At 40.8% G+C, this 142,126-nt stretch overlaps 10 protein-coding genes across 15 annotated transcripts; 3 read left to right on the forward strand and 7 right to left on the reverse strand.

Annotated features, from left to right (window-relative positions):
- Positions 1 to 2,044: 2,044 nt before the first annotated feature.
- Positions 2,045 to 5,841, reverse strand: LOC308396913 (uncharacterized protein). Of its 2 annotated transcripts, none has more exons than XR_013971657.1 (2): positions 5,399 to 5,841; positions 2,045 to 5,235 (listed from the first exon to the last, which is right to left on the reverse strand). XR_013971657.1 is itself a non-coding variant. In XM_080882545.1 (2 exons), exons 1-2 carry the CDS (start codon positions 5,630 to 5,632, stop codon positions 4,844 to 4,846), a joined length of 474 nt encoding a protein of 157 aa, XP_080738671.1. In that variant the 5' UTR covers positions 5,633 to 5,841; the 3' UTR covers positions 2,045 to 4,843. The 2 variants fall into 2 exon arrangements, 1 of the variants encoding a protein (XP_080738671.1); XM_080882545.1 differs by having other exon boundaries at positions 5,551 to 5,841.
- A 6,986-nt stretch (positions 5,842 to 12,827) lies between these two features.
- On the forward strand, positions 12,828 to 15,967 carry LOC308397721 (prostaglandin E2 receptor EP4 subtype-like). The gene is made up of 2 exons (XM_080883799.1): positions 12,828 to 13,806; positions 15,065 to 15,967. Exons 1-2 carry the CDS (start codon positions 12,994 to 12,996, stop codon positions 15,410 to 15,412), a joined length of 1,161 nt encoding a protein of 386 aa, XP_080739925.1. The 5' UTR covers positions 12,828 to 12,993; the 3' UTR covers positions 15,413 to 15,967.
- A 2,439-nt stretch (positions 15,968 to 18,406) lies between these two features.
- Positions 18,407 to 32,562, reverse strand: slc35e1 (solute carrier family 35 member E1). The gene is made up of 6 exons (XM_080882659.1): positions 32,179 to 32,562; positions 30,174 to 30,244; positions 23,079 to 23,216; positions 22,218 to 22,343; positions 21,889 to 22,134; positions 18,407 to 21,401 (listed from the first exon to the last, which is right to left on the reverse strand). Exons 1-6 carry the CDS (start codon positions 32,504 to 32,506, stop codon positions 21,162 to 21,164), a joined length of 1,149 nt encoding a protein of 382 aa, XP_080738785.1. The 5' UTR covers positions 32,507 to 32,562; the 3' UTR covers positions 18,407 to 21,161.
- Positions 32,563 to 33,914: 1,352 nt separating this feature from the next.
- LOC308397405 (mediator of RNA polymerase II transcription subunit 26) lies at positions 33,915 to 40,677 on the reverse strand. Of its 2 annotated transcripts, none has more exons than XM_080883309.1 (3): positions 40,265 to 40,677; positions 37,185 to 37,262; positions 33,915 to 37,077 (listed from the first exon to the last, which is right to left on the reverse strand). In XM_080883309.1, the coding sequence occupies exons 1-3, from the start codon at positions 40,334 to 40,336 to the stop codon at positions 35,500 to 35,502; spliced, it is 1,728 nt and encodes a 575-aa protein (XP_080739435.1). In that variant the 5' UTR covers positions 40,337 to 40,677; the 3' UTR covers positions 33,915 to 35,499. The 2 variants fall into 2 exon arrangements, with proteins under 2 accessions (XP_080739435.1, XP_080739436.1); XM_080883310.1 differs by having other exon boundaries at positions 37,185 to 37,259; positions 40,265 to 40,676.
- Positions 40,678 to 43,329: 2,652 nt separating this feature from the next.
- Positions 43,330 to 48,550, reverse strand: smim7 (small integral membrane protein 7). Its single transcript, XM_080883311.1, has 5 exons — positions 48,458 to 48,550; positions 48,195 to 48,236; positions 48,061 to 48,113; positions 47,835 to 47,925; positions 43,330 to 43,850 (listed from the first exon to the last, which is right to left on the reverse strand). The coding sequence occupies exons 1-5, from the start codon at positions 48,481 to 48,483 to the stop codon at positions 43,835 to 43,837; spliced, it is 228 nt and encodes a 75-aa protein (XP_080739437.1). The 5' UTR covers positions 48,484 to 48,550; the 3' UTR covers positions 43,330 to 43,834.
- A 966-nt stretch (positions 48,551 to 49,516) lies between these two features.
- Positions 49,517 to 56,451, forward strand: tmem38a (transmembrane protein 38A). Its single transcript, XM_080882311.1, has 6 exons — positions 49,517 to 49,873; positions 52,923 to 53,079; positions 53,344 to 53,528; positions 54,408 to 54,495; positions 55,032 to 55,149; positions 55,742 to 56,451. The coding sequence occupies exons 1-6, from the start codon at positions 49,750 to 49,752 to the stop codon at positions 55,946 to 55,948; spliced, it is 879 nt and encodes a 292-aa protein (XP_080738437.1). The 5' UTR covers positions 49,517 to 49,749; the 3' UTR covers positions 55,949 to 56,451.
- A 2,436-nt stretch (positions 56,452 to 58,887) lies between these two features.
- On the forward strand, positions 58,888 to 72,783 carry comp (cartilage oligomeric matrix protein). The gene is made up of 19 exons (XM_080882307.1): positions 58,888 to 59,117; positions 62,897 to 62,970; positions 63,087 to 63,138; positions 63,369 to 63,517; positions 63,738 to 63,875; positions 64,061 to 64,138; positions 65,548 to 65,700; positions 65,915 to 66,019; positions 66,244 to 66,351; positions 66,441 to 66,600; positions 67,434 to 67,552; positions 67,839 to 67,891; positions 67,994 to 68,187; positions 68,262 to 68,440; positions 68,545 to 68,593; positions 68,805 to 69,001; positions 70,716 to 70,888; positions 71,876 to 72,015; positions 72,448 to 72,783. Exons 1-19 carry the CDS (start codon positions 59,051 to 59,053, stop codon positions 72,504 to 72,506), a joined length of 2,247 nt encoding a protein of 748 aa, XP_080738433.1. The 5' UTR covers positions 58,888 to 59,050; the 3' UTR covers positions 72,507 to 72,783.
- Positions 72,784 to 73,123: 340 nt separating this feature from the next.
- Positions 73,124 to 95,924, reverse strand: crtc1b (CREB regulated transcription coactivator 1b). 3 transcript variants are annotated; one of them, XM_080882308.1, is made up of 14 exons: positions 95,677 to 95,924; positions 93,904 to 94,020; positions 93,200 to 93,327; positions 92,027 to 92,086; positions 91,701 to 91,795; positions 91,123 to 91,208; positions 90,998 to 91,041; positions 85,307 to 85,530; positions 84,564 to 84,715; positions 83,234 to 83,470; positions 81,984 to 82,070; positions 80,142 to 80,228; positions 79,884 to 80,058; positions 73,124 to 79,297 (listed from the first exon to the last, which is right to left on the reverse strand). In XM_080882308.1, exons 1-14 carry the CDS (start codon positions 95,800 to 95,802, stop codon positions 79,086 to 79,088), a joined length of 1,830 nt encoding a protein of 609 aa, XP_080738434.1. In that variant the 5' UTR covers positions 95,803 to 95,924; the 3' UTR covers positions 73,124 to 79,085. The 3 variants fall into 3 exon arrangements, with proteins under 3 accessions (XP_080738434.1, XP_080738435.1, XP_080738436.1); XM_080882309.1 differs by having other exon boundaries at positions 91,123 to 91,193; positions 95,677 to 95,922; XM_080882310.1 differs by lacking the exon at positions 81,984 to 82,070 and having other exon boundaries at positions 95,677 to 95,923.
- Positions 95,925 to 97,932: 2,008 nt separating this feature from the next.
- klhl26 (kelch-like family member 26) lies at positions 97,933 to 104,353 on the reverse strand. 2 transcript variants are annotated; one of them, XM_080882532.1, is made up of 3 exons: positions 104,132 to 104,353; positions 101,855 to 102,037; positions 97,933 to 101,340 (listed from the first exon to the last, which is right to left on the reverse strand). In XM_080882532.1, exons 1-3 carry the CDS (start codon positions 104,179 to 104,181, stop codon positions 99,759 to 99,761), a joined length of 1,815 nt encoding a protein of 604 aa, XP_080738658.1. In that variant the 5' UTR covers positions 104,182 to 104,353; the 3' UTR covers positions 97,933 to 99,758. The 2 variants fall into 2 exon arrangements, with proteins under 2 accessions (XP_080738658.1, XP_080738659.1); XM_080882533.1 differs by lacking the exon at positions 101,855 to 102,037.
- Positions 104,354 to 110,405: 6,052 nt separating this feature from the next.
- il12rb1 (interleukin 12 receptor subunit beta 1) lies at positions 110,406 to 126,048 on the reverse strand (the record flags this gene model as incomplete). Its single annotated transcript, XM_080883198.1, has 15 exons — positions 125,952 to 126,048; positions 125,230 to 125,353; positions 120,675 to 120,826; positions 120,405 to 120,547; positions 120,279 to 120,318; positions 119,907 to 120,026; positions 118,840 to 118,916; positions 118,120 to 118,327; positions 117,891 to 118,037; positions 117,636 to 117,734; positions 115,200 to 115,355; positions 114,882 to 115,037; positions 114,384 to 114,453; positions 114,096 to 114,171; positions 110,406 to 110,726 (listed from the first exon to the last, which is right to left on the reverse strand). Exons 1-15 carry the CDS (start codon positions 126,022 to 126,024, stop codon positions 110,406 to 110,408), a joined length of 1,962 nt encoding a protein of 653 aa, XP_080739324.1. The 5' UTR covers positions 126,025 to 126,048.
- Positions 126,049 to 142,126: the final 16,078 nt, after the last annotated feature.

Below are 142,126 nucleotides of genomic sequence, written 5' to 3' on the forward strand. Positions count from 1 at the left end.
CATCTTCCAGACTACATAAGACGGTAAACGCCCAGGCTGAGATCTTCCTCCACCTCTCCTGTATCTCCCCCTCCTGCAGAGAGTTCCTGAAGAGAAGAAAGCTCCTGCAAGATGTGACCATCCCCCCCACCAGTTGAAGAGCCCCCCAGGCGGCTCGACGCACCGGCGGCACCCTGCTCCAGGGCCGGGCCCCCATGCACCCACCCGCCCACAACCCCGGCAACACACCAACCAGGACCCAAGCCCCCGAGGCCCGGCCCGGGCCCCAGCCCAGAGACGGAGCGCCCCCAGAACCTCACGCCCATCCCGGACCCACCCAGGGGCAGCCAGGTTGCCAGGTCAGTAACCCACGTCCGTCAGCACAGACCCTCCCCTAGCCCCGCTGCACGCAGCCGCGAGGAAACAGTCACCTGAGAGCCAACAGAGCCCCCAACCGGACGTGACCGCTACCCCGGGTTGAGCCCCCCAAGGAAGATGCCTCCGGGGAACCCCCCGACGCCCTAAGCCTGTCCCTACCCCCTCACCAATCACAACAGTGAAGGCGGGACCAAACTATGACCCCCCACCCCCACTAGGTGATGGAGCTGATAAAAGGGGCCCAGAGCAATTGATCTAATGTGGTGGCAGAGGCTGTGTCAAGACTAATGTAATCTAATAGATAATTTCTATATTGGTTAGAATTAAGATTATTTTTATTTTTCCAGTTCATGAGGACTGTTTTCTTGGCTATGCATAGGGCAGTGAAGATCATATGGGCTATATTCTTTTCTGAAGTGACATTATCTAAGCTGCCCAGTAGACACACTAAGGGGGAAGTTGGAATGTTACATTTCAGACACTTTGATAAGTCTTCACATATCTCGCGCCAAAACTTTTGCACTGGTGGACAGAACCAAAGAGCGTGGATGTAATTGTCTGGTGTATTGCCTTGACAGTGTGAGCAGTTGTTGGAAGATGTAAAGCCCATCTTGAACATCCGATGACCTGTATAGTGCACTCTATGAAGTATTTTGTATTGTATTAATTGCAGACTGGGATTTTTAATTAATTTAAAAGTTTTTAAGCAAATCTGAGACCAGAAGTTTTGGTCTAGGTTGACTGATAAATCTGCTTCCCACTTTGCAGTAGGAAGGGATATTGATTCATCTAATTTAGAAAGTGTTCTGTATATTTTAGATAATAATTTGGGGGATTTAAGAGTAAGAAAATGTGCCGCACTTAGTGGTGTTTGTAATTCAACTTGACTGAGGTTAAATTTCTTTTTTACTATGGATTTAATTTGTTGATATTCTAAAAACCTTGTCTTGTTGATCCCATATTGTTCAACTAGTCTGTCAAATGGAATAAATTCTGTTCCCTCTAATATATGTTCTAAGTATTTAATTCCTTTACAACTCCATTCTGGGAAATTAATCATATTATTGTTTTGTAATATGTCAGGGTTATTCCAGATAGGTGTACGTTTGCATGGGATTAATGAAGACTCCGTTATTTTTAGAAACTCCCACCATGCTGTTAGAGAAAAGCTGATGTTGATACTTTTAAAGCATTCATGTCTTTTGATGTTTGAGCTAATAAATGGTAGGTCTGAAATCTCTAGATCCTTGCATAGTGCCTGTTCAACATCTAGCCAGGGCTCAACTAAGAAGGTATGTTTTAACCATTCTGAGATGAACTGAAGCCTGTTGGCTAAGAAGTATTGGTGAAAATTAGGCAGATCTAATCCTCCTCTATCCTTGGTTCTTTGTAGCGTTTTTAAGCTAATACGCGGGGGTTTATCTTTCCAAAGGAATTTGGAAATATATGAATCCAGAGATCTGAACCAATCTTGTGATGGTTTGTTAGGGATCATCAAAAATAAGTAATTTATTTTTGGCAAGATCATCATTTTTATAGTGGCGACCCTTCCCATGAGTGATATGGGTAAAGATTTCCATCTAGTCAGATCGCCTTCTACTTCCTTTAGAAGTGGGATGTGGTTTAGTTTAGTTAAGTCTGAAAGCTTAGGAGAGACATTAATACCTAAATATTTAATATTTCCGGATTGCAGTGGGGCAGAGGAAGAATTATGGAAGGAGCAGTTAATGGGGAGAACTGTAGATTTTGGCCAGTTAATTGAATAATCTGAAACTCTTGAAAACCAGTTTATTAAAGTAATTACCTCAGAGAGGTTGGTTTGTGTGTTTTGCAGAAAAAGCAACACATCATCCGCATAGAGACTGATTTTATGTTCTATGTTCTTACATTTTATGCCTTTAATTGTTGTAGCCTGTCTAAATGCTGCTGCTAGAGGTTCGATAAAAATTGCAAAAAGTGAAGGGGAGAGTGGGCATCCCTGTCTGGTGCCCCTCAGGAGACAGAAGCTGGAGGATGTCTGGTCATTTGTTCTGATACGAGCCGTTGGGGAATTGTATAATATTCTTATCCAGTTTATGAAAGAGTTTCCAAAACCAAATTTGTGTAAAGTTGCGAATAAAAATTTCCAATTAACTCTGTCAAATGCTTTTTCTGCATCTAGAGATAATATTATGGTTTCGATGTTTTTATCGTATGAGTAGTCTATTAAATTAAGTAATCTACGAGTGTTTGTTGAGGAGTGCCGACCTTTTATGAAACCAGTTTGGTCAGGATGAATTAAGAGGGGGGTCATTTTCTCTAATCTCTTTGAGAGAGCTTTGCAGATTATTTTAAGGTCTACATTTAAAAGAGAAATTGGACGATAGCTTGAGGGAAATAAAGGGTCTTTGCCTGGTTTTAGCAGGAGACTAATGTTGGCAGAATTCATATTTGGTGGTAGTCTGCCCTTTTCCTCGATTTCCTGCAACATGCTGTGGAATACTGGTGCCAAAATTGTCCAGAATTCTTTGTAGAATTCTGCAGGGAAGCCGTCTGGACCTGGAGCCTTATTATTGGGCATACTTATCAGGGCTTCCTGGAGTTCACTTGGCGTCAGTGGCGAATCCAGTTCCATTGCTTGACTGTCTAGTAATTTTGGAAGAGTTACGTTGTCAAGAAACAGATCAATTTCATTTTTAGATGGGTTTATTTGTGGTGAGTATAAAGTTTCATAGAAATCCCTAAAAATGTTGTTTATTCTTCCAGGATCATATATTGTGTTCCCCGATAAATCTTTAGCAGCACATATAGTTATTTTTTCTTTATTTATTTTTAGCTGGTTAGCTAGAAATCGACCTGATTTGTTACTGTGTTCAAAATTCTGCAAGCGAAGTCTTTGTATAAGGAATTGTGTTTTTTTATTAATAGTTTCATTTAATTCTAGTTTTGTTTTGCATATTTTGTTCAATGTTTCCTGATCTTGGTGGGACGCGTAGGCTTCTTCTAGTGATTTGATGTTTTTTTCTAATTCCTGAATATTTTTGTTTTCTTCTTTCTTTTTGTGTGATGAGAAAGAAATTATTTTACCTCTCATCACAGCTTTCCCTGCTTCCCATAGAACAGAAGCAGATATTCCGGGAGTGTCATTAAAGTCTAAATATGAAGTCCATTCCTTTTTAAAGTATTTAATAAAGTCTTCATCTTTAAGTAGTGATATATTAAATCTCCAGTTTTTACTTGGCGTAGTATTATTCTTGTGCATTAGTGTTAAAGATACAGGAGCATGATCGCTGACAGCTATAGGATGAATCTCAGTGTCTGAAATGTCACACAGCAGTGAGCTGCTGACCAAAAAATAATCCAGACGAGAGTAAGAGTGATGAACATGCGAGAAAAAAGTATATTCCTTACTGGTGGGGTGAAGAGAGCGCCATGCATCGCAAAGACCAAAGTCGTTCATATACTGTTTGATTATATTTGTGGACTGCCAATTACGCTGAGTTCCTGTTGTGTTGAGCCTATCCATTTCTTCATTTAGTCCAAGGTTGAGGTCACCGCCAAGAATGAGTGTGCAATCAAGGTGTTCAGAGAGTGCACTAAAAAAACCGTGGAAGAATGAGGGTTCATCAACATTTGGACCATATATACTAACAATACATAGTTTTTTGTTCAATATTGATAGTTTAATAATTAGAAATCTACCCTCTGGATCTATAACTGTATCGAGTACTGTAAAATTAACATTTTTATGTATTAAAATTGCTACTCCCCGTTGTCTAGAATTATAACCGGCTGCAAACACGTTAGGAAACTCAGGTGTTTTAAGTTCATTTAAACCTGTGACAGGTCTGTGAGTTTCTTGTAATAAAACAACATCTGCCTGTAGTTTTTTAAGCTGGTTAAATATTTTTAACCTCTTTCCTCTGGTGCCAGCTCCATTTACATTCCATGTGACAAACCTCAGCATGCCCTTAATTGTGCGTGTATGTCTAATGAAGTATGCTGGGTGTTTCGTTTAGACAGGTGGAGAGAATGTGGAAACATCCCTTGTTTGTAAATAGAAAGAGAAAAAGAAGTGTGGTGAGAGACTCCATAAGTCTGACTATGTGTGTGAATATTCACTAATATGAACAAGCGTGGCTTGCTTATGTGTCCTGCAAGTCTGTGCGTGCTGTGAGGCTGTTGTGAATGTGCTGCCGTTGAGCTGATGTGTTTGCGTGATCGTGTTGTGAAAATATGGAGAAATAGAGGGTGTTGTTTGTAGGTGAGTGGGGAAGTAGGTGACCACAGCAGTGAAAGACAAGAGAAAGAAAGAAACCACATGAACTGTGAGCAACAACAACAAAAAAGAAACGAAACGGAAACATTCCAATTAAAGCAATGACGGAGGGTGACGGTGTTATATCTGCTATGACATCATATTGATATTACTAGCTTAAACTCATGTTAAAGGAGAGAGTGTGAATGAATAAGAAAAGAGTGTAGCGGGTTCTTATCTGGAGTGCAGTTAATATAACCACGGTGTGGTGCCGAGGTCGCGGTAAAGCTGTCCGTCCACGTAGAGCCGGTCCACGGCGATGACAGCACGGGAGCCTTTCTGGATGAAGCTACGTCGAACTGGGAACAGGACCTTGCGTCGTTCCAGGATCTCTTTGGGGAACTGGTCGTTCACGCTGAAGTCCGTTCCTTTCAGCTCTCTGCCGCGACTCTTCACCTGTTCCTTCTGTTTGAATTGACTGAATTTGGCCACAATAGGCCGTGGTCTCCCGGTCCGCGACCGCGCGCCCCCCAAGCGATGTACTCTATCGAAGTCGATGTTCTTTACGGTGTCCTCCGGCAGCTTCAGGTGGATTTTAATGAAGTTTTTCACCGTTGCCTCTGCGTCCTCTCCGGCAGTTTCTGGAATACCAGAAAACACAAGATTATCTCTCATGCTACGGGCTTGTAGATCGATAACGGACTCTTTTATTTTTTTATTTTCAATGTTTAGCTGGGTCACGTTATCGGTGAGAGATTTAACCGACTCCCGTAGCGTGGCATTTTCAGCGGCAAGCGTTTCCACCTGCTGCTGGCTGAATTCCAGGGATTCTCTCAGAGATTTAAATTCCCGGTGTAAAATCTCCACCAGGGACAGCCTCGCATCGAAACTGGACAATCGCTTGTCGATTGACTCCAGGATTTCTGCGATGTCTTTGCCGGCAGGCGATGTTGTACCGGGGGAGTCTGCCTGGCGACTTCTCTTCGATGACGGCGTCTCGATTTTGGCCGGGGAAGATGCACTCTGGGCCTTATGCATTACTAAATCTTGAAAACAGCGGTCGATGTAATCTTGGAGAGCGTCTAAACTCTCCCCGTTGTCCTCCAGGGTGTTAGAGATGATAAAACAGATGTTGTTAGTTATATGACAATTGATTAGTATATTTGGTAATACTGAAGCTTGGAAAACCTTTGTTAAACTCTATGCTACCATTTGCTTTTTCTCCGCCAAAATCTCCGGCGTCTGACGTCACCTACAACATCCCTTCCGTCACTTACCTCCTTTGTGTATTTTGCTTTCAACGAGTCAGACTTTGTAGTATTTTTCAAAAATTGGTCTTTGTAAATAAATAATTAAATTAATTATTAATTAATTAATAATTAATAATTAAGTACATTCTCCGGGATTTCTGAAGATCTGTTTCTGCTTATTTAATCATTTCAGTCCAGTTCTTGTACCTGACCATTCAAGCCACGTAACACTTCTACACTACTACTCAAAGAGCCCATTTTAAGTTATATTTTTAAGCACTTTGTTACTAGCACCTTGTCACAATAGCACATCATGTATGAAGAAGAAATGATGGACTAAATGTTTCTTAATAATAGGGAGAAATTCAGCAAAGACCTGACACAGGAGTTAAGACCTTCATCTGGACCCTCAGTTGATCCATCCACTGTTCACTGTCGCCAAGAGAGGTGCAACGGTGTCCTTACAAGGTAAGGACGTCAAGAGAGGTACAACAGCGAGTGTTTACATCCATCTGTAAAACATGGTGGAGGTTTGGAGCTGTATTTCAGGCACTGCTGTTTCAGAGCTTGTCAAAATTTATGGAATTATAAATGCTGAAAAAGTACCTTCAGATTTTGATCCGTGATGCAATACCATCTGGAAAACAAGTGATTGGCAACAGCTTCATTTTTCAACATGACAAAGATCTCAAACACACTTCCAGTGCAGTGGATTGGCCTCCCCAGACCTCAAACTTCCCCATTGTTGAAGAAGTCTGGAATCATCCTGACAGAGAATGAAACAAAAGACTATATATCCCAGAAACACGACCCCCCTATTCTTCTTCTGAAGATTTTTTTCTTTCATAATTTCTTAAAGGTTTTCTTTTTTTTCTTTGAAACTTCACACTAACAAGCAAACAAGTAATAATATAATAGTATAATTGATTAATTGATTAAAAAGAAACAAAAACAGAAAAAACTGCAGTTTCAGGTTTTGTGGGATTTAGCTAAAAAGTAAAAGTGAAGTTAGTTTCAAGCAAACTGTAAAGGTAAAACTGACATTGTGTAAGAGAACAGTGCAAACTGCAGTAATACAAAGTGTGTACACTATAAAGCTAGGAAATAACCTGAAGTAACTGTTTTCTGTATGACTTGAGCAGTCTCTTACATCTATGTGGAGGAATTTTCACCGACTTTATAAAGCCGCTCCAGTTCATGAGAATTGGGGACGTTCATTTATGCACAGCATTTCATTTGAATAGGTTATTACAACATCTTGATTTGTTTCCCCCCCTCTCCGCTCTGGTGCACTTGTATTGTTGGGATTGTTATCCTATTGCGAGATCTGATTTCAGCTCAGCTTTCAGCTCTGATTTCAGCTCTCAGACTAGAAGGTTAGGTTAATACGTTTTTGGAAAATGTATTTTCTGCACCAGAGGGTGTTTAACTAACAGTTTAGCAGCTACAACCATTCTTATACAAAGTCTGATGTTTTCAGAGGATGAAACGTAATAAGCTAAGATCATTTAAAATATAATGACTGTTCTTAATACTTTGATGAAAATCCTTTGCAGTCAGTGACTCTGCACATGACATCACCCCTGGACATGTTGTGTTTCCTCCCTTGACAAGCTCTGCGAGTCCTCCACTGGAGCTGGTTTCAGTTGCCGCTTGTTTGTGGGTCTCTCTGCCTCCAGCTTTGTATTTAATAACTGAAAATCTGCTCCATTGGATTCAGATCAGGTGACTGACTATTTCTTTGCCCTGAGAAACTCTTATCAGTACTCTTGGGGTCAATATCAGTTTACGGTGTGAAGCGCTGTCTGATCGGACGAATCTGCTCGGGGATGTTCCACCATTGTGCACTCATCTCAGATTGCTGAGGCTCTCCTAAAGTGTTTTCTGTTTCTCTGATACGTTTATTTTGTTTTTCCAGCCTAATATTATCACCATCCTTCAAAATCTCTGTGGACCTTATTTTGGGCAATTTCAGTAAAATGCTATCAAATTCAGGTTCAACACAATGCCAGACCCTCCTTTTTACTCCTTAACTTGTCAGGCAATAACAAAGGAACATGTTTCATGTAGCCGGTCAAGAGTCGAATTTACTTACTGAGCCTCTGAAAACAGGAAAGCGTGTATAAAAACTGGATGTAATGTTCCTAAAAAGTTATTGCAATGCTTTTATTAAACCCTCTAATTAAAGCTGAAAGTCTGCACTTCAGTCACATCTGTATTATTTTTTTCTAATTCACTGAAAATGCACTGCAGCGGTGTACGAAGATGAAAATGAAAAAACTAACTGTAACTATCTGGATAACCACTCTGTCCACGTTATGGGCAGCTTTCCCCCAGTTACAGTCACAGAATTTTATATTATATTAATAAATGCTCTCCTTTTTATCCTACATCCTGTAGAGACTGACAGCCATACCTCGGCGGTCGCTTAAACATCACCACTGCATGAGCTCATATTAGGAGTATGAATGCCTTTGCTTTCCTGTTATTCTTCCATCGTTTATTTAGAACAATACTTCAGCTAACTTCATATGTCCGTGGGGGCTGTGATTTTGTTTTCCTTGATTCCCTGATATTTATTTTATTTTTTTTATTTTTGTTACCGTGGCTAACTTAATCTAATGCTTATGTTATGCTCATGCTTATGCAAGGCTTGACCTTAACTCTGAATTCCTTTGTGCTTTCGGGGACCCAGGAGATAATCTTGACTCACTTCCAGGAAACAGCAGAGTCCAATTCTCCTCAGTTTCCCTCCCCTATAAAATCCCCAAACGCCTTTTACACCAAATACTTTGTGGGGCTTGATGAAACTATCACTTGGAATTCATTTGTTGCTGTTAGTGAGTTTACCAGCCACAATGTCCCGTGGGTCGTGTTTAGACTCGCTGGCATCTCAAATAATCAGCTGTAACTTTTGCCTTAAATCTACATACTTATATTTATATTTATTTATAACTGTGGCACAGTGGGGTGAGTGCTGTGTTCTCATGCCTGTTAAACTCCACAAAGGAGTAGGAGTGAGGAGGGTCCAGATTTAGAAAGGGTCAGACTAAACAGATATAAGACAACAACAATTTGAAGCTAGATGCACACTTCCTGTCTGCTCCTAAAGTGAGAAAAAAAGAAAAAAAAAACAAAAAAAATTTTAAATAAAGAAAACCTTGGGATAAAACCTTTCTTATGTAAAAAAAAAAAAAGTTAGTTAGAAGCTAGTTTTGAATCCAACACACAGATTCCGGTAACAGGAAGATCCAAAGAACTCAAAGACGCCTAATTCTGGATTATTCTTTAGTCCGTTGAGTGGACTGAATAAAATTTCAAGACTTTAATACAGACTTTGGAGACATGTTCATACTAAAATCTGATTATTTTGCATATTCAAGGGAGTATTTATTAAAAAAGAAAACACCTGTCCTGTGTGTCTGCGTAGGTCATCGGTCATAGGTAATCTTAGAAGGTGACTGGGATTCTTTAAGTTTGTCCTCGGTGCATCAACACCTGTATTGCTGTAGATGTGCAGATGTCACCAACATGGCAACAAATGACCACCACACAAGTTCAGTGTTTGATAAACTGCTAAAAATCTCATGAAAATGTCTTCATAATGACTTTTATGTACAGTGCAAGTCTTGAACCAACCCTCATTTCTTTATATTTTGCTAGCAAGAATCAATGCAGCGATTTAATGAAACGTGCAAACACACATGAAATTACAGCACCACCTCTATTCTTCAGCACAGCCTGAACTCTCTCAGACAAGCTTTCTCGCAGTTTCTTGTGATGTAGTCTTCAGGAATAGTTCTTTACTTTCAAAGCTGTTCTTTGGATGTTGGCTGCCTTTTGTTCTGTTTTATTGCGTTTGGGGTGTGTTTTTAATCTGGCATACCTGATGAAGTCAAATCTGATGAAGCTTCGGTGAACAGAAGATAACTTTAAGATACTGTTCATCTGTTCTAGCTTTTGGGCATTCTTTTATGGACACACTCCAAAGCTTGCTGAAATATTCCTGAACAACACTGTAGAAATAAAAGTACCATTTTCATTCCTGTCACACTTATCTTTGTTTTTGTAGATTCGACAAAAGAAACAGGCATACGTGACGGACTACTAATAACAAAGTGCCTAAAGATATAATTTCAACTAGTTCTTTGTTAAGTTGTCTGTTATTGTAGACACAACACTGCCTCATGCCAGTGTTGTGTGTAGTGTAGGTGACTTTTTATGCTGGAATGATTCATAGGTCAGTATTAAGTGGCTTAAAAAAACACAGTGATTCCTCTGAAATGGTCATGCTTACCGACTGGACTGAAAATGAGTGAAAAAGCAGCCAATGTCCAAAGAAAAAGCTTGAAGACCCTTCAGAAAGTCTTATTTTTTCTTAAATACAAGAAAGTTGGAAGCAAAATATGAACAAATGTGTGGTGGCTCAAGACTTTTGCACAAGGCTGGATTTTTTTGTGCTGTTTCCTTACACGGTGAAGTCACAGACACTTTTATAGCGCCAGACCACAGCTGAGACCACAGACAGAGATAATACATTTTAAGTGCATTTACAATAAATGCATTAACTTTACAGCATTCGAGAAGTCTATAAACCACTGACGTCTTAAATATCCCGTGATTCACTGTAGACTGAGCAACATTGCATCTGCTCTTGGAGTTTCCAGGCTTTGGCATCTCTTAAGTGTCTTTGTTTTTCCAGTCTGCCAGCTCCTTTCTGTCTGCATGAGCAGGCATGGGCAGCAGCAGTTTACCTCTCAGAGAGGTGTTTTGTTTTGTCTTTTAAGGTCGCCTGCTGACAGAGACCCCCTCTCCGCTGCTCCTCACTGTAAACATAAGTCACACTGTAATGAATGTGTGACGGCTGGAGAGTCGGAGCAGGCTAAGTGCAATGACGTCCCGGGTGTTCTTGCTGTCTGTCGGGGCTCTGCTCTTCCTCACTACCATTTACAATAACTTCTGTTTGGGACAGAGGTGCGTGCTGCACCCAGAGGTTCATCACTGGGAAAACAGCACCCTCAGAAACCCTATGGAACAAATGATAGACAAAAGCTTTTCCACTTGATGTAATGTTCCCGCTCATATAATTTCTTCCACTGCTGAGCAAAGAAAGAGCATCACACACAAACAGAAACGTTATTAATTAGTTTGAGTTAAAAAAGAAAAAAGAAAAATAGGAAGTAGTACAGATGTGTAGTTAATTTGCTTGGGATTTGTAAGTTCTGATGTTGTTTATTACATCTGCAATTTCTGGAATGAATTAGACCACATGTGGAAGACCACAAGCCACCCATTTCTAGTTAAGAAATACTCCTCAGAGAAAGATGATGACATTTCATGGAAAACAATTGCAGTCAACGTGCTCTTATTTTAATAGCTTTCTGTGGCTGATAGTAGTTGGTGTCCAAAATGTATGGGACTTTAATCATCACTGAATATGAACCAACAAAATGGCAATGCATTTGTACAGAGTACAGTATTTATGCTTACACTCATGCACTGGACTGTTTTATGTGGTTGGCCACATACGACGCACTTTGATGTTAAGTGAGCCAGACCTGTGAAACTCCCCTTCCTGTCACTCTAAAGACAGTTAACTACACATTTACGATCCCTGAGATATTTTTTATATAAGAAACAAAAAGTGCATTTTCAACAGTAAATCCTTTTTCTAAATGACTTAAACAGCATGAAGAAATAAATGTGTAAAATTACAGAGAACATATTTATTTTTTCACGCTGCCACCATTTCTTTCATTTACTACAGAATAACAGAAAAGGGCAACATGGTGCTGCAGCACTATGGCCTCACGGCAACAAGGTCCTGTGTTCGACTCCACCATCTGGCTCGATGGCTCTCCACCATGTTTGAGTGGGTAGTCTGGTTTCCTCCGACAGTCCAAAGACATGCAGTTAGTGGGGTTAGGTTAAGTGAATATGATAAAAATTGCCCATAGGAGGGAATGTGAGTGTCTCTGTGTTGATCTGTCCCGGGTGTACTCCACTTCTTGCCCTGTAAAAGTCCTGATAGGCTCCAGCCAACCTGTGACCCTGATAAGGATAAGTGGAACAAAAAAAGTTCTGTAAAAGAAAGACAAAACAGAAATTTCTATAGTAAATAAAAAGGTAAAGTAAAGAAATAACAGAAACGTTTCTGTCATTTAATTATTGATTCGTTACTTTATTACTTTAGTGTATTATGATTGTCAGTGGGAGAGATATTTATTAAAAGCTGTCAAACGTATGAAAATACTGACAAAAGTTCAAAACTTAAGCCCATCATTCATTTTTAAAGCCATCCATGGGGCCAAATTGGAGTCCTTGCTGGGCCAATTCTGGCCACCAGGCCTCATATTTGACACCCCCACTATAAACGATTTTTAGTATTAAGTTACTTTAGCAAAAGGTTTACAGTAATATGTGTGGATTATTAAAGACAAAAGGTTTGGAGTACCATGCTCGTAAACATATGTTGCATTTCTTTCATTTAAATATCCATCATCCATCCATCCATTATCAATTAACCTCACATTCATAAAAACAAACGTACAGTGTTTGGGTGGGGCACACTTTAAACGTGTAATTGGCATTTAAATTTTATTTTATTCTTCAAACTGAAAACTTTTCAACAGTGTTATTGGAAGCGGCTATAGGCACAGTTATCATATTTAACTTTACTGTTTGTTTTTGCGCGCATCGAACGCACATCACTTAATCTAGCAGTTGCCTCAAACGTTTAGATCTTTGTTTGTAACCAAATGTGACTCATATCTAACACAGAAAATTCCGCTGAAGTCTCATCTGTGACACTGTCGTCTCTTTACCCCCTTGTTCAGTTCACTTCCTGACAGACATCACTGACGGCTCACTGACAAATGAGAAAGGGAACGGAAATCCTATCCATCACTTCTGTCAGACTGCTGGATGCTTCAGTATATTAGAGACAACCCACCACTTTGCCCACAACTGTGCGCCACGACCTCTCGGTAACTTCTGGATTACTGGAAAGCAGAGGGGATGAGACTACCAGAGAACATGCCCCTGCTGAGTCATTATCTTTTCTTGCAGTAGGCTGAAGAGGAACTGCGCTTCCAAACCCACAACACACCACAGGTAGCGTCTGTAACTAAGGCTATCTCGTGGATAGAAATGGAAAGCTCAAACTCTACGCACGGACCTTATTCAATAAACGAGACCACGACTCAGAATTCACAAACAGACCGTGTCGAGAAATCAATCAATTTACCGATTTTTATGTTTGCTGGAGGCGCCGTTGGGAATTTAATTGCAATAATCGTTCTTTCGGTATCAAGACAGCAGCGCAAATCTTCAGCTTTCTACACGCTGGTGTGCGGGCTGGCGGTGACGGACCTGCTGGGCACTTGCCTGGCCAGTCCGATAACTATAGCCAACTACCTTAACCCCAATGTGCTGTTGGACCAACATGTCTGCGAGTTTCAGTCCTTTTTGTTGCTGTTTTTCGGTTTGACCGGACTCAGCATCATATGCACCATGGCAGCAGAGCGATACCTGGCCATATGCTGCCCGTACACCTACCAGCGGTGGGGAGTGGACCGACGCTTCGCGCAGAAGCTTCTGCTCTTCATCTACATCAGTCACATCTTCTTTTGCTGCCTCCCAATGATGGGCATGGCGAATAGCACACTGCAGCCGTCCGAAACCTGGTGCTTCATCGACTGGAGGAAACACGACCCCGTGTCCACCACCTACTTCGTCCTGTACAGCGTCGTTAGCCTGCTGCTGATCCTCGGCACCATCCTGCTGAACCTGGCGGTGTGCGGCGCGCTGCTGATGATGCGCCAGAGGGTCGTGCAGCTGCCCGTCACCAGAGGCAGCGTCCGCGAAAGGTGGAGAGCTCTGTCCTCGGCCGCAGAGACTCAAATGATCGCGGTGCTGGTGATGACTTCTGTGGTGGTCCTGGCCTGCTCAGCCCCACTAGTGGTAAGAGAAGTCTTTAATTAACGAGTGGTGCGCAGAGAAACTTTGTTGTAACACTGCCTGGCACTTATAAACACGAGGAATTACCAGTATTGTACTGATTAGTATCGACACAGCAGTGCGAAACATGCATTTTAACGTCGTTAGCTTTAATTAAAACTGGCCAAAAATAATTTTACCCACTTTCCATCTTATTTTTCCTCTAAAGCGATGCACGCAGTTAGCCTGAATTTCACAGGCAACAACTGCCTGTGAAATAACGAGGAACTACTTAAATCTGTAAAAGGACCTAAAAGTGGACGAACGTAGTGCTTGATTTGCTCAGTTTGCTTGATTCCAGCAAATATGTTCAGTACGTTCAGCATCAGATACTCCAGAAGTTCAACCTAATATAATTGGATAAATATATATCCCACACACACACAACAATATGTATCATTAAAATGACTACAACTGAAAACTTCTGGTGACAGTTTAGCAGGGCTACCTTCACATTTTAGGCATTTAACTTGCATGCCAGTTCATTAAATATTCTTGTATATTTGATGAATATAATCTATATTGTTTTCTAAAGTCCAGTCATTACCTGGTCACAGTGGTTAGCACTGTTCCCTCACACCAATAAAGTTTGAGTTTGAAGTTTGAAGCCTTTCTGTGTGGAGTTTGCTTATTTTGCCTGTGTACTGTGGTATTAAGGCTTCCTCTCACAGTCCAAAGACAGGAGGTTAGGTTCATTCTAAACTGCCTATAGGTGTGATTGTGAATGGTTGTCTGCAACAGGCTGGTTACTGGTGCAGGGTGTAATCTGCCTTTAATTGGATAAAATTTGATCATTTCTCTTCACCTCATACAGGGACTTTATATTTTGGCTTTTCAGAAAAGCCATGAAGTGTTTACACTGTGTTAAACAATGTGGATTTTATTGTGTTAGAAAATAAAGTCCCTGTCTCCAGAACAGACTTTATTAGTCATTTTCTGCTCAAAGCTAACGTTTATTTTTTATACTTACAATGTCCAGCTAAACCCAAATAGCAGAAATTAATAATGCAACAGCTTGCAAAATATTTGTAACCAGAGGTGTAGTCTACATGAGGACAGCGCCTTAATGTTGAGTTTGCTCATTCAATCCAGGAATCCAGGAATTTGATTTGATTTGACAAACTTTTCTTTTTTAAGATGACAAAACAGGAAATCTTTCTGCTTATGAGCTGTTAACAGTCTAAAGAAATATATTATAACAGCTCCTTTCTTCTGTTTTAAGGTCCGTGTGTTTGCAAACTGCTTCAGTGATGAAAAAAACTTCAAAGCAGACCTGGCTGCCATCAGGATAGCCTCAGTTAACCCCATCCTTGACCCCTGGATCTACATCCTCCTCAGGAAGTCCCTGTTCCGCCGGTTCCTCGGTTTATCCAGGCGAGGCAGCAGCAGCCGCAGCAGCTCCCCTCCTTTAACGCAAACCACCCTATTTACTACCAGCATTGTGAAGGACAGCAGCGTGTTCACCCAGCTGATGTGCAATGCCAGCATCATCACTCAGCTCCCCGCTACTGTCACATTCACTCCGCGCGACACGGAGAGAGCCTCCAGCAGACTTGACTCTGCTGAGTGAGCACATATTTGACACCGATGAATGTTTGCTGCGTTATGGTGGCATGAAGAGCTTCACACGCGACTCTCTCTCAGAGCCGCTGATGATGAAGATGTGGTGGGCCCACAGCACGGAGGGATCCCCAGAGCACCTGGAGGATTATTTATTGACTGAAAGAGTTGTATGTCACGGGGCTGACAAGAAAAGAGAAACAATGTTTGATTGAGTTGTTGTTACTGAAGTGCAATGATAGATCGAGCCTTTCCATTCTGTCCAACCTCCCCTTGTGGCTTCCGCCTAGCTGAGACACTCTTTCGCTAGATGAATGTCATCTCTCATGGGGCTCACCTCCACCTTTCCCCTTCCACCTTCCTCCAGATGTCTCTGACAGTGCCAAAGAGCCATCAGATGGTTCTTGTGATGGACAGGATCCTCCCTCAGCTCCAACAGTGTTTATGGAAAACTCCCCGTTGGTTTGTGTGGGTTTCGTTATTTCTTTTTCATCAAGAGAAACATATGAAATTAATAGAGCACTGACCAAAATATGCTGATGGCTGTTTGTAATAAAGACTCATGTTTGCACTAGAAAATCAGTCAACTGTCTTTGTCCTGGAATGAAATCATGGGCGCAGAAAGAGCCAAGTGAAATAGTGAGAGGTCACATCAACAGGTCACATCAACAAAGAAAAAGTACATAGGATGAAAGAGAAGCAAAAAACCACATCCACTTTATCTCTTTCTTTATGACAAATACATTGAAAACAAAACTAAAAAACCCCACCACGCCAAAAAACAAATGCAGGGAAATCAGGTCATTAGTCATTGTGTGTAGGCAGCTAAGCTCTAAAACACTTTCGCCTTAATGCTAACAGTCTGCACTCCTGTGTAGAGGAACACTAAAGAGCTGTCACTGGTGGCTAACTGAGGCTGCCAGCATCCATCATAGCATGGAAAGAGGAGAAAGTGAGCTCCGTGTGCCCAACAAAGACACGCTGCAGATGTGCGTCCTCCTCTGAAAGATCATGTGGAGCCACATAAAAGAAACTTGTGCCTGTTGTTACCATACCGACTTCTTGTAAACACAGTCTGGTGTAAACAAACATGACAGCGTACACTCGGAGCTTCAAGTAAATCATTCAGTTCTACTTAAAAGTGCTGACATTTGTGCTGCATTATTAATTTGTGCCCACTAGGGGGAACTAACTGACATTTTTTTTAAAAATATATCATCAACATGTGGTTTTGCCTTTGGGAAACTGGGAGATAAATAAGGTTTTAGCTCCTAATCAAATACCAAATTGCCATTTTATTCATCACCACTTTGTATATTATCTGCACAACAGTGGCAGAGATACTGGAAAGTTTTTAAGTGAAGAAGCACACATTTGAGGCCAGGAAGAAACATACATGACAGAACAGAGCAACTGAAATGTCATGTTAGATTTATACACGCTCTCCTGAAATTAAGCGCTGCACACACATAATCAAGATACTTGGACCTGATACTTGAAACTGTGCATCAACAGGGAAGAAAGGTGATTTAAGGGACGTTAATGTGTTTCAGAAACTGCTGATCCGCTGGGATTTTCCTGCACAAAGATTTAAAACATCCAGTCAAGGGAGTTTCTCTGAGTGTAAATGGCTTGTCAAAAACAGAGGTCAAAGGAGAACAGATGTTTTGAGATGACCAAGGTTGTAGAAGAACATGTCTGAATGAAAATTGCTGAACCCTGAGGCAGATTTTATACAGCAGCGGGACAACAGGAGACTGGAAATACATTACCTCAGGGGTGGGCAATTCCAGGCCCAGAGGGCCGGCGTCCCTGCAGGTTTTAGATGTGTCCTTGAACCAACACAGCTGATTTAAATGGCTAAATTAGCTCCTGCAGTTCTCCAGAGGCCTGGTAACGAACTAATCATGTGATTCAGGTGTGTTGACCCAAGGTGAGATCTAAAACCTGCAGGACACCGGCCCTCGGGGCCTGGAATCGCCCACCCCTGCATTACCTGGTCATTACCTGCTGCAGTATTTGGATGGACGGGTCAGATTTAGGCATCAAAAACACAAAAGCATGGAATCATTCCGCTTGTATCAGTGGTTCAGGCTGCTGGTAGTCTAATGATCTCAGTGCACTTTGACCCCAGGAAAACCCACTGAGCATCGCTTAAACGCCACTCCCTATCCAAGTATCGTTGCCGACAGTGTCCATCCCTTCACGAGTACAGTGTACGCTTCAGAGGATAAAAATCTCAAATCGTCTCATACTGGTCTCTTGAACATGACCGCGAGTTCACGGATTCACCAGATCTCAATCCAACAGAGCATCTTTGGGATGCGGTTTCATATCATGAATAATATATTTCCCTATAACACTTTAAGCAATAGATGGTAATCCTTAACTGCAAGACACATTATCAATATTTAAACCTTATTAGAAAGAAACCTTTTTACTGCAGAGGTATTTTAAGAATATTTGGCTGCTAACACTTTTACTATACTGGGATTTTTATTCATACTATTCATTATTCATACTTCTTTTATCAAACATTTATCAGTTAAGAGAACACGCAAACATTTTCAGTCTTCAATTGTGTATTTATTTAAGCAGACAAGACTGTGCACCCCCCTGTACAACATTTCTGTACACAGACACCATAAATAAAAATCTAAAAACATCAGTTAAGTAAAAATTCTTTCTAGAGATCCATTGAAGAGACACAAAAATAATTATACAAGTTTTACAAAGTATTCTCCCCCTTTCTCGTCAACATTTAGATCCCTTTAAAAAGCTTTATGACAGACAGAGAGAGGAAATTTAAAATAATTCGCCTTTCAAACTTTCTCCCACTTTCAGAAACAGAGCCGGCATGAACCGTCCACGTGTCCTACGCGTTATCGTTTAGGAATTTCAGGTCTTGTGGCCGAGCTGACAGAAGGCCTCTCTCTGGTGGCACGTCAGCATCAGAAGGATTACACCCTTTCTTTTGGCAACAGGAAGAAATAAGTGAGGAAGAAAAAAAAAAAAAAAAGCACGAAGGAAAGGCGAGATGGTCTAAAACCGTTAGAGCTGCACTCTGCATGTGACTGGAAGCAAAATATTCTTGAGCCGTGACGCGATCGTGTCAATTTCTTTGTAAATCACACTTCTAAAATTTTCTTGGCTCTTCATCTAATACGATACTTCCCATCTGAGATCTGTGAATTACTGCACCAGTCTAGTAAGAAGATGAGTCATTTTCTTAATGGGTGAAGAGTTCCCTCCTGCTGTCTGCAAAAACAATTTACACTTGTATTATTGTAGATTTAAAATCATGCCCGTGCATCTTGCAAGACTGAAACATTTCAGATTTGTCAATGTTCACATTAGCAGTGGCAGAAACTGCAAAGACATTGCAGTGAAATAATAAATAAAACCGCACGTTTCTTTATCTTTAAGCTCCGTTTTGGGCTCCACCAACTCATTAAAACATATCTGGATCTTTATTATAAACAAAATCTCCCCTCCTTAAAAACTGATTTTTATTAAAACTACTTTTTAAACATCTGCAAAACCACTGAGCGCTTCCATAGAGGTAAAGAAATGGGCTCTTTAATTTGCTGCCATCACTCCACTATGAGTGACACAATCACATTTTTCCCATCGGATGCAAAACTGAAACTATGCTGCTCAGTAGATAAAAGCTGAGATGATTAAATCTAACATTTGAAATGGACGCTGAAGTCATAGAAGTTCGAATTCATCACTTTGTTTGTTTTTATTTATGGTTACCGTTTGCGGTGGGGAAAATGTCACGAAGGCCAACACAAACAACAGACAGCCTCAAAGTGAACAACAGACAACAACACACAAACTATATTTCAAAACAATGGACAGCGAGTTTGGTTGTATTGCAATGTTTCTGATTAAAATTATTCTTACACTGAGTAGAGGACTTAAATTTCAGTATGTAATCTAATAAAAAATAAAATAACATGGTGGCAGTTAATAGCTAGTTTTCTCCATGAATCTAGAAAGGAGTAAACAGACACGTTCTGGAGACACTAGATGTGGTGGGGAAAAACCCACCAATCACTGAATACTGTGACAGCATTTAATTAATAACCCTCCCCAAAAACCAAAAAAGAAAACAAGCTCACAACCGGCGCTCGATTCGAAAGCAACAGAGTCAAAACAAAGAAAAACTGTCTTCCTGCACTTTACAGTAGTGATGATAGAAAGCCCACCTGAAATTACAGGTGAATCTTTCATTGCACAATCCAAACCTCTGTCCAGTGACTCTATGACGCCAGTGTTGACAAATTAAAAGAAAACGCATCAAGTGGTTTGAAGACGTGCAAACTCGACACGGCGTTCTGTTTTTAAAAACTGAAACATGACAGAGGAGCTTTTGGTTCAGGCTGACAGAGCTTGAACCAAAGCTTGAAGCTTCGCAGACTGATAAATACAAATAAACCAAAAAAAAAAAAAGTCTCCATGACAACAAAAACAACTCCATTATATTTTATGTGGTGGGATACAGAAGAAACAAATACATCCTTCATGTATGAAGCTGCACATCTTTTGTTATGCAAATCTAATTTTAGGCCTTATTCATTCATTCAAAGACATAATCATACAAGCGCTTTTTCTAAGCTAACATCCACGCACACACAAACTGGAGTGTCGGTGTGTTCAGGATACTTTGACGAGCAGCCGGGAATTGAAACACCAACCTGATTAGTAGACGACCCGCTCAACCTCCTGAGCCACATTTATACCAACAAATAATACAGTAAACTATTTTCTGTTTCACCAGGGAGAAGCACAGATCTGTATGAGGTCACTGACCTTTCTAGATAACAGAAATGGTCTCGCTCTTCGTTCAACGATGTGGTTTTCATAAGTGTTTGGCTTTATTAAACATTTATGAACATCAATGGACTCATCCGCTTTTAATTTGGAGCATTTTTCCTAATTGGGCACTTTTATTAGTGGGAGTGTGGATATCGATTGAATGTATACAGTCTGTGGCTACGCTAGAGGCTCTGTGAGGTTTTTAACTATATAGAATATCATTACAACCCATCTTGATTGTTGATATGTTTCAATCTGGACAGAAAGAATGAATGACTAACACTTGGTGTTGAAAACATTGCCAATCACAATATCAGATCAAACCTACAAAACCCACTATATTCCCAAGAACTCCCATCAGCATTAAGGCTATAATTTATTCACTGATGACTAACTCAACAGTTTGTATCTCCCCACATTGTCTCAAGTAAATTTTAAAGAGAGAGAAAAAAAAGACATGAAATGCCAAAACCTAAAAATTTTAAGGATCTTGACTGAACTAAAAGACACGACAGACTCGTAATTCGGTGCACGTCAACATTCACAGTGATGGTTACACATGACGTCCTTTCCTCTCAAAGTAAACAAACTAGAATGTTATGGCTGGTAGTGAAAACAAAAATCAAACATCTGCAAACAGTTGTGTGGAGATCCTTTTCCAGCTACCTTCCTGGCCGATACAAACCGATTCTAACCGTCGCGTTCAGTCAGTACCAAAAAAATAAATAAAGACCTACACCAAAGCTGACTCAAAATGAAGTTTAGACAGGGAGAGAGAAGGGGTGGGAGGTCACATGACTGGCCCGTGATGTCAGACACCTCATTCTTCAACACAAACAGCCCTCAGTCTCCAGGTGATTGAGACCTGCCTCTGAGCCGCCGGGCTACACGCAGTAATGTCTATGACAGCTACCAGAGTGAGGACGAGTCCTCCTTTACACCACATATTGGTGGTTGCTGCTGTAGTTTGTCGTGTAGGTCTGCTGGCTGTACTGGAAGTGGTCAGTCAGGACGTGGTTCCAGCTGTGCTGCTGCTGCTGCTGCTGCTCTGGGCTGTGGGGGAAAGGCACTGACCCGTTGGCCTGGATCTTCTCCAGCGCCGGGTTGTCAAAGGACATCAGGTCCTGTTTGGAGCCCGGCAGCAGCTTCTTCTCCTTGTTAGCGTCATACTTGGCCTGTTGGCAAAGGACAAGAGCAAAAAGATTTGAAATCAACCAGGTTTTAAATGTTGGATCACCTGAACTGACCACGTAGGTCACAATGGTCAAAGAAGATAAATGAGTGCAAAAAAGGAAAGCAGCTCAAGTTGGATTGATGGTAAAACTACTGGAAGAAGTCCTTTAAGGGTGAAAGCAAAGCAGTCTGTGGACTGAAAATAAACAAGGACAGGAGTGTAAGTGGACTTGGGGGCTGGTAGAGAAGCAGATCACTTAGAGACAGTAAGTTTCAGACCCTGAACTCTAAGTGCAACATTTGTATGTTTCTCTTACCCCACGACGTAAGAAAGGTGAAATTATTTATAGCGTGTGTTTTGACAACAATGACATAAAACAGGCTTTGCATCACATCCAATTTAAACAACAGAAGCAAGTGCATGTTGCATCGTGCCTTAATGGATCAAATGCACATCTTTATAATGAACTTTCGCTCGGGCTGACTGACCTTGTTGTAAAGGAAGACTCCGACGATAGCCGTCATCATTCCCAGGACGTTTGTCAAACTGACGGGATTTCGCAGCATTAGCAGCGAGATGCTGATGACCATGATCCTCTTGGTGGCGTTGGCGACGGCGTAGCTGAGCGGGCTGACGATGTTGAGTATACTGAAGGCGATGACGTTCTGAGCAAAATTGCAGAACCCACTGATGAGCAGCAGGATAATGGTACTCATGGACCCCGAAACATCCGTCTGAGACGAAAGGAGTTACGTCAGATAAAGCTCACGGTCACCGAAGCGGCTCTAGTTCACGCCAGACTCTTACTGCTACTCACCAAGTCTCCATTCACCAGAAACACAGAGAGGTCCACCAGAACCCAGGTGGGCAGCATGAAGATCACAGCGTTAAAGCCCAGGATGTTCAGCAGCCTCAGGTGGTGGACCCGCGTGTCACGCAACACCTGTAAAAACACAATAAAACCTTAGGCTGCAACTCTGTTAATGCATCTTTAAACTGATATAAAGAACTCTGTAAGCATTTCAGCACACTTTCAGAAATCTCCATTTCTTTATTATACACTCAAGAGATTTAAAATGCACCACTCTATTTTTTGTCCAATCTGGGAAGACCTTTCATCTGTTAAGAAAACTATAGCTGCCTTTTTGATAACATGTGAGACTTTGTCACACCCGACTGATTATTGTGAGCAATCCTGTGTCGTCACAAAACCTTTATCCGGCTAACGCACCCAAGCCTATTAAAAAAAAAAAAAAAAAGGCACCACAGGTTTGGAAAAAATGACATGTGAGATTTCCAAGACTGGGGCAACCTGAGTGGGATCGTGCCACTGGGATGCTGGAGGAAAAACCCGTGAAGTTGTTTGAATGCAACAGGACAATCCTCCTCATCAGACTCAGACACTCAAAAAAAAAAAAAAAATAATAATACTGCGTTATTAAATCCCTTGAGTGCATTTTCATTTCCTCTCTGTTAATGTGTCATAAGTAGGAAGGAGAAGGAGATCCTACATTGACAAAAAGTGGCAGTTAAACTGTGGCTATGATTTGAATGAAAAAACAGGAAGTCTCTAACAATGTCTGCTGGTTCATTTGGACATTTTTCAGAGAAGAGAAAAAAAACAAAAAAAATCAGCAGATCAGCACACGTGGCACACAGCAACATGAGGGTGGATTACCTTTTTGGAGAAGATGTTCTGAAGTGAGAAGCAGAGCGTGGCAGCCAGAGCGCTGATTAGTCCCGTCATATTAAAGGACAGCTCGGTCACTGTGGCCAGCAGCACCCCACCAATGATGGGAATGAGCGATACGTATACCTAAGACCACACAAAGCACAAACTGTTTCATCACTTACATCTAAAGCAACACATTTAGGAAATCTCATTTCCAGCGCAGGAAATATTTTGCACTCTCTAGCAAAGATGGCAGGTTTATAAAAATAAATTAGCAACCATGTTTGTAATCAATGAACTGCTTTAATTCATTCATAAATATGCATCCAATCAATATAATGGTCTAACAGACAGTAAGAGTAACATAGAGAGAGAAGTATTTCCCATGACAAACTGTGCTGATGTACTGCTGGCAGTAACGCCTGTAGCTTATCAGGAACAAACTCAAAGTCTACAGATGACATGTGTTTATAAATATCTGTTTTGGCTGAACAGCTGGTGAAACTTTGTCTTGAAAATAGTAAAATTGACTTTTAACATAAACAAGTAGAGAGTTTCTGTTGTCTCACAACATCCAGATGATTCACTGATTGAGCTATTAGTGAATACATTTTGTAGATCAGCAGTCCCCAACCTTTTTCGCGCCACAGACTGGTTTATGCCCGACAATATTTTCACGGACCGACCTTTAAGGTGTCGCGGATAAATACAACAAAATAAAACTAGTACCGGTACCAAAAAAAAAAAAGATTTATTCATAACACACATGAAAAGACCCAGGAAAACCGAGTTAACGATAAAAACGATAACAAAATAACGCTGAAAACCCATAAAAGCCCTGAAAACCATACATTTCACACCTGAGCTTCAACTCTCGCAGCCCGGTACCAAATGAGTCACGGACCGATACCGGTCCGAGGCCCGGGGGTTGAGGACCGCTGTTGTAGATGAACTGAAAAAAGAAAGTAGTAATTGTAGCCAAATGAGTAAGAATGTGAGCAGCTTGGTGCCTCCTAATGATACAGTGATGTGAAAGAAACGTTTCACAGGCCTCTATACTCCATGATTTAATCGCTTATAGAACCACCTTTAATAGCAATAATTAAAAGTAACTGTTTTCTGTATGACTAGGGTTGTTCGATATAACGATATATATCGGATGACGATATAAAAACGTCTATCGTTTCATTTTACGCTATCGTTTGTTTCATGGTGTCGCAAAATAAACTTTACGGCAATATTTTTTTTTCGTTTTGATGATCACTGTAGTGGCTATATTAATTTCTTAAAGTTCTCTCTTTCTCTTATATTTAATATAACCACACTACCGACGGACAAGCGCCTGTTTTTATGGGTTGTCGTTAGCAACAACGACAGTAACAGCATCGCATGTCCGCTTGTTTATTTTCCACATAAACCTTTCACAATAAAGCTCAAGATCCTGAGACTATTCAAAATAAACGGAATCACGTGAAAGAGTATTATTGACGGATGAGAAGCAAAAAAGAAGTTGTCAGGTGCTAAAAAATAAATCTTAGACTCAAACGTTAGAACAGGCTTTTCCCCGTAGCACGCCATGTAATAAATACTCACAAAGAAAACGGCGGCCGTTACAACTTATATCTAAAAATGTGGAGTTTCATGCATCGGTTAAAACACTCGACTCCAGGTACACGACGCCCAGCTGGAAACGCTTCACCTACCCGAGATTCACAGAATTTACAGAAAATATTACATTTTTTTGATTTATATCGTTATCAGATGATAGATGTTTTATATCGGGATATGAGATTTTGGTCATATCGCACAACCCTATGTATGACTATCATTGTGGATGAATTTCTTCTTCACAACATTGCTTCACTTCATTGAGGTGTGTGTGTTTTTTTTTGTTTATGCACAGCTCTCTTTATGCCCTGCCACAGCACTTCAGTCAGGTTGAGGTCTAGACTTTGACTTGCGTGATGCAATAACTTGATTGTTTTCTTTTTCAGCCATTCTGCCTGTTAACTCAGTTTGGGACTGGCTTTACTGTCAGACAGGTGGCCTTGGTTCATGGTTATTGTTGCCCTCCTGTTGCTGTAAAACAAGCCTAAACCATCATTGCTCCACCACCATGCTTGACAGCAGGTATGAGGTGTTGGTGTGATATGTTGTGTTTGGTTTTCGCCGATTGTGGCGTTGTGCATTATGGCCCAACATCTCCACTCTGGGCTCGTCTTTCCAAAGGACACTGTTCCAGAAGCCTTGCAGTTTTTTTAGATGTAACCTTTTAAGTTGGGCCTTAAATTTCTTTCTCCTGGGAACCCTTCCAAACAAGTCAAAGTTGTTCAGTGTTTTGCTAACATTACTATCATGAACTGGGGTGAATCTGATGGGACTTCTACTCCTGGGAAGCCTTTGCACTGTATTAACAAACACCAGACCAGCAAATTGCCAAAATGACTGCTTTTATAGAGGCGGTCACACTTGCTGAGGATCAGTTATTGAAGGGCATTTGATTAGTAGCTCCTGGCTGCTACTTATCCTCTTAACTCCTATGAAAGCAGTAAGCGTGTAGTGCATGGAGTCATGTAAAAACTCTTTCATATGACTGGATAAACATTGGTTCGTGTTAATTTGGTCAGCACCTCAGAGAAAATGTGAAGCAACATTTCCGACACTGAATTAATAAAACCCAAACATGACCACATTTTCACCCACTGAAAAATAAAGAGATAACAAGAAGTGGAAAATTTCCAAAAATGGTTGCTGCACAAGAAGACATAATTTCACATTAATGTGTGTTAGTGTATTTCTAATCTTCAGCACAGCGATTAGTCCAGAGTGTGCAGCTGGACCTGGTAACTCTGCTTAGACATACACTTGAGGAGAACAGCTCATCTACAGATTCATTTGCATCCTGAAATACAGCATCCATCACTTGTTATGAAACCCACTTGTGCACCTACACACTCACCCACTCAGCCCCCAACAAACCACTCTGAAACTAAAAAACAAAACAAAAACTAAACACCGAACAGCAAATAAATGCTCTCAAGCTATCAAACCACTCTTCATCTCACATGAGCAAAACGCACAAGACCAATAAGACAGCCTCCAACTGAGCTAAACCCCCCAAAATTTCCATTGGTATCATTGTGACCCAAACTGAACTGCTGCAGCACAACATACTTAAACTAGCTCCATTAATGTGTTGTTTAATAATTAACCAGTCTCTTAACTGGATGCACTACAAGGAAACAGTTCCCAGTAAAAACTTGTTCACACACCCTCATGTTAAAAGTTAACTTCTGATAACACACCAAAAGTGCAGGTGCATCCACAAAAAAAAAGAAAGAAAAAGATGCAGGTCTACTTACTGGCATCACAAAAATATACAGTGGGGACAACGTTGAACCTTCAGGGAGGAGTTTTCTATTTTGGTAAAGGCCCAGATTTGTGTCCTAATTCAGGTGCTCCAAATTATTTTGGAGATTTAGACTAAAGCTTAAATTACACACCACAGTGGTGTTGCAGTGGCCTGCATTGCATTGTGCTGACAAGGTGCTCTCCACATAAAACCCATCCAATATCATGTAGTCTACCAATTTTACCTAAATTATAACCATAAGCATAATTAAAGTCCATGTTTTAAACATTACACATTGATAAAGTGTTTTATGAGACGTATTATAATAAGTCTCATACAACTTCAGTTCTCACACGGTCATCAGAGCCATGTTGCCTCCCGTCTCAACACTGAACTGGAAGATAAACATTACGTGCTAATCTCAGACTCTGAAGACTTTCACATGACGCAAACTCTGTGTAAACATTTCATTGCCATGGATCCAGTTAGGTTTTGAACACTGCATCTATGTTTAAGTTTAGACTTAAAACTTCCCTTTTTGATAAAACATATAGTTGGGCCTGAACAAGGTCAACCTGAATCCTGCCATAGGCTCCTGCTGCTGGGAGCTTCTCATGATGCACTTAGTGTGTCTTATTTACTCACTGTGTGTTTACACATCAATTTGCATTTTAATAACTATTAAATAACTGTTTTACTAACTATTAAAATGCAAAGTGATGCATTCTGGCTCTATACCACAGACCCGTCTTCCCCTTCTCCTTTCCATTGTCGCCAAGAGCTTCCTGGTTGTTGGGAGTTTCTATATATTATTGTATGTTCTTGCAGTATAAAGCTCACTGTTGTTGTCATTTGGTGCTATAGAAATAACATTGGATTGAAATGAACTGAAACTAAACTGACAGCTCAGTCTAAAGTCAGTAAATGGATGCTACACTTGAAAGGAATTCTGGGATTTGTGATACTGGGCAATGTAGATCCCACTATCAGTAGTTAGAACCTAACTACTAGAGTTAGGGTTTTTTTTAGATGTTATAGGGTAAATATCTGGTACTACAGGGCTAGGAATGTAGACTCTTAGGAGTGTCTGATCTCAGACAGCAGATATGGAAACCAGTAGAAACATGTTTTCCAGGTAGGGGACTGATAGTATATTTATTCTCATATATACAAGGCATAGAACATTCCTTAAAATTATTACAATTAAGCGCCTGGTTTTTATGTTAAAGCCTGAATGTAGAATGAAACACACACACTTTTATATCCAAGTTCAATGTGATATTGAAATTAATATTTTTCAAAAGCCGACTTCTGTTGTTATTACATCCAAAAGTTTCAAGGTATTATCTCTAATGTTCCCAATATGAATTTTTGAAATACTCATATTTATGTACGGCAGGCAGAGCACAAGGTTTTAGTTTGATTTATGCACCTTCACATCCCTGCAGGAAGTTTATCTTTTACCAATAAGAAGACAGGATGTGTGCTGGGTGCCATTACAATGTGTATTATAATGGTTTCTACAGACCTTCAAATCTGCTGCCAGAGATAACAGATCCAAATATTCGAAGATTTCAAGCATCCATTATTCTATGTCTGCAAGCTGCACTCCAGAGTGTCCGCAAATCACATTTAAAATACTTGAAGCACGGAGCTCAAGTAGTTTTATTGATAATGGAATTTAAAATAGTCTTAAAGTGGATCGTTTCTTTTGAATATAAAAGATTTATTTGATGAAGAAATATAAGAAACTTGATCGGTGTTTCACGAAGGGAGTTTTCTCATTTAACTCTAATTTAATACAAGTCTGATCAAAGTCAATGCAGCTTTCTCTTTTTCTAAGGAAATATGAGCTCAGCACTAATATGTTTATATGACACATCAACCAAACAACTAATTACTTAAAAACGTCATGACATTAAGGACTCCAGGATAACTCCCACATTACAATCAACAGTTGGACAGCTTACTGTACTCCTACATTCCCATCATGCTTTGTTTATTATTAAGAGCTGTGCATACTTCGTCATGAGCGAGGGGCGATTCCTACACCAAACTATTTTAATCATTGCTATGTGTCTGTCAGTGAGACTTTGTGGGAAGGTGGAGCACAAAAACAATGGAAAGTTGTTACAATTTGGAGGGGATTCATCTCCTTTTATTTGGAGGATGCACTCTACATGTGTCCTACTAGTTTGTTCTTTGCCTTCCACAACCAGTGCAAAAGAAGAACCAGGCATTACTTGTGCTCAAACGCTAACCAGTCGATTCTGAATTTATGCTTTGGATTTAAAAAAAGAAAAAAGAAAAATTAAAGCTAAACTAAATGCTGAACAGAAACTGCTTCCAGCATCTTCATTTTGACTCACCACTAGGGCTGGGCCATATCATACCGTTCACGGTAATACCGGTATAATGTTGGGCAATGATAAGAAAATGAAATATCGTGATAGAATATGGGTAAAACGCGCATGCACAGTGCCTTTGTTTTCATACGCACATGGCGGAAAAAGCATGGCGGTGACGGAGAATGAGAAGGGCGAAAGCGGATCGTTGAATGAAACAGATGAACCAGAATTGGTTTGTAAAAATGCTGCAACTTCAGTGGTGTGGAACTGGTTTAGCTTTCGTCCGTCACATACACATCAAAGCACTATTTTTGGTAGACCATGCTAGTCGTTATTACCGTGTTTTTTCGGAAACTACGGCACACTTAAAATCAATCCTTTGATTTTTCTGAAAATCAATGATTTTCTGCGGTACACGTCGCTCGAAAATCTGTCAAATGTTTTAGTACGACGATGCTAAGCTACGAACCCGCACCGCTTGATGGATTGTCGGAGCATTGCGGCTATCGTAGGCAGGAGCCTCGCGGAGTGATACGTACTGCGCTTCAACATAATATTACCATATTGTGTGTGTATAACCTCTTTTTAAGTTTTGTGGATATTATACATGGTTATGCTGAGGATATGTCCGCCAATTTCCACTGTCAGCAAGGAATTTGCATTTGCACTGTTAAATTTTTATATAACTTTACTGCACATAAAAAAAACAGTTGCTTGTTTAAGTGAAAATACATTGATGAGGTTTTTTTGCACTAATAAAGTTGTGGAGTTGTAAAGTATTTTGTCTAGTGTCAGTTATATCGTTATCACAAATTTTCAAATGTATATCGTGATAAATATTTTTGGTCATATCGCCGTGCTCTACTCACCACTACTGTCTCACGTTTCAAAGCGCACTCGATGAATGGCAACAATTACCAATGCAGATCATCTTTAGTTGCAGTGCAGTTCAATCATTTTAATTGTGATATTAAAGTGCAACAATTTGTTGTTGCACAGACTGAGACAAAAAACTAACAGAAAGCCTTAATGCAACCTTGCAGTGAAATGCAATCCAAGATATATTTAATTGATATTAGTTGAACTACCAATTGACGTACTGCTAATGCACAGTGTTGTGGTATGCATGGCCCCAAACACAACTGTCTAAATAACAGAAGAAGTGGGGGGTTAAATGGGAATTTATTAGGCGAGTGTGGTCACCTGGTATAAGAAAAAAAGCCCCTCTTCCTCTCTCACCTCCACCCTCCCTCAGAAGGTTTCATCAACTTTGTGGACAAAAGCCCCTACAGATGGCTGTAATATGAGATCCAGGACAGACACAGCAGCACTGTGCCACATCACCACTGCTGAGTCTCAGACAGAGCAGGCCTTGTCGTTAGCCGTGCTCAACCTACTCACCTTTGTGGTCTGCTTCTCTCTCATGATAATTCTCGACAGCAGCACAACCCATATCGGCATTGTAGCTTTGACTGTAAAAGACATGACAAGGAACAACGTCAGTTTCTTTTTTCTTGAACAAACATGAACTATTAACAGGCAGCAAGTAGGCACGGTACGTCAGAGCTAGGCCCACACCTCTGTCAAACATCCAACCTGTCACAAACCTTGGGTTTGCACACCTCCCTCGACTGCACTTGTTTCATTTAAACACAGACTAAAGCGCAACTCAGTTTATCATTATGTTTTTTTTTCTTCTGAAGAACAATGCCAGAGTAGGCGCTCAGTACTGGCGTCACACAAAGTAGATAGAATGATCATTGTGTAGGTTCACAAGGTTAGAAGCTCATTCCTAAAGTAAAAACACTGATGCAACTGCTGTGGCTCCAAAACTCAGGTCAGAAGCGACAAAGATATTTTACAGTGACATTTTATTTACAGACTTGCTCTAAATCAATTGTTATTAAGTATCTGCTAGACTTAATACAGAAATAAGTAAATAAAATTGAGACTTTTAGAGTTGTTTCAAGTTGGAACGTGTAGCTACATTACAGTGCCGTGGAGTTTGAAGGCGCAATTAATGAGAAATTCAACATGTGTTGCTAACTTGCAGAATCTGCAGGTAATAAGAGAGAGAGTGGAGAAATCAGAGCTGATGAAATTCATCTGCCACAAGTCCCAGGAGTCAGTGGAAACTAAATTAATGGAATAATCTTTAAATGACACAATAGATGCAAAAGGTGAAAGTAGTTCAAAAAGGTGCAGTTGATACATACCACGGGAAATATTTGAATTGAACTTGAGGAGGGTTTAATATGTGTATTTCCATCTTTCACAGGATAAGAGGCACATGCTTCCTGCTTTTTTTCTTAAAAATGCAGATCAACTATATAGTTCTTTTGGGGGCTGTAATTTGCGGTCCTATTAAATGAGAAGGTTCACCTTTTATTTGCAAAAAAAGAAAAAGAAATAGGGTGGGGAAAAAAGACAAAAGTTCCATACAGGGTTTTTAAATTTACAACATTTGTTTGATAGCTGTCTGTAAAGATTAGCCTTGTGATTCAGATTAGTATTAATACTTTAATTTATGCATCTTGCACTATATTTTTCTTACATGTGCATTTACTTTAGTTTTGCATGTAGAGTATATTGTGGTTTTATACAGTTAGTTGCTGTAAATCCATTGTGCTTGTATAATGTGGTTGTAAAAGTCCAACCAGAAACAAGGTTGAGTTAGCAACAGATAATAACTGTTTTTCATGCTTTGTACTGGAAGTGCCAAATGGCTCTGTCCCTTAAGACAGGGACTAAGAAAACATTCAGATTAGTGACATGATAGTATTATTATGATACATTTTTATAGATTAAGCAGCCTGGTGTACATTTCCTGGGTGCAACATAATCACAGCCGGATCTTAATATTTCCTTTACGTTACCAACAGTATTCCTACACTATTATATAGTGGCTTTCGCTTCTTTCAGCTCAATAACAATGTTTAAAGGACTATGTGTTAGTATTAGCCGGTTTTTTTTTTTTACATTTATCAGCAGGTAGCCTCACAAAAATGTCACTTCAGCTTGTTAAAGGAGAAAAAATCAGTTGCAGAGGCTCGCATGTTACATGGTGGTTTAACATCTAAGTTAGGGAAGCACGGCGGCTCATTAATGGACCCTCCCCCTTAGCTATGAAGCTAGCAAACAGCAGCTCATTAGTAATTCTTTGGAGAGTCTAAAGCTAATTAGTTTATATTAAGAGGACACGAAGCGAGATTAATTAGCCTAATTAAAACAAGACCTACAGTACACAGATTCTACGTGGGGCCCACAGCCTGGTTAAATGCCGTGCCACCCTGCGTTAGCCGCGATGCTAACATCGGCTGACAGGACGGACACATCATCAAGTTACCCCGGCTGACAGGCTCCAGGTGGCGGCGCATTAAAACGAACACAAAGCCGCTGTACTCACCGGTATGCGCGTACGACACGGGCACTTTCCATATGCTGAAGTGAGCCGACACGGAGGCAAAGTATTTTCCGAAAGCTAAAGGCAGGATGTACCACCAGTAGTACCTGCTCGGCAGTTCTGTTTTGGGGACTCCCCAAGCCCGCAACAGCGGGGGGAGGAAGACGACGATAGAGATGATATGAAAGAGAGAGACCGTGACCGGGTACGGGAATCCATTGAGGATGATTTTGTTGACAACATTTCCCCCCGAGCTGACCGTGTACCAGCACACACACAGCGAAACTATCCGGATCCCTTCCCTGACCGGGGTCCGCTGCACCGCAGCCATCTTCCAGCGCGGAGTGACGAGTCACCGGTCGTGTGGATGCACCGGAGAAGCTCATCCGTCACACTCACAGCCGCGAACGCTTCCGGGCGTACCCTTCAAAATAAAAGACAACAGTGTCCGTCGAAAGATGTTCACCGTGGGCGGAAGTGTACAGCTCACATCTGTAAATACGCGTTAAAACCAAGGTTTTTATAGTAAGTTTTATACTATAGTTTTAACTTTAGTATTATTTAAATTAATTTAGTGTTACTTTGGTTTAAAAAAATCTTTCTTACTACTTGCTTGATTGATTGTCGTGTTTATTGAGATTCTGGATGAGACTGTGAGTTAAGTGCTTTCAAAAAGTTCAATGTTTTTATTGCAATACCTGGATTGATTTTTCTAAACCTTGCCTCTGACATATGGTCTCGATACATAAAAATTAAAAAGACTGAACATTTTCAAACAATAAAAACTAAACTGAAACAAATGTAACTCTGGAAACAAAATGAATTAAAACCAAGAAGTCAAAATGAAATAAAAATAAAAGCTAATTTAAAAAATACAAAACTACGATAACTCTAGTGAAAACTTTAAAACAAACACAGCTCTGTGCCTTTATCAAAAAGTACTGTCATGCTGAGTATAGACATTTTAAACATAACCCATTATTGTACATGTTTATTGTAAAAAGCCAGTATAACTGTCAGTCTCAGCCTTTTCTCTTTTATTGTCACAAAGTTAATGACCATCATTGACACTATCAGTTTGTAAACATATAACATTTATTGTGAGGAGATCTGAGTTCAGGAAAAATTACCACCCAGCCCTGATGTAGATGTTAAGCCTTGGTAGAAATATGCAGTCTCAGACTGTTCGTGTTTAAAAAGGGAACTGAACATTCAGATTTTAGAAGACTCATACAAAGTCATTGTCAGGCAATCTAACACAATGGTATGGTAATTTCACATGATTTTTAAAGGCTGTATTTAGAGCTGCGACTAAGTACAGTACACGTATATTACTTTAGTGTAAGAAAATGTCTAAAAAAATCTGGTGCCAAACTGAAAACGTAGCAAATTCTTGTAACAAAGATTTTTTTGAAATTACATGTAAAAAAAAAAAAAAAGAGAGAATTATTCAATCAGTTGCCAGTTTTTTTTGTTTTTAACTAAATGATGAATCAGATCAGTTCCTTTCCATTTATAGAGGACAGTATCAGTTAATTTTATTAGGAACTGTCCAGTTATATTATGAAAATATCATGGAAATCGTTTCTCTTAGTGATGAATGGAAATGTACATAAGTGATTTACATGCAGAGACAGTACTGAACTTGTTCTGGATTTAATTGGTCAGGAACATCAGTAACTGCAGAGCCCTTAAAAAAGGAAAAAAAAAGGAGTGAGTGTGGGTGTGAGTGGGGGGGTTAAAGAGATGACATAATAACAATTCCTTCATTTTCTTTTTATTAACACATTACATGTCCATTGAAAAGGACTAGGTAGCAAATATATTGTCTTTTGCATTCAAATGAACACAAAAGGATCATACCTGTACATTCACTAAGGCTCTGTCTTTAGGGAAAACACGGGTTTCCATAAGGCAAATAATATTTAAAGGAATGCTATTAAGTATTATCCAGCATGTCAATTTATTTCTTACTTCTTCCTGACAGTACAAGGATGCAAGCTGGTAGCACAATCTGCTCTGCCGTGCTGATTCATATTTTACAACCTTAATACACAGTAAAGGGAAAAGGCAAGCCCAAAAAATAAAAAGTACACAGTATCAGGATGTGTTATTTGAGTGTGTAAAGTACAGCATGTTGATGGATCAGTAGGTAAAGTCTGGAATGTCAATTAGTGAACTGATTCCTAACCCTATTATGACACTGCAACAGATGAGATGCCAAAGTGTTGTCAAATCACAAACCATCAATGAATCTGGCCCCTCATTTTAATGTCAGCTACACATCTGTAAAATCTTGCACTACTGTGACGTTGCCGCTTTGACAGCATTTGCCTACAGATTGATAAACGCCCGCCAAAACAGCCAAAGCCACGTTTGTGTTAGTTCCTGTGACGGTAGGTGTCTTCGAGATCACACAACACCGTAGCAGCCTCACTGTTGTTGCTTGCAAAAAAACCCAAAACAAAACAAAACAAAAAAAAACTAACAAGATGATTCAATACAGTTTAAACATGTATGCAAATCTCAATATGTAAATAAATATACATACAGCCAAATTTCTCTATCAGCTTGTATGCAAGCCTTCTCCCCCTCTCACCACAAACAGTGGTCACATCTGGAAGTTTCACATCACATTAAAGAGCAAACAAGAAAAATATTCAAATGTTTTAAAACCGATCCGTCGGTTCAATCTGCTAGAAGTTACAACGAGAGGCAGGCGTGCAGCTGCGGGAAGCAGCAGTTTTAATTTTAAGAGCTCAAACGCTTTGTTCAAAAAGCATGAACAAACGTTCCAATGATGTATCGTGCTACTGCCTGCTGACAAAAGCAGCAACCCTGATTTAGTCGGTTAATGCATAAAAATTACATAATAACAATTTAAAAAAAAAAAAAAAACTATGAATGACTGCATGAAATGCAATAAAGTCACATTCTGTGAGGCATGTGGATAGAATAAGATAACTTAAGATGGATAAAATGCATCTGTATATTTAATCTCCTCTCCAGTATATAAACTCGTGGGTATCAGAGCCGCTCGTCTCCCTGCTTTGTAAACTCACTCTGTACACTTGTTAAACATTGACATCTAAACAGTCAAAGATGCATAGCCTTTCCCCTTCACACTGTCCTCACGTTTTGTTCAGACTTTTACAAAATAAAACACTGATTACACCTCCTGTGCTCCAACAAACACTCGAGCAGGCAGCGTATTTACTCCAACAGCAGCATACACGGTGAAGAAGAGCCTTCACGCATCCCGGCCCGCTCTGCCGCGCAGGGAAGGCAAGGATCGACGTCTCATTTACCGACCTGACTTCAGTTTCAATCCAGGCAGACGTAGGGCAGTATGTTCAGCCTGCTCTCATCTCCGTGCGGGTCCAAGGAGATGCACTCGGTCCAGTCGTACCATTTATCCATTGTGTCATAGCAACCATTTACCCCGGACCAGTGCTGTGTGTGTAACCTGCTCAGGTCTTTGCCATTCACCTCTCTGCTGACTCCAGGGATCTCTCCAGGTGGCGAGTCTGAAACCAGCGTGTGGGTTTTCTTAGCATCTTTGCTCCGGTGCTCCTCCTTCTTCAGGAACTCAGACATGAAAAAGTGTGCACCGGGGGTGTGCGCGCCCGACGACGTCAGCACATTGCTTTGCTGGCTAAGGTACGACTGGATGATTTCGCTCCTCGACAGCTCTTTCCAGTCCGTCTGCTGGAAAGGACTGGGAGGAACTGGCGGATTTTGCTTCGGCTGTTCTGACCAGTTATTCTCAGGTTTGTGATTCGGTCTGTCCTCGCCCTCTGGGAAAGAATCCTTCTGGAAGGAGGTTTTGATCTGCCCCGTTACAGGATCGAACGTCAGCCTCCTGTCTTTTAACCTCACTGGTTTTGTTCTGTCTTCTACAGTCAGCCCTTCTAAATTAACAGAGCAATCCTTAGGTCTGTATTTCTGTCTTTTTCTTTTCCCTGTATTAAAAGAAGGACCCTCATCTTCCAGACTCTCCACGCCACTGCAGGGGGTGACAGTGGAGCCGTGGAGAGACATACTAGGAGGCAGGTGGTGAGAGTCCAAATCAGCAGACCCTGAACCGTCAGTGTGAAAACCCTGAACAGATGCGCTGAAAGGCTGAGGAGACAGTCCGAGCCCAGAGTTATCTACAGTCCCAGGTCTCACGCTGGGGGTAGGAATACTCTGTGCTTGGGGTGCAGTTTGTTTCACAACAGCTTCCTGTTTTAGAGTCTGAGGACTGTGCAAGGAACAGCGTGGGCTTCTGGGTCGACACTTTCCCCCAGAGGCAGCTTGCTCCTGTCTGGCTTGCTGCTGCAGAACTGATGCTTTTAGCAAAGAGGAAGTGCTAGGAGGCTTGCTGCATCCTGGGAAATTTGAGTGAGGTTTTACAGCATGAACAGGGATTTTATTTAGCTTGTCGTTGTCCAAAGCCTCAGGAATGTCCCTGTCCAAAGACTGATGTGCACGAATATCTGCAAAAATTTCTGTGCCGGTACCAATTCCATTGGTTTGCAGCTGCTTTGAGTTTTGGATTTTATCATTAAGAGTTGTTTTAGGTATCTTTGCTGGTAAAATCGGTCCTTCCTTCTGCTCGCCCTTGCGTTTTTTGTTGCTCGGTTTTTCCACTCTCAGGGAGCAGTTGTTGAAATCATTTCTGTTCTTCAACTCTGGGCCCGTTTTACCCGACGGTGGGTTGGTGGCTGGAGCAGAGATGCAAGGATGAGCACCGCCAATGGAAGACCACGACGCACTGGTGCCGCCTTTTGACAACACCTCAACCTTCCCTGGTTCGATTAGCTTCTGCCAGTTCCGCAGAAGCTTCTTGGCTCTCTTTGCGAGGTCCTCGTTTTTGGTTTTCTTCCGGACGTCGTTGATGAGCTTGCCCAGGCGGGTTTCCTTTAAGAGGAGATAAGATTGATGATTGTTTAACAGCGGATGAAACTTGACTGCTAAAAATCTGCATTTGATTGCTTTATTTGCTGATGGCACATGTTGTAACTTACCTCCAGTGCCTCTTTGGTGATAGGATATTTCTCCAAAAAGGAGATCACCTCCACGACGACCACCATGTTGCATATCTGCTGGAAAAGAAAGACCAATTATATACAAAAATACTGAGAGACAGGGGTGGGCGGTAAAAACGGTATATGGTAGAAACGATATAAATTTGGCCAACGGTAGAGATTTTGACTAAACCGCTCTACTGCGACAGCGCATGTTGATGGTGTCATCAAGCTGCGCCTGTTTTGGTCGAAAGCATTGCAACGGCTGCAAACAACATCATCTGCAAATTATGCCGGGCGACAGTAACAGCAAAGAGATGAAACACTTTTGGAATATGGGGAAAGCCAAAAACTGCGCTTCCTCCACTTACCTACCATTGATTCATCAATGCTGAATTCTCTCGCAGCTGCCCTATTCCCATGTTGTTGCAGTATTAACCTCAGTTGTTCTCCTGACTGAAGTTTGGTCCGTTTACAGCATCCTGCCATGCAATTGCATTTGTCCCTAACCACCAGAAACCCTCACGTTAACTTTTATCGAGTGGGAAAAAGTTTGCGTTCATCCCTCAGCTTCACTGTGCTAATGTTATGCTAATGTGGCTGTTTTGCTAGCGATCACATAGGACATCTTTATATACCAGCTAGTCCGACTTCAGTAACCCTGTAAAAGTCACTGCTGTTTAGTTTTCTGTCTTCATTTATGTTGGAAGTGATAGCAGAGCTGTATTTTTTAATTTTTTCAGAAATCTCTCAGTCAGAACATGCTATATCATGTTTAGGTGGAAGCTAGCGAGCCAACTTCCTGCTCCGTTAAATTTAATAAATTCTGTTTTCATGGATGCCTGGATGGGGTTAGTAAGCACAACCAGAATTCATACATAAGGCACACTGTCGATTTTTGAGATAATTAAAGGATTTTAAGTGTGCCTTACAGTGTGTAAAATACGTTATACAGAAGAAAATAATATATCGTGATATATATCGTTACCGCACATGCTTCAAATTATACCGTGATATGGATTTTAGGCCATATCGCTCAGCCCTACTGAGAAATCACAAAAACAGCATTAAAGGAAGACATGTCTGTATCTAGATGTTGCCACTCCACCAAACACATTCCTCAGAAGGGGAAAAAAAGAACTTATCAAAAGGTCGAGAAATCATTTGAATAAACTTTCAAATGTGCACCTGTACGTTTAGAAAACATTTACTAGTTTCGGGCTCAGTTTGTCAAAACGAGAAAGCATGCAAATGTGCCGTTTTAGTCCACCAAAATAGTAGAAAGCCCACGTATTCAGATGATTGTTGTCTTTAATCTGCAGCCACTTCTGCAATGATCAACAATGTGGTTATTGGTTAACATGTGTTGCAGCGGAGGATTTCCTTTGCAAAGCCAAAGCCCAACTCTAGCTGTAGTGTGCCTGCGATCAAACTTATGACATTAAAAAACCCCTGATCGAAAAACGTTGAGTGAGGAGTCGTTGGCAAAAATGTAACACGTAGATGCTTCTGGAATAAAATGCGTTACATCACTGTGGACCACAAGCCCTGACTTCTGATTGATGCAGTGAATCACGGTCAGGTCTGCTCTTGCGTTTGCATTACGTGTTATTTACCGCGTGGTCGTCTCCCGGTGTTTTATATTTGGTGTCAGCCGATAGAAACTAATTTTCCGTCCTAGTGGAAAATTCTCTTTGTTGTGGTCAGTTTTATTTGGTGGCAAGCTTTTCTTTGTACATTCTCTCACATGCATCCAAGCAGTTTCAGCAGTCTGCCAACATTTGTGAATCTTTATACTGAACCTATGATTATTATTCTTCATACTATGGCGACGCATCTGAACAGGCCAATGGCAATAGTTGCGTCAGCCAACGTGTAGTTACATTACTTGCGAAGTGCACATCAGGTTACAGCATTGATATCCTGCTGAAGCATAAATCAGGTGTAAACTGTGTGTGGGATGCTGGGCATTTCAAGGCTTTCTGGCAGGATGTCACAGAGAGCACCCCCAGTGCATGACTGCAGGTAAGCATGTTGAAATAAGAAACTGTAAATAGGGATGTCAAACTTATTTTACATTGTGGGCCACACACAGCCCAGTTTGATCTAAAGCGGGCCAAACCAGTGAAACCTCTCTTTCTGTCAGTGTAAAGAAGTTTAGCTAAACATTTAATCCCATTTAATAAAGAAATGCTGCTGCTGCAGTAAATGAAAAGCACCTATCAGCATGTCTAAAATTACAGAAAAAGATCATTCACCCTCCACCAGGCAACCACCTTAATTATTTTAGGTGTAGTATGAATGACAACAGGGGAGGTGCTTTATCAGTAGGACAAGCTGTAAAACTCATGAAAACACAGTTAACTCATTCAATGCCAATGGCTGGCAGTGAATGAGTTAAAAGCCCTCCTTCACATTTTCCAAAACCATCCAGTTTGGCCGGATTGGAATCTTTGCTGACCGATTCTGGCCCCTGGGCCTTATTTTGACACCCCAGGCATGTGGATAATCAGGCGTGTGTTGGACACTCAGCAGTAACACACTGGGAGTACTTAAATGACACTGTAAACAACAACAGCTCTGAATCCATTTGTTTGTAATGGTCGCTGGTGCAGGGTAGCTCACTGAGAAGCCATACATGTTTGTAGGTTGCTGACTAACTCGGCTTGGCTGTTTATACTGCTGTAACACACCTAAAGTAATCCCGGGGTCATCTTAGATAAAGGCGTTACAAACCTCGGAGCCCTGCTGGAGGTCTCCTCTCTGCAGAGCCTCTGTGTCTAAAGGGAACTTGCACTACATTCAGCACGTCCCCCTCTCTTGCCCTGATGAACTCTACTGTAAGTGCACACAATTGTCGCCAGCATCAACTTAACCGGGCTCTGGCATGCCTGCTTCATCACTCACTTTCGCTAACTAGACGTTAGCCAGCTAATTAGCAAGCAAATACTAAGTGTCCAGACGCTGAATGCCTCCACTCTGTCAGTTCCCCTATAGCGACTCGAGGCCACCAGCTCGACCACCATTGTCTGCTCTTCTCCACCCAGTTAATTCCGCTTAAAACCAGTGGACATACTCACATTGCTCTGGCCGTCGATGGCCTGTAGCAGCCGGTCTCTCATCACCTGCGGAGTGGCTGTAGCCGCTGTCATCGCCTGGCGGTGTCGCGGGTCGGGACGGAGACAGACAGCAGAATCCCCCGAAGAGCCGGCGATGGGAAACCCGCTGACACTCACAACTCCGACGGAAGCTCCCCCGAAGCAGCGGGCATCATGCTTTATGATGCTTCTGTCTTTGTTTCCAATCGCCACCCTCACCTGTTTGGTACCGCTAACTGCAGGAGACAGAACACCCTCTCCGGGAATCGGCTACCCCCTCGGCTGGTAGCCGCCTCCTTCTCGGCCTTCTCACCGAGCTTTTTGTGAGGCAGCAGAGCATTGTGGGAAATCTTTACGTAACCGGCTTCGACCCGCGTCAAATCCAAGTGCTCGCAGCAAGCTGTAAATTTAACAAAAAAAAAGAAAGACAATAAAACCGGAAAGGTGGTCCTAAGAAATCGATTAGAGCAGCTGTCGCTAAAACAAGGATATATACATATTCTGGAAATCTATCAAATGAGTGTAAAAGAAAAAACTGTATTATTTATTACAATCATAAGAAACTGAATTCATGTCAATCCAATGAGTTGTTCATCGCCACACGGGGCTTCTCTTAGAAGTAAGGAATTATATTAATAAAACATAACATTCAACCATTTTTTCTACGCAGGAATGCAAGTAAATATCTGTATTTTGTATCTTAATGTATTGTAAAACAATAATTATATTTTAGCATTAAATACATTCTGTTAGATTAATCATGACAGAAGCATAACAAATGGAAATGACAAATACTGTTAGAGCATCTGTGTAATAAACCGTATACTAGGCGGTGGTCTAATAAATTTAAAGATAGAAAGCGAGACTATGCTGTATATAAAAGGACTCCATAGTTAAAATTTTCTTACACAAAAATAACCTTTAATAATACCAAATTCATATTTTTGTCTCGTCTGAACGTCCTCCACATCTAACTAATAAATCAAGGTGCCTTCCAGTTCACTTGAAACTGAAGCTTGATGTTGGAGCCACCTTTGATGATATCTCTTCTGTCAGGGACGGTCATCAAAATCTCACCATACAAAACAAGTCTTATTCACTAAAAAATGATTATGGAAAATACGTATGGATATTTCAACTGAAAAATACACTAAATTTAAAAAATCTTGTGCATAAACTATTTATAAATGAGAAACAGTGTATGCCACATGATGTTGCCATATAGTTGATAACCAAAAAAAACCTCCTCACCAAATCTCTTCAGTTCTCTGCTAATAGACAGGCCGAGTTTGCAGTTGATTAAATCAGCATTGTTGAGAAAGGCAAAGAACAGAAAGAGTCATGAACACACCCTTAAAAAGATTTCTTAATTTTATAAACACATGATTGCTTCAGTTTTATTCAGATTAAGGTTGATACATGTTTGTTTTGTTAAACTAAATCTTTTCCCCAAAACAGCTTAATCTCTTTAAGCTGGGATAAGCTTTGTTATAGTTATATTTTAGTATTTAAAAATGCACAACTCTCTATGTTTTCCAAAACAGATACAGTCCTATTAAAACTAACTCCACCCTTACTGCTTCCACTGGAATTAAAAAAGGCAATTAGCAGCAAACTGCTGATAATCAAACACACTTGATTATCTGATCATCAGCAAATGTGAGCACCTATGTAAAAGCAGACGACTCTGGAGCATTCAGGTGTGTTAACACAATGCCAAGGAGGAATGACATAAAACCCTGATTGTTGCTGGCTGTGTCAAGCCTGCTCAGAGGCGATAACAACCACTTGTCTTCTCACACATCTGGTAAGTTACTTGTGGATTAGAAGAGAATCTCACCAACTGTTTGAGTCACTAGAAGTACACAGAGACGATGGATTCTTTGGGTAGTAATTTTCTATTTCACCTAAGATGAAGAGCTGCTGCATGAGGAGAGTTTGCTGGTTGTTGGTCACCATAACATCTCCAGAAACTGGATTTCTAGCCTGGATAAATATCTCTTCAGACATGCTGCAGCATGACACTGAGACATGTTATGGTTTAAGATGTTTTGAGTTTTGTGACATGGTTGTTATCCTGCTGGATGGGCACGGTCAGCAACAATACTCAGGTAGGCTGTGGCATTTTAATGATGTTCAGCAGGTACTACGGGGTCCAAAGTGGCAAAAAAATGTCCCCCCACACCATCAAACCACATCTAATCTGAACTATTCATACAAGGCAGAATGGGTCTGTGCTTTCATGTTGTTTATGCCAAATTCTGAGCCCACAGCTTGGATGTTGCAGCAGAACTTAAAACTCATCAGACCAGGCAACACTTTTATAATTTTCTATTGTTTAAATTTGATTTGGTGAGCTGCTGTGAACTGTAGCCTCAGTTTCCTATTACTGGCTGACAGGAGTGTGGTCTTGTGTTCCTGTAGCCCATCTGCTTCAAGGTTTGATGTGTGTTCAGGGATGCTCTTCTGTATATCTTGGTTGTAACGACAGATTTTTTGCGCTGCATTGATTGCATTATGTTTCTGCAATGTGACTGGCTGCTTTAACAAGCCTCTTAGTTGTGTCTAATGAAGCTGCCAGTGAATGAATATTATGCTGCTCTGTTTTGTAGCTGAAACCCGGATGCCTGGAAGCATCGAGTCCACAGGCCCACTCCAGATGTCGTGCAGAATCGCACATTAACATGTTAGCAGCAGGTTTCAAGGGGCCTCCATGAGTCTGACTTGTATTTCCCATACCCCTTACAGATGCTCAAACTGAGATATGGGCGGGGTTGAAGGCCAGGACAAGACCTTGAACTCTTTATCTGTGTTAAACTACTCATGAACAAATTCTGCAGTGCGACAGGGCACATGATCCTGCTGAGAGAGGCCGCTGCAATCAGGGAATACTGTTGACTGGATGCAGGTGGTCTGGAACAATGTTTAGGCAGGTGCAGCATGTTAAAGTAACCCACATGTACACCAAGACCCGAGGCTTCCCAGAATATAGCCCAGAAAATCACATTGCCTTTTTTGACTTGCCTTCTTTCAAAAGACAGAACATATTTGATAATAAAACTTTATTTTTTATTAAGAATAAGGTCACATTTACAGTGAATATATATTTAATTACAGCACGTGTGCTGCTGAATAAAGAAAATAGCACAATTTTCCCCCCTAAGAAGTTGAAAACAAACACATAAGTGAGTAAAATAATCCTATTTATAACTCACAAATCAGATTCAGATTTTTCTGTGGAATCTGGATGAACTGAGCCTGTGCAGGAAAAAGGAATAAAATGATGTTTCTGGTGTTTCTTTACCACTAACTACAAAACCACAAGTTTCCAGCAAAGGTGTTACAGTTAAAGAAAGATCAATAAAAATGTAACAAGAGAAGAATAAATACAGCCATTCATAAATTCCTGTACAGCACAAAGGGTTGTAAACCAAAAGGAGTATAATTACTAGTAAAAGGGTCAAAGAAAGAGAAAAAGGACATTAAGGAGAAGCTGACAGCATCCATCTGGAAAGGGAAGCATCTTGGAGGAAGTCCACTGGCCACACACGATCATGATCCAAACAATCTGTGCAGATTGAAGACATTTGGCTAGTTAGAACAGCAGCACACTTCTGCTAATTTCAGGAGAAGCAGCGCACATCTAAAGGGCATAAAAACGTTTGATTTACACACACACACAAAAAAGACAGGACAGCACAATCATCAAGCACTTTATAGGTTTAACCTCAGTAATGCTGAGTTGGGACTTCATTCACTCTCAGATGGACTCATGGATTATACAAGTTGTAACAAAAGGACTCCTGGTCCATGTCTACATGATTGCATCACATATTCTGTGTTGATTTATCAGCTGTGCAATCATGGTGTTATCCTCCTGATTGACCACATCCTAAAGGTGCACCACTGGATTTAGATCTGGGGATTGGGGAACCCATCATCAGGTTTATGAAAGCATTTTGAGGCAATTTGTTTGGTATGTTGGCACATAAGAAAACCGTGGTAATAACAAAGTTAGACGTGGTCATCAGAGATCCCCAGAAACACTGACTGATATAAACAAGTGTCTGAAGTGTTCTCAGATTGGGTCCACGGCTTCATCCTTTAAACGCCAAATTCAAGTTTCTTCACACCAAGCTTTGGTTGTTCAGTGTTTGTCCAGACTGCAGACTCAGACTAATAATGTGAATTGTAAGAAGTTTCTTCTGCTCCCAGTTGTAAAGAATTGGCTTCTGGATTACTTTACCCCCCTTCAAAGCAGTAAGACTTCATTGGCAGCAACAGTCACATTTTTTTCTTGTTATAATGTTTAACTTGAAAAACATGTGAAGGTGCTGACTCATGTCTGCAGCTTACTGCTACCCCACAACCGTATTTTACCTTTAAAAGCAAACATGGCGTAATCCTTAAATATCCTCCCCAAATATAATGCATTTATATGTGTCAGTGAAAACTAATACAGTATCCCAGAAAGTTGAATTTGTTCACATGGACTTGCATTTTCAGAAGGAGAAACGTTCTCAGTAATTCAGGTCACAGTAGTCTTAACTGGTTGAAAAACAAGGCAACCAGACTTTAAGTTTGTGAAGATGTTACACCTCTCATCCAAGAGGGTTCTTCATTTCTAAAAACAAAAGGTTAAGACCTAATTATATAATCTATGCATGGCACACCATAGAAGAGTCAACTCAACAGGACAGGACTCAGCTGTAAATCTATACCGAAAGAACAAAGGTCACTCTATCCTCTGATTGGCATCGAGGATGCCAATGTTCACACTTTGGACAAAGAAGACAACTGGTACACATCCTGGACAGGGAGGAACGTTAGTTTGAGCACATTCCCTATTCACCCATTTACGTGAATAGGGAAAGACCATCTCTGAATTGAGGAGGTGGCCTATCTTTCGCCATCTTACAATGCACACACTGGTGATGGAAAGCTACATTGTAGCCACAGCCACCCTGGGGCGCACTGACAGAGGCGAGGCTGCCGGACACTGGCGCCACCGGGCACTCTGACCACCACCAGTAGTCAACGGGTGAAGTGTCTTGCCCAAGGACACAACGGCAATGCTAACTAATGGCAATGCCAAGGACACAACGACCGAGACTGTCCAAGCTGGGGCTCGAACCAGCAACCTTCTGATTAAAAGGCGAACTCCCAACTCTTGAGCCACGATCGCCCCCACGATCGTGATGAAGAAACAGACCTTCCAGTCCATTGTTCCTTCTGTGGGCTGGCTTCAGTCATTATGCAAATGTACTGTTTATATGATTGGGGAAACCTGCAGTCAGCTGAGAAGTCACTTGGATGAGTAACGAAACGTTTCTCCCACTGAAAACGCTACGTCCAGATGAACAGAAACAACTTTTGGAGAGGCCATGCATGTCCACTGTGAAACGACCATCACTTAACAGAGGTGGTGACAATGACAGCAGCTATCAGCCACCTACAATTCAGTTTTGATTATCCTTCCCAGGTGCATCTCCGCCCGTTCACACCTCGTCTCAGTTGACCTCAATAGCTTCCATGGTAGGGCAGGGCAGGGTGTCACAGTGGTTCCACTCAGCCTTTTTTTTTCCCTCAAACCTTGTGATGTGATGACGCACATGATCAATAGTGTCAACGGCCACCTCCTAAGGGACAATCTAGGGGTTTAAATATCTGCGACTCCTCCACCTTTTGTTTTTAGAACTGAAGTGCCCTCTTGACTGAGAGGGGAAAAGTCTTGACGAACTTCAGCTGCCTTCTTTTGTTAAGCTTTTAGGAGTAGCACCATTGCCTAACAATAGCTCACGAGGTCAGTTTCATGATCATTGCATGATCATATGCAAATTGTCATGACCGTTGATTAATGGCCAGAGAGTTGGGAAGTAGCTGCAACACACTATTAGAGCTACAGCACTGGTAAAATGCTGTAGCTGTAACAGTAACAGCTCCAGAGTGGTGAAAGATGTACCCCTGGGCCTCCTCCTGGATTCAGAGATGGTCTCTACCTTTCCATGTAAAGGTTTTTGCTTAGGTAGTGACTGTCCTTCTCCCCTGAATTGCCTGCAGCTATTTTTAGGCGCCTTCCCAGCTTTGACAAATGTCCAGCTGGGACAACCACATTCCCTCAGGGCCATTTTTCATACGATGACCTTCAGCTTCCCAAGCCGGTCTGTGTGGTGATGGTGTTCGCTCTGTGTTGTAGTGTCCTGATGACACCCAGTTTGTGTTTTAATGGAGAACGAGAGTCAAGAATGAAATACTGATCCGTGTGCATTGATTTAAAGTACACGTCGACTTTTAAATGTCCCCAATTACTAATGGCAATTTGACAGTCTAAGAAAGCTAGCCTGCCATTTTTCATTTCCTCCCTGGTGAACTTGATAATGTGAGAAATGCTTTGTGGTACATCGTGAAATTTGATTTTTCACCCACGTATAATCCACATACCTGAACCAATTGCTCAACAGTGTTCCAGGATACAATAACAGAGCCCTTTATTTCTCCACTTTGTTCTTTTGGCTACAAATTAGCCAAAGTCGGTGAAACTGGGGATTTCACTGCAGACCCGTGTTTCTGCTTCTATGTGAAATATGTGGAATGAGAACAGAGTTCCAAGAGCAGACACTTTGGCTTGGTGCTTAGAGTTCTTCCTGTTACTGAGAAAATGTACTGTTTACAAAGTTCAGAAAGAGTGAAAAAAATTACTTTGATGAGCAACTAAACTATTTGTCCCACTAAAAAAAAAAGCAACGTCCAGATGAACGAAATGAACTTTCTGGGATTTTTTTTTGATGTGTGAAATGTCAAAAAACCTCAATTAACAAAAAAAAAAAAAAAAAAAAAAAAAAAAAATCTAATCCCACAAGAAGACCAAACTCAAAACTTCGGACTTTTTTGTCGTGGCAACCATTACTGTCACTGGTCTAGGTTTCTGGCAACAATTGGAATCTGTGTCACAAAGAAAGCTTGTGTGGCTCAACATCAGTCTTCAGCACGTTCTCATATTTGGAGCACAACATATGAAACAAATATCTATGCATCTTCCTATGCTTATCCAAGTCGGTGCCCAATTCAGCAGCTGGAGCCTATCCCAGCTGTCATAAGGTTGGCAGGGTACAGGGAAAGGTTGCTAATCTATTGCAAGGCTAACACTGAGAGACAGACATTCACACTGGTGTTCACCTTTTAGGCCGATTTAGAGTCACCAATTCACCAAACCCATGCATGTCTTTGTGCAGCTATGGTGGTGGTTGTCTATCACATGAGTAAGATACTGAATCGCGAGCTGGTAACGATGTGAGAGTGTCAGAATTTTAGAAAGCCTTTAGTCGTAGATAAAAGTATAAGTATAAAAAAGTATAACTGAAGTACACAGTGAGAACCCATGCAAGCATGGAGAGAACGTGCAAACTCTACGTTCTCCACGATTTGAACCATCATGCTCCCTATGAAACAAACACTAGGATAAAAATAGCTAAAGCCCACAGCACAAGTAATTGAGTGCCTCTCAGTAAACTGCATCTGGTCCATCAGCATCGACTGACACAGTCTTACTCACAGGATCATGCAGAACATGATGAAGATGTTCCACAATGCGATGAAGATCCGGAAGTACCGCAGGCTGAGCAGAAACTCTCTGATGTTGTCCCCTGAGAGATAGACTGTGAATGTTTGTGGCAATACTACTCACTCTCTCTCTCTCTCTCTCACACACACACACACACACACACACACACACACACACACACACACACACACACACACACACACACACACACACACACCTGTTGTTGGTGATCCAGAGTCATCTCCAAATCCCTGCGACTCCTTCCTTTTGCTGAAAAAAAGACACCCACAGTTAACCTTCAACATTCTGCTAACACACAAACCTAAACTAATGACTGAGTACAATACTCACAGCTTGAAGTTCAGCACAGCCCCTGCGTTCACCAGTAAAGTCCTGCAGAGCACAAACACGGAGAGTTTGGTTGTCAGCTCAGCAGCGTATTAGCTGCTGAGCTGGCATTAGCACCAAGCTAGTTAGCTTGTCATTTTACGCCACACACGGCTGACTGACTAACACAAAATTACACAGCGACACATAAAGACACATAGAGAACTTATTATCTCAATACAAGATGTGATTCCGTGTGACATCTGCCACACGACTCGATAAATTACCCGAATATCAACAGATCCCCGATCATCTTGATCAAATCACATCAGAAGCGCCTCACTTCCGCGTTCGGCACGTAATCAGAAATGTGACCAATACAAATCCGGTATCCAGAGAAATACGAAGTGTTGTTATTCCCCGGGTTTAGACTGTAAGGTGCAACCTTACCAAACACTGATCGTCTGCCAAAATTGATTTTCAATGTTTTAGTGTATTTTTATGTGTAATGTCTTATGTGTAAATAGACTTTGGTGAACAGGATTTATAAAGAGGTTATAAAGAGATTTATAAGCACTCAAGCACTTTAAAAACGACCACGCACAGTAAGCCAATTAAAATATGTTTATAGAACTGTTGTTGTATTTGTTGAAAATTTTCTGCTGCCCTCTACCTCAGATCTCTCTTTAAAAAGACATTTTTGACGTAATTGTGACCTTTTATCTGGGCAAGTAAGAGATATATAAAAGCCACTTTGCCAAAAACTGATTGCAGCTTCTATTGTGACAGGTATGTGTGTTATTGTTTTTTCTGTTCCTTCCTAGTGGGATAAATAATTTCTTTGGTAGCTCTCGAACTTCGTAGGTTCTTTTGGGTGTTTTTGTTTTGGTGAAAGGAGCTTTTTTTCGTATGTCTTTGGCTCCCCTTTTTGGAGAGAGTAAGCACTACATCCATTATCGTGTGAATTTAAAGCAAATACAGAGAATAGTAAATTAAAAACCATTAAAACAATACATACTTGAAATCTTGATTTACTTATTAGTGTTATTACGTTTACCTCGACATCTCTGCACTCCCGATGAGTGTGAACAATGTTGGGATTAATTAAAGCATCATCTGGCCGTGAGTCAGAACGGCTCCAGGATCAGATCAGGATTGTGGGTGTTTTCATGAACGAGTGAATAAATATTTGTTGATATGAAGCCTTGACGCTTTATTTTTATATATTTATTTTCCCTCCTGCTGTGTCTCAGAGCTGCAGTAAACCCCCAGCAGCGTCTTATGGCTCGGCTGAGCGACGATCTCGATGAAGACAGCAGAGCGAGCCTTTTGTTTTTCAGCTGAAGCGCCTGAAAGGTCGCCTGAAAAAGCGGAGCAGCTGGCACTGAGCGCAGATGATGATGACGATATGCAGAGGCCGTGGAGATGAGTGGTATTAATAGGAGGGCTTGAGTGTCACAGGCTTTCACAGTCGAGACCAGGGGGGCTTTCTGTGGCGGACAGTCGGCGGAGCGGGTTTTGGGGGGTCTTCCAGACTGCGCAGTCGGAATAAAACAGAAACGCAGCTCAGACTGGCAACATGGACGTGCTGGCAGTTCTTAATTTGGGCGATATTGCCCAAGCTTTCTCCAAAATGGGAATGTTTCCTGTGTTTGATCTGGCTTACTACATCGTGTCCATCCTCTACCTCAAATATGAGCCAGGTGAGTGTGCTTGACACTTTTCTGCTTATTATTCATGTCATAAGTATGTTAGAATATAAGTCTGCGTGCTGTTTGTGCAACAGTCCACAGGCTGTTAAGTAAAATATATCCAGAATAGTACGTTTTATACACCTGTGACTGGAATTTAACCAGGAAGTAACGAATGAGGCGAGAAAGTCTATGACTTGCATGATGTGTAATTTCATTGTGAACAGAAGGCTTTATTTGTATTACATTTAGCTCACACTTTGCCTAAATACCCTTACAAGGACTTTCTCTTGCAGTTATCCGTATAGTCCTTATAAAGAATGACCTGTTACATAAACTCCAGCAGCAGCTCTGCAGCTCTGCTTTGCTTTATGTGAGGGAATGTGTGTTGCTGCAGCAGCCTGACCTCCTTTAGGAAATCACTGGAGTAGATTAAACCCCCCAGCTTTGGTTAAAGCCCATTTTTTCCATTAAGATTTAACTACTTTGAGTAACAGAGCCCGAGGAGGATGAAACCTGAGGCCTGTGCATACCAGTGACTTAAGCAATAAATAGAAGGGCCTGAAATAGACGGTCAGTAGGACCTCCAGAGCCAACTCCCCCGCCACCTTTGCTGCACACTTGTCCCTGGGAATGTGTGCGTGTATTCTTTGAAATAACACATTCGCCTCTCCACAGAGTAAAACACGCACTGTGATATTGATATGATGGTTTGGTCTTGTTGGCAGGTTTCATCCTTGATGAAAGGAGCACAAAATGCATCTCACCCTCATAATAAGTTTAAAAAGAAGCCCGCCATGCCCATCGAGCCCATTTAAAACTGTTTGCACAGCATGATCAGAACAAACGCATCATCTCTCACATTTTCCTCAGCTGGAGGAGTCACTTGTCACATAAGCACAGCTGTAGGCCACTTGGAAGCCTGTTTTAGACTAACAACTTGGATAAAGTTAATCGATATAAATGTTTTTATCAAGTTTAGTGAAGTCAGCATGTTGTTAAAAGTCTGTTGTTGGGGGACCAAAGTTTTATATGTATGCTGTATAAGGTAGATCAGGGAATCTCCCAGCTGGCTCAGGGTCAAGATGTACTGGCCAAAAGACTGCAATGTGTGGAGTAAACGAACATACTGCAAAAACGTAAAAGGCAGCCAAAGCAGAGGGACTGCAGTTTGTGTGTATTTTAAAGTTAGAAAGTACCAGCCAGCACGAATCAGGCCGACTTCAACTGTAAAGCTTGCCTTATTTTCATGCATGCAATTTCACAGTCAAATGAGTCCTGCTGTGGCTCCCACAATATCACATTTATCCTGCACACGTCTGTGCCTAAAATTGCACCAGAACTTTGAGCTTTTTTCTTTTTTCGGTTTATGTGACAGGAGAAAGGAGAGAGAAGTGTAGGGTCAAAGGTCATGAGTGGCCTGTCAAAGTTGCATACAGGAGAGGCCAGTGAGCAGGATGTATTTATAGGGCAGTATTTCTCAGGATCAGGTTGCCTTCAAATTGAGGAACGGTTGAACCGCTACACCCCCACCCACCTGTTGGTGGAGATTTGCACTCTCATCTCGACTTACTGTAACAATGCTGTAACGCCGTCGAGGCTCTGTCCCGCACGAAATGTGCGTACAGTCTCAAAACTGACATGTAACCTTTTGTGTGGTCACACGTTTGCAATTTTTCCACTTTTGTATTTCTTACTTATAGCTGCATCTGTTTTCTTGTTGCACCTCCTGCATGCATGCCATGTCTAACTTCCTTTTCTTCTTTGAAATCATTTGGGCACCTAGTTTTGCTTTTGTCCCGTTGCTTCACCAGCTTCATCAGCTGTAGCACAACATGAAGCAGAAACATTTTTAGCTGCAGCGTCCTGAACACTGGACACTGATTTAGAAAATGTGGAAAACTTATGACGGTGTCAGTTTGCAGAGTTTTAAAGTTTAATTGGCGCCTGCCTTGCTGTTACTCACATGGATACAACACGTGAGTCCACAACATGACTGTTTGTCATGCAGGCTTTCTTTGTAGCATCTTTTAAGATATATGCATCCAGTATATTACAAAGAGCCGCTCTAGTCTGTATCCTTAAGCAAAGCAGCCATATGTCAACTCAAAAGTGACTGTAGTTATCCTGAGTCAACACTGACTGATGATAAAGATGTGTACTATCAGGGTGTGACCTGGAATGATAAACTGGGTGTGCACAAAGATACAGCACACACGGGATCCACTGATATTAGCATTTGCAGGCTGCTGGTAACAGTTAGGTCTGCAGGAGCTGGCAGAAATGATCAAAGATTAATATAGTTAATAAGTTAACATTCTGCCCAAAGTGCTGACTTTAATTAATTTAATTATATGCACATTTTACATAAGGAATCAGGAATCTGCTCACATGACATTTATTTGACTGGTATGCATTCGGTTTATACTAAGCACATTTTCCTCTGTTTGAATAAATAAACCTTTGATTTTATACCTTTCAGTGGTGTTTTACTCAAAGTTATTGTTTCATATTGACTGAGTGTTTTAGAGGAGCAGGGGGTGGTCCAACACAGCCTCCACGTTTTTCTCACTTGACAATTATAACAAGTATTATTGTCAAGGACTTTTTGCAAAGCATTTAATAGATCAATCAACTGATCAATCAACATCATTTTATTACATTTACAAACAGATAAAAAAGGATAAATAATGACTGTATTTTTTTTTTACCACCACCAGGAGTCGCCAAAGTTGAATAATTTTCCTCTTTTTCTAAAGAAAACTATTGACTTCCAATCAAATATATAAACTGTTTGTAGATAAATCACCTGACTGATCCTATAGTTACTTTAGTTGGTGAGTTGCTTAAGTTTGGAGGATTTTGTTAAGTTTTTCTGTTTGTATAATCTTGGAGAAAACAGAAGAATGCGCAGCATCTGACTCTTTAATAAAAGCACAGAACACATCATCATCATCATCATCATCATCAGCTTCATGCGCACACTGAGAGCACTCATTGACCAGCTGCTGTGATGTTTGGATCTTCACACCCTTCTGACAGCTCGTCCTCTGTGTTGCAGGCTCGGTGGAAGTTTCTCGCAGGAGTCCCGTGGCCTCCTGGCTCTGCGCCATGCTCTACTGCTTTGGTAGTTACATCCTGGCAGACATCATGCTTGGAAGCAGCCCCGTCGACTATTTCCAGCACAACAGCCACATCCTGCTGGCCTCAGCTGTCTGGTGAGAAAACCCCCAGAACCAGTTTGCTCATCACTCGTGTTTTTATTTAACTTTCAAGATGACATTTATGATACAAAGATCTGTCTCTTCCATTAGACATCAAGGATAATGAGTTGCAGCGTGGTCAGGAAACCAAACGCACACAATGGATTTATCCATTTATTTTATTCACAGGGAGGAGATTTATATGTAACAGGAATAAAAAAGTAATGTTTTATGTTTGTTGAGGAATAAACTCCCAAAGGTTGTCAATCTCAATTGCAGGTACCTCCTCTTTTACTGCCCGCTGAACCTCTTCTACAAATGTGTGAGTTTCTTGCCCATCAAGCTGGTGTTGGTCGCCCTGAAGGAAGTTGTGCGCACTCGTAAGATCGCCGCAGGGGTTCACCACGCCCACCACGCCTACCACCACGGCTTCTTCATCATGGTGATCATTGGATATGTCAAAGGTCGGTGTGACTGGGCTTTTGGTGCGTGTATAGTCCCTAAATCACCAATGTTTACATTGTGATGGAAAGGTGATTATGCTTGTGAGGAACAAACTAGTCTGTAAGTGAGTCGTGGCAACTGCCAACTCTTTGGTACTAATTTAGTGACGCATACATAGATACACATACTCGATGCATCTACAGTCTTTGTTACTGTGGCTGTTGGATCATCAGTCGCATGATTTAAACATGCATTAGTTGTACTTGTGCTTGCCTCTGTGGATGGATTACCACCAAGGCAACTGTGCCTTGAAAACTCCAGGCTCAAGTGGTTTTCACTAATGTGATAAATAATTCACTCAGGAGTAAATGTCCAGTGTAACAGGATCATAGCTAGGGTTGTGTTTTGTGGTTAACCATAATGTGGGCCATGCTTTCCGAGCCAACCTTTGGATCCTGTGTGGAAACAGAGATTTATTATGTGTTTAAAAAGGGTCAGGAAACTATTTTAGTAGATAAACTGTGCACAGTCTGAAGAAGAGGTTCCAGCAACTCCTTTTTTTTTTTGTATTTTTTGTAATATCCAATCACAGCTGCCCAACAGCTAGAAAAGCTGCGTATCAAATGTTAGGTGTGGGTTCATTCTGGTCTAACTTCTTTTCCAGACATGAACCTGCCAAAGAAAGAAAGAAGCAAAGCCTGACAGATGCGGTTGTGCAAAATGTTAAACCGCATTTCTACTTTGGCTCTTTATCATGAAAGCCTCCTGTCCCAGTTACAATAAGGAGGCCCTGCAGGTGTCCTTGTTGAAAATGGGCGTAAGAAGCTGAAGTCAGATAAGAGCAGTGACTCACAACATAGACTTTTTTTAAATCCTCCTTTCTATTTTTATCCTCACAGGATCTGGAGTGGCTCTCATGTCCAATTTTGAGCAGCTGCTGCGTGGTGTGTGGAGACCCGAGACCAACGAGATCCTCAACATGTCATTGTAAGTCTGGGGGGGAAATACAATGATCAGTGTCTCCTCAAACACAAAACCTAAAGCTGAACTGCACACAACGCTGAGTTTGCTAAAGTCATTCGTGTGGCGCTCTAAACATGTTCTGACTTCTGGTGCCCTCTGGTGGTGGGACCTAAAAAGGACACTCTAAACACCATGGTTCCATGGTGAGTGGGTAACCTGTTTGCTTTACATGTGAAATACCCCCCACTTTAGACACAAACTGAGACTTAGGAGTCACAAGGTAGTGTAGTCCTAGTGACTTCCCCAAGCCTGAATGAAAATGCAGTCAGGGCGTAAAACCTGTGCCAAATCAAAAATGTGCTCCAATCTGCTGAGGTGACCCCTCGTGAAATAACGTAACAGCAGAAAGCACCCACTTACAGTGTCAAATAAGAGTTGAATTCAAATTAAATAGCAGGCTTTGCGCCAGCCTCCACTCCAGCCCTTTCTGCTCTCTGTTTTTGCTGCCAGCGTTCGTTTTACCACCAGTTTGTGGGTTTTTTTTTTTTTTCTCTCTACAGCCCAACCAAAGCCAGCCTCTACGGTGCCATCCTCTTCACCATGCAGGAGGCCCACTGGCTGCCAGTGTCCAAGAGCACCCTTATCCTCATCTTCACCCTCTTCATGGCCACAAGCAAGGTACGATCAGCAATTCAATGACTGAACTCAGAACCATCCACCTCTGTGAACACATCTGCACTGTGTCAAAACACTCTCTTTTGCTTCGTTGGACTGATGAAACATGTTTTGTACTACACAAATCAGGGTTTATGGGAAATACACAACTAACCTGTTGGTTTTAATGTGAAATATATAAGTGTTATTATCACAGGAGATCTTTTACCTGTAACATCAAGTGTATCACATTTGAAACACTTAACCTTTGGCACACTTAATCAGTGTGATAAATTGCGCAATACATTTTTAACCAGCCAAAGTAAAACAAATTAAATGTAAAATTAACATTTTTTCGTATTATGTGGTTAGTTTTTTCCGTTGGAACTTTTCACTTAATAATTCTGAAACATAAAACTCTAAGGCTGCTTTATTGCTGAACTTAAAGAAACAAATTAACACCAACTAGGCACAATGAAGGAACACAAAGCAAGAGGGAGAACCCGACAAAGAACAGAAGCAAACTGAGGGTTTAAATAAACAACATAGATTACTGAAGAGCGGAAACACCGGGGGAACACTGAACAGAATTTATCAGACTGTTCTCTCCTCTCAGGTGGTGATGACCGCCCGGCACTCTCACGGCTCCCCCTTTGCTCTCATTGAGTCCTGGATCTGCCACCTGCTGTTCGGCTCTCCTCTGGCTGGTGGTGAGGAGGACCACCATCATCCTCCTCCTGCAGGTGCTCCATCTTCACCTCTCAAGACCAAGGAGGATCTGAGCGAAGGTGCTCGCAAGAGGAAGGTCAAGAAAGCTGAGTAGAGCGCCGTGCTGCACTGCCGAAACGATCGGACTTCCCATTCCTTTCTAAGACGAGGGGCAGTTTGATGATGTTTGATGTTTTGCCAAGTGAGAGCCTTTCTATTAGAGCAACATGGTGCTTTCGACATTTGACATCACCCGAGGACTCTGTAAATACCACAGCAAAAGCTTCACACCCAACCTGGACCTTTGAAACCTATTTATTTATGTGTCTGTGAACATCTGCATCCGTGCAACACTGTGTGGCGATCCACGGTCAGGGGCTGCAGCGTGCCCTTAGGACAGCTTTCGTTCCTCATCAGTAGTTGTTACCAGGAACAAGTGGTTTTTATTTAGTTCACCAATTCTTATTTTCATGAAGGAAACAGCAGAAAATGTTAATTAATTTGACTCTTAATCTGAAATTCTAATGTGAATAAAGCATTATGTGAAAGAACACGGATGATTTTTACACTGAAATGAAAGCAAATTAATATCTTTCAATAAAATCAGGAGAAACATGGTGTCTGTTTCGTGTCTGTGCCATTCGTATCCTCTTAATGCACAAGTGGATCTGCATGTTCTGACTCTAATAATGACCATGAAATCCATCTATCTTATCCAGGTCTGGTGGCAGGTGGAGACACCATCACATCACACACTAAACCATAACTGTAACCCAAACTGTAGCCCAGTAACCCTAACCTTAACCACAATCACAACCTAACCCCAAACCCTAACCAGTCCCTTTTTGTATTTTTTTCCTAAATGGCCATCAGCAGGATTTTTTTTCCAAGTTGTAAAGCTACAACAAAATAACAATGAACTTGGTCAGATGCAATGTTGATCCACGAACAACACAAGGACATCAGCTGTATCATCCTGGGTCTATCACAGGTCCTCCGCTTGGAAGGACACACCCAGATCACCCTGGAGACATCCTAGGTGTTCAGGTGATCCCTCTGAAAAAAAGAAAACCAAAGGACCAGGGTTACTGGGATTGATCCCAGAGCCAGGCCCGTGGAGGGAGCCTGAAGGAGAGTCTCTGGTAGAAGAGGCCTCAGCCCATGTGGCCTGCCCTGGGGGTCTGATCCCTGGCTGTTGAAGCTAGCTTGAGGGACAAAATGTACTTCAGTTTATTTAATGGGACATGAAACTAACGACTGAGCCCATAAAACTGTCCATGAAGTGTTTACTGAGGTCAGACAGCAAGGGTTTTAGATGCAGATATATTTTACTGCCAGCAGGTGAGGCACTTAGACATCGGCTTCACTTTTCTGGAAGCTACATCCATCTTTTTACCCGGTCTTTAGGAGGTAACAAGAAGCATTTTAGGCTTTCGATGTTACATATGTAAGGATGTGACACAGTCAGGCTTCAAGTAAACTGTCCTCAGCATATATTTTGAAATAACACAGTATACAGTGAAATGGTCTTTTTACTATGAAAGGGAATTTCCTCTCTGGTGGCAAAGCCCCATAGACAACTGTACAAGTGATCAACTCCCATATCAACTCGAGCTTTAAGACTGCAATTGACTCGACTATAGAATGTTTCAGAAGCTCTGCCCTAAGCAGGGGCCGGTCCATGTCGAATTTTGGGAATTCTAATTCAGAGGTACACCCTGTTTCTCCATGTTAAGCTTTTTTGTGCTACAGCGTGGTGCAAAAGCCAGTATTCATTACTATTATTCCTTACCTTAGTTCTCATCATTTAAAGACATATCCAGGGCCAAAATATAATTCTTTTTACATGCAGCATTGGCACTCAGTTGATATTATGTAACCCTGAAGCTGTTGGAAGGTTAAAAAAAGAAACAAACCCAAAAAAACAAGAAAGAGAAAACAGAAAAGGGCAGAGGTGAACCTCGAGTCATGTCTTCAGAAACTGAGAAGCCCCCTGATGTGTTCACAAACTGTTGTAGCATAGGCAGCAAACCATCACTAATGAAGTTTGCAGGAGGTTGTTCCACTCGGCTTTTAACCCTAACATTCCTCACATTCCTAAAGATCAGAGACGTAAAATATCTGCTCGATGCATTTTCTACCTATCTGTCTGATTTCTCACACATACAGACTAGAACAAGCAAGCATTCGTATTGTGCTTTGACTGTATGAATGTAACTTTGACTGCTGTCAGCTTTTAAGTTGATCTGGAGCAAAACATCCAACATCTGCTGATCTCATTACTGACAACTAACCCTACTGCAGGAGTAAAACAACTCTGACAGTCATCAGTGATGATAATACAGTTCCTGTAGACGTAGCTGATGTCATTGCACGTAATTATTAATGATGAAAGTGTTGGTGTTTTATTCTGCACGTGCTTCCATGTATTAGGATTGATTGCTAGCTTTTAATCTCATCTGCAGACCATTAGAGGTGTCTGTGTAAGTGCTACAGATTAAAATGGTACTGTGAGTAAATGTGCTGATATGGTGACAGCCTGGGGTGTTCTGTGGGGAGATTACATGTTTGATCACCGTACTGAAATATGAAAATGGATGGAAATTTTAATTTCCTAATAATTTAACTGATCTTGGTGTTTTCTTCTTTGGAGAGTTTCTTTCATTTTGTTCTAATCACAGTTTAAACAAAGTTTGAAAAAATGTTGACCTTTTTTGTAATGGAGCAATCCACAAAAGTGTTTGGACCAGCTTCAGTACATCTGCTCATTTCTTTTCATTGTACTCATTATGTGGTTAGTTGAACCTTGGATCCTTGGATATTCTAGAAACATTCAGCCATTTAAGGAATAATCAACACAGAAATCCAAAAGCAGCAGCCAAACAACCCTCGAAACACTTTCTTCAGCATCTTTACTTGTGTCGTTTTGGAGTGACGTGACCAAAAAACACAGCAAGTAATGCCGCTGTTACACCGCATTGTGGGGGTGTATTTTGTTGTGTAACCAGACGCCTTCTTCTTCCTTTTTCTTGGAGCTTTAAGGGAAGGGATGGAGATGTAAACCACAGGAGGGGGGGTAGAAGGTGGCGTATAAAACCTAAAGTAGAGAAGAAAATACCCCAGAACCTTTGTTGGGTTAAGGATCGCAGGAGGAACAGAGGGAAGGAAGAGAGTAACCTGCTGTACCTGAACTGGTGCTTTTTGCAGAGGTGAAGACATGCTGTGGTTTCTGGGGCTGACCTGTGTGCTCTGCATAGGAGGGAGCGCTGTTGCAGGACAGAGAGGTGAGAAATACGTTTGATATCGGAAGATTAAAGAGCATTAGCAGTAAATATGAGTAAAGGGTAAAGTTTCAGAGTTTTAATTTGAAAGAAACACAAACAATATATGACGACTGATGTGGAGACGCAGCAGAGAAAGAAGGCATAATTTAAAACATTAGAAAATATAAACTGATTTATCCATCTGGGGAAGATGTTACAGCTTTTGGTAGTTTCTGGCGACAGGTTAGTGTTTTCTTAAGTAATTAATCTGATAAATGAAATGTTATTAATGGAAACTGCTATGCAGAACAAGAGAAAGGGGTGTTACATAAGACAAATGACAAAAAGCTGCAAATGAAATGAATTCAAAGCCAGATTTTATTAATTATTTCAATATGATTTTTTTAATTAATTATTATATTTATTTTTAGGGGAGGTAGAGCTTTTTGTTATGAAAAATTAGAAAAATAGTCGGGCAGGAACACAAATTGACTTAAAGGAGCTCAAAGCTCACGAGGGCTGGAAAGTTCTGCGCACACAACAAGGGAAAACAATCATAGTGAGATTCCTGTCGTCCAGGACTCAGCCTCCTTTCCATTAGCAGAGACAGTGATTTATGTCGAGTATCTCTTCTCTCTGCTGTGGAATTCATTCGGTAAACACAGTTGCCGCTAACGACAAGAACACATTTCCTGCTCTACACGCTCAGGAGATTTCTGCTTTTGGTGCCCGGTACATGCGGCTGAACTGACCTGCAAATGGTATTTTTAAAACAACAATAAACGTATGGATACAGTGTGTCGTCGCCTGCATTATTATTCAGACTTATTATCAGGTCTTTCTGTCTTTTAGCCGCACTTTAATGTTTTGCTTCACTCTCACGGCTCTCATCGTGTTATTTATGGCCCCAGCAGGAGGTTGTTTTGAGAGGAAAGCCTCCAAAAAACACATTATAGAATTTGTTCAAGACAGATGCTGTTAGTAGATGAATGTTGTGAAGAATCTCAAAAGCTGGATATATGAAGAATCAACTGCTGATCAAAGGTTTGAAAGATCAAATTTAACTAAAAGTTATAAACTGAATTGCTTTCACTGAGTGAAAGTATTTGATCCCCAAGCAAGCAGGGTGTCCAACTCCAGGGGTCAAGGGCCGGTGTCCTGCACGTTTTTTGTGTCCTTAATCCAACACAGCTGATTTTAATGGCTAAATTACCTCCTCAACATGTCTTGAAGTTCTCCAGAGACCTGCTAACTAATCATTTGATTCAGGTGTGTTGACCCAGGGTGAGATCTAAAACCTGCAGGACACTGGCCGTTGAGGCCTGGAGTTGGACACCCATGACTTAATACTTAGTGGAGAAACACCTGCTGGTAACCACAGCTTTCAGATGTTTCTTGCAGTTGGTCACCAGGGTTGCAGGAGCGATTGTGGCCCACTCTTCTTTACAAAAACTCTCTAAATCCTTTAGGTTCCTTGACTTTCTGTAGGACTGAGATCTCTAGTCCTTCATGTCCTTAATCTACTTTTTCTTTAGCCCCCCCAGCCCCTTTGTTGCCTTGGCACTGTGTTTTAGATCCCTGGCATGATGGAAGATCCATTCACAAACTCTCTTCAGTGTTCCCAGAAAGTTGATTCTGTTCATGTGGATATATGGTTACCTGGATTACTAAGCATGCATTAAGACATCTTCAGTGAGTTTCTCATCCCGGATTCTATGCTTCATGGCCCCACCCATTGTCCCCTCAATGCGCTGAAGTCATCCTGGACTCCCAGCAGACAAACAGCCTCAAAGCGTAATGTTTCCACCTCCACGCTGGACTGTGGGAATGCTTTCTTTCTCCAAATACAGCGGGTCAAGTTGAGCACAGCACTTTCTCCCAAGCCTCCTCTGAATCGTTTAGATGTTCACTGATGTAGATGTTAAGACAGGCCTGTACATGTGTCTTTCTGAGCTGGGGGAACATGGAGGCTTTGCAAGTTTCAGCCGATCATGGTGTGGTGTATCATCAATGATGTTCGTAGTGTCTGTGGTCCAAGCTTCTCTTGTGTAGTTTTGAGCTGATATGACACCTTTATCATGATCACTGTCAGTCCATGAGGTAGAATCCTGCATGGATGCATTAAGGGCAAGTAATAGCCATTTTATATTTCTTCCATTTCCAAATGATCCCACCAACAGTTAGCGCCTTCTCAACAAGCTTCCTGCTGATGGAGTTGTAGCTCCTTCCAGCCTTGTGCAGATCTACAATCTTGTCCCTGATATTCCGTCTTTCTCCAATAAATGAAAAATTATAGACTGTTTTTTTGTGAGGGAGTAAATTTACAAATTCAGCTGAGGATTAGATAATTATTTCCCCCACTGTGAAATTTTGTTAACTAGGCTTTGTGAAAAAGTGAGATCAAGTCACTATATGTATCCTCTAAGAGACTATCAATATTATCAATACTGCTTTGGCTTCATCTTATTGCCTCTGAATGAATCAGATTACAGGTTCTTAATTAGGTTCTTAATTAGAGAACAGAAGTTCAATATAAGTATAATAAATATTATATATATATACACATACATATATATACCACTGAGTTTCAGTTTGATAGACATATTAGACTTTAATATAACTATTCCACAAACATAAAAGTAATTCAGAAACCTATAACTTCTTATTCCTGCAGTTAAAGTCCTGTGATTATATCTATAAATTAAGCTTCCCACTCGATAGTTGATTTGTAGTTAAATGAAGGCAATTTGCACCAAAACTACAGATCATACTGAAACCAAGCATCCCAGGATACCCATAAGCTTAATTCCAGAAAGCATGTGAGCAGGAAAAATGTCCCATATCTTCCGGATAATCTTGTGTCATTCTATTTCTCGGAATATTTTTTTTTTTTTTTGACTTCTGACTCCAGTTAATGTGTGGGCTGTGGATTCGAATGAGTCCTGTGGTGGTGGAGGAATGCCAGGCATTAGACTTTGGCATTAAACACGCAGTGGATCATGTTGTACAGGACCCTCCACACACATATCAAAACACTGCTCCCTAGCTAGCTGCCAGTTCATCCAACAAAACAATTCCACAGAAAAAGTGAAGCAGTGCAGCAAGAAACCAAACCTGCTCCGTGTAGTTATAACTTGAGTTCTTGTTTTTACTGCAAAGTTCTTATTAACTGTTTCTTCGAATTTGTTCTGTATATAAAATTACATTGTCTAAACTTTTATGTTTTCATTATTTTTAAAGGTTTTCTGCTTGTATTTGTTCGTGATTATTTATTCTTATTTTTTCCTTTTGTTTTTAGTTTCAGAGAATCAGGTTGTACATTTAAGGTCACACTTTTTTTTCCTAGATCATGCTCCGAATGATCAAAAATCAAATTTTTATTTAAATACAATACTTCAGTAGGTAAATTTTAACACTAGTTATTTCTAGCTAACTGATCTGACTAAAGGTTAGACGAGAGAAAAATGGGTAATTGAAAACAAATTATTCCTGTGAATAGGTAAAACAGGAGAAACTTTGAAGCACTGTAGACAATGTTGGGCAAGTTACTTTGAAAAAGTAATTAGTTATAGTTACTAGTTACTTCCTCAAATTACTAGGAAAAGTAACTATCTAAAGTAAGACAAAAACATAAAATCTGAGTAGAAAAGTTATATTTTTTACTGTAACAACCACAAACATGTTTAATGAATTATTTTCATAACTTCAAATGCAAATATAAATTATAAATTTTAAAAACCTTGCATGGGGAATATAAAAGATTTCCTTTACTAATTGGTTTGTTCTCTCTTCAAACCCAGATGGAGAAATTATCAGTCAGATTAAAATGACTAATCTCGTCTTGGGTGAGATTAAAGAGCTTTTGAAGCAGCAGGTAATGCTCTGTCATAAAAATATATTTAACTACCTTTACTTGCATTTGATAACAGTTTGACTCAGGGTGCTGAGGAAATGCAAAAAGGTATTTAATCTGTTGGTTGTACTTTCCAGATTAAGGAGATTGTATTCTTAAAGAACACAGTGATGGAGTGTGAAGCCTGTGGTGAGTTCACAAGCTCGCTTATCAATGATGGAATTATGTTTATGTCTGAGAATACACACATTATTACATCATTATTGAAATTTAATTATCTTTATCGAAATTGAGCCATTATCCATAATTTTCCACAACTATGAATATTATGATTATGTAGTCCATTAGAAGAAATGGGAGAGAGATTTGAAGACAAAAGGAAACAACTAATAATTTGCTTTGATGTAATCTTTTCTCAGCAATGGGGGGTATGCAACCTCAACCCACCTGTGTGCCCAACTCCTGCCACCCTGGGGTGAGCTTTGTGGAAACACCAGAGGGTGTAAAATGTGGACCCTGTCCTCACGGCATGGAAGGAAACGGTACCCACTGCACTGACGTGGATGAGGTACGAGCAGAGATTTGATAAACTGTTGCTGACAGTACAGTGTTACAGGTATAACCATTGTAAGGTCAGAAAACTCTCTGCCTGACTTCGTCAACTAGAAGGAGACGAAATGGCTAAAATTTAGACTTTACTAGAAACCCAGTAAAGGGCTCATCTAAATGAATGCAGGTCCTCATCCTAAAAACATCCTGACGTGTGTGTGTCTCCTTATTACGAACAGTGCACTGTGAAACCGTGCCACATGGGTGTTCGCTGCATCAACACATCCCCAGGTTTCCGCTGCGGCTCCTGCCCCGCTGGATACACTGGCCCGCAGGTCCAGGGCGTCGGTCTTGCCTACGCCACTGCCAACAAACAGGTCGGCACCATGCAGCAGTTTATGGTTCCATTCAACATGAGATCAATTTGGACTTTACGTGGCCGCCCAAAACAAACTTCCTTCTCTCTCCGACTTATTTTTCTTTTTGCCTCCTTTTTCAGTCTTAATGGTAAAGACCATTCAAGTGACTTTGCATTTGTCTTTAAATCTCTGTCCTTTTTAAGGTATGCAGAGATATTAATGAGTGTGATGGTCCCAACAATGGAGGCTGCGTGGCGAACTCCGTGTGTCTGAACACCCCCGTAAGTATGAACAAAGTGAATTTCCATGAAATTGCTGATTAGATCTAAGCCTCAGTTAGAGTCATTCTTTGTGTTGGCTGAATATTTTATTTATTTTCATCCTTAATCACTTTTGTATGGAAGCCCGTTTCCGCCACTAAAAAAAAAAAAAAAAAGGATCCATAACTCAAAATTTCGAGTTATTTTCTCGAAATTTCGAGTTATTATCTCGAAATTTCGACATATTAACTCAAAATTTTGAGAAAAGCAACTCGAAATTTCGAGTTAGCGCTGCCAATCAGTAATCTACGTGAATGACGTCATTTCCATGTTACCCGGAAGCTGAAGCCCTCAGCTACAAATGCTACAGCTAAGCTACCGGTATTACATCCAGTCGTGAATGCACAGATTGCTGAGTGTTTTCAGCCTGGCTTCACAAATGATGAAATCCCTGTGTTATTAGCTGAATCACATGGTGTTACTATCAGCAAACATACTTTAATTTGTTGGGATCCGTTTTTGAGTGCGCGGTCCTGCGCCATATGCTTCCGGGTAACAAGAAAGCGACCTCATTCACGTATATTTTTGATTGGCAGAGCTAACTCGAAATTTTGAGAAAAGTAACTCGAAATTTCGAGTTATATTTCTCGAAATTTCGAGATAATAACTTGAAATTTCGAGAAAATAACTCGAAATTTCGAGTTATGGATACTAGCTTTTTTTTTTTTTTTTAGTGGCGGAAACGGGCTTCCATACTTTTGGCCGTAGTAGCAGCAGTCCTACCTTACAGCTGATACAGTATTGGAAACACAATCCTCTGGGTTAACTGCATGTAACTGTGTCCAAGACGAATTGCAACAGAATGTTTTTGAGCAGTCTCTTAATGGTTTAAACTTTATTCCTAAAATGGTAATTTAAATGGAAACAATTTCCATCCATCTATTTTCTTAACTGCCTACTCAGTTCACGGTTGCAGGGGTGCTGGAGCCTAGAAACAGGGTACAGCTTTGGCAGGTCACCAGGACTAATTTGTGGTTGTGCATGTGCTTCAGCTTGAACGGAGAGCGGAGAGGGGTTTTTACTCACTGCAAACATCCTTCTAAAATTCCCAATGCACATCGCAGGATAGTGATAGCTGATAATTGGTCCCATGGAGAAGGTGTACACTCCACATAGAAAGGCCCTAACCTGTCATTAGTGGATATGCATCAAACTCCAGTCTAGGGTTATCAGTTAGGGTTAAAGATTGCATAGTGAAGCCCACGGTGAACTCAGTGTTTTGTATAAATGCAGTATATCCCATGCCAAATGTATGTGTAATCTTAGGACCAATATTTCTCCTTCGTTTGCTGTCTGAAGCACTGTGTTTTAAGTTCCATGTTAACACTACCAATGTGGGCACCTGTGACTTGGTGGGATGGTTCTATCAGGGCTCTTTCAGATGTGGTCCCTGTAAGACAGGCTACACTGGGGATCAGCAACAAGGCTGTAAGCCTGAGAGAGCCTGTGGCAATGGCCAACCCAACCCCTGCCACGCCAGCGCAGAGTGCATCGTCCATCGAGAGGGGACCATCGAGTGCCAGGTGAGCAAATAAAACTTTTATGTTTTAGCTCCTTGGATTTAGCTTTGATGGGTTATCAAAGCTATTACAACATTCCTTCCTCATCATGTTATAACAATAATAGCAGCTATTGGGAAATAGCTGTTTGAGCACTTATGCTCATGTTGTGCAGACCACAAAACAGAGCCAATAAAAGCATTATGTACAGCTTCTAAAACATTTTCCATCCTTATAGTGTGGAGTCGGATGGGCTGGCAATGGCTATGTGTGTGGTCCTGACACCGACATCGATGGTTTCCCAGATGAAAAACTGGACTGTCCTGATAGTAACTGCAACAAGGTAAATCTCCTTCATATCTAAGAGAACTCTTTGAAAGTTACCCATATTAAAACAGTTTATTTAGCTGTGAAGAAGATCAAAGATCTTATAAAAATGTGACATAAAAGAAGATGTTGTCATACTTTAAATTCAAACCTCAATCCCAGATCAAAGAAGGTCTTTATCACTTTATACAAAACAAAAGTATTAATTAAAACTTACCCATCTGCTTATGTTTCTTCCAGGATAACTGTCTCACTGTTCCAAACTCTGGTCAAGAAGATGCTGACAGTGATGGAATTGGAGATGCCTGCGATGAAGACGCAGATGGGGATGGGATCTTAAATACACAGGTTCATACACAAAGGATACTGAGGTTGAAAGAAAATATAGTAAAAATCATGTAACTTTGCTCTCAGGGACTAAAACATCTTTTTCCCAGGATAACTGTGTGTTGGTGCCCAATGTGGACCAGAGGAACATCGATGAGGATGACTTTGGCGATGCCTGCGACAACTGTCCTGCCGTCAAAAACAATGACCAGAAAGACACAGACGTGGACAAATATGGAGATGAATGCGATGAAGATATCGATGGCGATGGTAAAGACTTTGTGCAAATAGATTTTAAATCTATATTAATTACAAGACCTATTTACTCTGGCTGTTAATTAGAAACACTGACATGTATTGATATGCCTTTAATTTGAGATGTGATTTGAATGTGAATTTGATACATGAGATTTTTACAACCTATCAACTGGAATCATTTTCATGTTATGACTATGAGTGTGTGAGTGTGTGTGTGTGTGTGTGTGTGTGTGTGTGTGTGTGTGTGTGTGTGTGTGTGTATGCACATGCACTTGTTTAACCATCTTAGTGAGAACCATTTTGAACTTTAGACAGTTAGATTGGTGACATTTTGGAAAATAAGGACCTGTGGGCCACACACACTCCTGTAAAGGCCTGGTTGAGATTTGCTTTAGGTTTAAAATTAGAATGAGGTTTTAATTTATGGTTATGCACGTAGATGGGATGGTTAAGATTACGATAATGGGTCAGACAAAGATTTTGTATTTATTTATTTATTGGGTCTGTCATAGTCAAATGTGTGGAAATGTCTTCGTGTTGGTAGGTGGATTTGGTTTCCTTTAAACATACTTTATCAGCATGGTGGTGCTACAGGTGTGTAGTTGAGAATGAGTATGGTCTGACCAACCAGACTGAGTAATCGTGAGCATTAGAGATGCCAGCAGGGTCAACGAATTAATCCACAAGGCTGGAACCATCACTGGCCAGAATCTGGAGACATCTGAGTCAATGGTGGACAAGAGGACAGTGAACAAACTGCTGTCCATCACTGACAACACATTAAAGCTATGTGCCTGTCTTCGGGTTACTATAATATTTTCTAACATTCCCAATGTTAACCCCAGGAATTCCCAATCACCTTGACAACTGCAAAAGGGTCCCAAATGCTGACCAGAAAGATCGAGACGGTGACAAAGTGGGAGATGCCTGCGACAGTTGTCCCTATGATCCCAACCCTGACCAGGTGAGAAATGTCTTCACACGTTACATCAATATCTTGCAAAAAGGCACGAGAAGTTAAGCAGTTAATCTTAAGTAGAAAATCTTTCTTTTAATGGCCTCTAGTGGTTTAACTTTTTAGTCTGCAACAGTAATTTGGTATAGCGTATACTCCAGGATGTAGCATCACACTCATGGTGCATTATTCAGTCCACATTGTCTTTCCTAGCTGGGATTATCATTGCCATTGTCTGCTTGTTATTCTTTGGAAAATTTCATATCTGAAATTCGACTCAACTTATGTTTCTCAGATGGATGCGGACAATGATTTGATTGGCGACCCCTGTGACACTAACAAGGACAGGTATTGTGTGAGCTCATCAGTCAAGTCACTTGTATTTATCTGGATCTGTTTTCATTCTCCAAGTCAAATTTGCACCTGCTATAACATCTGTCTCTTGTCCAGTGATGGCGATGGTCACCAAGACTCTCGGGACAACTGCCCAGCTGTCATCAACAGCTCTCAGTTGGATACTGACAAAGATGGAAAGGGAGACGAGTGTGATGATGACGATGACAACGATGGGATCCCAGACCTGCTGCCACCTGGTCCTGATAACTGCCGTCTGATCCCCAACCCTCTACAGGAGGACTCTGACGGTGTGGGACACTGTTGACATATTAAAATAAAAGTTTGTGCTTTACTTACGCCTAATATCTACCTATCCTCCCAGGTGACGGCGTGGGTAATGTATGTGAGAAGGATTTCGACAACGACACCATAATTGACCCAATAGACGTCTGTCCAGAAAACGCAGAGGTCACCCTCACTGACTTCAGGGAGTACCAGACAGTCGTTTTAGATCCAGAAGGAGACGCACAAATCGATCCTAACTGGGTGGTGCTGAACCAGGTCAAGCGATTATGGCTTCTTTGATTTTTGCTGTTCTATTTTTTTGCCAGAATAACATGTCATGAAATAACATTTCTCTACAATCCACTGTTCTGTTTGTACAGGGAAGAGAGATCGTCCAGACTATGAACAGCGATCCTGGATTGGCTGTTGGTAAAAAATTGTTTGACATTTCAAGAAAATATAAAATATAAATATTAAACTGCCATCTGAAATGACCGAAAATGGCATGGATTTGTTTAAAGGAAACCAAATTCACCTACTAATAGGCCCCTGGCTGTTGCTTTAATTTACTGCACATAGAGCTATACGTCTATACTACATTTTAAAAACAAAATCTGATGTGAAATAATTTGTCCTGCAGGTTACACAGCTTTCAGCGGAGTAGATTTTGAAGGAACATTTCATGTTAATACGGTAACGGACGACGACTATGCAGGTTTTATATTTGCGTACCAGGACAGCTCCAGCTTCTACGTGGTGATGTGGAAGCAGGTGGAGCAGATCTACTGGCAGGCAAACCCATTCAGAGCCGTGGCAGAACCAGGGATCCAACTGAAGGTATGTCACTGCCGTACTGTTTGCAAGAAATTCCAGCTCCACTTCAGGATAACGGATTAGTCGTAAAGAGACTTTGAGCTGTAACTAGTAGTTGTATTAATATTTAATCTATGGTTTAAATGCTTTATAGGGTCAAGGTTTTGCAGCACAGTCCATTTGAAGAAGTGTCCATAATGAAATAATGAGCTAAAAGACGATTATTTTCACTGCCTTGTGGCTTACAACCAACCAGTTAAACCTTAAAAACAATTTTAGTTGCCATGGTCAGAAAATGGTAGTAAATTTGTTGATAATCTGTAGATTTAGTAGAGGCATACAAACAGCCTCTTCTTTGGCTCTCGGAGGAGCCGGACACACTTTTTCTCCTCTCCCTTATCTTCCCTGCTTATGTCCTTGTCTAGTCTCGTTTTTTTTTGTATTTTTGTATTTTCCCTGGAACATTCTCTCACAGTCTGTTCTCTAAAACCTAAAAGAGGAATTATGGATTGGATCAACTGGTCCCTAAATGCAATTGACACCCCTTTCTCAACGAGAAGTTTGGGCTTGGGTGAGCCTGAGTGCTGAAGATATCGACCTATTCGGAACCATGGTAACAGGGTTCTGGCTGATCAGAGCTGGCTTGGCCCTGACTTATCGAAGAATTAAGGAAGCGGAACCGGCTGTTCAAACCCCCACAAGGCTGCCCGCTGGGATTGGAACGATGGGAGAGGCGTGAGTTTCTCAAAATGGGCTCATTGAGTCAGCACGGATAAGATCTTGGAGAGGCTACGGGTGCTGTGAATACTCAGAATAAGATCTCTGACTGCAGACTGGATACATCTCGGAAGGGCTAACCCGGAATAACATCTCTGGGCGCAAAATTGGATGACATCTCGGGGAGACACACTGCCGTGAGTTCTCAGAAATCGGCTCCTTGAGCACAAGAAATGACAACACAGAACGCAAGTATGGCGAAGCTCGCGGCTCTCCAACGGGAGATTGAGAGACCAGTGTTGGACTGTAGAACTGCTTTGAAATTCATATGAGCTGTTCGCACTAAAGTAAAAAATACCATCACTTATGCGGATACCCTCTTGGCGCCAGCTGCAAGGCCGGAGCTGAACAAAACACCCTGATAACGACTGTGTTTAGTCTGTTTCTTCCCATTCCATGCAAGGCCACCAGGGTTGGCTGGAAGACTGTTTACTTAGCCTAGCAGGGCGAAGGACACTGTCTCAGCTGAACTATGGACACGCACACACATACATATACTGATAAGCACTCACCGACGCATCACCCTCCCTACCCCGGATCCAACGCCACCTCCAACGCTTACCTCCCCTCTGATGTGGACATCGGGTCAGTTGGAGGCGCAGTCGAAAGATTGCAGCGGTCCCAGATCAGATGTACACACTGGAACTCTTTCCCATGTTGCTTGTCTGTGTTTATTGTGCTATGGTGTGTTGATTGATATCTGTGCATCTTTTTGTGTTACACATTTCGATGTTTTTTCCTCGCTACCTAGCCTGACCTGTCTCCCCAATGTGATGTTTGTGTATTGTATGTACGGTCGGCAAGGTCTGTCATCTCGGTTGTGGGCAAAAGACCTGCAACTGACAAATAAAGGCTCTCTCTCTCTCTCTCTCTCATATGAGTTGTGAAATAATCTATAATATAAAAACAAAAACAAAACGTGATCGCAAACACGTTATCCCTTTTTTTAACTCTTCTTAAGGCAGTGAAATCAAACACAGGTCCAGGTGAAAACTTGCGGAACGCTTTGTGGCACACGGGCGACACCACCGATCAGGTGAAGCTCCTGTGGAAAGACGCTCGCAATGTTGGCTGGAAAGATAAGACCTCGTACCGCTGGTTCCTCCAGCACCGGCCTGCTGACGGCTACATCAGGTACCGTGACACACAATTAACGCTGATGTTTTGTAGGAGCCACAGGCTGGAAAATAACATTCATCTTATGATAGAGAGTGTGTGTGTATATTTGTTTAATCATCTTAGTGAGGACCAGTTCGAGCATTGGACCATTAGATTGGGGACATTTTGAAAAACTGAGGACCTTGAGATTTTCTTTAGGTTTAACATTAGAATAAGGTTTTAATTTATGGTTATGCATATAGATGGGATGGTTAAGAGTACGATAAGGGGCTAGACAAAGGTTTTGTATTTATTTATCTATTGGGTGCGTCATAGTCAAATATGTGGAAATGTCTCTGTGCCTGTGAAAATACTTTCTCAGCATGAAAGTGTCACAGGTGTGCGTGTGTGTGAACTGGGTGAGGTCTGATCAACAAAACTGAGTAATCATGAGTATCAGTGCCAGGGATGCCAGCAGGATCAACAAATTAATCCCTAATGCTGGAACCATCACTGGCCAGAACCTGGAGACATCTGAGCCAATGAGGGACAAGAGGTCACTGAACAAACAGCTGTCTTGCCCAAGGATACAACGACCGAGACTGTCCGAGCCGGGGCTTGGACCGTCAACCTTCCGGTTACAAGACAAACTGCCAACTCTTTGAGCCACGATCGCCCGGCTTATGTAGCTGGGATGGTTACGGTTATTATAAGGGGCTTTCCAAAGATATCCATGCAAACTCGTGTGTATTTATGTACGTGTGTCATAGTCAAATGTGTGGAAACATCTGTGTGTCTGTGGAAACCTTTTCTCAACATGATAGTGCCAGAGGCATGTAGTCGAGAATAGATGAACATGTACAGTGAATACATGCAACCGTTTTATAAATATTTCAATAAAAGTAAAAATTTGATTACATTGGTGGTGCTAGAGAAAAAGAATCAGCCATAAAATGTAATTCTGCAAGTGTTATTAACACTTTGTTAATGCAATGTTGGTTGCTGCGCTTTGTTGGTTTGCAGAGTTCGTTTCTACGAGGGCACTCAAATGGTAGCGGACACGGGCGTCATCATAGACGCGACCATGAGAGGAGGCCGACTGGGAGTCTTCTGCTTCTCCCAGGAGAACATTATCTGGGCCAACCTGCGTTATCGCTGCAACGGTGAGTGAAACATTCAGAAGAGTTGAAAGGCTGGACTGCAGCCACAAAGCGTTTTTCATTTATTCAACAATGTTCCTCTGCCAAGGAAAGAACTAGTGCCATTTGTTTCTTTGTCAGCAGGAAATACCGAGCCAAATTTCACAAAGCAATCAAACATAAGCCATTTCAGTTTTAGTGGCTATATTTAGAACACTTTCTTAAATATGAAAAATATTGCTTTTACCTTGCAGAGGATTCGCTCTCCAAGTGCCCTGCTAGCTTTTGAAGCCAGTCATGTCTGATGTTGGATAACTTGGTTATTTGGTGTGTTTTTGTTAACCAGTTATGCACTGACTGGAAGTATGCTATTATTAGCAGAGCCATGAATGCTGCCACAAAATGTGTGATTTTTCAAACTGAATTGTGAACTGGCTTTCCACTGTGTTTCTTCAGACACTCTTCCAGAGGATTTTGATGCCTACAGAGCCCAGCAGGTCCAGCTGGTAGCCTGATGACAACAAACAGGCCCAAAGAGAACGCTTTCCAATGCACAGCTGGATCTCAGAAAGAAGATCATCACGGCGATAAGTTTAATTAAAAATCCAGCAGAAGTGTTGGAAATGTCTCCAGTGAAAATTGATCGATTGTGGTGCAGAGCAACGGTAATATGTGTTCAAAGGGAAGTGGTATAATGTTAGATTAAAAATTATATAACATTTTCCACTTCAGAAAAACCACTTGAAAAGATTGGACTGTCACCAATGAATAAATGTTGTTGTTGTGTGGGAATCTGATGTCTGTGCATACTGAAACCATGGATATCAATGCATCTAATATCCCTGTTTAGATGCATCCACTTGGGGATTATAGCGCTTACCATCTTGTTTTTTTGTTTTTTGTTTTAAACTAGATGTCGTTAAGACACTGGACATTCACCATAAGGGATCTGTATATGACAATGTAGTCACTCCCCAAAGCAGGCTATGCTTTTCTCTCAATTTTACTCTAAATGGGTAAATAATTTACAAAATAAAAATTAAATTGTATTAAAGAGAACCTGAAGCTAGCAGCTGAAACAATACATTTATGAGTAAACTGTTTACTGTGGGCATAAATCGAGTGAGCAGTAAGGTCATGTTTCTTATAGACTTCTATACAAATTGGCTAGAAATAATGCAAGTTTAAAGCACTTAAGAATCAGCTCGACTTCTCAGACCGAGAAGTTTTATAGCACAGTCTATAACAGAGAAAGGTAAATTACATTTACTTTAGTAAAATTACGTTGATGATCATTCAATTTAAAATTGGCTTTATAGGTATTATATGTTATTAAACAGGAACAAGCCGAACGTGATTTTAAGTAACAGACTTGACTGTTTGTTTTCAAACTCAACAGCTTTTAGTGGAAATTAACATTCTGAACAAGTCACAAGCATGCACATATCCAAAATAATCTTTTAAATTTGCATTTGGAAATACAGATTACAAAATAGAAACAATAGCAAAGACAATATACAACAGGGTTGAAACATCATGCATGTCCACAGCAACACGCTGTGATGCGACACTGGACAGTTTCTTTTTAATCGGCATATTCTGCAAATCAAGACTATGTGCAGAGAAAAATCTGTCTTCCACATTCAATTTAATTTGACTTTTTTTTTTCTTATAAACAAATGGTCACGTAAAGAGAATCACATGGCAACAAATAAATAACTACAGTTCTGTTACTACGACTTACAGGACAACAGTGATATAATGCTATTCTCACTAGAAGCTTTAAGTGGAACTTAAACTCTGTTTTATTTATTTTTGTTTACACATTTTAATTAACTGTAGAGTCATTTATAAAACCCCATATTATTAAAGGGACATTTGAGTCAAACCTAAAGTCTCTGGGAACAAGCAGCAACTCTTTCCTTGTATTCTGGGACTGAGGGCACACCTTTAATCGCACGCTCCTGTTTGAGCATCACTCATCAAACTTTTTTCAGTTTGTGACAAAAATGCAGTTTGTGCCTTTTTATGGCAAAAAAAGGGAACGGGCTGTGCCGAGAAGTACCTCAAGTAAGTGACGTCTCAGACTAAAATAAGCAAAAGTCTCAAAACTAAACAGTGTATCAGACATAAAAAGACATTTTCAGATGACCTGTGCATCTTATATTTGAAATAAATGGACCCCCAGCTCTCTGCATTTCACCATGTCGTCTCAGGATCGGCCTATTTTGTGAAATTACTTCAAATCTGATCAACAAACCTGACATTTTTAGTCTCTTTTACTAATTTTAAACTAAAGTGTTAGCTGCCTTGCATGAAGTCAAGTCTATTACCAGAGTTCTAATTACTTTTAGATAAAACCACAAAGAAGGCGTTAACACACCTCATCAGCAGTTTCTAAGTAGTGTGAGTTCAGCACGAGCTCCTCTCTAGTACATGTTCTTGTTTTAACTGTTAGGCTTGTGGGTGGATATTTTAGACAGGAAAAAATATGACAAACCAGTAGTTTCGAGTTTTAGCTACTAGAGTAAAGTCAGACTGTGTTGCAGAACTGTTACTGGCAGCATATGTATTTAATGGCTCAGTCACAGTAGAGTAAAAACAGGATGGAACCTCCTTGCGCCTAGAAAAGGAAAATTGGTGGTTGCCCCATGAATGCATTGACTTATTTATTTTCTGTCGGAGACCAACCATAATTAGTTGCACCCGAGGCTGACCGCGCACCACCTCTGCACAGATCGCCTTGTGGGGGGCAATTGGTCTCTAATTTTCAAATGCAGCCAAAACTGCCACCACGGTGCAATCAATCTTAGTCGGTCTGCGGCGATGAGCACAACTCATCTGTGAGTTGCCACAGTGGGCTCGACTCAGCTGGTTGCAAACTGTTTGTATTCTGTTCATATCGCTGAGGTTCTCACTGGACTCTAAATGCCCAATGTGAAGTTTTATATGTAGCCAAGTCTCATTATCACCAACAGACTGCATGTAATAGTCCCTTTGACCCTATTCAATCGCAAAGTCATACCAGCCTGAAGCCATCTTAACAGCAGTAAGTTCCTGTGAAGATGGCAACGCACTCTGAGTGCTTGCATACCACTTTCAAACCACTGTTTACTCTAGTGTGACTGTGACATATGTAGCTAATTAGTGTTTGAATCAGTGTGTGTGTGTGTGTGTGTGTGTGTGTGGTGTGACCAACAAAGAAACACATTCGGAATGCCTATCCTTTCCAACACAAGCACACAAGCTGCACTGGAGTAAGCCCTTTCTAGTTTTGCATCCCCTAAGATCTTCACAGATTAAAAAACAAGACAAGCCAAAATATAGTTTACAAAGGAAAATAGAGAATTCATCTTTTCTTTGACATGAAAATATTTCCGGAGTATACATCTGGTGTGAAACAGTCAGCATTCACGTCAGGCAGAACAGTCTCTGCTCAAAAGCCAGGAAATCACAAATAAAGTGCGAAGCAACCAGTGGACTAAACGTTGCACACACATACACAAAAAAACAAAACGAAGAAAGAAACCAAGAAAATAAAAATAAAAACCCAACACACACAGTTGCTTTTTACCCAGTCCAGAACGTGACATGATAGGCAACAACAACAAAAACTATCATATCCGGTGTCTTGAAAAGCACTCCACTTCAGCATAGCGAGATCAAAGTCCTGCACATAACATGTTATAATAATCTGCTCGACGTGTCTATCATGTCATGCGGCTGACTGCGTAACACAGAAGCGTCAGAAGAGTCAAGTTCACATATGCAAACGATCAGCGCACGTGCCAATCTGCAACTTCCACGGGACGGATCCCGCATCAACAAAGCCAAGGAGAGGGCCGGAACGACCGCAAGGTCTTTCTATACAAGAAGGGACCGCTTTACACTCGTACGCAGAGAGATGCTACAGTAGTAGGAGAAAGCGTGGAACAAGCAACAGTCTGATTCCTTAAAAGGAGAAAAGGGGCAAATGAAAGAGTGCAGAGAGAAATGGAAGCCTGGTCGCCTTCTCTGACAGACCAAACGCACCAAACATCGTCGGGTTCATTTGGCAAAGGGTTAAAACTAGGACACTGCCACTTAAAATACATTCTTTTATCATTCATCAAGTAGCATTGTACAGAGATGGAGGTAACAGAGTCACTGAACAGGAGAAACCCTTACATGCATCCCTTTAGACTTTGTGGTAGTGTTACGTTACACAAATCAAACCTGCAGAGCTATAGAAGGCCTTCATTTAGAGGTTTTGACTGTCAGGTAAGTCATGCATTTTGTTTCAGCTATAGCATATGTACAAGGTCAGTGAATCAATGACTTCAGCAGGACGAAGGAGATGGCAGGAAAGCTCAAATCACTGGCGTTATTGGCAGCACGACAGTGCACGTGACGCTTAATATCTTTTAGGTACACAAACCTTTGGAAATGTAATCCGTAGAGTGTGTTTTCTACACGTTTGTTTCGGAGGCTTGAAGGAAAAATCCAACGTTAGCTGCTTTACACGAAGCAGAATTAGTGTGTGTCGCATTTTTCTTCGTGTGACACGGGTTCATTTAGGGTCAGGGGCAAAGGGTGTCTTTCTAGAGCAGCAATGTTGCACCATGTTCAACAGTCGCACAGGACGAAGAGGGAGATTCAGGTAATTAAATAAATCACAATTTACAGTTTTTGAGGCCAAAACTTCAAAAGTAAGCTGGATTTATGCTTCTCTGGTATCGAAATGAATTTGTATTCCACTTGTTGATTGTCATTAGCACCACCACGACACACTACAACATCCTACACGCGCACACTCCCAATAGTGTCAGTTTTCTAGCGTAGAGCCACGATGTTTAGTCTTTAAAAGAGATGCCGCCCAATTCCAGTTTTTAAGTGAGGTGATTTTTAATTCTGACATAAACTACAAAGCCCTTAAAGTCTTAAAATATTATACGGCCTGCACGACATTTACCATGTTTGACATTTTAGGTTCCATTTTAATCTGCAATAATGTTTCTCTTTAAAATAAAATTGACATCTCCAAAGTCTACCATCTGTAATACAAGAGTCACACTGCTTGCTCGCCTGCAAAAAGAATAAATCCAGCTTAACGTGCAAACTCTGTTAGCTAATAAAACACCAGAGGTGGATTTTTTCCTTCAAGCATCTTATTTGTCTCATTTTGCATAGGAATCACAGGCCCGTTGAAGGCAAACAAAAACCGTTGATGGAGGTTTACAGCAGACAAGAAAACACTTCAACTGAGACGAACCGTCCAGCTGTAGAGGTAAACCAAACGTGATTCCTTTTTCTCTTTTTTCAGCAAGGGGGATTTGGGAACTCTTCCCATCAGCGCTGTGAGTAAAAATATTAGCACATCTGTACACAAACGTTACAATATAACAAACATGATCCCACAGACTGCACGTGACTCTCAGGGAAACTCTGACAAAAGATTTAGGCGGGCTGACTGACCCCTTAAAGTCTGTCTGCGTATTCAAACGATGTGACTCTGCTACACCGCCGATTTGTGTAGTGTTCAGATTGCACACAATACTTAGCATATAAATAGATTTATATAGCCATATTCTACTTTGTCTACTTTATCCCATCCTCTCATAAACTAGAAGCGTGGAGCTTATGAAAACCAAGTAGTTCAGTAAGAAATACCCACGCGTCGAGTCAGCTGCGTTTTTGTTAGAGCTTCCCTGTAAAGGAGCAAAAAGCCTCCCCACAATTGCGCTCCATCTCGAACACTTCAAACACGCCTTTGACTTTTTTTTTTCTCGTTTTTGCCCCGCTTTAGAAAACATCCAACAATTTGGCTATAAAGTGTACCGCTACAAAATACAGTACATTGATTTGTCAAACCTTACACAACATAACCACAAACATCACTGACCAAAAGTTTCTCTCAAATACGAGAAAACGTTACAGTAAGTTACGAAAATACGCTGTCACGTTAGACACTTAAGTAGAACAGTAGAATACTCCCGTAAGGCAAAATCAGGTGATTTCACAGTGACGACTTTAAAAGATTTCAGTGATCTCTGGTTTAAAAACAGACACCTTCCTTCACTGAGAAGAGGGTCGGCCTGAACGTGTATATATGTATGTATTCTGGCTTTTCATCGGGAGAAAATAAATTTAGATGCTTCTGTTTTTCTTCCTGATGATTTTTCTCAGTTAAAGATCACGTGTGTGGCTTTAAGCCAACGCATTTCCGGAGCACGCAGCATTTTTTGGAGCGGTGCTAAAAAAAACTGTCGTATCTGGATTGGACTGTTGGGCTGCAGCATGGTTAACGGTCTTACATCAGAAAATGGCACACTGAACACCGAAGGGCAACTATGGGGAGGTTTTGCACTCCTCGATAAACCAAAAATAGCTTAATAAACACATTTATAAATATGTTAGTAATCAATAAATAGACACAAATTACATCAGTGCAATATTACACGATGCCTACAGAAAACATTTTGGCATCAAATTGAAATTATGAAATGGAATATAAAATCTTTAACCAAATAAATAAATAGAACATATAAATAGATGAAGCATAAAAACACACAAGTACACAATGAAAATAACATTTGGTTGTCAAAAATAAAGCTTTGAGTGTGAAATAGAAAGCCGTTATAGCATGATGGGAAAACCGTTCTATTTCATTGCACGGTATTAGCAAAGCGACCATGTTTTTTTCGGTTTCTTTTTTCTCGCTCTCTTTTTTCTTAAAAACACGGCCGCTTATATCGGGTGCAGTTTCGCCCAATGTCCTAGCAGCTTCCTGCTACAAGCAAATATCAACAAAATAAATAATAAAGTGGATATGAAAAGAAAACCGCCAAATGTGCGTTTTTGGAATATATGTGGCATGTAATGGTACACTGTAAACACAGTAGGCTAGCAAAAGCACTGAGCGACCAATCTCATTCAAAACGACAGCGAGGCATTCCCCCCGGCGAGCCGCTGGATGTCTTTTTTCCCCCCTGTTGTCTTTTGGTGCCGCATTGTTTCAAAGGGCAAAGTCGGACAGCTGGACGGCCATGCAACGAGGAAGAGGGATCATCCTGCCCTTTGGTTCTCTCCATTAACGAGTTTTCTTTTTCTTCACGTCACAGCCTGTCCATTCTAAACGTGTCCTCGGTGGCGGGGTCGGCAAGCACCATGTCGGGGTCGTTGAGCATGTGCAGTCCGTCCAGGGTGAGCGGGTCGATCTTCAGCTCGTCCAGAGGGAATTGAGAATCTGCGTCGAAGCTGACGTCGCCAACTCCCGCAAGAGAGTTGGTCAGCTCTTTGGACAGGCTTGGCGGAGACTCACCTGTGACTGAGAAATACAAGTGCTGAGAACAACGTGCACGCCTGGCAAGAATCGGGTTAGAGTTTTTACTGATTCAAGCGAAATTGGGACAAGTATTTCTACATGTTTCCCTACCACAGAGATCCTATTTTAGAACTACTGCACAAGTGGATTGCAAAGTACCTTTAAAACCCAAAGACAAACGTTCAAGTCACTGGAAGGTTTACTTTGATGATAGTACACCAACTCTGCACAGACGTACGGTTTATTCTGCTATCGACTCTTATTTGGTGTTGTTTATTAGACTGGATGATAGAAGTGTATAAAACAAGAAACCTTGGCAATTTAGTAAAATGTGGAAGTGTCTAAAAGAAGTTGTTCCCTCGTATGGTCTCTGGAGAATTCTGCTGTTAGTTTCGGCTCAGTTGCCTTTAGACTTCTTTACCTTAGCCCAGATAGAGCGTATATTGACTGAAATCTCAGTCATGTGCAACACACCAGCACAGGGGGGCCTCGTTTCTTGCTCATCACCGATGTTTTGACGGATGCTTGGCATTTATGCAAAGAACCTTTAATGTATCAAAGGGCAAACACACACAGATGCTGTGGCTACCTGTTAGGATGATGTTGGGGATGTTGCCGTGGCTGCTGTAGCCGAGCTGCTGAGAGTCGGGTAGGCTGCTCCCAGTGAGCCCCATCATGGCTGCCTGCGTGTAGTTGAGGGTGGAGCAATGGTTGTAAAGGCTGGTGGAGCTGATGGGGTTTTCGATCATGTTGAACTGCTCGAGCTAAAAAGCACAATTGTACGCGTTACACACATTGAAGTCAGAGAGAATCTAAAGAAAACCTTTTACTTAACGTTACGTGTCACCTGATGAGAGAGAGCGTTGGTCTGCCTCGATGCCAGCTGTTGATCATAAAAGGAGTCGCCGAATATGCTGCCCACCACGGGGATGTGCTGGAGGAACACAAACAACCCCCAAAAATATATATGAGAAATACACCATTGCAGTGGCTACAATAATAACACAAATCTTTACAGAAAGAGAAAATATTTGAGTTCACAAGCAGACACTTTCAGCGATGGAGTAACAAAAAACACAAGCAGCACACAAAGTCACAGCTGTCAGAGTGAGCAGCGAGCAAAGCAAATGGACCTCGTGACCACGACTGTCATGGTTAAACACAAAAAGAGGAGGCTAACAGAAGATGCAATAGCGCCACTCTTTAATGATTAGTTTATTATTAAAATTGAAAGCACACTTTACAGTTTTATTATAAATGACAAACAACCAGGGTGCTTCAGTTTGTCCCATCCTCGTAGATAGGACCACGACAGCCCAGATCAAGACAAAAACTAATTCAGATGGGTTGTTGTCATCATACTACCGTGGCAACACTCAACTCACCTCCACTGTAGGGACTCCAGTGCAAAAAAGGTAAAGTTATTTATTTTTTTAAATAATATTTATTATATTCTGGTATATTTGGAAAGTTGTCTGGGCTCATTGAATATACACACCTACCTAGGATTTACCTTACAGCAGAAAGTGCCTTGAGGCGTTCGTTGGTGTAATTTGGCACTATATAAATAAAGCCGAACTGAACACATATGTAGTTAGCAGGGGTAGTGAATAAAATGCTACTGATACTACAAGTGGCATCCATGAATTACTGTCTCCACATAGTAAGTGAGCTGTTGAGAATATGCTGAACTGTTAGTAGCAATGCCGTTTTTGCCTCATTTAGCTACTGTTAGCCTCTGTTACCTGATGTTAGCCTCTGTTAGCCCCTGTGAGCTTTACATCTAGTCTTTGTCTTTATATAAAGTCCAAAACAGAGGCAAACAACATAAGATCCCCTTCCACGGTTTCAAATAATAAGAAAAAACAATAGAGATGAAACAAGGATGCATGTTCTGGAAACTAACTGTAATTAAACTGCCTTTTAAAAAAAAACTACATTTACACTGTGTTACAGTGTAAATGTCCAAATCACTGGGATGGAACGGCTAGGCCAGGGGTAGGCAACTCCAGGCCTCGAGTGCCGGTGTCCTGCAGGTTTTAGATCTCACCCTGGGTCAGCACACCTGAATCAAATGATTAGTTCATTACCAGGCCTCTGGAGAACTTCAAGACATGTTGAGGAGGTCATTTAGCAATTTGGATCAGCTGTGTTGGATCAAGGATACATCTAAAACCGGCACTCGAGGCCTGGAGTTGCCTACCCCTAGGCTAGGCCAACAAGGTTATCTCCCTAGCATAAAGTTTGCATGATGATGACCTGACTATGTGACAACAAAGCAGGTATTTTTTCCTGCACGTACGTATCTTGCCACCTACATGCTCCAGCCTGGCATGTCCCCCACCCATGAAAAAACAAACAAACCAAGACTTTCCTCAGAATATATCTGACACAGAGAATATAGTTTGGGTGAATTACATGTGAGAAACTGTAATGGTTGAGGATACAAGATGAATATTTTAAGGCTACAAAGTGTCAGAGCCTCCATCAATAGGCTATCAATATGTTGCCATGCACGCTGTGAACGATGGCAGTGCTGATGAAGAAATGAGCTATGCAGCTGTTGACAGCATGAGTGATTAAGTGTGTATACAGTGAATGAAAAGCAGCCTAACTCTCTACAATTAGCTTTCCCCCAGGAGCAAAGCCCTTCCCCAAACAGCAGGTAGCTCGGTGGGTGGGCCCTTACTTGAGGTGAGCCTCCAGGGGAGAAGCCTTGATTGGAGACTGGGGAGGTTGGAGACTGAGTGGCTGGTGAGCCAGTCTGATTGCGGTACTGTTGGAGGGAAGAGGGTTAGCTAGCACTAAGCTTCATGCCTGTCATACACAAGTCTAAAAACGATGACATGTGAGAAGGCATCAACTTAGGGTCTGCTCAAAACATATGAGGTAGGACTAAAAAGCTCAGGAAGCTAGTCCATGGAAATCAAAGACCTTAGCTGATTAAACTTTGATCTATTAAGAATTTAAAATCATATCTGAGTGCATCTCTGGATCACTTTCAGCAATGCTGCAATTTTTACACCGGTCTCTGGAAATGTTGTTCTGACCTTTTCATCAACTTCTATTTCAAGCTCAAATGTGTGGATGTTTTGTTTGTGGATGATTATCGGTGTTGAAGAGAACTAGGTACTAGGTAGGTTTCCACAAAATACATGTTTTCAACTGTTTACACCTAAAGCCACATTTTCCAAGGAAAAATTCAAAAGTCGCCACTGTGGAATATGTGTGGGAGCCCGCATGGAAATGTACATTTGCATGTGCAAATGTGGTATAAGCTAGAATAGACTATAGTGAAGTCCGGGATGTTTGGGATCACTTCCTCCTGTTAAATTTGACTCCTTAAAAAACCAAGTTAAAGAAACACAAGTTTGATGCACTGTTCAGGCACAAAGCTCAAAGTCTGTGCTTTGAGCACTCAACAGTGAAAAACAAAACACCTAGTCTAGTGCAGTCCATCTAGTCCAACCATTTACAAATGAAAGGGAGGCGGAAAAAGAGTTCCAGGTAAACCAACTAAATAAAATACCAGCTGGGCTTAAAGTGATCCAGGATGTTCTTGAAGAGACTGGGTAATGTTCAGTTAGGGTAAAGCCTAAACATTCTGATTATACCTCAAACACTTGTGTTTTAAAGAACGGCCAAATGCATATTTCTTTTTTCATAAACCATCATTTACAAAGATGTTAACATCAAACAACTTTACAGTGACATCGTGTAGCAAAGAGTAATATGTGTTTATGCTTCTTAGCTAAGTTAATCTATATAATTAGAAATAAATTAGCATAGAAAGGATGTGCAGATATTTACTGCGATGTATTTAGGGTAGCATCATCAAAGTGGTAAAATTAACAGCAGCTTAAAAATAAGCAAAATTATCTCAATCATGTCATCAGATTTTTATCTATGCTTCCACGTTCTTGTTAAACTGCATCTTACCGAGCTGATGCTCATGCTGCCAGTGGTCTGGCTGTCTGGTGAGGGACTGCTGGCAGTGGCAGACGCTGTACCAGCGGAGGCCAGAGTTGGCAAGGTAATGAGCTGGATGCCTTGTGGCAGGGCCTGCTGCTTCTGGAGGTCACTGATCAGCTGAGCCTGAGCCTGAGCTGTCAGCTGGTTGAACAGAGGGTACTGAGAAAGCTGCTGTTCCAGGGTCAATGACTCTGTTGGCATGACCTGCAGAACGATGGGGATAAATTAGTCCAAGTAGCAGTGATTTCTGCTGCATGAACTGGAGGGTAGGGGTGTGGTGTTTAAATGTTTTATCTTATCTTTAACCACCTAGTATGTGTTGAATACTCATTAGTATACAGCTTGACGTTTCAAAAGCACTACAATTTATGGATCTGTACTAAAAGCATAAGGACAAAGACACAGATATCATTAAGAGCCTGTTCTCAGCATCCAACAGTGCTATTTACACATAGGAACACATTACTGCAGATGATTTCAGTCACTTAGGGCCTAGCGACCCCCCTGGCAACCTCTAGCTGATAAGGAAACGTATGTATTCTCGAACCAGTTGAAAGTACCAGGTGAAATTATCTGCAAAGATAATTTGCAAAGATAATTTGTTGTTGGTGCAGTGCTGCACCAACAACCTCCTTGCGATTGCTTTGGTCTTCGGCACATGCCTGCAATTTGCCGACTTGACTGCAAAGACTCAACTGGAACTGTGAAAAGTCTCCTTCAAAGTAAAAGTTTGCTAAAATCAACATAGCCATGTAGTGTTTCTTTAACTTAACCAGACTGCAAATGAATACTGGAAAAAAAAGAAAGATCAACTAAGCTGATAAATATGTAAATGTGTCACGCTCATCCACCACGGCCTCCCTACAATACCGACTCTGTTGCTCTCTCATGCCTGACTTTGTAAAGCCACACTCTTCCTTTCTACTGATGACTATCTGGACATAAACAAATACTGAACCAATGAGAGTTTGACCATAATGTAGCATATCCTAAAATGCAGTATTTTATTCTGTAATTTATTCTGTGCACAAAACCTACAAAATATAATTAATCATTAATGGAAAAAGACTTGAAACGGCACCATAGACTAATGTGAAAAATCCTTAAGGGTTAATATAATGTGACCTCTTTTTGCAGTAAGTGATGACACTTATTTGTTTCAAATTCAATACATCGGGATGCAAGTGCAATAACTATTTTTAAATTTCTGACTTCATCCATTTTTGGTCCAAATACCTTGGATATACAAATACATTGTTCCTGAAAGAGAATGAAACTAATTTTAATTAATCCTTACCTGTGTAATGCTAACTGGTGAGGAAAGGGTGGGTGAGAGCTGCTGAGGAGATTGTTGGAGATGGAGGTCAGAGGTTAGGGTAAGCGGCACCACCGGTGGCTGCCGGCGCTGTGCAGTCACGGTCATGGTGGGCTGAGAGGAAGTGGGGATCCCTGGGAAGTCAAAAAAAAAAAGAAGAAAAGAAACTATGGATGTACACGTACCTGTTTTTTGTCTCCAACTTAGCTTTAATGCACCAACTGGTGTAAATAAGAAACATCAGAAAAAGTAAAACAGCAAAAACCACCAACTTTAAATGCCTGCACGGTAGGGACTGATACTGAGTGCAGAAGAGTGAGTCTAAGTCAAAGTAAAAGTCTGTAAAAGTGCATAAATGTGATAAAGCACAAGCCCCTACATTTGGTATTTTACACATTAGGTGTTACAACATAAGAGACTGTTACAAACTGATGCTGAACTAGATCCTGTTGGCCACACTGCGTGCCGTCTGCAGAGCTAGACTCAACACTTGTGGAGCATCAAATTAAATCCTGCTGTTTTGTTGTCATTTGTATGAAAACTACCGGCATGTTTTTATGTTTTCTTTGGAAAGTTGCATAAGTGTTTAGTGGTTCTCCTTTGTAAACAAACACATTCCACTTAAAGCTAAATTTCTGTGCTACAACACTGGTCGGTACAATACCGACGCTTTGTTAAATTTACCCGTTTTACCCCTTTTATGAACACAAAATGTTGATTATTACCGTGGCTGGCGGCGCTTATACCCAGGTGGGTGAGGTTGGTGGTGAGGCTGCCCGTGCTGTTGGCTGTGCTGAGGGAGGGGAAGGCCACGGTGTCCTCGGGGTCCAGCGGGGTAGAAAGCGGTGGGGGGAACTGAATGTTAGTCAGATCGGGCAGCGAACCGCCGGTGTTATGTGCGGCTGGGAGCACGGATGGGTTCAACTCCTGGTCTGGCGAGGGGAATATGCTGAAAAGAGCACATTTTCTATCAGACATAAGAACAGCTTGTGCGAAACAAGACTGTGACCAAGCATATGAGCATTTTTAATAAAAGGCAACAACAGCTAGGTGACAGTGGGTAGCATGTTTGCTTTAAATGCTATTTTAAATACTTCTTATAACCCACCTACAGTGGGTGGGTGCCACAGTATGACAGTCGATTTTCATTTTTCTGTATAATTTGAATTATAATACTCAGATTGTGCTTCTTATGCAATTTTTCTGTTTTTAAATATATATTTTTATGTATTGTTCTTGTTAATATTATTATTATTTTTTCTTTTTGTATTTTTAGTTGTCCTTAGCATAAAGCGCTCTACCAACAAGCTCGGCTAAACTGAAGCCTGTTGTGCTTTCACTCAGTGATGCCCACAGATAAATAATTCCCAGCCGTGCTAGAATTTTCCATCAGCTGACAATCTTTTCTCAGTGTGTATTCTGTGTCTCGTAAGTTCACTTTCTTGAAAATGTTTTCAGTTTCTAGCAAGGAGAAATCATTGCAAGACCTGTTTCATGCTTTGCTTTGGTCAGTTTGAACCAAATACAGCAAACACAAGCAGACTTCGTTTAGAGAGAAAGCAGGAATGATAATCTATTACTAATAATAGGAAATCTAAAAAAGGCTCTTTTGGCTGATTTTTTGGTCACAAAGGAAGCTCATCTGGCAGATTTTGATGCCAGATATTGTTTCTGGTGCAACCACCAAGGGATTTGTGTCTCCTGGGAACGAGTATGTGTAAGCCACTCCTGTTACATCACAACATAATGATCTTGTAATAACGTTTCTTCTAGATTAATTACCTAATGGGTATTGTGTCCCACCGAAAAGTTGCTTTTAGCAATTTTTCCAGTTTTTTTCTAGCACATAATTGTAAACTTGTAACATGGAGGCTTAACACGAGTTACACAGAAGTGCACAGCAGGAGTGACAGGGTTTCATAATAGTTTGCTTCATTTTTGACTAACCAAATGAGCGTGCATTTAGTTTTTTTGTTTATTTTCTTGTATAACCTTTAAACGTGGATATTATTTGAATTTAGAAGCAAAAAAGATGCAAATTCTTTCGTGACGTCTCTGAGAACTGACAGCACATTTCGTGTTTCTTTTTATGTACAGCTGTCAAAACATAATTTGTGATTTGTGAGCCTATAACAGAAAATATTACAATACTGTGCAAAGTCTTAAATTTGTTCTACTTTGCTTCCAAGGAGCCAGATTTTCTTTGAATTTGTTGAAAGTGTTCTTGAGCAATAGTTCTGCAAAGTTCTTATTTGGACATTTGCTGCTTTTTCACTCATTTTCAGTCCAGTCCTTGAACCTGACCATCTTCAGACAATGACCTTTGAATCATTCAAATAAAAAAGGGCACCCCAGTCAAGGTTTTTTAGCAAAGAAGCAGTTTTAAAATATCTTGATGCATGCTCAATCATCCAGGTAAGTAAATCCCAAGAAATTTCAGAAGATTCTGTTCATCTGGACGTAGCGTTTTCAGTGGGAGAAACATTTTAATGACCGTGAAACTGACATCACAGCTGCAGTGGGCTAGTTTCAGTCATTGTGCAAAGGTAATGTTTATAAGGTTGGGGAAACCTGCAGGTAGCGGAGACTGAAGAAGTCACTTGGATGACTGACGAAATCTTTCTTCCACTGAGAACACTACGTCCAGATGAACAGAATCAACTTTCTGGGAACCAGTTTTAAACTTTATCTCTTTAGGTGCTTTGTTAACTAGCAGCCTGTCACGAAAACAAAAGGCGGCAAACACTCAAAGAAGAGCTTCTTAGAAAGTCCTTGAAGAAGCTTCAAGGACTATTCCTGAAGACCACTTAAAGAAATTATAAGAAAGCTTCCGTATTAGAGCTCGGGCTGTGTTTAAGAATAAACGTGTTCATACAAAAAACTGAATGTTGACTGTTTTTGCTCTACCTAATCACACGAGCCAAGGTGTGAAAACGGGTGTAGGTCACTATCAGCCAAGGTTTCGGGTGAACTCATTGTGAAACTTCCCCCTATCATGTGATTTCCAGAGGTCAGAAGGCCCAGGATGTGAGTGGGCATTAAGGCATCTGGGAAGGATCTCAAAACTGGTTTATAGATGGCAGATAGTTGGTGTCGTAAGCCACCACCTCTATTCAAAGATGGTCATTCACAGTGGACATAGATGGCTTCTTTTACTCGTCTTTCAAACCATGTGAACAATGTGAACATTGGCATCCTCAAAGGAGTGACCTTTGTCCTTTAGATGCAGATGGACCGCCAGTTGGCTCTTCTATTTTATGCCATATGTTATATTATGCTATTTTTTCATTCCTGTCTCTTATGTATACATTTGCATATCTAAAGATACATCAACATATGCCTGCAACCCCCCAAAAAGAAACAAAAAACAAAAACACATCCAAGCTTCACCAGTACGTTTAATCACATAAAACCCCCCAGTAGCTTAAATAAACCATCCACGTATTAACTGTTTACTTAAATGCCGTGCTGAAAAACAAACAAAAAGATAGATATAGATTGGTAGCTACCTATATATATCTATATAAATATAGATATCTACAGACATAGATATAGATATATAGTTATATAGATAGATATAAAAATCACATATACATCACATCATGTTGTTGATACTGGCAAGAAAAGATGGTCAACCAGTTTTACAAGTTGTGTCTCTGTTCAGCACCTGATGTCATCGTATCGACATTGTGCAAGTATAAAAGCTGCAGACCGTCAGAGATTAAACAACAAACAGCTGGAGTTGGTGAGCATCGGCACGACTGAAGACAACTCAGAACGATTAAACTGTAAGTTTTCAAATCTAGAATATCTGACTAAACTTTAGAGTCAGGGAAAGATTTACTGAAGACTTTACTTTGTTACAATATGGAAAATAAAATATGACAAATTAGTTCATGACCATCTTTTCTGTCAAGCCAATGTGGTTTTTCCTGAAAAAAGAAAAAAAAAAATTGTGTTTTGCTTTAAAGCAAAACTATGGAAGTGATTTGTTTTTATTTAAAAGTTACATTATTATAGAAAGAGCTGTATAATGACTGCAGTAATTAAAAAAAAACAAACGTTTATGCTGTTCTAAATTAAAGATGATGTTATTGCATTATGAATTAGAAACATATAGAAAAAAGACACTTCTGTCATTTAGAAAATTACACTAATAAGACAATAACTGAATGTATTTGGTTTAGATTTTTATGAAGTGAGTTTTTATTGTATTTATTTCACTTTTCATACTTGATTTACTTTGTTGAGCTATTGTTATACTATACTTTATTTATTTAAACTATGTCATTATAGATTATATTTAATGCTATTTCCAAATTTTTGGGAAACAAATGTGAATTTAAAATTAAACAATAATCAATCATTTTATTTTTGAAGGTTCAAGGACTTTTCCACAATGATTCTCAAGATCTGTTTCATTCTGCTTCTGCTTGTCGGTAAGTGTTAGCAAATAACAACAAATTATATTATAAGCAGTCGAAGAATTTGTAGAAATGAGTCTGAAGTTAATCCATCAATTTCAATGTCAGCCATTTCACAGATACCAGAAGTGAATGCAGCAACTTCAACCACCCCAACCCAAAGTGCAACCACCCCAACCCAAAGTGCAACCACCCCAACCCAAAGTGCAACCACCCCAACCCAAAGTGCAACCACCCCAACCCAAGCTTCAGCTATCACAACGCAGAGCACAACAAACAGCAAAGCAGCCATTAACAAAATCAGCCTGACTTCTGTCACAATGGCCGTCGTAGCTGCTGTGCTTCAATAACATAGTTACAGTTGTAACTATGTTGTTACAACTAGCTTTTTTAACCATGCATTTGTCTGTGTATTTTTCATATCCTATCAAAGTAGGGAAGTTTCAATAAGGGGAGGGATGATAAATAAAAGGGGATCTAAACTGTCTTTTGAACACATGTAAATGATCCATTTTACTGTATGCTTTCACAAGATTGTGACTTTCTTTGTGGCAAAGGTCAACAAATAAAATGTTTACCAATCAGAGGAAATTGATTCAATCACACATATTAAGATTTATTGTGATGACCATCTATTGTGAAAATAACTGTACCTAACCTGATTTAAGGGAGAATATGTTAACTTCCTAACCAATAAATGACAATAATCACTTAAGTTTTGCTCTATTTTGTGTAATTCTGTATGTTAACCAGCCTTTTTATTTATTCAGCATCTTTGCACTCCGCCACTTTGCACAATAAATATGACTGTGGCTGATGTATCTGTCATGTTATCAACTTTATTATGGACACTGAGAGCAAAGAAAAAGCCCAAGGTTAATTCCTTGTACTTGGTCAATAAAGCTGAACCTGATTCCATTAAACAGGTCTCACGTCTTTGCATTAAATTGGATTGAACATATTAAGGCGGTTTGTCGGGAGTTCCTAACCCACTCCGAAGCATTTCAAGAAGCAAGTCCTGCTTTTGCTGTTATTTTGACAGATCATCTAAATTAACTTTGAACTGGGACATGGGAAAGTACATGGACTTTCTCACCAGAGAAATCAGATAATAAAATGGTTAGAAATTGCTGACTTTGCCCCCATTTTCTTTTTTTTTTTTGTGGTCCATCCATGTTTGGTCTTGCAAAATTCTCCCATTTATTTCCAATTCTTTCAGTGCCATTTTTCTAATATCCAACGTTAACACGAAAAAGGATTTTTGCTTTAAATGTCATTATGAAGCATTTTATGTTTGTACTTTATAGTGCTCGTAGAAAAATAGCACCTGATTGCCTATCACTACAGGACTTTCCCCCAGCCATACCTGATCTGATTTACTGGGGGGGGGGGGAGGAAGCGCACCAGCAAAATAATCCTGAAAGGCGATACTAGCAACATCTATGATTTTCCTCACAGATGCTGGAGGATTTCCTCAGTTACCTGACACATGGGGAATGCACAAAAAACTTCAGTCAACCATCCAAATGAAAAAGAAAAAAGCAGTTATAGAAAAAAAAAAGAGTACCGGTAGCAGATTAATACTGAGCTGTTGTTTACTTAGTCCAGAGCGCTACAAAACACACCAGTAATAAAACCTGGCTACTTATTAAGATTGAGATTTAAAGGATTATATCTGGTTGATGGTTATTCTTCCAACTAAAGGAAAAAAACATGTGCCAAAGTTTTCTTGTCAATTCTTAGGTCACAGAAATTCAAACTCCAAAGAAATCACTAGGAGCACAAATCATTTGCAACTCTTTCACCCAGTGAGAGCCAACAACTTCCAGGAATGACCGCCAACCAATTGGGGAACGCACATTTCTCCCTAGCAACCTAGCTGTATCACGTCCAATATGGCAGACAACTAATGTCCACATATTGCTTCATGCACAATACTTGAGTGGCATTGCTCTTTGAAGAATAATAAAACAAACAACATAAACCACTCACTTGATTCCTGGGACATCACACGTGTTGGGCTTTGATGAATCATCCTGAGAAGAAAATGCAATCATGAGACACAAGTCTTGCGTCACTGGTGTACACTCTGCAGCCCTTCCTTGTCCCATTGGTACCTTCTCGTCATCCCACAACTGTTTCTGCACATCGTTGTCTGCACTTGTCTCCGAGTTCTCCGTTCCAGGCACTGTTAGCAGCAGTACTAATTAGTGAAACAGCAAGACACAGTTGCTTGCCATGACAAAAATACATAACAAACCAAAAAAAATGAGTCATCAATATCGGAGCCAGTCATGCAGAATTTAGTGCTGTGCACCAGATTCTAGAGTGTAAAAATAGAAGGTGACCATCAGACAGACTGAAAGGATGCCAGCTAATCTTGGCTTCGCTTTATCAGAGCTTCACACATAAAAAGACATAATCAATGCATAATCAGTTAATTATTGATTTTCCTCTCTAGATCCTCCTGAATCAGCCTCATTCAGAGATGCTACTCCTCCACATCCAGCCGAGGGCTGAACCAGAATGCAGAAACTTTGCTAGAGATCCATTTACTTTATAAATATTTCACCAAGAACTACTACTGTGTGACACCAGCCCCTTTATGTCTTTTGAGGCTTCCTGTCTGCATTAGTACATTCTACATTAATAAATAAAAGCAGCTCTGTGTCCTTGTAACGGGATCTTCCTCTACCTCGTTTAGGCTGCAGCTCCTGTGATCCCCCGGCAAAGACCTCCTGGGGCTTTGGATTCATGGCGCTCTGGTGTAAGGCAGAGTCTGAATTTGTCCTGTACGTGAGAGACAGATGAAATTCAAGCAAAACCAATGCCAGCTCATGAATACTGGCAGAATTCAAGCTCTGCAGCATCAAATCTATCAGAAATCTGTTCTAGACCTTCTGGTTTACTTTAGAAGTTGTGCATCAACTAGGCTGCACATAGTCATGTCATTTAATCTTTGGAAGAGCGCTGTGTGTCCTAGTTCTTATTTTGGCAAATGGACAAAAGGAGGTGCCTTACCTTCTCCAGCTAGTGTCTGGCGGTGGGGAGAGGTAAACTGAGCTGTAAGGACAGCTGTCAATGTGAATTTAGTCAAGGGAAATAAATTTGTTTTCTTACCCTAATCAGCCCAAAAGACCTGCTAAATAATAAATAACCACACACAAGCTTTACTTTGATACATTTACTTTGATATCTTGTTATCTAATAGACGAATATATTGATGGTCTTGTCAACTGTCTACAACGCATCGTGTTACATAGTTCAATATCAGGCTGTCAGTACATGCAGCATAACAAACACTCACTCTCTTAAAATCCACTCAGCACCATTACTGACAGATGATATCTTAACACATCTCATATGATGAATAGTAATTGCGTTCCTTAAACAGCAATCATTGTTAACCAGTCTGGTAGCAATCTCTGGTCCATATGACAATATAAAAACACAGATGACTAAATAACCTTAACCCCTACTTAACCACTTTCCAGGCAAACTACAGGCAACCACTGCTCCTGGAGGTTTCTGGTGTGGGGCCCTCTTTCCCATCCATTTTATCTGGTCATTGCAACCTCCAGGAACCAACGCCCAACTAGTTGGGAAATACACATCTTTCCCTAGCAACAAAGAAGTTGCTAGGGGATCTCAAAACAGTCTCTAGGCCTGTGCAACTGAGGCCTTACTTACATTCAAAACTATTCATCCCACAAAGTTTAGCCCCTATCTCAAGGCTGCATATTGGCATTTTAAGAGGACAAGTAAGAGGACATTTCCCAACATCAGTGGCTGATGTCTATCTGTTTTGTTTCTGTTTATCATCAATGGCACTGGCTAAATGTTTAGGAATAACATGACGACAAGCTAAAAGACTTTAAAATAGTCCTGATAGTGTCAGCAATGAAAACTGTCATTAGAACAAAAGGCTATTGTTTCAGAATTTCAGTCATTCATTATTCTAACTATATATATATATATATATATATATATATATATATATATATATATATATATATATAAAACGTATCACACAAATACATGAAAACTGATCAATTAAACAGCCAAAAGCTTAAATTTAAAGCAGTCTGCTACGCTGAAGTAGCTTGTCTCCAGACACAAATCAGAATTTTGACTTAAAAATCAGACCAAAACAATAGCACATTCCTCATCACAGTGCGTTTGAAACGAAAGGATATCTGGCGTCCATGTTTGTCGACTGTTAGCGGCCGGCGGTGAGGCGAAGTGATGCGGTTCCGGTCACGGTAAACACGGTCCACCAGCCCGTGGTGCCTGGTTGTCCGACTGGTATCCAGCACTGAGTTCTGGAGGTGGACACATCAGGTGAATGAGGCCCCGCCCACAAAGAAAACAAAAACAAAAATTGCTTACACTATAAAACTGTGTCTTAGGATAATGTCTGAGGATAAATGGTGCACATGTGTTTGTTTCAAAATGAGTCAAGCCATGGGCCCCCCATACTGATGCTTGAGTTGGCAAATGTATTAAAAATGGAAAGCCATGACAAGCAATGGTCTATTTAAAATTTAGGAACCAAATTACGCATCAGGGTGAAAAAACCCCAAACAAAACAAAAAAAAAACAACAAAAAAAAACAGCTGTAGTGCACGTCTTCTCCTTCACTCTTGGACCCTGATAAAACCTGATGCTTTATGCAGCTTTGACGACGAGGTAATGTCTAAACACTTTACTGTCAGCACAGCCATAAATAAGCCTGCAGACTTTCTTTAATGGCTTTAGAGGAATTTTCTGGGTTCTTTCACCAACACCACAGACACCTGCAACCTTTGTATGTCCAATAGTATCACCAACAGCTGAGAAGGGCACACTGGTCTACAACAAACCATTGATTTACCAGCCGAGAGAGGCCAGGGGCTCACCTGAAAAGGCAGGTCAATGTTGCCATTTCCAATCTGATTGACATTGGGCAGTGAGCCTCCATAGTACTGTCCACGATTCTGCCCTAGTTGCAAATACTGGGTCTTCTGTAACTGCAACTGTGCAAAGTAAAATTGCATGAAAGCATGAGTGAATGACTGATCCAATACACAAAAAAGAGATGCTAAAAAAAAATGGTGCATGCCAGACCACAGTGTGGGATATGAAAGACTGATGAATTCATTAACTGACAGATGAAACGTGATGAGCCAGGCAGATGTGGCGGTACCACGAATAATCAGGAGGCAGAGAACATATTTTAATAGCAAATAAAAAGAAAAGAAAAATCACATCAGCTGATGTGAATGACACCTGACTGACAGCTGGTGTAATTACAGTCACACTTTCCATGTAACACACCTGGCTACTACATTAACCACACAACAGTAGTCAAAACAAAACCCATATATGTTATTAAAAAACAAAAACAACACTGTGATGGAAGGCCTCGAATATGAAATGAAATGCGTGAGGATAAATGATCAGAACTGATGCCATGGATGGATGTTTGGATGGCAACACAAAGAAATCAGGCAGAGACCATAAAACTGAGTAGTAAATTCAATTCCCCCCACCCCTCCCCCTTTGCAGTAAATAACAGTACAGCTCAGGTTTACACTGACGCAGCGTGGTAAGTGGGCATCATTTCCAGCAACTAGACCAACAATTAGCCCCAACGTTTCCTGGCAACAATATGGTTTATATGTTTTGAGACGAACAGCCCTGAAACAATTAGTTCATCATCAAAAATTGCGAGAAATCGCCAACAATGATGACAAGTCATTCTGGAAGTTATTTTAAAACTTTAAAAAAAAAATCCCATTTCAGCTCCATTTTACTGTTTTTTTTTTTTTTTTACATGATTATCATCTGCTATATCTAAACCAGAGCTTTTCATCCACAGTTATATTCACTTCTGTAAAATGACAACAACAACAAAAAAAGACAGACAGTAAAACGAACATCATGTCTCAGCGTTAGAAAAAAAACCCACATTTTATTCATCAGCAGTGGACTTGCAGCTTCAGTTAGAGCCAATTGAATTGGCATAATAAACAGCAGCCTAATGAAAACATCTGCTCCACTTGTAGTGGTTGAGGCAACCAGTGCTTTCATTGTAGTGAGAAAGCTGCCATTCACACTTTGCTAAAGATAGAGCGAGTAAAACGAGACATGTGGATCATTTAGTCAGAGCTGACTTTGCTCTCCGTAAGTGTATGCTATGAAAATAATGTTACGGGTAATGTGGGGGTTACCCTCTTTCCCCTTAATAAATAAGAAACACACACACACAGCTGGTTAACATCTATTTGGCTAATTTCTCTGTCAACCAACATTGCTTCCCATTCCGTTTCTAAATCGCAGCTAACTTTTCCTAACGTGCTCTAATGCGGTCACTACCATGCCAGACGATTTGTCTATTAGCTAACGAAATGTCAGCAGCCACAGGCAGGGGAGAACAGGTGCACATTATCCACAGCTCCAGCAGGCGAGGCTAAGCTGGTTAGTGCTGCTGGAAGTCAAATAATGCTGGCTTGTTTTAACAGGCGCGGGGGAAACGTCGCTCCGCAGCATTGCACTGATGCAGCAAAGGACGCTAATATGAACTTTAGCTTACATAGCATCCCAACCTTTCCGATACATCTCCGCAGTGTTCGTTAGCTGCCAAACAGCGATGCAACGAGAGGTAAACAGCCCCTCTGTGGGGGTCTTACCCGCGCAGCTCTGGTGATGTTCAGGTCTTTCATCACTTCTTCAAACGCGGCGGTCTCTTCCGCCTGCTTCTGATTATGCAAAGCGATTTTTTCGCTAAATTTGCGAGGATTGTTAGAGGACGCCATCTTTCCCCTCTTCTTCTCAATGGAATGTTACGCTGCGCACCACTCCGGGCTCTCCCGGTCGTCATCACGCACAGTCAACGTGTCTGTTGATGTTTTTCTTTTTTGCTTCAGTTATTGCCAGAGTTTGCGGCAGGGTGAGTTGCAGATAAAATACACACTGCCACAAGGGAAATCGTCTGCCCCAGATGCATGCTATAAATAGTTAAGTAAATAAATAAGTTCACATAAAAGAGAACAGAATTTTCAAACAGAATAAAAACAGCATGGAATGAAGCAGTAATGAATGCAATGGATACAACAGAAAAAAACTGCGCATGAACTATCCAGAATGGAAGGAAAGTCTACATATATCGCATGAAGCTCTAGTTTATGACGAGAAAGTTGGATCATATTGAATTAAACTAGAAGATATGCAATGGAAGTCTGAATATACTGACTAAAACTTGCATATATCCAATGAAAGTCTGAATGTATTGAATTAAACTTCACTATGTGAGATTGTGAGCTGTTGTGGTATATTTTCATTGGTTTTTGTAGATTTTCTGGCCATCGTTTTATTGGATCAAGGACAATGGTCTAATTGTTTGAAACTTTTGGTATGACCCTGTCTGGAATGCAACCCTGATACTGGATATTGGACTAAAAGAGTTGAAGAGGTAATTGCAGGCTAGCCAACGAGCTATTAGGCTAACACTGAAGGGTACCACGGGGCCAAGTGGACTCTGACAGCTGTCGAGGACATTAAAAAGTCTCTTGATTTCCTAATGGAGGGAATGTCTACTATCAGGTTGCAGTAGAACAGCATCCTTAACATTGTGGAGGTGGTAAAGCTCCTCTGCATCTAAAACATAGAGTAAGAGAAAAGGATTGCAGACCTGCAACGGTATTCCAGGATAAATGACTGCTTCATATTAAACCCCGCTCATACGCTCAGGCAGGGACTGTCAATAGCAGTGAGGAACCAGGGGAGCTGGACGTTAGCTCCATGGTACAACAGGTTGCTGCTTTCCTGCAGTCCAAAGGGATTGATCTGGACTGTGACAACATCGACGCATGCCACCCTGTGCCCAGAATAAACACCAGCAACAAACCTGCTATTATCTTAAGTGTAAATAAGAAGCACGAGAATGCACTGCTGGGACAAGGGAGAAAATTAAAAGCATATAAAGTATTTATCAATGAACATCTAACCAAAGAGCCAAGCAAGCATTGTACCTTAAGAAACTGGGAAAAATTCAAAGTACTTGGATGACAAACTGTAAAATCAAACTAAAAGGATCACTGGAGGAAGCTAAACTGCTGGTCATCAAAAATATGGTAGATCTCAAAAAATTTACAAAACTAAACAAGGTAACAACTATACACTCACTTATCACACACTGAAGGGAAAGGAAAAGCTATTTTATATTAATATGTGGAATGAAACCTGAATATATGAATCAATGAGTGATCCACCTGCTCCCCATCTTTGTTTGCTGATTAGGTGCTTTACCAGCCCGAGGATCTGCCTGCACAGAATCTTAGCTTGTCCTAGGCCTGTGCCTCTGGACAGACACTGGAGAGGCATATATAATGCATGAGTGTGTGTGTGTTTTCAGGTTGTACTGCAACAGTAGCTTTTTTGGTAAAATTAGTGTAAAAACAAAAAACATTGCACACCCTTGAATATTTAATTATCCTTTCTGGAAAAATGGATCAAATTATTCAATGGAGAGCCTGGAACATTACTGTAGGCCAGTATGAAGGAAGCTAACAGCTAACCAACACATTAATTAAAGTCAGAAAACTATTTGCTGTTATGGAACCTTAAATATTAATTTTAAATAATTTAATCAGCCTGGCTGATTATTTGGAAAGCTGCCAATCTTGTTGGCAATAGCACTTCTCAGAAGATCCCTGGGTTTGCAACACCACTAGCATGAGAAATAAAGAAATAGTGGACTAGTTGGGGGGGAAAAAAACAAAACAAACAAACTGACTTTTCTTTATGAATTCATTAATACTTTGCACACCCACAACAGAAAAAACTGAAGTATATTGGCTGAAACATTAATGTTCCTGTATGTGGGAGTGTACAAAATAATAATAAACAAACAAAAAAACAACAATAGTTCCTTTTTTAAAGCATGATTCACCTTTAATAAAGAATGCACATAAAGCTACACATGTGTACATTCCCCTTTGACTACAGCAATTTCCTGTATATTGCACTTTAATGATGTAATGTGCTGTTACTGGTACAGGTAAGAACAAGACAAAGACACACTAAGGCAGACAGTTGATAGTTTAAAAAATAATAATAAAAATTTAAAAAGAAAAGAAAAAAAAATGAGGAGGCTTCTCACCATCACACGGCCAGTTCCTGGAAAAAACAAAACAAAACAAAAACAGGAAGTTTGTCTCTTTGCACACACACACAAAAAAACCTGGTATAATCTGAGATTATACACTCACACATTTGCTGAGAAATCTTAGAAAGACTGAGGAATTTACTGAGGTTAAAATTGGATATATACAAGCAAGAAAACCCTCAGGAAAAAGGGGTAAGGAACCATAACACTTCACTTTGCATGGCTCGATGAACCTTGGACCATCTGCCTGCAGCATAAGTCTCAATTAAATAATAACCTTAATACTTGATACATGATTTTAGCCTACAGTGACAATGACATCTAGCCATGGTTATTTAGAAGAACACGTGTGCGAATGAGGTGATAACTGGATCGGGAACAGACTGACAGATGCTCGTTCACCCTGCTACAAATGCAAAGTGAAGTAGTTCCTTGACAAATAAGATTTTTTTAGAGTTGATTCTTGTGCATTTCTGACTTTATCACTAAAAATAATCCTCATTCACCAATTCAACATCCATTTTTTAAACCTACAACAGCCTTCATAATATGCATTTGTAGATATAAAGTGCAAAACTAGTAAGAATAGGACGTGAATAACATGAGCATGTTTTCTGTATAAATTGTACTTTGAGGATTTGTGCAAAAATGTTGCTTGTCACATTTTAACAGACAATTACAGTCAGAAAATTTAAATATCACTGTTGTTTAAGGACAAACCTTTTATGGTAAGCAAGCTGCTTTACATAAAGAGAGCAGCAACAGTGTCAACAGACACAAATGCACACACATTAAGTATTGATGTAGCTGCCATAAGAGGTCCATACTGGTTTGTTATGTTGTCTGAGTCATTAGCAAGAACTGAAACAAATGAGGGCAGTAGTAGTTTGAAAAGGAGGGAAAAAAAGACTAACGTGGAATAACTAATAAAAATTCACAGTTTAAACACATACAATACTCGTTTGTGTGCCATCATTGATACGAGGTTTGCTGATTAGTAAATAGACTTTAAAACACTAACGGTTGTTAAATAATTACAACATAGCACAAAAAAATAAATTAAATAAAAAACCAATGTACAATCAAGCTGTCCAACATTATAAAGGTTGAGTTTAAATGTTGTCACTGGAAAAATTGTAGCATACTCTAAATGATAATTATGTCTAGAGACATTTGTGCTGTGTGTAACTGAAGCCCTTGATCAATAAAACTTGGGGTAGTTAGTGCTACTATTACCGTTTACGCTTCGTTAAAGTATCCGCTCTTCTATTTTCCAAATGGTACAAATGTTTGAAAAAAAAATCCTTTTCAGTTTATGTATTAAACACATCTCAGACAACTACAAGTGTAATTTATAACTTTAGTTCATAAATTCAGAATAACTCAAAATAAAGACCCTTCATGTGGAATAAATATGAACGAACCCTCTGAAGCTACAGAGTAATACCCAAATAACAGTACTGTGGCTTTTTAGGTCAATTTCTTCATATGAACATATAAACACGCACACACACTCACGCACACAAAACGATCACACCTTGTGTTGACTCAACAGTCGGCAGAAAGAGCACATGGAATAAATCTTCACAGTCGTAGGTCTTCTGCTTAGCGCTGTGTGATATTTTGTGGAAGTATAATTGGTGTGCAAGCAATCCCAGCAAAGGATTCTGGAAAATGCAAATCCCTCTCCCACTCATCTGTCTCTGTGTTGTACACCTGAACGATACTTGTGACATTGTTCAGGTGCCAGTTGTAACCTCCGACGATGTAAATCTTCCCGTCTAGAAGGCAGCAGCCCGCTTCAGACTGGCCGGCCCTCATAGGACTGGCTGTGGTCCACTGGTCGTTCTCTGGGATGTAATACTCGACTGCTAGCACATCAAAACAACGGTCAACATGGTCCATGCGGCCGCCCAGGGCGTATACCCGATCCCTGGTGCTGATCATGGTGTGCAGCACTCTGGGTTCATTCATGGGAGCTCTGAAGTCCCATTGGTCTGTCGCCGGATCGTAGCAGTGAAGAGTTTTCTTGTCATCCAATGAGACGCCGTATCCTCCTGAGATATACAGCTTCTCTTGACAGGAAGTCCCCGCATGACCCCAAATCCGGCGTTTTAATGGTTCCACATATGACCACTCATTCTTCTTTGGGCAGTAACACTCTACAGATGACAGGCTGCCAGATCGATTGCGCCCTCCAGTGGCGTACAGCAGTCCATTCAGCACATTTAGCTGAAACTGGATACGAGCCTCCTGCATGAGTGGAATGCGCAGCCATTGGTTCAGATGTGGATCGTAGCGGAAACAGCTGTCCACCGCCCCCTCGCCACTACGATACTGTAAGTGCTGTCCGCCGACGACGTAGACAAAGTTGTCTAGTACGGCAACACAAGCATGGCTGCACCCCGTCTCCATCTCCGTAAGCTCTTTGAACTGACGGGATGCGACATCTGGAAGATAGTACACCTTTGTGGTGACTGTGCGATCGTTGTCGGTGTAGGGCGTCCCACCAAAGGTGATGAGTGACATGATGTCAGAGCGAATGAGTGTCCGTGAGGACTGCATTTCATGCTGTCGGAAGGGAAGGATCTGGTAATTGAAGGCCTCGAGGAGATACTGGCGACACTGAACATCCTCCACCATGATGTCCACTCTCTGAATGCTGTCCACCAACTCTGAAGAGCGCATGAGGGGGAACCGCACGTGGCAGAGGACGCTGCTGGCTTGAGCCCGGCGAGACTCGTCGTACTGGAGCCACCTGATGGCGGCGTGGAAGAGGTTGATCTCACTGCAGTTCTTCAGTTTGTTGCTTTGAAGGAAGAAGGTGAGGCGCTCCATGGGAATGTGCAGGAAATCATCCTCCTCTGCAATCTGGAGGAAGTGGCAAAAGGTGAAGGCATCCACCGACTCCTTCAAGGAGGACAAGCTGAACGTGGTGGCCATCTGGCCGATGTGCAGGCAGGTCTCAACGCTCATCGCTGACTTGAGGAACTCCTCGCAGAGCTCCACGACAGGAACCATTTGGAGGAAGACAGCAGCTCCGAGGACATCCTGAATGCAGTCCAAGTCTAAAGTGACTTCTGCACTGTAGGCAAAGTCGATGATGTGTTTCAGCCCACGGGCAGACAAACCCTTCAGCTCAATGGTATCTTGGTTCGACTCCCTCATGCCTCCCGTGAACATAGCTCTGAAACACAAGGACGTGTAAGTAAACTACGTGATATTTTACGGTCCCTTGGAATTCAAAACTGCATACATTTACTTTACTGTTGAATGGCAATGGAGTCAGAGTCATTGCTCTACGTAAAATAAAATGAATAAATAAATTAAAAAAGGCCCTTTTTTTCTTGAGTTGTTCATTGTTTCAGGTCTGGTGCAGATGAACCAAAAACTAGTGTGCAAAGCAGTAAGCTTACCTTTTCCTGCATTTTTATGTTATTGTACAATTATCTAAATATTAAAATGTTTTAATATGTTTTAAAACTTTCTCAATTTCTGCTTCTCTAATATACGATATCGTTATATCATTTGGCAAATATGAATTCACTGACATACAGGAGACTGAGAATGTATTTTTACATTACCGAGATGTGTATTTAACTTTAAATGGATGTAACTGTTTTTTTTCCCTCCATTCCAGCTAAAAGCTTCCAGTTATGAATGCAAATTGGGCAGTGTGAAGTCTCATGCCTTAGACTAACCTGAAGTAATCACTACAGGCGGCCAGCACTGCTTTATGGACCTGGAAGCGCTCCTCGTTGATGGCCAGCACGACGTCAAGTAGCTGGCCCTGAGCCCGTAACACAGACAAGCCCTGAAGGAGGGTGGAACTGTGGCTCGGGGCTGAGAAAGTACAGCGAAGGGTGCTATTCTTGTTTGCCATACTGTAAAGAGAAAAAGGCCTCAAGTCACTCAAGTGATTGTTCCTTTTTTCACATCTCCCCTGATCTTAGTTTCTGTACTCAGCTTAATTTTTCAGTTACTAAAAGCTATTACCGCCTTTTCAAACATGCTGCATAGTCCAAGAGATCAATAAGTTGCGTCTGGTGAAAGCATTGCTGTGATGAAAATTTAATCTAATCTGCTAGAGTCGGCCAGGGAGAAATGCATTCTGTTCGGTGTCTTTGCATTAGCGAGAATGTGTCTGTACACTGGAGTCATGGTGAGGGGAAGAGATAGATTTCAGTTTTTTATGTCTAGCAGTAAAGTGCACAGCACTATCTGCCACAATTACAGTGGCTTACTGAGAGCAAGTAAGTATATCTGGTGGACACACCATCATAGGTACATGAAAAAGCATCACTTTGTCAGCACTCAAGGAAAAGGAAGTTCTCCCTGACATCACTGCAAACACATTTATTCAAAGTACATATATAACCTCAGACGAGCGACAAGCTTACATACGTTTTTGCTTGCACTTTTCCCCCCTGATATGCTTCATTTAACAAGATTCAAAAATGGCATCCAAGCACAGCAAGAAGGTTAAAAATGACCAAATGGGGCTAAATGGGAACGATAGGAGTTTTTCAAATCCAACAATTATCCTATATTAAGTCAAAAAATTAAAATTGAGCCAAAGACAAGTGATGAGGTTCAACCTGACAACCAGCTCAACAACCCCACCCCTCCATTAGAGTGGACACAATGATCCAGGCCTTCTCTTCCAACATCAGTGTTTTGTTCAGAAATCAGTTTTCTTGCCCTAATAGGAGAAATTATAATCACCCTGGTGTAAATAAAATCTGTTCAATCCTAAAAAAGTAATTGAGAACTGAGAACTGTGTGTATAAAAATAACCAGTCTTGCAATTTTCATACCCCAGTATTGATCTCGAATATCAAGTGATGCTGATACGATCAAAAAGATTCGTTCCTCTGACTCTCACCTTTATTTTGTCAAAAGCTAACAAATACAATGTAGCCCAAATAGACATTTTCTTGCTTTGGAGGTTGTATTAGCTCATCTCACAAGAGCCAACAAAATAATTTAGAGAATGCAAACGCTGCTGGTTGGTACTGGTAAAAAAATAAAACGGCAAAAAAGTGCAGGTCTGGAATAAACAGCTTAAAACAGTGCGAGGATCCCTGCAGTAGTTGTATGACTGATCCTGTGTATGTGCATGGGAAAATTAATTCCTGACAAATTTCCTATTTGTTTGTAGAAAAGCTCGAGTACCTGGGTATCTGCTGAGCAAATAATATTCATCTCTGTCTGTGCATGTCAAAATAAAAGGAAAACAAAGTGGAAACTGCGCACATGCGCGCACACAAAACAGGTGAAGGGAAGAAAACGGAGAGTCTTCTTTTATATATCTGGACTAACGTGGTTGTTTGCCCGCGTAAAATAATAAAAAATGCAAACGTGTTCCATTTAGCTTTGGCAGTGTTACTCTTAATACTTAATGATGGCGTGTCCTACGGTTATCACGTTGACGTAATTAAGTGCACCTGCATGTCTCCAGTGGGGAAACCTCCTCATTAAAATAAACGAAATGCTTACGGTCTGCATTATGTTTTTGTTTTGTTTTTTTAAATATCAGAATTTTTAAAAACATGCCTAATCTGATTTTGAAGAAGATATTTGAGCCATAACAAAACAGAAACAGACTTTCCGCGGATGTGCTCGCAGTTTTGTGGTGACATTTAAAGCAAACTAGCATCGCTTCAAAGTTGTGACCTATTTATTAGTCTATCATAAAAATTATTAATAAAACTGTTAAAATATAGCAGGTTGTGTTACGGTTGTCTAGCCTCCATTCTGAACTTCTTTTTTCTTTGCTGTATCGATAAAAAGGAGCAGGTAGTCTTGGTGCCTGGAGGCCCGGACACCGCCTCGGTGTTTCCTTGATTTACGCCGCGGCGCTTCGAACCGTTCTGACGGACTCGGATCGAGCTCGAGTCCCGGAGCCGTGGGAACTCCCATCAGGGAAACACCGGACACCCAAGACAACACCGTGGACTCCCCACGCCCTCACCCACCTGTTCTGCGTATCTTTTGGAGCAAATTCCCCACCATCTGACTCCGCCATCTTCTAGCACATAGCAACACGCATAGGGCATTTTCAGCAGAGTTAACAGGATGCCAATGGCACGACTGGCCCGGTCATGGCTTCACAAGTCTGAATAAAGTCGATTGTTCCAGGATGGATGGTAAACAGCTGCCTGTCTGTAGTCCTGTGCCGAACACGGTGGTGACCTCACCTACCGGCTGCTTGCTGTACCTCCTTCCTTTGTGCCGACCACTAGAGGGCGCCACAGTCACGTGCACAGGTGTTTCAGTTGAGATGTCCCGTGTGAAGCATTGATCCTATAGGAGACAAAACTAGATTGTAACAGTAAATATCCATAAAATGTGTCTGTCATTCTATTCATACGGTAGGCCTGTATTAAAGTAGCACTTCTTGGTTGCCAGTTAAGTCTATATGTGTAAAATGTTGCGAATATTAAAAAAAAGTATCAATTGCAAAGCCTGTATGTAAACAATACAATAGTATATGAGCTGGGGCCTCCTTTATCAGATTTTTCTGTGCAGTAAATGTGATAGGACTGGAATGCAGAGAGACCAGTTCTGCACACAGACTGTGCTAATATGCAGAGAATGTGGTTTGACATTGTTGAGTTGAAATGAATGAGGCTTTCCAGTGAAAAAGTCTAGCTCATTAAAATGATGTCAAAGCAAAAGACTGTAACTTGTCTAAGACCATATGAAACTAATTCAAGTCATTTTTATTTATATAGCGCCAAATCACACCACAAGGCACTTTATATGATAAGGTAAAGACCCTACAATAATACAGAGAAAACCTGAACTTTCAGAAAGCAAGGCAGCAGTGGGAAAGAAAAACTCCCTTTCAACAGGAAGAAACATCCAGCGTAACCAGGCTCAGAACATCTTTGCTCATGCAGTCATCAGAGTTTGAGTCTGTGTGTGTGTGAATGTTAGACAAGGTGCTTAAACACTTTTTTCTATCTAAAATTCAAATGTGTTCTCTGGAGTGACAAATCACAATTCACCATCTGGCAATCCGATGGATGAGTCTGGGTTTGGCAAGGAGAACTGTACCAAGTGTAAAGTTTGGTGGAGGGGGGGATTATGGTGTACAGTTGTCTTTCACGAGGTGGGCTCAGCTCCTTAGTTCCAGTGAGAAGAACTCTTAATACTTCAGCATACCAAGACATTTTTACACCAAGCTTGTGGGAACAGTTTGGGCATGGCCCCTTCTGGATTAGAACATGACTGTGCACGAGCGCACAAAGCAAGGTCCATAAAGATGTAGAACTCAATTGGCCTGCACAGAGTCCTGACCTCAACCTGAGAGAACGCAGCCTGGTCATCCAGCATCAGTCTGACCTCACAAATGTGTTTCTGGAAGAATGGTCCAAAAATTCCCATAAATACTCCTAAACCTTGTGGAAAACCTTCCCAGAAGAGCTGAAGATGTTATATCTGCAAAGGTTGGGCTAACATCATATTAAACCCTATAGACTAACAATGGCATGTCACTCAAGTCCATATGTGTGTGAAAGCAGAGGAGTGAATGCTTGTGTGCACAAGAACAAGTGCAGAGGTATTGGATGCCTGACGTCACCAAAGCAAAAACTGACTGAACCTGCAACATCAAATGTAAGAATAGTTGTGTTGATAAAAACTGAAACTTCAGTTAAACTATGAGCATGACTGTACTTTATTTATACATACACTATGGTATCCTGTGATAGTATTTTAACCACAGGCATTGCTTATCAGATGGCTTTTTTTCTTACCACAGAGATTAAAATCTTCTGCTCTGACCAGACGATTTTAATCTCTGTGGTAAGAAATGAACACACAACAGAACAGAGTGATCATCTTGCTTCTTTTATTCTTAAAATCTGAAGTAGGAAAATCCTTTCTTCTTCCAGTTCTGGGAATGCAAATTGCAGCAGGGTGGGAAACGCAAGTAGGTTGTCATCACTTTTTGAGAATTAAACAGGACACGCTCTACTCTGAACAATGTAACTTTCGATCTGAATGCCACAGAAGTCTCTTTAGTAATGAGTAATGTGGTTTTTGATGAGCTGCCTTTTTTAAGGTCACTGGGTTTTCTTTTTTGCGACCACTTCCTGTCATACCATTACCTCTCAACAGGCTCACATTTGTACTGCTCAGCGATCATAAACACAGCTTCTCTGTCTTTCCTGTTAGATTACACTGGCCAACAGGGGCGGAGCATGGGGGTGGCTTACTGGGCTTAAGCCCGGGTTGTTTTGTCAGAAGCCCGGGGTCTTTTGGAGTGTAATTTTTTCATAGTTAGATGTCTGGCTGACAACTGTATAAAACAAAAAGTACACACAATATTCGAAGCACATAGTGCACACTGTGGGAATTTACGACTGTGCGTGAATCCCCCCTGATATTGGTATGATCCGAGCTCAGGCACTAAGAGACTGAGCGAGGGGGCGGGGCAGCTGCCGCCTGTGTGTGCGCTGTTGGAGAAACGGAGCTAGCCATACTAAGGAGAGCTTAAGTTTGAGCAGGTACCAAAGCAAATCATTCATACCGTACAAATAATGTAAATATGACGGTGAATCACGAAAGATTGATATCAAACTGATCACTTGACCAATATTACGTTACTTGCTCTTCAGGTGAATCAACAAATGGCGAAATGAAAAGCCGAACAAATGCTATTTTTTTAGAGAGTCTTAGCTTACATGTGTTTATTTCATATTTTCAGTTCTTACCCTCCCCGACTAAATCGGTTTCAGTTATGTACTGAAATATAAGAATGGACATTAGAGGGTTCTTTCAAAGAAAAAACTCAGGTAAATGTTATTTTATATATTATGCTTTGTATGTTGTTCAGTATATTTCTATGCAAAACAAGAGGGATTTCAGTACATAGCAGGATATTTACATACACTTTAGGGAGAAAACATAAAACATTTTTACTGTACAACATCAATTTAGAGTAAACTTTTGTTTTAGATAAATATTGAAATATCTTTTGAATTAGTTAAATGTCAGAATAAAGAGAGACAGAGCTGTCTATTTTTTATCACTTTGATCAAATTTAGGAGTACATATACACTAAGTTTGTTAATTAATAAGAAAACTCCAGACGATTCCATTCTGAGCTGAAGAAGCTTCTGATAGGTTAGTAGAGTCCATGTGAGTAAATTGGTGGCACAGCTGTGGATGCATATAAGGCAAAACACAGAGCCTGTTTCTTTGAAATGGGAAAATTAAGAGATGTCAACCAAAACACGAGGAAAAGAATTGTGGAGCTCCATAAGTGTGGCTCAAGTTTGAATACAATTTGGTGCCATTTGCAATTAAGAAATACAGATAGTTTCTCTCTTTACTCTTAAAGTTAACAAACATGTTTTTTATATTTATCAATCTAAAAAAAATAAACATTTAGTCTGATTTGATCTTACAATTAAAAAAGTGTTTGTGTTTTGATCTGAAGAGTTTGTAAATATCTGGTTTCAACTGTATATTTGATGATTGTCAGCACAAAGAGGGAGAGAGAGGGAGAGAGAGGAACAGAGAGGGAGATGGAGAATGAGGACAGAACAGAGATGAACAAGAGCAGGTGAGACACACATGTTAGTCAAATGGTTGTTTACCAAAAGTATCACCATATCATAGGTCCTCATGTATCTCATACCTAGTGTTTCTTTTTAGGTTTGTTATTTTTCAAATTCTATATTTATTAAGTTCTGCAGGCTTGTTTGCACAACAAGGCTAAATAATTATATAAACTTTTCTCAATCTAAATAGTGGACTTTGGTAGAATTAAAAAAATAAGTGTAGTGCAGGTCTATGATGATTTTTAGTGCTACTATCATCTAGTTCTGATTGTGGCTCTGTCTTTGTTAAATCCTAAGTAGTCCTGATTTTGAACTGTTGTAGCCCTGTTTTAATTCCGGATCAGTTTTGGGTCTGGTTGAATTGGGGTTTAGTCCTCGTGTCTTGATACAGCCCCGACTTTATTCTGCCTTGCTGCTTAATTAAAAAACTAGTTTAAGGTGTCCTGCACATGTGATATATATTTTTCCCTATATGAAGTCATTCTTTTTTGAACAAAACTCAAAACAGAGCCTATTAATCTTTCAGTCATTTCTAACCCCCCCCCCCCCAAAAAAAAAAAAAAAATCCCCCTTTAGGGCTAAGCCCCAGGTGTTTCAAATGTCTGGCTCCGCCTCTGCTGGCCAACATGAGTTGTTTTTGTTTTATTTTCTTGTCATTGCAAAAACATACTGCAAAAAGTGAATTAACTTTTGCTTTGAATAATAATAATACAAATCTGCTTTCTTTCACAGCAAGTGTATGATGGATAATTAAAGTCAGCACTTAAAGCAAATTGCAACTGACTGAATTATCCTTTGGTAGCTTGTGTCTGACAGTTTCACGTTGTTGCCTCAAGATAACGGCAATGAACTAAAACCACTGAGGCAAATTTGCTTTTTAGAAAGTTTGAAAAAGTCAAACAAGTATTAACAAAGATTTCTTTATTCCACAAATAAAAACAAACAAACATTTATTGACACTGTAAAGTGATAAAGTATGAGAATGTTTAACCCTCCTTCTTTCATGTACTGGCCTCCTTACAGTGGGGGGCACTAATTATTTGATCCCTTGCTGAATTTGCACATGTCGTCCCTTACAAAGAAAATAATTAAAGTCTCTCATTTCTATGGAAGTTTCATTTTAGTGTAGAAAGGTGAAAAAAAAAACACATTACATGAACGTTATAAATTCATTTGTACGTCATTGAGTGAAGTAAGTATTTGATACTGTGACGGAGGTGTGGTCCCTGGCTTAGCTGCAGGGGAGGAGTGGTGCAGTGAGCTCAACGGGGCGGTGCTGGGGAGGCAGGTGAGAGCACAGCTGGTGGCTTTTGGACTGATGACAGTCTTTTTCCCTTTTTAGTGAGGTGGAAGACCAGAGAGGAGGGTTGGAAAAGCTGAGACCAGTGCTGACCAGACTGTGGGTTGTTGCATAAAACCCTAAATAAACTTGTGAGCATAACCAGTGTGTGTGGAGTGCATTCTACAGATACCCTATAACCTAGCCAGAATTCTGACTCCCATGGATTGATTAATTGATTCAATGACAGTAAATCAATCAAGTACAGATACTCCTGATCTCAACTCACTATGTGTATAAACCACACCCAAAGAGCCTTCAGAGGACGTCAGAGACAAGTGTGGGAAATCGAGGAAATAAAATATAAAATGACCATCAATCACCCTTGATCTGGATCCGTGCAAGAGGTTGTCTCGTGGGGTGAGGATGATCAGGAGAAAGGTGACGAATTGGCCCAAAACTACACAGGAAGAGCTTGTTAACCATCAATGCACTACACCACAATGGATTGAAATCTTACAATGCCTGCAAGTTCCCCCTTCTTAAGAAGGCACATGTACATGCCTGTTTTAAAGTTAATATCTGTGAACATCTAAATGATTCAGAGGAGGCCTGGCAGAAAGTGCAGTGCTCACATGAAACTAAAGAGAAATGCTGAGTATGACTCAAATATCACCATCCCGACAGTGAAGCACGGAGGCTGAAACATTATGCTTTGGTGCTGTTTTTCTGCTAAGGGTGCAGGACGGCTTCAGGTCATTAAGGGACCAATGGGCAGGGCCATATACCATAAAATCTTGGATGAGGACCTCCTTCCCTCTGACAAAACACTGAAGATTGGTCATGGATGGGTCTTCCAGCATGGCACCGACCCAAAACATACTGCCAGAGAAGTGGCTAAAGAAGGAGCATATTAAGGTCAGGAAGTGTCCTAGCCGGTCTCCAGACCTGAGTGGAAGGAGCTGAGGCGTCTGTGCCAAGAGGCAGCAAAAAGACCTAAAGCATTTAGAGAGTGTCCATAAAGAGGAGTGGGCCAAAACCTTTCCTGGGATGTGTCTAAACCTAAGAAAAGTTTTAGCGCTGTGCTTCCCAACAAGGGTTTCTTCACTAAGTACTAAGTTATGATTAAATACCTATTTCACTCAGTTGCATACAAAATGAAAGTACCATAAAAATGTCTTTGCAAAGTAAGCAAACTTAAACATTCACAGTGGATCAAATAATCATTTCCCCTACTGTATGTCAATGAACAAACAAGATAGTCCGTTAATGTCAAATAAAAAAAAACAGCAAAATACTTTTGCTGATTAATATATTATTGCTAAGATCCTTCATTCGGTCAGCAAGTGCTTAGGTTCTTTTGTGCTGTGATGCTGAAAAGTCTTTAGTTAAATCCATTTAAGGTAATTCTGTCTTCATGTCAAACACCAAGCCGTTCTTGTATATCAGCATGGCAAGCTCATTGTCCACTTGCTCAAGGTCCGTAATTTCTCCTTTGGAATTCCTCTGCTCCTCATCTGTAGAGCCGGGGCTCGAACAGTCGTCGCTGCATTCTTCCAAGGTACTCCTGTCGTGGTCTACGTCCTCATCAGTCCCATCGTCCCACTCGTCCCTGAGAACGCGGACATCTTCTGCTTCCTCTGAGACAGACTTTCCCTCTGGATAAAGTTTGAGCAGCGTCAGCTCATCGTGCACCTCCTCTTTCTTCTCTAGGATTTCCTGTTTTATCACATTATCAGAGAACAGATTTAGTAAGTATTTGTAATTACATGGGATAAAAGGTTTTATCAGTTGTAGATATGAAAATGTGGGTTAAAGCTCATTGAAAATATTCTGTGGTCAGACAAATTAAAATTTGAAACTCATTTTGGAAAACATCGAAGCGGTGTCCTAAAAAAGGAGGGGGACCAGTGTGCACATCTGATAAAAGGACCATCAGTGTTGAAAGGTACGTACAGGTTTTATACATACACACCCTTTGTGTACTGTTTTCACTGACGCAATGAGTTGAGCTCATTTTTGTCTCAGTTGCTTATGTTTTGTCTTTTTCAATAGGGCACATGTCACATTCGGCAAAAAAAAATTGACAATGGTCAAAACAGTGGTCCACCCATCACTGGTCATGGTACTGTGGCTGCATACTTCTCTTGCACGCAGTCGACAGTTCTGCTTTTTGGTCAAATGAAAAGTCTGTGGTTCTGCCACATTGGCTTTCAATAGATCGGTCAGAGTATTTGCTGGAAAAATATTTGGCCAAAGCATCCAGTCATTTCAGCAATGCCCACTTAGCAACCACAGACATTCAACTTTCCATCATTTGCAGTTTTACTTCTTGTTACTGTTTCCCAGACATAGTGCTTTGAGTTCTGCCCTCATAGTTATGTTTTTGACCTAGATTATCTTTTTTCTCATGCGTTTTGAGAACTTTACATGCAGTTTACCAAACTCCACATGGACTGTCTCATGCCTTTTATTCAAGAATGGCCTCCGTCCCTATGATTTCAAACTTATTCCATTTAGCAGTTACAAAGGTCAGTGGGGAATCGATTTTATAGTCTAGATCTTGAGAGCATAATATCTCATCACAGTCAGGTCTGCAGTTTCCTGGACCTCTTTGCTTGTTCTTTGTTTAAACTTCAGTAAATTATATATACAGGTGCTTGCCTTTCCAATGTATGTGCAATGATTTTCTTGGCCTGAGAACACTGTGATCAATATTAACCTCCTAAGACCCAGACTCTTCCACGGCATGCATTTTTAATTTCTCTTTGATATTTGGGGTGATTGGGACCTGATGAATGTAAAAACAAAGAATTACCAGATTTATTTTTTTTTACCTATTTTTTGTTTCTAAGAAAAATGAGAGCCACATATGAGGATATTCGTTTAAAATTTCAATAGAACAGTAGCAGTATGATGTCCTCATAAGCGGATATCAGGCCCTTGAGACTTTTGGTCTAAATAACCCAAAATGTGATGTCCACATATGTGGATGCCGGGTCCTAGGAGGTTAAAGGCTAATTAAAGCAAACTGGATGCATCGAGCAACAATTTGGAGCAGACTTCAGAAACATGAAAAGTTCAGCCCGGCCTCACAAGAGAAAACAACAATAGCTTTTTAAGCAGGTCACCTGCTGTGGTCATGTAAATGAGAACAGCTGCCTTCACAGTACCTGGGGTGGTTTGGACTAGTCATGCTGGTAACTGAGAAAACAGAAGAGGAACTTGTTGCACTTGAGAGAAATCTGCCTCAGGGCTTTCTGACAGAAAGTCCAACCAAACAGTAAAGAAAAAAGAAAACAATGAAAAATAGAAGTCAGTGAATGATGGTCCCATGGAGTGAAAGCCCCCAGACTAACAGACAGTCTATGCTAACTGGTAACACCAGTTACCAGTCTATGCTAACTGGTAACACCGTTGTTAATGGAAGCACGTGGGAAAAAATTAAACTCCAAATGCTACACTGTGTGCTTTGGTGTCATTTTGGTTTTTATCATGCATAAATTTGAGAATCTGAGAAGGAAAAGAGTTGAAACTGCAGTAAAAACTAAAAATAATGACACGTTCTGCAGAAAAACTTGGAAAGTTGCATCCTGTTTTCACTTCTTCTGTTTCTATTACAAAACTGAAGCGGGAACCATCGTTTTGGAGACTACAGCATGCAAAGCTATCCATAAACGTGAGTATAAAATGGACCAACACATCAACCATAATGCATGGAACATTTTTGTGCATTGGTGTTGCACAGAGCTTTACAGACACCCGTCTACATGTGCTGTGCAGTGGGGGGTAAGTGTGCTTGTCTTTGTGCTTTTGCTGTTACATTTGCTTCGCCTCTCCCATGAAGAGCACAGAAGTATTAACTGATATATTTCTTTGCCGAGTACTGAAAACAATGAAAGCTCTCCAGTGCTTCGAGTGCTGCGGGAGAGTAGAAAAGCACTATATAAAAATCAGTCCATATCCTTCTTCTCATCTTCTTCTTATCTTTTTAAATTTCTAATTTTTTTCCATGCTTGTTGTGAAATCAAAATTTCTTTCCTGTTCAAGCCCAGCTTTAAGCTAGTTTGCATTGCACCTACATGTAGTTGGGCTACACGCTTTTGGCTTTTGAGGGTTGCATGCAAGCATGCCTGCTTTGGTTACTTTGGTCTTTCACTGTGTAGCCAAAGTCCTGTGCATGATGGACACACTGTAGGACTGTAAGTCCTGCACAAGGCTCACCATGAGTTCAGTACTATTATACTTTTACAACTCCACTTGACCGAAGGGCCCCTGCACTGTATTTTAATGTCTACATGGACAGAGTCTCATGCTCACCATCTGATGATGATATCTGCATCAAGTGGACCTTCACAAGTGTGTAAATTTGGAAACCATTCATCCATTTTCTTCACTGCAGCAGACTGTCACAGCATTCAGTTCACTGCAGACGCTGCAGAAATCTATCTACCAGTGTCCCCTCTCCCCTCATGAACAATACCACAAGATACTTAAATTTCTCCCCTTGTGGCAGAAACTCATTCCTAACCCAGAGTGGACCCTTTTCCAGCTGCAGCGGCTTAGCCAAGGAGTGTCACTGTGAATTCTCATCCCAGTTGCTTCACACTCAGCCTCAAACAATCCCAGTGTGAGTGAGAGGACATACCTGATTAAACCATAACAAACCACATCATCTGCAAAGAGCAGAGAAGATATCCCGAGACCACCAAAACAAACACCCTTAACCTCCCCATAAACAGAATCAGTGACATCTGGAGATGCAGACCGACCTCTCACAGTGATTATACAGGGACTGATACCCCATACTCCGACGGACCTCAAAGTGCGCAGTTGAATGCCTTCTCATTAAGATTGCAGGACAAACTCTCACACACACTCAAATATCCCTGAGAGGATGATATTTCAGTAATCAGGGATCAAAAAAGCCAAGCTCTCCACCTCCAATCCACAGAACCACCAAAACACCAACCAATTAGCAAAACTGTTTAAACCCCCAAATTTCTTTGACTATAACTACCTAAATAACCACACTGGGAACGAACATCAAATCCTTAACAGCTGCAAATCCAAGCAATGGCCTTTTACCTGAGTCTTTGATTGATGGGGGATGAAATCTGTAATAACAGGCTTTGGCACAGGAGGAAAAATCTTGACTTTGATCCTAAAGATGAAAAAAAAAACAGATAAACAAGAACTTCATGAGAAACTTTTACTTTCTTAGACAATTAAGAGACACGTCTGATGATCAGAAGTTACATTGACAGTGGCTGCTGACCATGTTTCACTTGTCTTTCACAAGTACTAAACAAACATACTGTATGCATATTGTAGTCTGCAGGTTTGTTTTTAAAATGGGAAAAAAAGTTTACTTACTTCTTCAAGACAACGGTGCACGTTGTTGAGAATAAAAAGAAGACAAACAGCAAGCCGAAACTCAACCACACTAATACGGGGAGGAGAGGAGAAAATTAGTAATTCTGCTAGACCATATCTGAGTTTTACAAAAAAATTAGCTCCAAGGTTTGAACTAATATAATGAGTTCATTCTTTGAAATATAAAGTTTGAACTCAACTTTATACCACAGCTCTGTGAAAAACTGTTTCACTTTATTACTTCTTGAGATATTCATGTTCAAGCGTGGAGCGTGAATATCTTGAAGGTAGCAATGACAATTTTTCAAAAACTATATATTGAAACGTATTTGATAAATGAAGCTAAAATCTCACAGCAATCATTACATATGGTAAGTTTGTACCATAAAATATTTATGCAAATCAAAGCTGGTTAGAGTTCCTAAGGAAAAAACCTTGCTAACATATATTAGCTTTACTAAAAACAAATTATTTTAACGTGAGAGTTCGCTCTGATACCATTCATTGGTTTTCCTGGCTTGGTGTTGATGATTGCTGTGGCTTCAGGCCCTTCTCCCACTTGTGTCACCCCAGCTAGGGTGATGTTATATTTGCTTCCAGCTTTCAAGTTTTCCAGGTGGTATCTAGTCTCTGAAGCTGGTATGTTGTCGCACGCTAACAGCCCCCCCCCCCCCCCCCCCCCAAAAAAAAGCAGGGAAAAAAAAAGACAAACAATTTCGTTATTACAGTTTGGAAATTTATGTTTCTCAATGTCAGTTAGTGTTTCCTTTTGCAGAACTTAGAAGCAGTTAGAGTTCAAAGAAGTGATTTTCACACCTTCGGGCTCATCCTGTGAACTGATTTTTACCCAGCACAGGCGGTAATGTGTCAGGAAGCCTTGCTGGTACGCAAGAGGAATCGCTTTCCAGGACAGGTCAGCAGAAATGTCTGTTTCGTCAAATGTGGCGACCTCCTGAGGTTCCTTCAGTGGTACTAAAATTTAAAAAAAGAATTAAAATAATAAGCCTTTTGCAGAAGGAAACAAAATGTATTGTGCTCAGTGATTTTGATTTGCACTCGATGAGTGTGTGGTGCACGTCGTTTTTTTTGTTCAGCTTAATGTTAACTGCCTAGAGAACTGGTCTAAACTTGGATTCAGTAATATATCGTAATTAGCATGTTAGCTTCTCACTTTAGCAAATCTTGGGAACTAAATTTTACGCATGCTAACTGGCCCACAACTCACAATTAATATGTACTTGAGCAGGTAAAGGGCACTACGGTACTTAAAGTAGCAGAACCTAGTCCAGACCAACTGAAACACCCACAGATCACAACACTGGCCCCACAGGTTGGTGCATCATTACATTTTATTACCTAATCGCCCATCAGACCACATGACCTTTACTTCAATCTTTCTGCTGCAAACTAAAGCACTGTCTCACTAATAAGTGGTTTTCTTAAGATTGCACAGCTGTTTAGTACACCTCCCTTTACCCCATTTACACTGTGTGTTAATGTTCTTACTTTCACTGCTAATCTTAGCCTTGTGTTCTACTGTTGATTGTTTATGATTTAAAGTGATATCTGATCACAGTCATCACGATAGTTTACCTTTGCTAGCTAAAACATATTAATCATTGCAGTAATTATTCTACTGAAAGGCTTTTACCTATTTGCTTAATTAAATCAGTCAATTCAATACTTAAGTGATGCTGTTGTTCAAACTGACCAAGGTCTGTATCTGCTGCCGTAATTATGATGGCTAGGAGCTGAGAGCTTGCTGAAGGTTGCAAAATTTGAGAAGAGTCCAACTTTTCAATTTTGCAATGTGAACACAAAACAATCAAAAGCCCCCTCCCTCTAAATACCTTTTCTACCCACAGCGATATAGAAAATGTATTATTATTAGTGATAATTCCTGGCGATGATGGGTGATTCCCTTTGCTTTTGAACTACGTGTCTCTGTTCTTCTTTAATCCCTAGTGTGAATAAAAATGTATCTTCCCCTCTGTTTTTGAGTACTGCACCTTGAAAGAGTTTACAGCCCAAACAACACCTGAATTCTCTACAAACGTGAGATCTTAGAAAGCCTCACTATCTGGGGCATCTCTGACGAAATGCTATATGCATGGTTTGTTGGCATTGCAGCTGAAGGTGCAGCTGCCTTGACAGGCTGATAGAGAAGAGCAGCCATTGAGTCTTTCACTGCATCAACCAGAATAATTAAAAACATTCATGTCACTGTCAAACACATTACGGAGTTGAGATATTTTTACATAGTCATTGACTCTCAGTCTCCAAAAGTTTGCAGATTATCTCAGTAAAGTGAGCGGGGTCATCTCCCTGCCTATCCTGAGGTTTGTGGGTAATCTTTTAGTTTGCAGTCTGTCTTCAAAGAAGACTGAATCTACTGCAGCACAATATTTATTCATGCTTTTATGCTGAGAGCTTTTTGTGCTGTTGCATTTGATGCATGACTTCATTATTTCATATTAAATACTGAGATTAAATAGCAAATAGCGTTAAGATTGAAAAAAAAAATAGGATTTAATTGTGGTATTAATGTTGTGTTTGAATAAATCACCGACGCCTGAAGAGGTCATTTTGAGCTGGAGAATGACGGGCGTATTCATTTAATGAAAACGTTTTATCATTCTTACAAGTCGTGCCCATCTAACGGCCACCTGGGGGCTTTCTGTGTGCCGTTTGCATGCTCACACTGTGTGGGTACTTAGGCGTGCGTTAGGTTAACTAGTGTGTAATCGGTGCAAACTGATTGTCTGTTTCTTGGTCCAGCGATATACTGGCGACCTGAGTAGGGTGTACCCTGCGCCCAGCCCTAACAACCCTCAACTGGCTAAGAAAATAAACTGATGGATGAATGAATGGAAAAATATTGCAATATTTTTGCTGTTCACTGATGTTTAAGGTCGGACATGTGTAGCTGAAAACAAGCTGTGTTTTTCACAAATCCTGCCGTGACTGAGTAATTTTATTCATGAATCCCCCTTTCAGCAGTCATCTTTGAATATTTTTTTCTTTCTGAGATGTTTATCTTTTTGTCGGTATTGGTTTGACCATTTTATCTCACCACATGACAGAGAAATATCACACAGTAAAAAATGTGCCAGCCGGCCTCGCTCTCCCCTTTAGTTAATCTATACGTGCATGCATGTGCTCTTTAATGTGGTTGACTTGTTGCAGTCCTCCTAGCTGGTAGGGAAAGTCTGTAGAAACCTTGCACATGTATGCTTTCATGAAAGCACTTACCACCTTCTTTTTGATAAAAGAAGCACATTTTAACTGTCTGTGGTCTCCCATGTTGACATCTGTGTTCAAAGTAGAGGTAACGGATGTAGTCCTTCAGGTCTGTAACAGAAACACAAAGGCTGCTTTGGTCTACGGTGTTTTTAATGCCATCATTTTGAAAACAAGGTGGCATAAACATAAGATGAATGAGAGTACAATCTTAATCGTTTCATGAACAAAGGGAACAAACTTAAACATACTTAATAGACAACTTACTCTTTCTAACTTCTTTTTTCTTCTTTTTACCCATCTTTCCTGTTAAGGTTATCACATTTTTTGGCACTGGACTTGCATCTTGAAGCTCGTACCACTCAAGACAAGTTCTCCTGTTTATTTCTTTATAAGCCAAAGTTTTGTTGCAAGCTGCCAGAGAGAAATTCAGCTTTGTGGTCTACTTGAACATAAATATACACAATATTGATATCTATGCATTTTACACACCTACCTTCTAAATCTGATGCAGGTTCAGCTGGTACTTGCAGGATTGCCGGAGGAGACACGCTCACATCATTTTTGGCAATAACAGAGATGTTGGCAGCCGAGTACGACACAAATGTGTAAATAGTATGGTCGTTGTGATATACGGTCTTGGTGCAAATACACTGCGAAGAATTCGATGTCACATTTCTCACTGCTGCTCCTACTGGCATTGGCTGAAGAACAAGAGGGCGCTTTGTTGAGACAAATGCAGCTTGACCGACTAGACAAGAAAATACTGTATTCAACTGTTTCAACACTGTCCAGGGAGTAGTGGATGAAAATGAAAATGTAAAAAAAAAAAGTGGTAGAAACTGATGGATGAAGTGCCGTTTACAGCCAAGTATTTTCGCAAATTCAGTTCCATCCACCGCTCCTGCTCTTTTTGGGGCGATCGTGGCTCAAGAGTTGGGAGTTCGCCTTGTAATCGGAAGGTTGCCGGTTCGAGCCCCGGCTTGGACAGCTTTGGTCATTGTGTCCTTAGGCGAGACACTTCACCCGTTGCCTACTGGTGGTGCCAGTGTCCGGCAGCCTCGCCTCTGTCAGTGCACCCCAGGGTGGTTACAATGTAGCTTGCCATCACATGTGTGTGAATGGGTGAATGACTGGGCGTGTAAAGCGCTTTGGGGTCCATAGGGACTAGTAAAGCGCTATATAAATACAGACCATTTATCGTGAGTTGACTTACCATCCACGTTAGTGTCACCTTTCGAGTGCCATTGAAATGTGTTATTGTCATGGTAACATTAGGCTCATGTACAAGTTCTGTAATGAAAACAAAAAAGACTTTTTTGAGATGCATGAATTTACCATCCTATAAGAAGAATGCTAGAGTGGACTGAACAGGGCAGAAGTTACTTGGCATCATTGCTCTGTTTTATGACACAATTTTAAAAAAGAAAGCTATGAGACAGATGGCCTCACATTCCTGACTACAGTACGTTGGTATACACGGAAGTTTATGGTTGACTCAATGAGTGCAAGACGGCAAGGCCCTGTGGTTTCTGAACAAGCCCAAATCATCGCCCTCCCACCGCCGTGCTCGACAGTTGATGTGTTGTTTTTGGTTTTCACCATATGTGTTGCTGTGCATTAGAGGCAAACATCTGTGCCATGCTGTCTGTACTTCTGGTACTCCAGAAGTCTTGTGGTTTGTGATGCAACTTGATGCAACTTTCAAAACCCAAGTTGTGCTGCCCTGTTTTTTTTTAACCTGTAGAAGATGCTTACTGTAGCTGCCTCCACCAGTGTATGAATGCGAGAGTGAATGAATAGTGGCATTGTAAAGCGCTTTGGGTGCCTTGAAAAGCGCTATATAAATCCAATCTATTATTATTATTATTATTATTACTCCTGGTAGCACTTCAAAACAAGCCATACTTGTCTAGTCTTTTTCTACTTGTACTGTCATGGACTTTAACATTTAATATGCTGACTGAGGGCTATGTTTTTTGACGATTTCTGGGACGTTCACTGGGAAGACTGTGGCAAACACTGGCTGTTGATCTGAGATTACATTTACCAACTTTTGTTTTTTTAGACCTGTTAAGGTCAGAATGATTATTTTTATATCCTGAAACCATCAATTTGAAAGAGGATGTAGTTTTTTTTCGTCCATGCGATAAAAGGCAAACATTTCAATTGCATCCTGTGCAGCATCATTAAATTGTAGTGTAAATATGCATTTCATTCACATTGAGATTCACATTTTCTTTTAAAATCATCACTTCGGTTGTGTATATAACACTAGCTCACCTGCAGGAACCACAACCTGAGACCAGGCACTCCACAGTGGTTTCTTGACCATAGTGGATCGGTGTCTGATCTGAACCTGGTACGCTGAACTCTTCCGAAGGTTTACAACAAAGACCTGGTCTGTTCAGATTGAAGAAAAAGAGAGTTTAGCTCATTCAACTAAGTTTCACTTGGCTAAATGTTGTCCAGAAATACTTGTCGCTGTGCTCATAAATGCATTACTTTGTCCTTAAACAGATGACTGTCTCTGTGGGGGATTTTTAGGGTCTAGGAGGGCTTCACACACACACTAACAGGTGTTACAAAGGTAAACAAATGCCTCACTTGCAATCTTCAGACATTTTAACTCCTATAAGACATATTTGTACTCACGCTGATCTTTATTGTTGTTAATGGTGGTACTTATTATTCTCTGTAACAGCAAATGAAATTAGGTTAAATAATGATTTGTTTAAAAAAGGCCAAAAATTTACATCTGGTGACAAAACACTGACTCACTTTTCCCCACGGTTCTGTGGGGTGCTCGTCTCGTCTGAACCAAACTTCTGCTACAGCTGGATACTTCTCTGTAGCTATCCAGCTCAAGCTGAGGTTGTTTTTCAACCAGGATGCTGAAATATTTTGTGGTGCTTCATATTTTACTGTTGAATGAAAGCGAAACTTTGCTTAATACACATTTCAACTGCAAAGCAAGATTAAAATGTGGGCTGTGTCAGTTTGGTGAATCAAAATGGATAATCGTGTAATTAAAAAAAGGGTGTCCATTACCTATGTCCTGGAGTATGACAGACGTCTTTGGTGATTTGCATGTGGAGTTTCCTATGTGAGCTTCCACCCAAATCATAACGCTGCGCGACTGAATGAGTTGTTCCTCAACAACATTATGGAAAGTTTCCTTAATGTTCCCAAATTTTGTCTCACTACATAGAAAAACATAAAAGCATTACTGCCCCGGGAGCAGCGGAGAAAGAAACACTTAAACTCAGCATTAAACTCGTGAGTACATTAACCCTTTCTCGTCCAGTTTCACTCGTTTGTTTTCCATTGTCTGTTTTCATAGCTTCTTATTTTAGAAAGTACACCTCTTTACATTCTTGCTTGAACTTAAATGATATGATTGACACCTGTATCACCTGTATCTCTCAGGTAAATATGACTTTAATAGTCAGTTCATTGAGGTTTGCAGGCATGTTTATGCGCAGCTCTCTTAAGGTCCCTGAGGTTGAATTGAAAACCCTTAACTCCCTTCAGTCATTCTGTTGGAGATCTGCTGCTGTGCTTGAGATCATTGTCCTGTCGCATGACACAGTTCAGCCAGGCTTTAGCTGTCAGACAGATGGCCTCACATTTGACCAGAGATGGGCAGTTACAAGTAATGCGTTACTGTAATCTGATTACTTTTTTCAAGAAACAAGTAAGTAAGGGATTACTATTGCAAAAAATTAATTCGATTACTGTTACTTTCCTGTAAGCACACTGCATTACTAAAATGTGATTTTGTTTGTGAGAGTGTCTCATGACACTGACGTACGAGTGTGCGACATCTGTGGTAGATTAACAATGGATAATATGGAGTGCGCGAGAGAGAACGACCATGCGCCGTTTAAAACTTGGAAGTATGACGTGACTTTGAGTTTGATTCTGTAAAAAGTGACAAAAACATTAGCGTCTGCTGTACACTCTGCATGGGAAGAAAACTCCTTCCCATGCAGCATAAAAACCCTAACTTCAAATCTGAACAAGCACCTAGCACGCTGTCATTGGAATGTGAAATTCCCAGAGAAACCCCCGGTATTCTGGGAATCCATCCTACCTCAAAAACCATCCTACTGGTTGTTTCTGTGCGTGTGCTGCGCATGCGCACAATACAAAATTAAGTGGCAAGCCGTCTTATCTTTGTGAGTATGAGCTACAAGTATACTTGGAGGGGTGAAATTAAGTGCCAAACCGTCTCGCCTTTATGAATATGAGCTAGAAGCATACTCTGATTGGTAGTTAATTTATGTGGCAAACCGTCCTACATACTTAAATTTTTGCTGGAATTATTGTGTGACAGCAGAAATGTGCATATACTATGTACGGTAGGACGGTTTGCCAAAGTAAGATGTTTTGTCAGAAAACCGGATCCCTCCACTGACACGACTGCTGCAGCACCAAATGTCCACCGGCCCCACTCCTGCTAAAACAGGTGAAAATAGATTTAGGAGTGACATGACTCAGTGCCCATGACTTTTTGATTTTATTTAATTTTTGCTGTGTTTTACTTGCATCTTTACTTGTAAACACAAAAAATGATTTTATTTTATATGATGGAATATGCAGAAAATAGGTTTAAATGTTAAAGAATTTATTCAAGTCAAAGACTGTTGCATATCATTTAATTTTTGCTTGATTCAATGTGCATAAAGTTAAAAGATTAAAACTAATAAAACGAGTTCTAAAAAGAGACTTTTTCATTTGATTCAATTTTATATGATGGATTATGCAGAAAAAATAGAATTGGGCTTAAGTGTCTATTGCTTTATTGTGTATTCAGGTTGTGTATCATGTTGTTTAAAAGTAATTAAGTAATAAAGTAACTAATTACTTTTAAAAATAAGTAATCAGTGAAGTAATAGGATTACTTTCTTGGAGAAGTAATCAGTAATTGGTAACTAATTACTATTTTCACATAACTTGACCAACACTGCACTTGACTCTAGGATACTTTGGTAAACCGAGGAGTTTGTGGTCAATTGCCAGGTGTCCAGGCCCTATGGCTGCAAAACAAGTGCAAGTCATCATCAGTCCTGCACTGGGCTCTACAGCTCGTTTGGTTTTCAGGTGGCACATTATGACCAAACAACTCTACTTTGGTGTGGTCTGTCCAAAGAACATGGTCACAGAAGTCTTGTGGTTTGTTGCAGCTTTGAAAGCCTAAGCTTTGCTGAACCTGGTACGCTAAACCCTTCCGAAGAGCCACAACAATGACCTGGTCTGTTCAAAATGAAAGAGTGTTTAGTACGTGGCTAAATATTGTGTGTTCATTACTGTGTAAAGTATCTCTGATCATCAGACATTTTTTGTTGCTGTGCTCATTAATGCGTTATTTTGTTCTTAAACAGTTGACTAGGTCTCGACAGTCTCTGTGGGGGATTTTTAGGGTCATGGACAGCTTTAAACAGGTGGTACACATTATAAGTTATAAGCTTCCATAAGTAAATGCCTCACTTGCAATCATCTTCACACATTTTAACTTCTAGTTTCAGAACAAACGATAATTTAGCTCACCTGGTGACCTGGTCACCCTGGTGACCCTTCCAAACAAGCGACACCTGCATACATTTCTAACGCGGGACAACTTGTGTGCAGTTTCTCAAAGCATTGCATGGACTGACCTTGGAGGGAATTTGTTGGGACGTTCACGCCTAAAAGACTAGTGTGTATCAATACCACTAGATCACCAAAATGCTGAAATGTTGGATTTTGCAGAGGTGCTCGCACATGCTAATGATCGAGGGCATTTATTATAGGGTACTAGCTACCCTCTTATTTCCAATGGAAGCAGAAAGTATTTGGTATTTAACAGGACTGTGAAAACCTTCTCTTTCACATGACAGTATCCCCTCTCTATGCTAATCCTGAAATCTGGTATTCTTCCAGTTTCAAAGCCATTCATCAGGTTTTTCTCTTTTTCATAACTCTGATCATGAAAAGACTTAATCGGTCATGTAGGCTCTCCTTCCATTTTAGTAGAAGTAACTGTTCTTGAAGATCTATCAATATGTAGTTTGGCAGTGCAGTTTCACTCATGATGACAGAACAATGCAGACACACAAAATTTCCTATGTTGCAAAAGTGCTTTTGTGCATTTTTTTTCTAATCTGAGGCGTAAAATAAAAGTTGCATAATACTTCTATTCCTCTCACATCCGCACACTTGCTTGTTCTGAGGTGAATGCAAATGGGAGCGCAAACTGTGCTACTAACGTTAAACGTCTCAGCTGCCAGCAGTGCACACCTCTTTGTTTTTTTGGTTGCAAGAGTGAAGGCATGAGTCTCCCAGGGTAACTGTTTTTCATTGTTGCTGTTGCAGTTTGCGCATGATGCACAGAAGCCAAGCAATGCACTGCAAGTATTTAAGTCACTAATAAAGTGTCAATGGAAAATTGTACTTAAGTAGTCAGTATAAGCTTTTAATGATATAAGTTTACATGTGATAGAATACTGCATGATGACCTTTTTATGACTTAGACTGTTGTCGACTACAAGACTTGTTTTGCTTTATAAATTCTTTCCCACAGCGATAATAGCTGAACAAGCAATTTCACTGGAGAGCTGGACACTTTTATCTGCGCTCCCTAACAAGAAGAGGGGCCGCGTCCTTCAGAATCACACACACATACACTTGCATACGCACATACTTTCCTCTGTCTATGAGCAGACGTATTCACTGTTGTATTATTTTTGTATATAAATAAAGACAAGTGCAAGAACAGAGCGCACATCACAGGGCCCCCACTCTGGTGTGAGCACTCTGTGACCACCCTTGCAAGTAAAAACTGCAGCGTGTGTCTTTCTACTCTCTGACTCTCAGCTGAAGACGTGTCTTTTAGAATAAATCTCTTGACATAAAGTAAAATGTAAAAACTGAATACAGGTGTTTCTAATGTTTGCAGTCATGAAAACACCAGCTAACAGTGTGTAAACACAGGCTGTCAGACTTAAAATGACAGAATAAGTTTACTATATTTAAAATGCGCTCATCATAAAATAGAAGCTGAATCTGTGACCTTAAATTGTTTTCTCTGGGCTTCGCTGTTGTGGAAATAAAAAATGAAAAACAAAGAGGACATAGCACTGACATGACCTCATTTGCTTTATTTTGATTACATGTTATGAAAGCTGCCCTACATAGCTGACCTAAACTGTTTGAAGGAGTACAGCCTCTCAGATCATAAATTCATTTTGTTCCAGTGTCACGTGAAAATCTCACGATTTCTGGGCTGGCTGAAACCCTCACGGTTTCTCACATTCTAACATAACACCTCTGGCTTGCAGCACAGTCGCAGGTGTTGCAGAGTGGTATCAAGATCCCACCTATCCCCTGGCTTTCACTATGAAACATCAAACGACCCAACCAGTTGTTCACTGTAAGAAGCTGGATGTCCAGAAAGCAAATGTCAGAAATATACAAGATTGTGGCAACTGGGCTTCATGGGCCCATTTTTAAAAGAATGTCACACAAAGGTTTACAGTTTATGTGTAGAATCAAGTATTTTTCACAGACTGAACATCTTTATGGACACATCAGTAACAAAGAGCTGAAACTGAGCAATACTCACTTAAAGTAAAGCTCAAACGTCATGTCGCTTTGAGTCGTGTTCATGCTCCACTCGCACGTGTAAACAGTAGCTTCAGCTTTTCGTCTGAAGCACTGAGGACTCGAGGGAGCCTCGCATGCAAAACCTAAGAAGAAACATATTTGAAAATGATGTAAACTGATGTCATCGGGTGGACCTTTGATTTGTCTGGGTTATCTTTGCCACGTTACCCCACACATCACTTTAGAGAAAACAGCTTCAAATGTCCCATTTCAAGCTGGAATTTTCTTGTACTATTTACATTTTTTTTGAAATACACCTGTAAGTGAACACTTTCTTTCACTCTTCTCACTGTTTTGTTGTCCTACATCTAACGTCTAAATCATTATTTGTCACTTTACCTCACCTTTACAAGTGCAAAATTCACACTTACATTCTATTTGAATGAGTTAATTGGTCAAATACATTTTAAACCTAAAAGCCAACACTTCAGAAACGCTGCACACTGCGGATGTGAACTGCAAAGTGTGGAAACCACACACTGCTGATAAGATAACCAAAATTTTGTGGCTGATGTTTTTACTAAATTGTGCTATCACTTTCATGCATGTAATTAGCATTCTTGAAGGTGATTTGATATAATCAGAATGAAGTTAATCTCAAATCCAAAGCACAAAGCCACTTAAATGAAGGTAAACTTTTTAAGGTCATCAAAGAAGAAAGGTTTTCATAGTTGTATCTACCTTTGCTGAGAGTCGTGAGGAACATAAACATAACGTATCCATGTAGTGAGCTCCTGTTCTTAAAAAGTTCCATGAGGTATCGTGGAAAGTCTAGAAAGGTGATCGTTCTACAGTTTGCGAGAGTCCATGTAGATAACCTGCCTTCACTTGTATTTCTCCGAAATGTCACAGAATGTCTCGGCTTGTTTCACTTCATATGAAGAGCAACAAAACCACAAGCGTCAGGGGTGGGGGAAGGTTGTGCTCGTCACAATGGCAGTCATACACAAAATACTGTATACTGTATGACTCACTGAAATCATTTGTTGATTTTTACATTTTTTATTTTCCTGCCACCGTTTTCTGCTGTCTCCAGACTGCACATCAAAGAAAAACTAGTGGAAAGTCTAGAAACTAGAGCAACTGATTCACCACACCTACATTCAGTGTCTTGAATCAGGTGAGAGGGAACCTTTCTGAATTTTACGTGTGAGGTCTAAACCCACGTCGACGTGTAGAAGTGTGCAGTCATTAAAACCTCCTTATATCTAACGCTATCTAACCTCCCTGCTGTGTGTCTGTGTTTGTGTGTGTGTGAGACTTTTGAATCTTTAAAAACAAGCTCCAGACAAACAACTTCCTGTCTGTTTCCTAAAAATAGTGCAGGCTTTTGCACAGGTGTAAACGGTGCATCTATTTTATTTGAAAAAGCAAAATAAATTTGATAAAGACTGAAAGATTTCCTTTGAAAGGAGCGTGTGACACCGTCACCTTAACTGCACATGTATGTGCGTTAATAATGAAATTAAAATGTAAAGTTTCACTTTGTGAATCGTGTAGTTGCACCTATACTGTAACAGTATAAGAAGCTGAATCGTTTCATTTACAGTCAGCAAAGCAACAGATTTCCACTCAAATTAAAAATATCATACGGTAAAGTCCAAGGATTAGAAATATGTCTATAAATAAAGATTTAATAATAATATTAAAGATTGGTGAAGACGATGACATACTGAGTGATATAAAGAGAAGCTCTGTGGGTTGCAGGGTCCTGCATTTTTTCCTGTGAGAAATAATCTGGAAATTCCAGATTATATGATTCCAATCTGGACAAATTTTAACCATTTCAGCAGTAAGACTCTATAGTAATACACTCTCTCATATGTATGGTATATAATAACGTACATTAAGCTTGTGTTGTCCTGCATAATTGTTTTATTTTCACACAACTCCTCCCCATCTTATATCCTCATTACTTTAACTGTTTCCCATTTATCCAGTTTCATAACGAGTTCACTTTCATTTTGAAATGGTGATTCACGGTCACACGTACAGCACCGTGGAAATAATTTGCCCCCTTCTTGTCACGCTTCCATGTTTCAGATCATCAAAGAAATGTTAATATTAGACAAAGATAATCTGACAATCTGATAATCTTACTTATAGAAACATTGTGCTCAGCTTTGAGAGACAAACACAACCTGACGCAATATGCCTTTCACAGATACCTACAGCTGAGATCATATATTGATCGTGAGTGCAAATTGTCCGACTTTACAGATGCTGAGTCGCATTTTTCCCCCCATCCTGAAGAATGCTACAACCATGACCCCTACTAAATCTATTTCCGACCTATACAAAGCTCTCTCTAGTGCCAGCGAGGATAACACTTTATACATTAAAGATAAATGGGAAAGGGAATCAGGGATTGATATTTCTGTGGGGGAGTGGAAAAATATTTGGTCCTGCCAGTGATCCACATCCAGTTCCATTAGCTGGAGGGAACATGGCTGGAAGAACATTATTAGACACTTCAAGACACCAAATCAGGAGAGATATAAAAGTGCTCATATGCATTCTGGAGACAATGTGGCTCGACTGTTGCTAATCATTTTCGTGTCTTTTGGGACTGTCCCAGGTTAAAAAATTTCTGGATGGCTGTCCGGGCCTCCTTAAGCACAGTCTTTAACGCTCAAATACCTCTAGATTTTGAGGTTCTATACGTGGGTCTGGTCCCTTTTCTGGAATGTAGGAGTGAGATTAAGCTGGTGCAATTATTCTTGGTGGCAAGTAAGAAAACAATTACAAGAAGATGGTTAAGCCCAGTCCAGCCTACCCTGGATGATTGGTTTGGGATCATTTTAGAGATATTTAGGATAGAAAAACTGACATATCTATTAAGAAATCAAAAGGTAAATTCTACCAAATTTGGAACAATTGGATAATATTAATGACCCCGACAAGAGCTAACTTTATTTGATCTCACTGTTACTTGTACTTTTGTAACCTACTTATCTAATTTCTGACCATTGTTAATCTGGACGATCAGCGGAGACAGATGAGGCTTGAGACTCCAGTTCCAGCTTACGCAGCCTCACTGCTTTATCTGCCTCTATCTCCAACCTTCTGATCTCGAGCTCTAATTAAGCTCACCTGACCCGAGCCTTCTCCTCGGGCTCCAAATGGACGAGCCCCCCCTCTGCTAGGCGACAAGAGGGGAGTAACATACACAAGCCCCCACACGAAACTTGAGTAAAATAAAGGGTTTTTTGCCTTACCTTCTCTGACTGATTTATGGTATAGGAGGACACCTGCTCTGTATCTGTTTTAGTATAAGAGACCTTTGTTTAGGCGGACCGCTGGGCTCCTAGCACCAGCTTTGGGGAGTCGTTCACAGGGTCACATCTTGACCACACACACACACCTGCGCACACATACATACACACACACGCACACCTACACGTATACACAGACTGGTACTCTTTGTTCATATGTATGCCTGTGTAAGACGTCATATGTTAATGAACCTATACATATTCATTTAAAGACAATAAAGAGCAGTGCTACGGGGGAGCTAACTGAGAGCGACTGGGGTTCGAGCGGAAGGAGCGGCGCAGGCACAGGTCTCCAAGTAACCAACCATCCACGAGTCCCAGCACACTTGGATTTGCATGAACAAAAAAGGCAGTCTCACTTCCTCCAAGGCTCAAGGCCGTAACAATGTATTTTATTTACTTTTTTTCCTACTTTTTTCCCTCCATGACAGCAGCATGGGCAACCCCCCAGTTCATGTTTATAGCTCCATATAATGTGTCCTACCTTTATGTAATATGAGTCCCCTTCTGGAGAACATATGAACCTCGTAGAACTTTGTTATCAGGCAACTCTCCTAGTAATATCCATTAGAGGATAACATGCACTTGCCGATCACTGTGTTTATCATTTGCTCTCCTGGACTTAACTCTAAAAACCTGGAAGAAGGACTCTGTTTTCATCTTATTCATATACAGGGAGTTATTAGGCAAGTTGTATTTTTGAGGAATAATTTTATTATTGAACAACAACCATGTTCTCAATGAACCCAAAAAACTCATTAATATCAAAGCTGAATGTTTTTGGAAGTAGTTTTTAGTTTGTTTTTAGTTTTAGCTATTTTAGGGGGATATCTGTGTGTGCAGGTGACTATTACTGTGCATAATTATTAGGCAACTTAACAAAAAACAAATATATACCCATTTCAATTATTTATTTTTACCAGTGAAACCAATATAACATCTCCACATTCACAAATATACATTTCTGACATTCAAAAACAAAACAAAAACAAATCAGCGACCAATATAGCCACCTTTCTTTGCAAGGACACTCAAAAGCCTGCCATCCATGGATTCTGTCAGTGTTTTGATCTGTTCACCATCAACATTGCGTGCAGCACCAACCACAGCCTCCCAGACACTGTTCAGAGAGGTGTACTGTTTTCCCTCCTTGTAAATCTCACATTTGATGATGGACCACAGGTTCTCAATGGGGTTCAGATCAGGTGAACAAGGAGGCCATGTCATTAGTTTTTCTTCTTTTATACCCTTTCTGGCCAGCCACACTGTGGAGTACTTGGACGCGTGTGATGGAGCATTGTCCTGCATGAAAATCATGTTTTTCTTGAAGGATGCAGACTTCTTCCTGTACCACTGCTTGAAGAAGGTGTCTTCCAGAAACTGGCAGTAGGACTGGGAGTTGAGCTTGACTCCATCCTCAACCCGAAAAGGCCCCACAAGCTCATCTTTGATGATACCAGCCCAAACCAGTACTCCACCTCCACCTTGCTGGCGTCTGAGTCGGACTGGAGCTCTCTGCCCTTTACCAATCCAGCCACGGGCCCATCCATCTGGCCCATCAAGACTCACTCTCATTTCATCAGTCCATAAAACCTTAGAAAAACCAGTCTTGAGATATTTCTTGGCCCAGTCTTGACGTTTCAGCTTGTGTGTCTTGTTCAGTGGTGGTCGTCTTTCAGCCTTTCTTACCTTGGCCATGTCTCTGAGTATTGCACACCTTGTGCTTTTGGGCACTCCAGTGATGTTGCAGCTCTGAAATATGGCCAAACTGGTGGCAAGTGGCATCTTGGCAGCTGCACGCTTGACTTTTCTCAGTTCATGGGCAGTTATTTTGCGCCTTGGTTTTTCCACACGCTTCTTGCGACCCTGTTGACTATTTTGAATGAAACGCTTGATTGTTCGATGATCACACTTCAGAAGCTTTGCAATTTTGAGACTGCTGCATCCCTCTGCAAGATATCTCACTATTTTTGACGTTTCTGAGCCTGTCAAGTCCTTTTGACCCATTTTGCCAAAGGAAAGGACGTTGCCTAATAATTATGCACACCTGATACAGGGTGTTGATGTCATTAGACCACACCCCTTCTCATTACAGAGATGCACATCACCTAATATGCTTAATTGGTAGTAGGCTTTCGAGTCTATACAGCTTGGAGTAGGACAACATGCATGAAGAGGATGATGTGGACAAAATACTCATTTGCCTAATAATTCTGCACTCCCTGTATTGCTATGTTGATGGATTTTTCCTGTCCATTCCAAATAAAGATGTTTTTTTAAAGATAATCTGAGTAAATAGAAAATGCAGTTTTTAAATGATAATTTCATTTATTAAGTGAAAAAGGAGCAAAACGCTATTGTCCCTTAAACCTACTACCTGGTTGTGCCACCACTGGCAGCACAAACTGCAATCAAGTGTTTGCAGTATATGGCAATGAGTGTTTCAGCCCTCGTCCCCACTGTCATTACTGTGGAGGAATTCTGCATGCGCTTATCTGTAGAATTGTTTTCATTCAGTCATACTGGAGTGTTTTCGAGCATGGACAGGCTGTTAAATTTTGGAGTCACTAGCCCACTCTAAAAAATTTTAAGGCATTCAGAGGTGGACTTGCTGGTGGTGTTTCTGATCATTGTCCAGCTCCCCTGCACTCTTGAGTTTCAGGGCATGAACAGAACAGACAGCAGAATTCACGGTTCCATCAATTATGGTGAGACTTTCAGGTCCATCATGCTACCACCACCATGTTTGGCTGTTGGTCTGATACTCTTTAAATGAAACGCAGGGTTGGTTGCAGACACGGCGGAACTCGAACCTTCCAAAGAGTTCAGCTTTTGTCTCGTCATATCCACAGAACATTTCCCCAAAAGTCTAAAGGTCAAGGTGTTTTTTGACATGTCTCGGTATTAAGGAGCCTTGTGTCTTTCTTATTGTTGAATCATGAAGTCTGACCTTAACTGAGGCACGTGAAGCCTGCAGTTGTGGTAGACCGGTCACTCCTGTGAAGCTTTACCACTCAGCCCCCTGTGGCTTCTGCTCCGTGGCTGCTGAGTGACCCCTCGTCTGGGGTTCTCCTCAGCTCTTCCCAGGAGGATGGCATGGTTCCCCCTCTGATGGTCCCCCTCATTATGAAAGCACGGTACAGCCTCGGTGTAATGTCAGCAGTTTTTGGAGAAGTAAATATGAGAATATAAGAAATATATGACTAAAAGAGACAAATATATGCAGTGGATTTCAAAGGTTTTGTCACTCTTCCCATAAAAGCAAAAAAAAGTTTAATTAGCTGTCATTTGAAGTTGGTATCCTCGTCCCTGGTTTTTAGTTCCTGTCCTGAGTTCTTGTAATCATGGTTTGTATTTGGTTTCACAGTTGATCCTGTGCTCTTGTTTCCTGTTTGGAATTTCTCTGTTATTTCAGTATTTTATTAGTTTTACTTCTCGTAACATTTCAAATCTTTGGTTTCTATTTTATGAATATTCTTCAAGTTCAAGTTCAAGTTCAAGTTCAACTTTATTGTCACTTCAACCATATACAGTTTAAAAATACACAGTGAGGCGAAACAACGTTCCTCCAGGAACCAAGGTGCTACAAGACAAGTTAGTGCAAAAAAAAAAAATATATATAATATATCTAGTAATAATATTGTGCAAAAGAGCATTTACAGGTTGGTGTGTGCGATGGTTTGGTGGTGTAGGTCAGTGTGTTTGCGCTTTGTGTTGGTTAGTCAGTCCAGTCTCAATGTTTTGAGGTATTTGAGTTAAGCTGAGTGATAATGTTAGTGTATGTGTGTGTGTGCGTGTTTATCAGTCAGTCCCTTTTTGCTGAGGAGACGGATGGCTTGTGGAAAAAAGCTGTTGCACAGTCTGGATGTGCGTGCCCGAATGCTTCGGTACCTTCTTGTGCTTAGTTTCAGTTTTGCAATCATGTCTTGTTACTCATCCACTGTGCTTAGATCCAGTGTGGACCTTACCTTAGTGTACACTGTTTTGCCTTTGGACTTCCTGTTTTACTTTGAAGGACAGTTTTCTTTAATGCCCTGCATTAATGTTACTTTGTGCCTCAGGGAATCGGTAAAAGCAGAGGCACAAAGTAACATTAATGCAGGGCATTAAAGAAAACTGTCCTTGAGTGAGGATAGCTCTCACTCTGGATAACAACTCAGTTAGGAATCCAAATTTTTTTAAGGTCCAGTGAGCGATGAGTGAGGCCGGGAGGGCGACGTCTCTATCTGTAGTGTCTCTGATCCCACTGTGAGAGTGTGCTCTTGGGGCAGCCAAGCATTGTCAGCCCCTCCCTCAGTCCCCCTGCCTGCCACTACACTTCAATCACTCACACAACACACACACACACAACCTTCAGAGTCAACACCCCTTTCCCCTGACACCAAGCCCGTACACCTTATCTCCTTCCTAACCCCTTTTCCTTAAAATTGATGATGTTTTAATGAAGGTTACCTTTCGTTTCCATAAGCCTGGCTTTGGTCCTCTCCATATCCACACTGTAACAGATCTGCTCTCAGCACTCCTGCTATTTTTGGAAGACTCCCTGATGGACCTACCAGTGGGTGAAAACTAGAAACTGTGGCCCGTCATTCACAGGCAGCAGGGAGACTTGCAAAGGCTGCTAAAATGAGACACCAGGATAACAGGTATATGGATTCTGCTGAAGCCCAGAAGAAGCTCAGGAACTTTGTACCCAGATTGTTCTGAAGATGTTAAATGAATCGATGATTGAGGGAGCACCCACTTCCTCTACACTGTTTCCATTAAACTGATGGATGCTTGCTCTTGTTAAAGGAGGTTGAAGTGCTTCTCTGTGACCCATCAGTTTGTTGCACCTCACAGCTTCATTCAGCATCTTTCTCTCACACTCTTTTTTATTACATGTTGTAACACAACTTGACCAGCAGATGGCAGGTTAGAGGCAGTTTCTGATGTGCTTCAATTGTGGGCATGGTTATATTTTGGAACAATCAGAGTTATATTGTTGTAGTTTGTAAATGATAAGTTTAGAACACTATGTGATTTTAATTGGTCACTGCACTTGAAAACATGCTTCTCAATCATTATATTTAAAAATCATGAAAACAGTGCTAGCCTTTTCCTTTTTTCTTTTTTTAAAGGAAGCTGATTGTTAGATTAATTTAGTCAGTTCCTTTTGTGTTCTCAGTCTGATCCTCTGGTCTTGTCTTTGTATTTTTGTCTTTCATGCTCCCTGGTTTTGTTATGCCAAGTTAATCTTGTCTCGCAGTCAGTCATGTCTCTCTTCCTGTTTTATTTTGGTGATTCTTTGTCTCCGTGTCTTGTGTGTAGTTTAACTTCCTCCACAGTCATAGTGTGTTTTATCCTAAACTGAGTTCCCACCTATTATTATCCTGTGTGTGTGTGTGTATACTGTGCGAGGCTTTCCCTGTTCTTTTTTTTGGTCTTGTCCAGGTCCCTGTGTTTTCCTAAAAATTCCTTCTTCTTAGATTTGCTGCTCTAAAATGCTATTCTTATGAGTTGATAGCATTAAAACTGTTAGCCTAGCCTTGTCCTTCATTTGGGTCCTATATCTGCTCGCCAGCACAGTCGCGTTAGGCATGTAAATGTAGATTCAACTATGTTCAAAGTGAGAATCAGAATGGGGAAGTGTGAGGGGCTGGGTCTGTGTGTCACGGCCTGGGGGGTCAGCGGGACGCTGATCAGCCTTTTCTACCATTTCTTGTCTCTCGTTCTCTCTTTCCACCTTTCTGTCACCGGGGCGGAACTCATTGTGGGTTCACGCCCTCGGCCCACTCCCACGGAGGAGGAACACACCTGATGCCCATTAAGGCGATCTGCATTTAAGCCAGGAGGAGACTGCTGGTCTTTGCTGGATCGTTGTCTGCCATGAGTCAGTGAGAGTCAAAGCTACAGCACAGCACAGCACAGCACAGCACAGCACAGCACAGCACAGCACAGCACAGTTGAGAATCTATTGAGAATTTTGTAATTAAGCCCTGTTTCCTGTCTACAGACCTCCTGGATATCTCCCCTGTGTGAATCTTTGTGTCGAGTGTGAAGAGTGGACCCACGGTCGTGTGCGGAGAATCGGAGAGCGAGTGATCACCCCTTGGATTTCCCTGGAGCCCCGTCCCCCACTTTGTTGTATATAGCACTGCCCTGCACTACCTGTATATACACCCGGTGACTTCTGTAAATAAATTCTTGTGTGCAGTCAATCCTGGAGTCCTGCGCTTGAGTCCCCCACGTTGCACCATAACACTCTGACCCAGCATTTTGTATTATTTTTTTATTGTTTTCTTATTTTTACATTGTGTTCTATCCATGTGCTATTCTTAAGTTAAGGGTTAATGAGTTATTTTATATTATTGGGCTATTTATGAAATTATGTTAAGTCTTAGTATTATGTCTGTGAAGGTTCTCAGTCATCCAGGTCATCGTAGTCAAAGGAGCTTGCAAAGAAAAGCGTCTGGACTTCTTTAAGTTGCTTGAAGACGTTTCACCTCTCATCCGAGAAGCTTCTTCAGTTCTAAGGTCAAATGGTGGAGAGTCCCAGATATAAACCTAGTGGGAGTGACCCCCCACAGAGGGACAAAAGGACCCCCTGATGATCCTCTAATCGCCTGAGCCAAGGTGGGAAACTGGGCGTGGGTCCCAATCAGCCAGAGTTTCGGGTGTGTTCATTGTGAAACCTGGCCCCACCTTACGACACCAACTCTCTGCCATCTATAATCCAGTTTTGAGATCCCTTCCGAGACGCCTTAACGCCCACTCACATCCTGGGCCATCTGACCTCAGGAATTCGCATGATAAGGTGGGGCCAGGTTTCACAATGAACACACCCGAAACTCTGGCTGATTGGGACCCACGCCCAGTTTCCCACCTTGGCTCAGGCGATTAGAGGATCATCAGGGGGTCCTTTTGTCCCTCTGTGGGGGGTCACTCCCACTAGGTTTATATCTGGGACTCTCCACCATTTGACCTTAGAACTGAAGAAGCTTCTCGGATGAGAGGTGAAACGTCTTCAAGCAACTTAAAGAAGTCCAGACGCTTTTCTTTGCAAGCTCCTTTGACCAAGTCTTAGTATTATTATTGTTACCTTGAGTTGCAGTATAGTTTAGGTTCTTTCATGTCTCTATAGTTACGAGTCTCTTCATGTCCCCTGGTGTAAGTCTGTCCCAGTCTTCTGCGTCATGTATTTTCTGTCTGTGTGTTTTCATGTTGCTCATGTCATGTCCACGTTTCCTGCTTTATTTTTCTTGGTTCCTTAGTTTTAGTTTTTGTTATTGTGTCTCAGCTGTGTCCTCCTGTGTCTCCACTTCCCCTGATCACCTCATGTGTGTATTTAAGTCCTCTGTCTAGTAGTCCGTGTTACCTTCCCCGTGTCCAGTCGTAGATGTCATTGTGTTCTTAGTACTCACAGTTTTCATAGCATTCATTGTCGTCATAATCTAGTCACAGTGTCACAGTTTATTCATAGATTCCTTAGTTTTGTCATTGCCTTCAGTTTAGTTGCTTGCTCAAGTTTGTTTCGTGCTTTGTTTTATGTTTCACGTCACATCAGCCCTAATGAAAACTTGCTTTTTGTTTAAAGTTAATTCTGCCTCCTCTCCTGTGTCTGTGCCTGACCAACCACCTGTAAGATGTGCAGAGCATGGTCTAAAAAACATAAAATATCCATGAGTGGCTGTTTTTTGGTAGAAATCCTTTGCTGGAGATCAGAGGAGGATTTCTAGACTGCTTTGAGCTGATAGGAAAGCAACACTAACTCAAACTACACTCGTTACATCCAAAGCCTGCAGAAGAGCATCTCTGAATGCACAATGGAAGCTTGAAGCAGAAGACCCACAGCATCAAGCACCCAGTCAGCAGAAATCTTCCTGTTCTTAGCTGAGCACTCCTGTCCTCTATGGACGGGAAACTGAGGCTAACACAGGCTCATCAAAACTGGGCAACGGATGATTGGAAAAATATTTTCTGATCCAATGAGTGTTAATTTCTGCTGTGACATTCAGACAGTGGGATCAGAATAACATGAAGGCATGGATCCACCAATGGTTCTGGTGGTGGTGTAATTGTGTGGGGTATTTTCTTGGTTGGCGACTGTGTGATGCTGTCATGCCAATGTGGACCAAAAGCTCTGAGAAACATTTCTAGCACTTTGTTAAATCTACGCCATGAAGAATTAAAGCAGGTCTGAAGGCAAAAGTTGGTCCATAGCATTAGGAAGGTGCAACTAATAAAGTGTCCAGTAAGAGAATGATGCAACACTTTGATAACATATTCATAATACTAATCTGTTACCAGGTTTTCTACATAGTTTCATCTGTTTTGCTTACGACTGCTTGTATTTCATGATCTGCAGCTGCTATTATTCCTCTGCAACAACCTAGTTTCCTCGCCTAGGTCCTGTTTTTTTCTCTGCATATTAGCACATATTAGCATACTGGCTTGTTTCTCGAGAGCGCAGACTCACAAAATAATTGAAACGAGGTTGAAGGGTAGATAAAAAGCTGTGTTGTTGTCACTCACAGCCACAGGAGGGCAGTGCCTTCTTAAAGTTTGGACAAAAGAGCGAAACCTCTTAGTCTCTTTTTGCTTCTGCAGTGAAGATTTACTGCTCGCTGGAAAATGTTTAGAGTTTAGAGTTAGAGTTGTTTACTTAAACTGACATGGTTGCTCTGAGATGTCAAAGACTTTTTTGCTTCCCATTAGAGCGCGAGAGGAACAAAAGCTGCAGTCGTGATATGGAAACTGACAAGTAGACCAATATTGACAGGTTTGTGGAAAGGGTGATGGAAATAAACTAAAATAGTTCACCTTTTTTCTGAGGTGAGTATTTCAGGAAAAAAATAAAACAGTGTTAGAGGCTATGCCAACAAGAAGGTAAATCTCAAGTGAACAAAACAAAAAACAAACAGAAGCTCGGTCAGGAACAAGAAGGCTAAGGAGCAGCAGGTACAGGAAAGGGGGGTGGCAGCATCCGAAGCAACTGACAGAAAACTCAGTGGTTGTGGCAAAAACAGGCAGGAAAGACATGAAGAGAAATGTATTTTTTTAACTTTCATTTTAGAATAGAATAGAATAGAATTCAACTTTATTGTCATTGCACATGCACAGGTACAGGGCAACGAAATGCAGTTTGCATCCATCCAGAAGTGCTTTAGTGATATAGATATATTACAATATATATTAGCAATAATATAGATATGTGAGTATATTACAGAAATGGGTCTATTATGGTATGTTATAATGTACACGGTATGAAGTATGTTGTGAATATTCTATAACTATAAGTATGTACAGGCTGTAGTGAGTACAAGCTATGTACAGGATATGAACAGGATATAAATATGAAAAACTATACAGAATATGAAATAAATAACTTTACAGAATCTGGGATATACAGCTATACAGAAATGGGAACTATGCAAGTTGTAAACAGTTGTAGGATTAAAGATTATCGAATGTACAGAATGATTATTTACACAGAGCTATACAGTAGTGCAGTTAAGATAAGTGAGGGTGTAGATAGTTTCTACAGAGGCTATATAAAGTGCTAGTGGTTGTGAGTGGTGGTTCAGTCCATGTTATTATTGTGTTTGAGGGTACAGTTGTCCATTGTGGGTGTGTGTATGTTCAGTCCATGAGTTTAACGTGGGTCAGATGTCAGGAGGCAGAGTTCAGGAGTCTGACAGCTGTGGGGAAGAAGCTGTTCCGGTACCTGGTGGTCTTAGTCCGGAGGCTCCTGTAGCGCCTCCCAGAGGGCAGGAGGGTGAAGAGTCCATGTGATGGGTGACTGGGGTCTTTGATGATTTTCCCAGCCCTTTTCAGACACCGCTTCCTGTAGATGTCTTTTATGGCAGGAAGTGGTGCTCCGGCGATGCGCTGGGCAGTTTTCACGACCCTCTGCAACGCCTTCCGGTCCGAGGCAGAGCAGTTCCCGTACCAGACTGTTATACAGTTGGTCAGGATGCTCTCGATGGTGCAGCGATAGAAGTTCACCAGGGTGTCTGAGGACAGGTGGTTCTTCCTCAGAGTCCTCAAGAAGAAGAAGCGCTGGTGAGCCTTCTTGACCAGCTTGGAGCAGTTGGTCGTCCAGGTGAGATCCTCGGAGATGTGGACTCCCAGGAACTTGAAGCTGCTCACACGCTCCACAGCCGTCCCCTTAATGTGGATGGGTGGATGTGGGTCAGCATTCCTCCTGTAGTCCACGATGAGCTCCTTGGTCTTCTCGGTGTTAAGCAGCAGGTTGTTTCTGTCGCACCACTCAGCCAGACGATCCACCTCCTCCCTGTAGGTGGCCTCATCGTTGTCACTGATGAGGCCAATCACCGTGGTGTCATCTGCAAACTTAATGATGGTGTTGGAACCATCAGCAGGTCTGCAGTCGTGGGTGAAGAGGGAGTAGAGGAAAGGGCTCATCACACAGCCTTGTGGTACACCGGTGTTCTCCCGTTTTATCAGATTTAAGGCATATCTTGTAAAGCTGTCATCATAAATCTGGAGATTTGCATGTTGGCTTGCATTCAAAACCACCAATATTAGTAGATAAACTCATTTAATTCAAGAACACAGCTAAGAGAAACTTGCAGTAAGCTTTCTCTGGCAGTATAATCCAGCAGCAGAAAATAATCTGAAATCTGGCTTTCAGTATGAATTCTACTGGCAATGATTTATAGGTAGAAAAAGGTTATCTTGAGGCCGTAAATGAAATTAATTTCCCCTTTTTTGTGTGAGATTCACTTTTCTGTTTGACTTACAGGGGAAAAAAAAAATCAAAGGTGTAGGCAGTATTTCAGAGGTGTGAAAACCAAACCTAATACTGGATGAAGGAAAATGTTTTTATGAAAAGGAAAGTTACGCCTTATCAACAAAATAAGATTTGATTAGAGATAAAAGAATCAGTTTCTCAGGAAAGCAAAACACTTGATCAGCTGTTGCCCTTTGTTTGAATGGTAAACACTGAGTTTTTCCGTAATTGTTCAAGCAAATGCTTGGTTTTTTAAAACCAGGCCAGGCGCATGTAACAACTATGCACAACGATCGCACAGTCAATCCATCCACTCCATCCATCCACTCCATCCATTTTCTTAATTGCTTATACGGTTCAGGGTCACAGACAGGCTGGAGCATAATCTCAGCTGTCATTGGCTGAAAAACAGGGCAGGATACACCATGGACAGATCCAGAGCCAGTCCATCACAGCACCAACTGCACACTCTCTAACTCACATCCATGGCATCAATTTCAGCCGACAGTGGAAAAACATGCAGAATCCATGTAAAAGGGCACCATCCAGCTGAGAGTTGAACTCTGAGCCTATTTGTTGTGAGGCATCAGCATAAACCACCCAAATACAACTGCACTTGCATATCCATAAACTTAGAAGTAAGAGTTTCCACTTTAGCACAAAGCAATTAGCTAGAGCTAGAGCTAAAAAAAATTACGTCCTACTCTAACGGCCACAAGAGTCAGTCCCAATGTACCCCAGTTTATCAGGTAAACCTTTCTAGTACTTAGTTGGACAGCATTTGCCTTCAGAACTGCCTTAACTCTTCATGGCACAGATTCAACAGGATGTTTGGTCCATATAGAGACGATATCATCTTGTTCTTCCGTTCCACTGCATCTCTGTGGAGGCCATGTGAGTACAAAGAAATCACTGTGATGTTCAGCAGTTGATTTTTACTTAATGACATGGCACATTATCCTACTGGAAGTAGCCATCAAATGTTTGGTACAATGTTGAAAAAGGTATGGGCAAAATTAGTAACAAGCTGGTTTGTGCTGAGAAAATATCCCCACCCCACTGCACCACCACCACTAGTCTGAACCAGCAGGGATGCAGCCACGTTTCATGCTGTTTAACCCCAAATTCTGACCCTGCTGTCTTTGGCAGGAGAAACTAAGGCTACGTTCACACTGCAGGCGAAAGCGCATCAAATCCGATTTTTTTGACCCTATGTGCGATTATGGTGCGACAGTGTGAACGGCACAAATCCGATATTTTCAAATCCGATCTGGGTCACTTTCGTATGTGGTACTGAATCCGATACATATCCGATGTCTCAGAAAGCGACTGCTGTGTGAACGGTCAAGTCGCATTAAATCCGTCTTTTACGTCACTGACACAAGACAGACGCCAATTATCAGCGCCAGAGAAGACATCGCGAACGCTTCCTGGCCATCCGGTGAAACTGCTGGGAAGACAACGTTGGAGAAACGTTAACATTTTATTTGTACTGCATAACCTGCAGGTTCTGACAGAAATCTGCAACTATCCTTTTGAAGCACCTCTCCTCTAAAACAGCAATAGCCTAAGGATCATTATTAGGTTATCTACATTATTATGTAAATAACAAAATAACTTAAAGCAAAAATCGGGAAACATGAAGTCCGAAGTCTTTATATTAAGGCCATCAGTCAAACAATATAGTTTGTTCTGGGTCTAAACAGAGCGCGTTGTGTATGACGTCTTCTTTTGCGCATGCGGGCCGCTTTGAGCGTTCACACTAGAGCGCGTTTGCTGTCACACTTTATTTGTAGTGTGAACGAGCAGACAAAAAAAAACGGATTTGATCAAAAAAAATCGGAATTGAGCATTAAGACCTGCAGTGTGAACGTAGCCTAAGATTCAGATGAGTCTCAGTGTCAAATGAGTAACTGAGACAAGAACACTTCAGGAAATCATTCCTACTGTCCTCTCTAAAACTGAAAAATGACTCTTCATTCAGTGTCAGGCACACAAAAGACCCCTTATTTTTGTATTATACCATCATGCAGTTGTTTTTCTTACATTTATAGTGTACATATTTTTGTAATGCACTTTCTATCTATCTATCTATCTATCTATCTATCTATCTATCTATCTATCTATCTATCTATCTATCTATCTATCTATCTATCTATCTATCTATCTATCTATCTATCTATCTATCTATCTATCTATCTATCTATCTATCTATCTATCTATCTATCTATCTATCTGTCAGTTATATCAAAATGATGACACACAAGTTTAAATCAAAGGTTGCACTTTCTGCATTCTTGATGCACTGGGTTAGAAAATGCAATGTCTCACTTGTGAAAATGCAATGTAGGGTTGTTGTTTTTTTTATGAGAAACCTCGATACAGTAGAGGTGGGTGTTAAGAAGTGCAAAGTGCAGACACATTATTTGCTCAGGCCACTGCTTGAGTGCAGCAGCAAACATGCACACAAACAGAAAACAATGAAGCCTTTACCTCAAGCACGTGGGAGGCAGAAACTCACTCACCAAATGATCAGCTTAAGTGTTTACTCCAAACACACTGAGCTCAGTTATTGTGGCTGTACCACCGGATAGACCAAGTGTTCTCCTTTTGATCAAACTTTAGATGTGCTTGTTACTTCATCTGGATTTTAGATTGACAGTGTGCAAAATATTTTTGTTGTAGAGTTAACTTTAACTGATGCACTTTTGCAAAATGTATTATAACCAAAACCTGAAATTTATCATTTGAAACTACATGTTTACAGTTAGGTCCACAAGGATCTGGACAATAAGACAACTTTTCTTTTATATACAGCACACCGACTTCAGAGACTCACTACCACA

Source organism: Rhamphochromis sp. 'chilingali' (assembly GCF_963969265.1).
Source record: "Rhamphochromis sp. 'chilingali' genome assembly, chromosome: 5".
Taxonomy (NCBI): Eukaryota; Metazoa; Chordata; class Actinopteri; order Cichliformes; family Cichlidae; genus Rhamphochromis; species Rhamphochromis sp. 'chilingali'.

Bases quoted from the DNA above. Each gene is read 5' to 3' on its own strand.
- tmem38a (XM_080882311.1), top strand. From the start codon at position 49,750: ATGGACGTGCTGGCAGTTCTTAATTTGGGCGATATTGCCCAAGCTTTC. The intron at 49,874-52,922 runs GTGAGTGTGCTT...TCTGTGTTGCAG, and splicing joins CTACCTCAAATATGAGCCAG to GCTCGGTGGAAGTTTCTCGC. The intron at 55,150-55,741 runs GTACGATCAGCA...CTCTCCTCTCAG, and splicing joins TCTTCATGGCCACAAGCAAG to GTGGTGATGACCGCCCGGCA.
- slc35e1 (XM_080882659.1), bottom strand. From the start codon at position 32,506: ATGGCTGCGGTGCAGCGGACCCCGGTCAGGGAAGGGATCCGGATAGTT. The intron at 23,217-30,173 runs GTGAGTAGGTTG...GTGTGGTCTTAG, and splicing joins GAGAGAAGCAGACCACAAAG to GTATACGTATCGCTCATTCC. The intron at 21,402-21,888 runs GTCAGTCAGCCC...CTTTGCCAACAG, and splicing joins GAGTCTTCCTTTACAACAAG to GCCAAGTATGACGCTAACAA.
- smim7 (XM_080883311.1), bottom strand. From the start codon at position 48,483: ATGATCGGGGATCTGTTGATATTCGG. The intron at 48,237-48,457 runs GTAATTTATCGA...TGTGCTCTGCAG, and splicing joins GGGGATCTGTTGATATTCGG to GACTTTACTGGTGAACGCAG. The intron at 48,114-48,194 runs GTGAGTATTGTA...TCTTTTTTTCAG, and splicing joins GCTGTGCTGAACTTCAAGCT to CAAAAGGAAGGAGTCGCAGG.
- LOC308397721 (XM_080883799.1), top strand. From the start codon at position 12,994: ATGGAAAGCTCAAACTCTACGCACGGACCTTATTCAATAAACGAGACC. The intron at 13,807-15,064 runs GTAAGAGAAGTC...TTCTGTTTTAAG, and splicing joins CCTGCTCAGCCCCACTAGTG to GTCCGTGTGTTTGCAAACTG.
- comp (XM_080882307.1), top strand. From the start codon at position 59,051: ATGCTGTGGTTTCTGGGGCTGACCTGTGTGCTCTGCATAGGAGGGAGC. The intron at 64,139-65,547 runs GTAAGTATGAAC...TGGTTCTATCAG, and splicing joins CCGTGTGTCTGAACACCCCC to GGCTCTTTCAGATGTGGTCC. The intron at 65,701-65,914 runs GTGAGCAAATAA...CCATCCTTATAG, and splicing joins AGGGGACCATCGAGTGCCAG to TGTGGAGTCGGATGGGCTGG.
- klhl26 (XM_080882532.1), bottom strand. From the start codon at position 104,181: ATGGCGGAGTCAGATGGTGGGGAATTTGCTCCAAAAGATACGCAGAAC. The intron at 102,038-104,131 runs GTGGGTGAGGGC...TTCTCTTTACAG, and splicing joins CCAAAAGATACGCAGAACAG to TATGGCAAACAAGAATAGCA. The intron at 101,341-101,854 runs GTTAGTCTAAGG...CTTGTGTTTCAG, and splicing joins GCCTGTAGTGATTACTTCAG to AGCTATGTTCACGGGAGGCA.
- crtc1b (XM_080882308.1), bottom strand. From the start codon at position 95,802: ATGGCGTCCTCTAACAATCCTCGCAAATTTAGCGAAAAAATCGCTTTG. The intron at 93,328-93,903 runs GTGAGCCCCTGG...GTCCACCTCCAG, and splicing joins ACATTGACCTGCCTTTTCAG to AACTCAGTGCTGGATACCAG. The intron at 91,796-92,026 runs GTAAGGCACCTC...TCTCACGTACAG, and splicing joins CCAGACACTAGCTGGAGAAG to GACAAATTCAGACTCTGCCT.
- LOC308396913 (XM_080882545.1), bottom strand. From the start codon at position 5,632: ATGCATAAGGCCCAGAGTGCATCTTCCCCGGCCAAAATCGAGACGCCG. The intron at 5,236-5,550 runs GTACAACATCGC...CTGGTATTCCAG, and splicing joins TCGCCAGGCAGACTCCCCCG to AAACTGCCGGAGAGGACGCA.
- LOC308397405 (XM_080883309.1), bottom strand. From the start codon at position 40,336: ATGACAGCGGCTACAGCCACTCCGCAGGTGATGAGAGACCGGCTGCTA. The intron at 37,263-40,264 runs GTGAGTATGTCC...TTTCTTTTCCAG, and splicing joins CCATCGACGGCCAGAGCAAT to CAGATATGCAACATGGTGGT. The intron at 37,078-37,184 runs GTAAGTTACAAC...CTCCTCTTAAAG, and splicing joins TCACCAAAGAGGCACTGGAG to GAAACCCGCCTGGGCAAGCT.